The sequence below is a fragment of the Lates calcarifer genome, unplaced genomic scaffold (assembly GCF_001640805.2).
Source record: "Lates calcarifer isolate ASB-BC8 unplaced genomic scaffold, TLL_Latcal_v3 _unitig_950_quiver_259, whole genome shotgun sequence".
Taxonomy (NCBI): Eukaryota; Metazoa; Chordata; class Actinopteri; family Centropomidae; genus Lates; species Lates calcarifer.
Window position 1 is genome coordinate 7,667 of NW_026118117.1, and position 111,599 is coordinate 119,265.

At 40.4% G+C, this 111,599-nt stretch overlaps 2 protein-coding genes and 1 long non-coding RNA gene across 14 annotated transcripts; all 3 read right to left on the reverse strand.

Moving 5' to 3' along the window:
- Positions 1-6,975: 6,975 nt before the first annotated feature.
- Positions 6,976-38,872, reverse strand: LOC108880524 (plakophilin-3). 11 transcript variants are annotated; one of them, XM_051069430.1, is made up of 15 exons: positions 38,492-38,845; positions 31,509-31,597; positions 29,626-30,233; positions 29,125-29,248; positions 25,366-25,503; positions 24,174-24,378; positions 23,859-24,018; positions 22,900-23,008; positions 20,779-20,943; positions 19,117-19,296; positions 17,404-17,557; positions 15,888-16,083; positions 15,516-15,603; positions 8,792-8,871; positions 6,976-8,038 (listed from the first exon to the last, which is right to left on the reverse strand). In XM_051069430.1, exons 1-14 carry the CDS (start codon positions 38,691-38,693, stop codon positions 8,809-8,811), a joined length of 2,481 nt encoding a protein of 826 aa, XP_050925387.1. In that variant the 5' UTR covers positions 38,694-38,845; the 3' UTR covers positions 6,976-8,038; positions 8,792-8,808. The 11 variants fall into 11 exon arrangements, 7 of the variants coding, with proteins under 7 accessions (XP_050925387.1, XP_050925390.1, XP_050925389.1 ...); XR_001960496.2 differs by lacking the exon at positions 8,792-8,871 and having other exon boundaries at positions 15,917-16,083; positions 38,492-38,842; XM_051069433.1 differs by lacking the exon at positions 15,888-16,083 and having other exon boundaries at positions 38,492-38,872.
- Positions 38,873-44,172: 5,300 nt separating this feature from the next.
- On the reverse strand, positions 44,173-45,154 carry LOC108880497 (uncharacterized). Its single transcript, XR_001960491.2, has 2 exons — positions 44,462-45,154; positions 44,173-44,368 (listed from the first exon to the last, which is right to left on the reverse strand). It is a non-coding gene; the product is annotated as an uncharacterized LOC108880497 (long non-coding RNA).
- A 12,174-nt stretch (positions 45,155-57,328) lies between these two features.
- LOC108880522 (CD81 antigen) lies at positions 57,329-91,435 on the reverse strand. Of its 2 annotated transcripts, XM_018672079.2 has the most exons (8): positions 91,219-91,432; positions 76,194-76,308; positions 64,498-64,595; positions 64,240-64,314; positions 61,700-61,819; positions 61,108-61,206; positions 60,087-60,170; positions 57,329-58,796 (listed from the first exon to the last, which is right to left on the reverse strand). In XM_018672079.2, exons 1-8 carry the CDS (start codon positions 91,282-91,284, stop codon positions 58,734-58,736), a joined length of 720 nt encoding a protein of 239 aa, XP_018527595.1. In that variant the 5' UTR covers positions 91,285-91,432; the 3' UTR covers positions 57,329-58,733. The 2 variants fall into 2 exon arrangements, with proteins under 2 accessions (XP_018527595.1, XP_050925386.1); XM_051069429.1 differs by lacking the exon at positions 64,240-64,314 and having other exon boundaries at positions 91,219-91,435.
- Between the last annotated feature and the right edge of the window lie 20,164 nt (positions 91,436-111,599).

A 111,599-nucleotide genomic window follows, 5' to 3' on the forward strand; every position in this document is an offset into this window, starting at 1 on the left:
CTAAGCACTCAGCCACACGGACATGAAAGTTTCCTAATTTCTATTATAATAAACAAACATTATGGTTGAAACCATCATTTCCTGTCCGGAGAGCCTTTCCCTCTTTTCTGCACTGTATGCAATCTGAGAGTGTGAATAAACGGTTTTTCCCAGCGTTTTGAGGCTTATTCAGCTCAGAATGGCTTAATACTGCTATATCTGACCAGGACACGACAAACTAAGCACTCAGCCACACGGACATGAAAGTTTCCTAATTTCTATTATAATAAACAAACATAATGGTTGAAACCATAATTTCATGTCCGGAGAGCCTTTCCCTCTTTTGTGCACTGTATGCAAGCTCATTCGGTGAATAAGCGGTTTTCCGAGCGTTTTGAGGCTTATTCAGCTCAGAATGGCTTAATACTGCTATATCTGACCAGGACAAGACAAACTAAGCACTCAGCCACACGGACATGAAAGTTGTTTACTTTACAATATTAGTAAACAAACATTATGGTTGAAACCATAATTTCCTGTCGGGAGAGCCTTTCCCTCTTTTGTGCACTGTATGCAGTCTGAGAGTGTGAATAAACGGTTTTCCCAGCGTTTTGAGGCTTATTCAGCTCAGAATGGCTTAATACTGCTATATCTGACCAGGACAAGACAAACTAAGCACTCAGCCACACGGACATGAAAGTTGTTTACTTTACAAAATTATTAAACAAACATTATGGTTGAAACCATAATTTCCTGTCGGGAGAGCCTTTCCCTCTTTTGTGCACTGTATGCAATCTCAGTATGTGAATAAGCGGTTTTCCCAGCGTTTTGAGGCTTATTCAGCTCAGAATGGCTTAATACTGAATTATCTGACCAGGACAAGACAAACTAAGAACTCAGCCACACGGACATGAAAGTTTCCTAATTTCTATTATAATAAACAAACATTATGGTTGAAACCATCATTTCCTGTCCGGAGAGCCTTTCCCTCTTTTGTGCACTGTATGCAAGCTCATTCGGTGAATAAGCGGTTTTCCGAACTTTTTGAGGCTTATTCAGCTCAGAATGGCTTAATACTGCTATATCTGACCAGGACAAGACAAACTAAGCACTCAGCCACACGGACATGAAAGTTGTTTACTTTACAATATTAGTAAACAAACATTATGGTTGAAACCATAATTTCCTGTCGGGAGAGCCTTTCCCTCTTTTGTGCACTGTATGCAATCTGACAGTGTGAATAAGCGGTTTTCCCAGCGTTTTGAGGCTTATTCAGCTCAGAATGGCTTAATACTGCTATATCTGACCAGGACAAGACAAACTAAGCACTCAGCCACACGGACATGAAAGTTTCCTAATTTCTATTATAATAAACAAACATTATGGTTGAAACCATAATTTCATGTCCGGAGAGCCTTTCCCTCTTTTGTGCACTGTATGCAAGCTCATTCGGTGAATAAGCGGTTTTCCGAGCGTTTTGAGGCTTATTCAGCTCAGAATGGCTTAATACTGCTATATCTGACCAGGACAAGACAAACTAAGCACTCAGCCACACGGACATGAAAGTTTCCTAATTTCTATTATAATAAACAAACATTATGGTTGAAACCATCATTTCCTGTCCGGAGAGCCTTTCCCTCTTTTGTGCACTGTATGCAATCTGAGAGTGTGAATAAACGGTTTTCCGAGCGTTTTGAGGCTTATTCAGCTCAGAATGGCTTAATACTGCTATATCTGACCAGGACACGACAAACTAAGCACTCAGCCACACGGACATGAAAGTTTCCTAATTTCTATTATAATAAACAAACATTATGGTTGAAACCATAATTTCCTGTCCGGAGAGCCTTTCCCTCTTTTGTGCACTGTATGCAAGCTCATTCGGTGAATAAGCGGTTTTCCGAGCGTTTTGAGGCTTATTCAGCTCAGAATGGCTTAATACTGCTATATCTGACCAGGACAAGACAAACTAAGCACTCAGCCACACGGACATGAAAGTTGTTTACTTTACAATATTAGTAAACAAACATTATGGTTGAACCCATAATTTCCTGTCGGGAGAGCCTTTCCCTCTTTTGTGCACTGTATGCAATCTGAGAGTGTGAATAAGCGGTTTTCCCAGCGTTTTGAGGCTTATTCAGCTCAGAATGGCTTAATACTGCTATATCTGACCAGGACAAGACAAACTAAGCACTCAGCCACACGGACATGAAAGTTTCCTAATTTCTATTATAATAAACAAACATTATGGTTGAAACCATAATTTCCTGTCCGGAGAGCCTTTCCCTCTTTTGTGCACTGTATGCAAGCTCATTCGGTGAATAAGCGGTTTTCCGAGCGTTTTGAGGCTTATTCAGCTCAGAATGGCTTAATACTGCTATATCTGACCAGGACAAGACAAACTAAGCACTCAGCCACACGGACATGAAAGTTTCCTAATTTCTATTATAATAAACAAACATTATGGTTGAAACCATAATTTCATGTCCGGAGAGCCTTTCCCTCTTTTGTGCACTGTATGCAAGCTCATTCGGTGAATAAGCGGTTTTCCGAGCGTTTTGAGGCTTATTCAGCTCAGAATGGCTTAATACTGCTATATCTGACCAGGACAAGACAAACTAAGCACTCAGCCACACGGACATGAAAGTTTCCTAATTTCTATTATAATAAACAAACATTATGGTTGAAACCATAATTTCCTGTCCGGAGAGCCTTTCCCTCTTTTGTGCACTGTATGCAGTCTGAGAGTGTGAATAAACGGTTTTCCCAGCGTTTTGAGGCTTATTCAGCTCAGAATGGCTTAATACTGCTATATCTGACCAGGACACGACAAACTAAGCACTCAGCCACACGGACATGAAAGTTTCCTAATTTCTATTATAATAAACAAACATTATGGTTGAAACCATAATTTCCTGTCCGGAGAGCCTTTCCCTCTTTTGTGCACTGTATGCAAGCTCATTCGGTGAATAAGCGGTTTTCCGAGCGTTTTGAGGCTTATTCAGCTCAGAATGGCTTAATACTGCTATATCTGACCAGGACAAGACAAACTAAGCACTCAGCCACACGGACATGAAAGTTGTTTACTTTACAATATTAGTAAACAAACATTATGGTTGAAACCATAATTTCCTGTCGGGAGAGCCTTTCCCTCTTTTGTGCACTGTATGCAATCTGAGAGTGTGAATAAGCGGTTTTCCCAGCGTTTTGAGGCTTATTCAGCTCAGAATGGCTTAATACTGCATTATCTGACCAGGACAAGACAAACTAAGAACTCAGCCACACGGACATGAAAGTTTCCTAATTTCTATTATAATAAACAAACATTATGGTTGAAACCCATAATTTCCTGTCGGGAGAGCCTTTCCCTCTTTTGTGCACTGTATGCAATCTCAGTATGTGAATAAGCGGTTTTCCCAGCGTTTTGAGGCTTATTCAGCTCAGAATGGCTTAATACTGCATTATCTGACCAGGACAAGACAAACTAAGAACTCAGCCACACGGACATGAAAGTTGTACTTTACAATATTAGTAAACAAACATTATGGTTGAAACCATAATTTCCTGTCGGGAGAGCCTTTCCCTCTTTTGTGCACTGTATGCAAGCTCATTCGGTGAATAAGCGGTTTTCCCAGCGTTTTGAGGCTTATTCAGCTCAGAATGGCTTAATACTGCTATATCTGACCAGGACAAGACAAACTAAGCACTCAGCCACACGGACATGAAAGTTTCCTAATTTCTATTATAATAAACAAACATTATGGTTGAAACCATAATTTCCTGTCGGGAGAGCCTTTCCCTCTTTTGTGCACTGTATGCAATCTGACAGTGTGAATAAGCGGTTTTCCCAGCGTTTTGAGGCTTATTCAGCTCAGAATGGCTTAATACTGCTATATCTGACCAGGACAAGACAAACTAAGCACTCAGCCACACGGACATGAAAGTTGTTTACTTTACAATATTAGTAAACAAACATTATGGTTGAAACCATAATTTCCTGTCGGGAGAGCCTTTCCCTCTTTTGTGCACTGTATGCAATCTGAGAGTGTGAATAAGCGGTTTTCCCAGCGTTTTGAGGCTTATTCAGCTCAGAATGGCTTAATACTGCATTATCTGACCAGGACAAGACAAACTAAGAACTCAGCCACACGGACATGAAAGTTGTTTACTTTACAATATTAGTAAACAAACATTATGGTTGAAACCATAATTTCCTGTCGGGAGAGCCTTTCCCTCTTTTGTGCACTGTATGCAATCTGACAGTGTGAATAAGCGGTTTTCCCAGCGTTTTGAGGCTTATTCAGCTCAGAATGGCTTAATACTGCTATATCTGACCAGGACAAGACAAACTAAGCACTCAGCCACACGGACATGAAAGTTGTTTACTTTACAATATTAGTAAACAAACATTATGGTTGAAACCATAATTTCCTGTCGGGAGAGCCTTTCCCTCTTTTGTGCACTGTATGCAATCTGAGAGTGTGAATAAGCGGTTTTCCCAGCGTTTTGAGGCTTATTCAGCTCAGAATGGCTTAATACTGCATTATCTGACCAGGACAAGACAAACTAAGAACTCAGCCACAGGGACATGAAAGTTTCTTACTTTGTAATATTAGTAAACAAGCATTTCTATTATAATAAACCAGCATTATGCTTGAAAGCCATAATTTGCTGTCGGGAGACCTTTTGCCTATTTTGTGACAGTCCAACAATACCAGTGTTTGATAGAGACGTTTAACGCTGCGTTTTCATGCTTAATCAGTTTAGAATGGCCAAAGGCTGCATACTCTGACCAGGAGAACCTAATCTAAAATTTCAACAACTCTGTCGTCAAAGTTTCGTAATTTCCAATATTGATAAACTTTCTTTATGGTTGAAGCCCTGTATTTCCTGTAGTGAAACCCTTTGACTGTTTTGTGCCCTGCGAACAATTCCAGTGTGCAAGAGAGAGTTTTAACGTTACGTTCATCTTCATCTTTAATTAGCTCAGCATGGCCAAAACCTGCATACTCTGAACAGGAGAAGATAAACTGTAATCTCAATAACACTGTTGTCACATTTTCTTAGTTTGTAATATTGATAAACATTATTTATGGTTGGAACCCATCATTTCCTGTCGGGACACCTTTTGACTGTTTTTTGTGTGAGAAAGAGCTTTCTGCAGAGTTTCCATCCTTAATCAACTTAGAATGGCCAAAGGCTGCATATTCTGACCAGTAGAAGATAAACTTAAATCTCAACAGATCTGTTGTCAGGGACTTAATTTCCATTATTTATAACCATTCTTTATGGTTGAAACCCATCATTTGGGACACCATTTGCCTGATTTGTGCCCTGCGAGCAATTCGAACGTGTGAGAGAGAGGTTTAACGTTGCGTTTTCATGCTTAATCAGCTTAGAATTGCCAAAGGCTGCATATTCTGACCAGTAGAAGATAAACTGAAATGTCAAAAACACTGTTGTCAAAGTTTCTTAATTTCCAATATTTATAAACATTATTTTTGGTTGAAACCCATCATTTCCTGTCTGGACACCTTTTGCCTGTTTTCTGTGTGAGAAAGAGCTTTTCGCAGTGTTTTGATGCTTAATCAGCTCAGAATGTCCAAAGGCTGCATATTCTGACCATGAGCAGAGAAACTGAAATCTCATCTGAATCTGTGCCCTGTGAGCAATGCCAGTGTGCGAAAAACAGCTTTTCACTGCGTTTTGATGCTTAAACAGCTCAGAATGACCAAATGCTGCGTGCTGTTACCAGGAGAGGATAAACTGAAATCTCTGCCTCACGGACATGAAAGTTTCCCACTTTCTAATGTTTATAAACATTCATGATGGTTTAAACCCATTAGACACCTTTTGCCTCTTGTTTGCCCCCTGAGTGAGGCCAGTGTGCGAAAATCAGCTTTTTGCAGTTTTTTGACGCTTAATCAGCTCAGAATGCTGCATGCTTTTATTAGGAGAGGAGAAATCTCAGTCTGAAACACATGAAAGTGTCTCAGTTTCTAATGGTTACATACATACATGATGACTGAGGACCGTCAATGGCCGACAGGTCCCCTTTTGCCTTGTGTGTGCTCTGTAAATGAGGCCAGCTTTTCGCTGCTTTTTGACGCTTAATCAGCTGAGAATGACCAACAGAAATCATATGAACATTAGTATTCTATATTACAGTTTTTCTCAATTGCTAAAACACATTTCTTAAAATTATGCCTATATTTCATATAAACAAACACTAGCACAAATCCAAAACTGCATAATCAATTCCCAAAACTTCCAATTTTCGGATCAAAATTAAGCTCTCCACTCAAAACCTTGTATTCCCACTGAAAAACTTAAGTCTGCTATCAGTCATAACACAAAAGCCCTCAAAAAGTCAGACACTGGTGGGATCAATTTAAAACACTACTGTAAAAACCGGCAATGAGCAATGATGCTTATGGTGCCCTACAAAAACCTCTTCATATGATGAACACAATAACAAATGTTTACATTTGTACATTTTATTCCTCAATCGACTGTGAGGTATAAATGAAATAAATGAAGAAGGTGAATACAGTAAAAAGCATCCCATCTCTGGTCTGGGTCAAGGCAAAGAATTTCATCCACATCACAGGTTATATTAGCCTTAGTCAGGCAGCAGCTCCATTGTTCCAACACTATGGTAAGTGAACAGACCCAAGGCTCTTTTATCTATCTCCTGAAGGCTCTGATTGGTGTGTGAACAATTTTGACTCTCAGTGTTTCCACCTGGATAATTGTGTGCTAATTGGGTTTAAGCTTTGCTTCACCTGGTGTAGATAGTGTATGTAGGGTTTGTGCTAACAGTTCTAGGGTTCAAACAAATTTGAATCGTCTGTCAAAACAGGGGAATAGTATGTACTGTTTGGGGAATGTTTATAGTTAGGGAATTTTTAGTTCATAAGCCTGGTAATTTATCAGTCTGATATCTGACTGGGATCTGGTTCACTTTTGCACTGAAAAACACACACCACAACTGGGTTTAAGAATATATGATTTTATTAAATGCTTCCTAAGCTAACATAATAAATGCAGTGGTGAAATGAGATAATAAACAATGCAGTGAATAGACAGGCAACCGGTTCGGCTAATGTCCTCTGCTATCTCAGCATTGAGGTCTGTCAGCATACTCATTTTTCTTTCAGGACTGCTGTTTATTCAGCTTGTAGGCGGCAAGACTGATGTGCAAGTCTGCCGATGGCTCTTTCAAGTGTAAAGCTGTGAATTTTAATGATTTGCTACTTGCAAACAAAACTAAAACTTAAATCTTCGAATAAACCAGAGTGACAACAAAAGAAAGGTACATCTGCTCTTAATTATTAAAAGAAAAATAGGAAAACTGCAGTTGACATGTATTTACAATTGCTAAAAGTATGATGCAAGAATAAACGAAGTACAAAAACAAAACTGCAACACAAGGAAAACGTAATACAAAGGGACTAAAGACATTAATGTTAAATGGATATAAGGCCAAGAGAACAAACTTAAGGGTCCAACAGCTTTTATTCCCCAGGGGAATGTTGGGTGCACCATGGCCATGGTAACTGTTGTTTCACTGCTCAGACCTTTCTCTTTGTTTTCCTAAAGAGAGCTTGCTTTTCAAATGATTTACTTTGGATGTTGTGTTGATGTGTGCATGGGCATCATATGCAAAGCAGTCCAAGTAATTGGAATCAGAGTCAAAAATCCTTATCATCAAACCCTAATGCACAAACACAGTATATGATTTCGGGGTGAAGTTCACTTTTTTGTGTGGATACCATTTAAATCTCATCATCAAGACCTAGCTACTATAAGGTAAGCCACATTTGCAACCTCCATAAATAGGGCAAACTTAAGTCCATCACATTCCATTGGCTCCAGTCCATTTTTCTCTTCCTGTAAGTCCATCACATTTTGATAATCTGCTCATTAAAACCTTTTGTTGTTCCTCATCCTTTCCTCACAGTAACCTTGATCCAGAGGTCAAAAGCTCAGAAAGAATCATGTAACACACAACAGTCTAGATGGTGGCATCTGTGAAGTCTCGTCTGACAAATCCTTTCTGAAAAACACAAAGAAACAATACAAATATTGGCAAACAATGTAAATGCAGTATACATGTTCCAAAAAATGATGCAGTGATTGGGAATATTTACACTCAGCTAGTGCTGCTAGTGCATGTTCTGTTCACTTTCTGTGAAGGACAGCATCTCAAGTTAGTTACCTTCCTGGTTAAATTTATTGGAGTCTTAAATGTACAGCTTATTCAAAACTGTACTGTTTTGTGAACACTGGCTTTCATTATTTTTAGATCACCTATAGGAAGTGCATAGGAAAACCCAGGAAGTCACTGCTCTCACCATATTTTCTATCTTCACAGTTTCTGTTGCCATGCCATAACATAAAATTACTTCAAATGCAAAGGGGCCGAGCTTTCTGCCAATGTGGCCTCTTAAGCAGCCAGTCTAAACCAAACTAACAAACAAAATTTCCAGTAGCTGATGATGTGTGCTGCATGTGTGAAAGAGAAACACTGGAGGATGGCCAGACCTGATAAGTTCATATGTGAATCAATGTTTCCTACTGCATTTCACAAAGCCCAGGTTATGGTTAGGCATAACAGAGATAACTAGTTGGGGGGAGCTAAGAGTTAAAGGAAAGAAATATTGTTGGGGAAACAGATTTTGACTCAACATATCCCACTGCTGTAGGGTTAGGGTTTCAATAGCTGTTAACACTTTTTTTTAAAAAATCAACTAATTTTTATTTGACTAACTTTTATTTGGTTGGGGGTGGGAGGAGATCAATATTTTACCTCACAGAGATGCGGAACTAATGTTTATGGTTCTGTTTCTGCTCGAGTGCGCATCTTCTCTCTGTGTGGTGCAAGCAAAACTGGAAGAGATGTCGGCAATAAGAAGTGGGTTGTTAGGCGAGCTGCTGCTAAGCTGCTTAGCTCAGATTGTTGCTAGATGCTTAGCTTGTTTTTAATTCAATTCAATTCAATTCAATTTTATTTATATAGCGCCATATCACAACAACAGTCATCTCAAGGCACTTTTCATATAGAGCAGGTCTAGACCGTACTCTTTAAAATAGGTATTTACAGAGAGAGACCCAACAAATCCCACCATGAGCAGCACTAGGAGACAGTGGCAAGGAAAAACTTCCTTTAAGAGGCAGAAACCTCAAGCAGAACCGGACTCAGGGTGGACGGCCATCCGGCTCGACCGGTTGGGTTAAGAAGGGGGGGGGGTAGAGTATGGCGAAAGAAGAACATAGCATAACACAGGTTCCATATCAGATGTAAGATGAGGCCAGTAATACAGCAGTAGTAATGATAGTAATGATAATTAAAGTATTAACTGCTAACATAGCAATACAACTAATAGCAGTGTAAGTAATTTCTAATTCAAGCAGCAGGTGTTGAGTGGAGTTGTAGGAGCAGCAGGAGACTTGTCATCACAGATCAGACTCTACAGCTCCAGAGGCAGAAATACCTGCAGAAAGAGACAGAAGAGGAGAGAGAGACGGGAGAGCACAATACTACAGGAAAGGGGACATATTGAGTTAGTAACATGTTTATGGGATATGAATCCATACTGTGGAGAGAGAGAGAGAGAGAAGCTCAGTGCATCATGGGAGATCTCCAGGCAGTCTAGGCCTATAGCAGCATAACTAAGGGATGGTTCAAGCCTGAGCCAACCCCAACTTTGTCCAAACTGCATCAAACTGTACAGTATTGTTAATGGTCCCTATCTGCACACATCCATATGTCAATATTCATACAATTGTTGTAGCGCCACCTATTTATAGCAGGAAATGACATATTTCATAGTGTGATGTGCAGTTACAAGCAGGGTGACCCGGATTCACTTCAAATGTTGTCAGGACCTCCTTAAGGCCTGGAGGAAGACTTGCTGTGAAAATTGTGAGTTTTGGTCGAAGCGTGTGCCCGTTCTGGACTGTCAAAGTTGGACTTGACAAACCTGAGATGGCAGGTGTTCTTTTGCAGTAACTCACTACTTTATCCAGCAGATGGAGCCATTGTTTTTGGAAGCGGGTATCTGTGTGTGTGTGTGTGTGTGTGTGTGTGTGTGTGTGTGTGTGTGTCTGTGTGTGTGTGTGTTTGAGGGGGAAGGGGAGGAGGAGTTGATCAGCCTTAAAACTGTTGGTTGTTTTAACATGCTCTGATGCCACAGTGAGAATACAGTCAAAACAGGCAACACTTAAAGCTGCCACAGATGATGAGCTCTGAAAAATATTGTCATAGAAAATAATTAGCATAAAAGCTTTTATTTTAAATCTTTTGTTGCCACAAATTCAGGTTTCTTACAGTGTTTTCCTTATTGAAAACTAAATTCTACCTCAAATGTATCAATAAAAATCTTTTGGAGTTAATGTCACCAGTTTATGGTTTAGTTTTAATAGCATTCCGTGTCACTGATGTGCCTTTAATTATCGGTTCTATCAGTGATCATTTATGTGTTTATCTTACGGGGGTGAGCCCCCTCACAGGTTGGTTATATTACATGTTGAACTCAGGTCAGTGAGCTAAGACAATGTTTAATGCAGTATTTTTTCCGATATGAAAATAGATATTATTCAGCACTCAGCAGGCCCCTCTTCAGAAACTCATATCTGCAGATGTCAAAGCTGGCTCAAAAAATTAAACTGGCTTAAAATTAATTTGAAGGAATTGCAGGTTATTTTGAATTCATGTAATCTTAATCCTTTACCCTTTCTGTTTCTTTCTATCTCTCTCTACTCATCTTCTCCCATATGTCTCCCCTTGACCATAGCTGAGCTGTCTTTACAGTTTGGTTTTGATCAGTTAAGAAATTTCACACGGGGTCGGCTGATATTTTCGTGTTTCACAGTGTACGGCAACAGGAAAATTTCACTAGGTCCACCGGCGTCGAGGTGAACCAGCTGAATATAACCCACTGAAGTTGATGACAAGTGCATTGAAAAGTAAAAGCTGCTGGCCTTTACCTTTTCTTTGTCAAACCACCTGTTCGGCCAGCAGCTTGAAAAGTAATATTTTCAGCGTTGTCCACAGTCTCATGACATGTTTAACATGAAGCACAGTATGCTAGTTAAGCTCATGGCAAATTGTTACTAACAGCTAAAATGAAAGCTTGTCTGTATGTAGTCTAACTGGTTAGTTTGTCACTAATCTCCAAATTTCGCAAATTGCTGTAAACTTCACTTTTTTAGACAAACAAGCCCACCAACATTTTAGATTTCTGTCCTGTTGCTGTTCTAGAAACAATATTTAGTTGTACTTAATATATAACTCAATTCTTCTCGTCTCCTGAATTTATTCTTTTGCGAAATGATAAATTAAAAAACCAGTAACAGTCAGACTGATAGGGGTCTGTATGGATAAAGATAAAATCCTAATGATACCCATCCCTACAGCTGGTTAGTGGCTTCACCCTGACTTTAGGCAGATGAGCAATTCACTGTTCAAATCATTTCATTATAAGCCTTGTTTAAGCTTAAATTATTTATATATGCACGTAAAAACAGAACTATAAAAAAAAAAAACAAAAATGATTTTGCTCAAAATTTCGTAAACTCAACTTAAAACTGATTTTTATCTCCCAATTTACACGCAGTATAAAAACTTCAGTAAAGATTTGAGCTGTCACTTGAGAAAGCATCATGCCAAAAACAAAAGAACTGTAGACTTGAAAAAAAGAATTGTCGCTCATGCTGCTCAGGAAGCAGGAGAAGGATATACAAAGTTATCACAGCATTTCCAAGTGTCAAGAACTCAAATGAGAATTGTCACCGAGAAATTCAAGGAGAGCCACACTATGCAGAACAAGCCTGGCAGAGGTAGGAAGTGAAAGATTTCAATGACCCTGGAAAGAAAACCAGTGAGAGACCTGTCTATAGACCCCATAAACACTGCCAAGACACTAGTGAATGACTTAGCTAAGTCAGGAATTGTAGCCTCAAAGAAGACAATTATTAGAGCTCTGCACAGGAACGGACTGTGAGCTTGCAGACCAAGAAGAACTCCACTTCAGCAGAAGAGACACCTTCAAGCCAGACTGAAGTATGTCAAGGACAACCTGGAGAAAGATTATGCATACTGAAAGCATGTCCTTTGCTCAGATGAGACAAAACTTTTGGAGAAAGAGGGGAGAGGCTTACCACCCGAAGAACAGCGTCTCCATAGTGAAACGCAGTGCTGGGAATATTATGCCGTGGGGACGCTTCAGTACATCTCGGAAGTGGGAACTGTTACGCCAGCGTATGCCCTACGACCTACGTTGACCCCGCGGTTGCCGGGGTCCCATGGTCGCCACTCCCCCGACGGGCGCGGGGTGCGAGGGCCCGTTCAACACTTTAATTAAAATTATTATTCAACACTAAATTAATATTCAACACCAATGACGATAAATTTTGCCGCTTGAAAAAATACAAATTAAATAACTGAAAATTTAAAATGGAAAATACAGAGCATTAAAAAAAACATCTATTGGTGCATATACCACTACCATCCACTACTTTTTTTTGGGGGGGGGGGGGACTGACGGTCTTTAGACAACCCCTGTCCTGCAGAGTCAGCCTCTTTCAGTCGTTGTGCCAGTATTGATTGGTTCCTCCACCTGTGGGGCGGAACTTAGGTAGAAGTAACACCGGTAACGCCGAGTTAACCACGAACATAAACTGATGCAGCGTAAATTACCATGGCAGCAGACCCTGGGTAAAACCTATCCACCTGTCATAGTATAGGTAAACCGGGAAGTTACACCTGACGTCACTAAGTTACTCCTGAAGTTACCCTGATAAGCCAGTAACCTCGCTTCATAGTACAGGCCTCTGGTCTAAGATTATAGTTCTAACAATATATAAAAAGTGATGGCAACATGACTTGAAACATTAAGAAAGTAGTCTGCTCAAAATGTATTCATGTCATGGCTAACAGCCGGCGTTAGCGGAAAACACTGGATTTATTGTACCTATATGCTCATGTGACAGCAAACGACAGGAACAAATAACTGCTTTGGTGACTTAAATGGTTTCAGACAATATGTTTCCTCTTAGCGTTGTCGGAAGAGTGGAGTTGCCGAAGGCTCATCAAACCCAAATACACCATGCCTTCATGGAAGGCCAGATTGAGAAAAAGTACAATGAGGCAGCTACAGCTCTAAAAACAAAACTTGACAGAAGCCAACAAAGTAGCAATAACAACCAATGCATGGCCAGCTCTCACATCAGAGTTTTATGTCACATTCACCTGCCATTACATGGACAGAACATTTCTGGTTTTGTGCTACTCATCACTGTTTTAGCTACATTTCACCAGCATGTCCACATCCCCACCAGGTGAGGAAATACCCTGGAAAAACATTCCTGGAAGCATCAAAATCTGTAATCATTTTTGGCTTTCTCTGCTTCTCCTGCCAACTTATTCCCAGCTGAGGCTCAAACCATCAGTATCAAAACTATTGTGGACAGATCAAGCCATAGTAGCTCTACAGGACTGTTTTGATTGCACATGAGAACCACATCAATGTTAAAGGAATATGACATCATATGATATCATCAAATGTGTTGATGATGTGGTGACAATAAAATCATTCCCCAACCAGGAACTCTGGATGAACTTCTTGAATGGCCAACATGGTCCCTGAACCCAAAAATTCTGCAGTCTGGTCCCCAATTCGGGTGAAGTGCTGTGGATAGCTGGTACATCAAAGACAACATCGCAGCCAACCTGGACCCTGACCAGTTTGCATTCAGAACCAACAGATTATCTCCACTGCCCTCTACTCAGTCTTTACATGTCTTCATAATAACAACTTAATCAGAATGCTGTTTGATTGATTTTACTACAGCATTCAATATGCTCTCCTAATCCTCCCAGTGAAGCTGATTGGACAATGTATCATTGTTGGCTTGAGTACCACACTCTCCAACTGGATATTTGGATATAACTGGATTCCCTATCAAATCACCCAGACAGCCCAGATTGGCAGTCTCACCTCCTTCATTCTTGTGCTCAACACCAGACCCCTCAGGGTTGTGTGCTCAGCCCTCTTCTGTTCACACTCTACACCCATGACTGCATTCCCATACATGGGGAAAACTCTATTGTGAAGGTTGCAGACACAACCACTATCATCTACTGTATTACAAACAATACAGAAGTATGTGCCGTACCAACAGACTTTGGAGCAATTTCACTCCTTAGGCTGTGAGATTACTGAATTCTAAGGTTGCAAAATTCTGTGACTTTTCAAAGTTGGACACTATACATGGGAATTAAAGGAAATATATGGGACTTAATGGGAATAAACTAGAAATTTGCAGAATTGCAGGTTAGCCTGTAACAGGAAACTTAAATGTAGTTGGAAAAAACAATATCATGGAACATAATCTTGGTTGATAATCTTAATTAAAACAACCAGATTTAATGCAAATTCTGTTGAATCGATGTGAGCTAGCTAACACCATTTAATTTAGTCTGTTTCTGCTTGAGGTTGAGGCCAAAATAGTTGTTATTTTTATGACTTGATTATTTATTCATGCATTTACAGTTGAAGTCGCAAATTTCCAGACATTTAGCTTTTAATCATTAAAACTCATTTTTTAACCAACAACTGTTTACATACAAATTATTTCCCTTTTAATTCACCATGGGACCATACAGGTGTCATATTGCTCAGGAAGGAGACGTGTTCTGTCTCTTTTTTGAACATTTTTTGGTGCACAGAGTGCAAATGAATCCCAGAATTACAGCAAAGGACCTTGTGAAACTGCTGGGGGAAACAGGTATAAAATTATTTATATCCACATTTAAACTAGTCTTAAATCAACCTATCTTGAAAGGATGCTCAGCATGGAAGTAGCCACTGCTTCAAACCGCCATTAAAAAGCCAGACTACAGTTTGCAATGCACATGGGGGCAGAGATCTTACTTTCTGGCCACAATGACCATTGTTATGTTTGGAGGAAAAGGGTGAGGCTTGCATGCTGAAAAACACCATTCCATGGTGGCATCATGTTTGCTTTCTTTGCTGCAGTAGAGACTGGTACACTCCACAAAATAGATGGCATCATGAGGATATTTTGAAGCAACATCTCAAGTGACTAGCTTGCAGGTGAATATACTGGAGCATTTAGCAGCTAAAGAGCTCTATATGTCCCCTAGGAATGGGTGAAAACTAGAGCTAAAAAGAGGATAAATGTAATATTCTGGTTTAACTGATTTTATCGGCCATGTTGGTATCAGTTTAATTGGTCTTGTTGGCTTTTACGTTTTTTATGAAGTTGTATGAAACAGAACTGAACCCAAGGAGAGTTCCTCTAAGAGGACATAGTATATGTTATCCCATCCAAATATTGGACTTAATTTGACAGATGGACACAAACATGATTCTGAATGAATGTTAATGTAGCTTTTTGTAAATAAGCAATGTTTTAACATATTTGTTGTAATAGCTTCATTAGACAATGCTGTTGTCAGTGTTTGTGTTGTCAGCACAAATAGTGATAAATGGAGCCGTGGATCTCACCAGTTTGTAGTCTTTGTGCAGCTTGTTGTACTGGAACATGTTGTAGAGGACAGTTGAGGCTGCTCTGGCAGCTTTAAGACTCCCAGGGCTAAGCCAAGACACAGTAACAGACATTGAGAAACCAGTACCAGTACACAAGAAGAACATAGAATGTCCAGCACATTAGCAATTAGCAACATTTTTGTGTGACGTGAAGTTTAAGAACCTAAAAGATATTAACCAAATATAAGGAGTATTTAGCAGAACAATTTTCATAGATTATGAAACATTATTTTTTAATTAATTTTTATTAATTCTGCTTTCTAGAGGAGCTGCTCTGTTTTTTCACTGTGCTAGTCCAATTTCTAGTATTACAGTGGCAGTCAGTCCAACCTGTTGTCATGGAATGTCTTAATGCCCACCAGTTTTGGCAGGCCGTTGAAGTACGAGATGTCACTTGCTGCCACAGAACTGCAGGTGACTAGGTGATTTAGGGCTCCACAGATGTTGATCACCACCTCACTGCATGGCATTTTCTGAAGGCCATCACATGGCAGCTTGGACACCAGAACATTCACCATGTTCTTAGCTGCAAGACAAAAAGCAAGGGTGGCTGTCTTGCAGGACTGTTTTTAGATAAATGCTCTGACCTTTCAACCTGTCAGTTTGGTATTTTTGATAATCTAACCCTAATTACCCTAATATAACCCCAGTCACGTTTCATTTCCTGCCATTACCTACTGGCAACATGAAATACGCATTTTATAATTTGATATACTCCTTTCAGCAGGTTGACCAGATCTACCTCAAATTTGGTCCGAAAAGATAATGCTATATTATGAAAATTGTAGAAGTTGTGTACATAATATTCATCAAACAGCACTTCCCTGGTGGCACAGAATATTTTGGCATCTCGCCATCGAAGAGGAAGTTGTTTTAACTCAAATGTATATGTCCAATCTGTCCAATCTGCCCCAAACCCCAAAACCCCACAAGTTACCTTGCCGGATTACTTAACATCTTATTATTATTATATGGAGTATGCTCTTATTAAATCTCAGTTGTGTAATCTGTTATATGTGGTTATAAAACAGATTACACAACTGTTATAAAAAACCCACATATATCCATTATATGTGGGTTTTTTATGGGTTGTCTTATATGTGGATTTTGTATGACATTTAACAATATGTAGGTGATTGTGGGTTGCGTGTCTGTTGCTATATGTGGGTGCAGTGTGTGTTGTGTACTACTACTGAGCTACTGAATGCCTTAAATTCCCTTTGGGATTTATAAAGTCTATCTATCTATCTCTATTCATTTGTGCAGTGTCTGATGGTCACCCAAGTGCATGGCTGCATCAACTGACATCTCGCCAGCACCCCTAACGTGCATGAAGGTGCAAGGGCCCACTCAATGCTGCTTGCAGCTTTAATTGGGTATGTTATTCTGACACCTGCAGTTATTCAACTGCTCACACATTCTGCTGTGTTTGTAGCATATCATAAAGGGGTCTTACTAACATTAACTTTCTCTCTTTCATGGGTCCCCTTGTGGTGAGTGCTCAGATCACAGGTGGGACTAAGCAATGGCACTCTAGCTAACTCCTTGTTATTAACTCCTTGTGTAGCTGTTGAAACTTAAGTGGAATTATGAACTATTGTTAGTGCTCACCCTGTTTTAATGTGATGTAGATTTATGTCCATTGATCTACACTCAATAATCCATAACAACAAGGGGAAAATTATAGAATTTTTGATTAGAATTAAATCAATTAGATCAACAAATAAGTGTAAAGCCATTTCTAAAGTTGCAAAAGTGGCCACTGCACAGTATACAATAATTTAGTAGAGAGTTTCTAGTGCAAAGAAGACAAGAACACCTTAAGGGATCCTAGTTTGCATCCTACCTATATGGTCTTTGTTGGTGGAATGTCTGGCTAGATTTCTCAGCAACCCAGTCAAAGGTCTCAGCTCCATGTCACTATTGGTGTCTAACAGATCAAGCAGGATGGGCAGCATCCTCTCCCGCTCCATCATCACACCACTCAGAAATGATGACCACTGGCAGAGAGGGGTAAAGATCACATGAGCCTGCATGAAGATATTACTCTGTTGACTGTGATATTGTTACTGTCCTTGCTGAAGAATCCAATTCTAAAGTAACAAAACACCAACAAACAAAAGAACAAAAAAAACAAACTTGACAGTTCATTTTGGGATATGAATATACATTGATCAGCCACAACATTCACACTGACAGGTGAAGTGAATAATACTGGTGATCTTGTTTCTATCAGTCAAAGGGTGGGACATATTAGCCAGCAGATGTTAGATGTCTACACTGCTACATATGGATGTTGGAGGAGAGGACTAGAGCTAAAGTCTCCCTGCCAGCATGGCTCGCTGGCTCGTATTAAAAAAAAAAAAAAAAAAAAATGCTGATATTTTGATCTGACATTTCCAATGTTAGGGGTCAACATCTGTCCATCTATGATTTTGCAGAGACTTACAAAACTCGTAGGAGTCTCCTCTGCAGTTCTTCCGCTCCTGTGTGCGGACACACACACAGAGACACATAAGAAACAGTAAGCAGGGAGAGAAACACAAATCTAAGCGATTTTTACACTTTTTCTTTGCTTTTCTTGCATTACTAATGCAGAGATTACTCTCAATGGAAGCAATACTGCCCCCCAGCACCCCCTGTGGTGCATTGCAGTAACAAGTGAACATTGTTCCTCTTACAAAGTCTCTGTTTCTATACTTTTATACAACGTGTCGACACAAAAATTCTGCATAAAAAAAAATTTATAATCGACATTGTTGATTATGTCGACTAATCATTTCAGCCTTAATGTTGAGTGAAGGGTGGCCTGTATGGTCCAATCCAGCAGATGAGCAACTTAAGCACAAATTGCTGAAAACATTAATGCTAGCTATGATATACGTATCACAGTTTGCTGTATGGGGCTACGTAGCCTCCAACTGGTCAGGGGGCCCATGCTGACTCCTGTCCACTACCGAAAGTGCCTACAATGGGCATGCATCAACATCAGAACTGGACTATGGAGGAAGGTTGGCTGGTCTGATGAATTACTTTTTTTTCCCATCATGTGGATGGTCAGGTGCATGTGTATCCTTGGGGGAGAGGCACCATGATGCACTATGGGAAGAAGACAAGCTGACAGAGGCAGTATGATGGTCTGGGCAACATTCTGCTGGGAAACCTTGGGTCCTGGCATTCATGTGGATGTCACTTTGATGCATACCACATACACCCCTTCATGGCAATAGTATTCCCCGATAGCAGTGGTGTCTTTCAACAGGATAATATGCCCTGCTACACTGCACTGGTCTCCAAATTCCCCAGATATCAATCAGATCAAGCATCTGTGGGATGTGCTGGGAGAAGCATGTCTAATCCATGGAGGCCCCACATCACAGCTTATAGGACTTAAAGAATCTGACACTGAGGTCTTGAGGTCTTGTGGAGTCCATGTCTCAATGGCTCACAGCTGTTTTGACAGCATTAGGGGGACCTACACAATATTACACAGGTGGCTTTAATGTGTCTGATCTATGTATATACATAGTTAATATTTCTATGACATTTTACAACCTACCCTGCCCTCTCCTGCAGTGATATTTTGCAGGGCACCTATGGCAGCCTCACGACTGGAGGAGCTGATGTCCTTGTTTTGTAGAACAAGCTTGTACAGAACCACCACCTGCGGGTGCCATAGCCACTCAGCCCCTTGAGGCTGTCGGGACACTTCAGACATTATGGACAGATGCTGGTTAGGCTGTTGTGAAGAAGGTTAGAGAGAAAGAAAATTCTAATTTATCATTTTTTGTGTTAAAATTACATTCACATTGTATCTGCAGACCATTATTTCCATGGCAAATTTTGACAAAACAAAAGCCTGACAAAACCCCGCTGCTTAGTTTACATACATAGACAAACAAGACTGAGACTTGAGACATATGCATCATTGCCTCACAAATTTTCAAACTTTGATTGTTAGCAGATAATACACTGTTTAATCAGTGTCCTGTGTTTTAAGTTATGTCAAGTCACATTTAGTTCATTTAAAAACAAAGCAAGTTGACCAGGTGGTACAGAATAAAATCACCCAGATAATGAGGTTAGAATAAAAGACTAAGCACAAAGCAACAACATGACAAACTATTAAGGGTTAAAAGAGGAACTAAAATTCAGTTAAGATTAAAGGTATGCAGAGATCTTGTTGTCATTTGAATAGTTTAACAATTCATTATTGTTTAAGAAGAAAGGTTAAATATGATTTTTTTAAAATAGACACCCCAATAAATATATATATATTTTTAATTTCATTTCATTGTGTCTTAAAAGCCATTAAAATGCATGTTTCTCATGGCACTGCTGTTACTTTGTTAGCGCTATACTCTTACATGCCAATAGAGGGCGCCTCGTGCCTGTAAGGAGCATGATAACCCCGGGAGGCAGAAACTGCAGAATAAATCCTGCAGTTTAACGCTTGTGAACGCTAAAGTTGTCTGCCTCTTTGTCTATATGTTCAGACCGCGGCAGCAGGGTTGAAGACCACGTTCCTCCCTGACACCCCTAGGTCAGGAGGGTAATACACAAAAAAGCCCCACATCTAGTGGATCTAAATACTCAGGTATAAATGTGCACTTTGAGCCTGGACTTAAATGGAAGAATCAATGGAGGGGGCAGTTTGGACGAGAGGGAGACGCTTTCTAGGGCTGCAACAGCAAAGGTGCGGTTATCCCTGAGCTTCTTTTTAGAATGTGGGACAGGCAGGAGGCCCAAGTCAGAAAACCTGAGGGTCCTGGAGGTAGAAAGGGGGGTTGAAAGGTCAGAGATGGGTGGGTGGGCAGTGAGGGGGTGGGGGTGGCTGCTGCCAATTTAGAGCTATAAAAACAAATAGTAGGACCTTGAAATAAATTGTAGAACACACTAGAAGACAGTGGAGAGAGGAAAGAATAGGGCTATGGTCTACCTTTCAGGTACCCATCAGGAGTCTGACAGCAATGAGGCCAACTGTTGAATGTAAAATAAACTGATAATAAAGAGTGTTGAATAGTTGTTGGTTAGTCACTTCAAGATGTCCCTCACACTACACATAATCATTTGTTCCTGTCTTAATATAAAAATATTAATTATTGCAACTTTGGAGGATGTTTGACTATCCTGGAATTAATTAATTTGGACATACAGTACTGGGTAATTAATTTAATATCTGGTGACAGGTGTGCAATTTTATGAGTAGGATGAATTTTACCTCTGGGGTTTTTTTGCTATACGTAGTAAAGCAGCCGATGGTCGCACTGTCCCTGGAGGCATAATCTCTTGTTGGGCCATCCAGACGGAGTCGGACTGAGGGAGGAAGCTCCATGTACAGTTGGTAGGAAAGATTCCTCATCACACACAATGAGTTCTCCAAACCCTAAACATTAAAAAAGATAGAGTGGATGATGCAGAAACATGTCAACTGCCCAACTGGGTAAAAATTCATGCTTCCCTCTTTCACCATAGAAACATAGCTTATAATGATTCATGATGGTGATTGATGCCCTGACATCATTTTAGCTGATCCCGTGATACAACAGTGGACAAAACTGACTTCATAATGAACAAAAATGCAATTGTTTGTTTTGTTGTTTTAGAGTTGAAAGATCAACAACAATAAACCAAAGTAAAAGTATTGAAGTAAAAAGGTTTTGATCTTGGACCACTCCCTCCAGTGTGGTTTTGTAATTTAGTAGAACCCTTCTGACGACAGGAGTACAGGGAGGTCATTACCAACTTTGTTGACAGGTGTGGTAAGAACAGTGGTGCAGCAGGAAGTCACTTCTCACTGCACCGCATTAATATAATAGATAAATTGCATTAGACAAATAGTCCAAGCTGTTGTAAAGCATCCTAATTACGCTGATTCATTGGGAACAGCTGTTTTAATCAATTCAGAGGTGAAAAACAGCAGCTCTCTGCAGTTGGTTTGTGGACAGTCATGGCTAAGACAAAGGAGCTTACTGAGGACCTGCGGCTGAACATTGTGGCTGCTCACAAGTCAGGAAAGGGCTATAAGGCCATATCTAAATGTTTTCAAGTTCCAGTGGCTACAGTACAAAGTATTATTAAAAAATACAAGACGTTCCACACTGTGGAAAATCAGAGGATGTGGTCGGAAGCCAAAAGTGACACCTGTGCTGGCCAGAAGGATAGTGAGCAAGGTGAAAAAGAATCCAAGGATCACCCCCAAGGCCATCCTGGTGAATCTGGGTTCTGCTGGTGGCAACATCTCAAGGCAGACAGTCCAACGGACACTGCACACTGCTGGGTTCCACGGACGCAGACCAAGGAGGATGCCACCTCTGCAGATAAGGCACATAAAATCCTGCTTGGCCTTTGCAAATGCTCATCTGGACAAAGAAGAAGACTGGTCTTCTGTTTTATGGTCAGATGAAACAAGAATTGAATTGTTTGGCCACAATGATGTATCCTTCATTTGGCGTAAAAAAAAAAAGGAGAAGCCTTCAACCCTAAGAACACCATCCCCACTGTCAAACATGGTGGTGGGAACCTAATGCTTTGGGGGTGTTTTTCAGCCAATGGACCAGGGAACCTAATCACAGTAAACACCATGAAAAAAGACCAATACCTCAAGATTCTCAACAACAACATAAAGCAGTCTGCAGAAAAACTTGGCCTTGGGCACCAGTGGACATTTCAGCATGACAACAACCCAAAACACACAGAAAAAGTGGTGAAGAAATGGTTAGCGGACAAAAACATTAACGTTTTGCAGTGGCCCAGCCAGAGTCCTGACTTGAATCCAATTGTGAATCTGTGGAGGGAGCTTAAGATCAGGGTGATGGCAAGGAGACCCTCCAACCTGAAAGAGTTGGAGCTCATCGCTAAAGATGAATGGGCAAAAATACAAGTGGAGAGATGCAAAAAGCTGGTCGGCAATTATAGGAAGCGTTTGATTGCTGTAATAGTCAATAAAGGCTTTTGTATTGATTATTGAGAAGGGTATGAATAATTTTGGACATGCCACTTTTTGTTCAAATGTAAATAAAAGCTGAGAAATATTTTTTTTCCACAATGATGCCTCTTGTACATCGTCTTATTATCTTCAGGGAGACGCCTGTGTCATTTCCAATCAAGAAACACACACACACACACATTTTATATAAACTAAAACTAGACTACAAGTGTTATGCTGTGAAGTGTGTCATTTTGTTTCACCTAAGATTTCCTGTTCTCTCATCTCCAACCCTACTGACACTTTAAAGGGCTATGTAGTGTACTATAGCCAGAATGGATGTAGTGATTTTCAAATCAGACAGTGTTATTTACAGTGGATAATAATGTCACAGGCTAATATGGTCAGAGTTACCTTGTCATCAGCCCTCTCTTCTTGTTGAATGTAGGACACCAGAGAGTCCACCAGACCTTGCATATCTCTCATTTTCTGTCTTGTCCTCTCATTTACTGAGCTCAAGTTCCTATCCACCCATACACGGACAAACACACAAATGGAGACATTTAAATACAGGCTATGCCAACAGAATGCCATGCATTAAAGCAGTCTTATAAAAATGAATCTTTGCTTTTTGTTTGCTTTTTGAGTGATTTTACCACAAACTTTATTAAGCTCCTCTAAGTACTTTCAATGGGGCCATTTAAGTTTATAAGTTGTTGTTTTTTTTTTTTTTTTTTAAGATTTCTGCACTTAAATGCAATTCTACTTCTGTTGAAAAACTCATCAAGAACTGGTTAAATAAATCATGCTAGAGTTTCTTTACTAGAAGACACATCAATTTTTAACTCTGGTTTGGGCCTGCAGCTGGCATCTCCATAGCTATAGCAATAAATGTTCATGGCTACTGTACTGTATTTATTTAAAGAAATACCTTAAATACAAATTATCAAGAGCGTTTCTGCGTTAGGTTGTTTTTAGAAGTAAATCTTAAAATGCAAATCTACTGAGGGAACACCCATGTCTGTCCTGTTTCCTTGTGTATATCGGACACATCACCTGCCACCAAAGACCAGTGAAAAACATGACTAGTTCAGCACTCTGCATTTAGTAGTACATCTCAGACTTCACAAAGATTTTAAATAATGTAGGTGATTCTCTAATTTTTGATCTAGCACCATCATCAGGTCAAAATGTAATCTTTTTTAACACCATCGTTCCACTTTTATACTAGCCTCAGCTGTACTTTCTGTATAGTACTAATTAAACTATTCTAATAGCTTCAGCTGTGCCATGACATTCACACATTAACGTGTTATATTAAAACCAATGTTAGGCAAAATTTACAGTTTGAGTAGGGTCTTCTATGGTGTCACCTGAGGCATCCAGTGGTGTTGTAGAAGATGTCTCTCTCAGATGGGCATAATGGAATTCGGCTGCACAGAGGAATCAATACTTTTTCTGTCAGCTCCGCTAAAGCTTCTTTGGACAGTTTCTCCTTTAGGTTGTCTCTGGAGGACAGATTCCATAGGACACCTGCAGCCACAACAGGATTTTATTCTGTTATCTGCATAACTAGGTCAAACTAGCAGATAATGATTAGTCAGTAATAATACCTAGGTTATATAACTGAATTACAGATTAATAAATATCAAGGATTCAAACCAGTCTTAAATTAAGACCATTACTACCTGTGATGGTCTTTTGAAGCTCCTCATCATGTTCGCCCAGGATGCTGACAAGGTGCATCACTCCACCAGCTTCTATGAGTGCCACCTTGTTGTCAACATTCTCATAGATAAGGTTACGTGTGGCCCCAGTGGCATAATGCTGTACTTCTTGATTGTCACTAGTGAAAAGCTGAACCAAAGCTGGAATGCCATGTAGCACACGGACCTGAAAGAGAGAGGACAGAGAACAACACACATCATATACTTTACCAAGATACCCCCACTTACTTGAAGAGACCTGAGACAAGCGCAACATTTATAAACCAGGGAATCTGCCGCTCCTCAAAAAAGCAATAATTTTAGTCTGCATTCTTCTTCCACACGGACTGCGGAGAATGCAGGAATGATGCGGGAGAAATGCAGGGATGGTGATTTTGCAGGGAATGCAGGAGTGATGTGGAAGAAATGCAGGGAGAAGGCCATAAGGCAGGAAATGCAACCAGGATGCAGGAAGATGTGATAATGCAGGGAGAAGGCCATGATGGGGGAAATGCAACAGTGATACAAGGAGCATGCAATGGACCAGAGAGAATGTTTGTGACACCACCACCACCAGTATATGCAAGACTTACATGTAATTGGCCTACAAAGCTAGCGTCTGGACGTATGAGAGGAGTAGGCGCAGGAGGAGCAGAGGCCCATTGTTGAAGAGAGGCAGATGAGATCCCTTGCATTGAAACTGAGGTGACAATACTCATTCTAAATGAATAAACTGAATATGCTGAGGAGATAGATTACACTTGTGAAGAACCTTTAAAAGTGATGATTAAACTATGCTTGACAGGTTAAAACAGGGGAGAATGTGCATAAAAGAGGTCAGCCTTGAAAGGACAAAAGGGGCATCTATGTGAACAATAATATAGAAAAGCACCCGGGGCTGAAAGAACTAGTGAATTTATGAATTCTAAGAGGCCATAGAATGCTAAAAGGAATACGCTGCATAGAGCAAGTCAATGTAAGAGAAAAAAAAAAAAGACCCCCTCTAAGCAGCATAGATGCAGAACTTGGAGTGTGATAGGGCGTCTGTTACCTGGAGCAGAGGGAATCACTAGCCATTAAAGCAGGGGAATTGCCAGTAATGATGCAGAGAAAATGAAAACATGAGCAGAAATCATGAGTTTGTAACACCACCACCAGTATATGCATGACTTACATGAAGTTTGGAGAACGCTGAGCAGCTAGAACTGAGGCAAAATCTGGCCATATGTAGGAACCACACCTGAAAAGGACCAGCAGCCCAGTAGCTAGAGAGAGGCTGAAATTCTTTGGATTGTGGCTGGGTTTGCAGCACCTATTATAAAATACGCTGTGAGAGTGAACTGAATGGAGATAAAGATCCTCTCTGTATCTGGACAGGTTTCAGGGGAAATATTAGTGAAACATGAAACATTTCTTAGATGATCCAAGCAAAATCATATGATTTAAGTGACCCACCTGCCCATTACTGCATCCACGGCCCTGGAAATCCCCCCCCCCCCCCCGCCCCCAAAAATAACCTACAGATGGAGTTGCCCTTTTTTTCTTTTTTTTGAATATATAAATATATTTATGTGCTCTTTGTGGCTGAAACTAATTTTTCATGCAAATTTGGGACTTATGTTGCAATATGACGCATGTTGATAATAAGCTTGGGGAGAAGAATCAGAAGGCCAACTGTATTTATTTATTTTATTTTTTTATTTTATTATTATTATTTATTATTTATTAGGTATTGTAGCATAGGCATGCTGAAACAACTTTACCTTTTGCCTTTGCTGTCAACATTTTTACTCAGGCTGAGGTGCTGGTGATAGAAAAGGGCAACTGAGGCAGAGGGATCAAACTACCACGAATTAAACAAAGACAACTACTTGTGAAGCCCCGCAAACATGAGATTGACTGAGAAACGCTGTGGAACGAGTGGAACACTGCCACTGAAAACTTTAATATTGCTTGCAAAGTTTTGTACATATACGGGGTGAAACGTTTGCTAATGTGATGTGGGCTGGAAAACATAATGGCCATCCCTGCAATTCTCCCGCATCACTCCTGCATTCCCCGCATTAAGGCCTCTCCCGCATCACTCTTGCATTCCCCGCATTAGGGCCTCCTCCCTGCAATTCTCCAGCAACACTGCTGTATACCCTCATTTCCCGCATCCCTGTTGCATTCCCACATTATGGCCTTCTCCCCGAAATTGCATTTTCCTCTGCATCACTGTTGCATTCCCCTGCTTGATGGTACTCCCCCTTTTGCCTCCTTTTGTCTGATTTAGGCTGCTCATCAGGTACAATACACCTTTCTTTTGGGGGGGATGGTTCCTCTGCGCAACAAAGGTACAGGCCACGCCTTACTGCTCTCTGCTGAAATCTTCTTCCTGTGCTCAAGTCTATTATTCTGTGCACGATCAATTTATTCCTTTTCAGTTCTCTTCTTTCTCAGACTCTTTTGTTCTCCTATTACACTGTCCCGATTGAAATGATACTTCAGTCAGGAAGACCATCCCCATGCACACGTCATCTGAGTTTTATGAACATTTCCCATTATTGCTAAGCTATCATTCAGTCACCACCTTTCACAATCACCTTGAGCATCACTTGCACAGATCATGTAGCATTCCCCACTTTCATGACCTTTGACCACTTTATTTTCACTAGAGCCTTAATCCCTAATAGCTGGCCTCTCTTTCCAGCATTGCTACCACTCCTTCCTATATATTTCCTAGAAACTAGTTCCTAGTTTCCTATATATCAGAAGCACTACTTAAATTTGAATGCTTACCATGTTGATCTGCTTCCTTCCTTCCTCTACTTTCAAAACTCTATTTCTCCTGTGCACAATAAAATTCCATTGTACTCCAGATTTGTGCATGCTTTTGTTCTAAGTCTCTCCTGATATATATATTATATGTACTAAATCTGTTCATATCAGTTCACTTTAAACTCCACCTAAAAGGTAAATCAGTAAATTAATATACACAACTTGAAGAGAGGGGCAGAATATATTCTGTCCATTTGGAATCACTGCAAGCCTTTTTTGGCAGGTGAAGTGCAGTGCTGTGCAATTTTTTGGCACTTTAGATGTTGAGATTCTTAATGATCATGCAAGACTATTCAAGAGGTGTCTGATCAGTTCTGAATTCACTCTGCAGCATGACAACAAACCCCAAACATACAGCCAGTTATAAAGAACTATATCCAGTGATCAGGGGAACAAGGAGTTCTGCATTAGATGGCATGGCCCTCATCTGCCTCTGACTGATTTGAGATCAGAGCCCTGATTTTAACATCATCATGTCAGTCTGGTATTACACAAAAGAAAGACAGAGACACAGAAGAACTCTGGCAAGTTCTCCAAGACACTTTGAATAATCTGCCTACCAAGTACCTTGAAAAACTGTGCACGTGTGTAGGTGTACGTGTACCCTGTACGTGACTATTACTGACTATTTTAAAAGGGTGGAGACACCAAATAGTGATTTGATTAAGGGTTTTCTGTTTATTTCACTTATTATACAGTTAATTGATAAATGAAAACTATTTATGACATTATTTTTGAGGTACTGCAGTACTGGTACAGGTATTAGGTAATACAGGAAGTAGCATTCAAATGAGACATTAAACCAGTACATGGAAGGCTTAGGCCTGCTTACAAGACCTGTAATGGGCCAGGTCCCTCCTCTTGGCTTGGGTATTAAAGCAATGCCAACCTAAAAATGTGATGGAATATGAGCAGAACAGGAAGGGGAAAAAAAACAAACTAATAGTGAGAAACAAAAAAGGAAGGTGGACATTGCTGACCCACCCTGCCTGTTTCCTGCTGGAGCTTCCTGTACTGTACAACTGTTGTAAGCTTGCTTTTTAGTTGTTGTGTTTGCACCAAATGTGCAAAACACAGCTACTACTATCCTACCTATTTTCTACTCTCTTCACACTTCTTGCTTATCATTATTACTACTCAAAGCAAGAGGGGGAAATGCTATACATACTGAAGCATAATACTGATAGCACCACTGTTTGATGAGTTGTTTAAGTCATGTTTCTGTTTTTGCTAATAGTTCATGAACTTTGAAATGCAGCTTTTTGGTACAAAAGTTCCTGTGGTACATGTAGTTAATACTGTATTGTCATGCTTTAGCATATTGTCACACCTGCAGACACAGCCCACAAAAGCTGAGTTTGCTTTTTCTGCTGGTTGAATTGCTCTAGTTAACAGAGGGTGCAATGTTTAGTTCCAAACATGTTCCTAATGGATGTTTGGATAATAGAAGTTGTTTGACAGGATTTAAGATAATGACTTCATATGACTTTAGTTTATGGGCATTAATCTACTGACAAAATATACTGTACAAAATATTACTGTAATGTCTACTCAGTTTTGTCAAAGTTTAGATGATAATGAATCTAAAAATAGGAATTCAAAGAATACTGTTGCACAGTTAAATTTCTCTTTAATGTGGGAATCTTGTAGTGTTTTATTCAAACCATAATTACAAGATAATTTGTCAAAATAAAGATTTATCTATTGCTTGGATAAATGGACCTACTATCTAATGTTTTCTTTTGTTGCTGTTAATGTCCTTCCAAACGTGATAATTTAGATTTTTTAATAACTAAGCAGATATTTGTTTCCATGTAGTTCTTTAAATGCAGTGCCTCTGTATGTGTGGTAAGATGTTAATCTCCACAGTAATTTGAACAGATCTGACCTCAGTCTCATCACATGCATCACTGTAACTTGAAGCTTTACTGCTTTACTTTCTGTATGTTTGTCTGTGCTGTACCCTGCTGTAGCCTGTGCTACCCTGTGTCACTCTTTGTTTTATTTTATCAATAACAAAATGAACATATATGTATATGATCAAATACATAAATAAATATATACAACAAATATTGGAAATATAGCCAAACACAACCACAAGGAAGTGTGTTACCTGGTTTTTGGCATCTTTGCTATGGTAACATTGGTGTTGTATGTAGGCAGCTCCCAGAATTTGCAAGGCAGTGTCTGATTTAGACAGATATCTGACAGCTGTAGCCATGTCCAGACCCTGCATCCTGCACACACACACACACATATAACATGTAACAGTGGGTATTATTAATAATTAATAAGCTGCAGCTAATTATTATTTTCATTATTGATTAATCAGTTGATTATTCTTTCCATTCATTTACAAATTTCCATCTGACACACTTACACGTAATAATGATGCTACACTCCTTTACTATTTACCTCTTCAGCCTTATGAGGCAATATACACTAATGAGTAATTAATTTTCAGTGGGGTCCAGAAGTCTGAGACCACTTTCACATAAGGACTCAGATGAGCTTTATTTTTAGCTTAGACTCTCTAACAAAGCTACACATAAATCTGATCCAAGCCACTGGTAGAATAAATGTTTTAGATAAATTAATGAATAATATGTCTCACTCTCCCAGTGGGTCATTGCTGTGTATTGATGCTCCATCCAAGACATCCACGCCTTTCCCAACACTCTTCAGACTGCGTAGTGAGGAAGCCCGATTAAGGGAAGCTTGGTACTGCCCTGTCCCCATGGCATGGTTGGCTTTAGACACATGCTGCTGCCACTGTGTTCCCCAGCTGTCCCCTGCCATGGGGACCCCCCTACCAGTCCCCAGCCAGCCTTCCTTGTCCAAGGCAGAGCTCTGCTGTTGGTAGTGCTGCTGTCGGTTTGTGATACGGCTGATAGTGCGGTGGGAGGGGCCTTTGTAGGTGTACTGATATGGCAGCTCCTCCTCCTGCCAGTAGCCTCTTTCCTGGGCCAGAATTCCACTGAGGCTGCGCCTGAGGGTGCCTGAAGGAGGCACAGTGTTTGGGTAGGAGGTATTCTCTGAAGGAACCAGAACAGTGACAGGAAACCCCTCCTGGTCAGCCTGGCACAATGACTTAGAGCGCCTGCTTCTGCTATGTGACTGGAAGGTCTGGAAGTTGCTCTCTACCATGCTGGTTCCTTTATGGCTCACCTTGGAACTTCCTTCCATGGCAGAGCGAGAGTAGTGAAGGGGCACTGTAGGAACCTAAAGGGTGGAGAGACAAAAAAGGTACAGATACAGTGCAATAGGCAGAGATAACTACTCTTTTCCTGCATTTCTGATATGAAGAGGCAAATTTTCAGAAAAATGTGGTATATGGAAGCTCTTACAGAACATACAAAGAGAAAAAAATTGTTAGTGTCTTCTTTTCACAGTTTTACAAGAAACTGTGTTTGAGGCAAGTTTAACTGTCCTGGACAGCAAAGGATCATGTAAGAGTTTCCACATGCAGCAGCTCTTCCTTCTCTCCTGGTTACAGTAAACTGCAGGAAGGTCACTGCATTCTTTGTATTGTTAGACTGGCCAACTAAAAGCAACAGGTTAATGTCCTGTTTACATTTTTCTTCTGTCTTTACATTGTTCTGAATTTGGTCAGCAGTGTGGGGCTTTAATTTTCTTTCTCAATGACAGAGAGACAATTAGACCAGAGAGGAAACAGTATTCAAGCACAATTGCACATTACTCTCAAGTGTCTGTGTGTGTGTCTGGCACACCGGTTTCCAGCCAAGGAATGAACCACTGCCCTAGTCATTTAAAGACAAAAAATAATGCTTTAGACCACTGTACTTTCAGTGTACTGTACTTCAACTATAGTTAACAGTTTTAATTTATTACTTTGGTTGTAGTATTTTTATAGTTTTGGCTGAGTTTTGAGATCTTGGAACACACTGAAATCTGTGTAGCACTTGACATGAAAAATAAACAGTCTCACTTAAATAAGCCAACACTCTATCAAGATTATCTAAATCATTGTATTTCAGGGTAAAACTGAAAGTGAGTACACCTGCAATGTTGCTAAACATCCTTCATTGCACAGGAAAACTTTGCACCCACAATTCAGTGCAGTAGGTCAAAATTTAAAACAGGAAGTCTGCCTGTAAATTGTTGGATGGTATTTACAACAACCACTGCTATCCTGGGTGTTAACCATCTCCAAACCAGATCACCTATGTATATTTGGACTGCAAGATAAAACTCCACAAGGAAGACGACAGTGAATTGTTACAGAACCATTTTGTAAACCTCAGTGTGCATAGTATAAAATACCAAAACAAACCACCAATTTCTGTAGTGATGTCAAAGAACTGACGATACATATAAGTGACTGTAAATTGACAACCTTTGTTATTCTTAGACCTAAGCTACAGTAAACTTGTCCAAAATTACAGTATTTTTGCACCTCTGTGCCAGACCATTGACCACCAAAATGTTCTCTTGCATGTGTTATGGTGTAATGCAGTACTGGCAGGCGTTACTTACAGCCATGATACGGCTGGGTGTGTGTATCGTCGATCTGGAACTGAAACCATGGGTAAGGATGAAGCCCTTGGCTTCAGGAAGGCTGTAATCTGGACAAAAAAAGAAAAACAATATTAGTGTTTTTAGTCATTATGCCAGTGTATCTAATAATTTAATATTCAGGATGTCACCTGCCCTGAACCGATAGATAAGTGATGTTATCTAAACTGTAAGAAGAAAATAATTAATCAAGAGGTGTGTTGTCTTCTCGATTACCATGGGTCAGTGAACCTCAAGGTTTAAATTGTGTTAAGCTCGCAGAGGGGATCTGGAGCTAATCCCAGCTTACATTGGGCAAGAAGCAGGATATACCCTGGACAGATCACCGGTCTATCACAGGGCTGACATTACTATTATTATAAGTGGTTCTGTGGACTAATCCACCAACTGTGCAAAGGTGATCTTTTTAATTGGTGAAGATTAAAGACAGCAGGTGATTTGACATATAGTAACATCAGTATTAGGTAAGTTACTAGGTGTGTAACGATTCAATCAACTCACGATTCAGTTTGATACTCGATACAGGGCTCATGGTTCAATACACTCATGATACATCTAAGGATATATGGAGAAAGAATGAAAACAAACTAAGATCTTAGAATTCTTATTTATTTCCTCTTAGTATAAGCTGCAAAGATAAAATCTTTTATCTCAAATCTTTTGTTGTCACAAAACCAAGTTTCTTACAGTGTTTTCCTTATTGTAAACTAATGTTCAAATGTAAAGACTACAGTTTAATATAAGGCAATATTTTTCCCCAAGTACAATTACATTTCCATTCATTAAAACCAATATTCTTTTTGAATGGATCAAGTATTAGTGTAACTATGAGTGTTTTACAGATGATTAGTCTTAAAAATATTAACTCAGAGAAAGCAATTATACATGAGGAATAAGAGTATTAGAGGAGTCGACTTGCTATAGTCACTCAGTCAGCCGATTGGTGGTCACTAAGTTGTAGTCCAAACGTATTCACTTTAAGTCGTCTTTTACCAGTGTTATTTTGTATGGCGCACAGTGTGATCATACACAGAAGTGTAAAGGATTACTTCAGGACACAGCTTTCAGTGTCACAATGCATTTCACTAACAAAGACCACGCCAATAAAGATATGGGTTAACATGATTTTTTTTTACATGGTATGGAAGGAGGTGAGCCATGATAATGTAGGAGGGATGGACTGAGGTTTTGAAGGGAGGGTTGAAGGCTGAAGGGATGGAGGGATGAGGGTAAGGGTTGAGGGACGAAGAGGATGGAGGAACAAGGGATGCAGGAAGAGGAATGAGGGATGAGGGTGGAGGGATGAAGGGATGAGGGCTGAGGGATGAAGGGATGAGGGCTGAGGGATGAGGGTCAAGGGATGAAGGATAAGGAATGAAGGGATCAATTTCACATGTTTGAAGAGGCCTGGCCGGAACACACCAACATGCCAACATTCAGCCATACTCATAGCGCCACCTATTGGTAACAAGAAATTACGTTTCATACCATCATGTTCTCTAAGTGGGTTGATAAGATTCACCTCAAATGTGATCAGACAAGGACTAAGACTATACCGTAATTATATTTTATTGTGAAGATTGTGAGTTTTCATTAAACACCCTTGCCATGGTGGTGTGGCGAATTTTGAAGCTTTGCCAAGAAACAGGACGTTGTTGTAACTCACATATATATTAATAGGCATTAACCTGCCAGTCTGCCAGTCCCCCAGCGGGCGTGGGGTGCGAGGGCCCGTTCAATGCTGCTTGCAGCTTTAAACATTATTATTATTATTATTATTATTATCATTATTATTATTATTATTAATGATAATGAGGTGGGGGCAGCCCCCGCCCTCTCCCAACTGGTCTAGGAAGGTTTCTGTCTCTTAAAAGGAAGTTTTTCCTTGTCATTGTTGCCTAGGAGTTGTCAGGTTTCTCTTTATAAAAATATTAATATAAAGAGTATAAGAAAAGTGCCTTGAGTAAATTTTGTTGTAATACAGTGCTATACAAATAGAATTTACTTTAATTAATTCAACAAATTAACAGTAATCATTGGCTGTCTACAAGAGCAAAAATACATTAAAAACTTGCATGCCTTCAAAAATGGTTAGAAAAAGTTCATTTGAGTCCTCTAACACCAAAAAACATCTTTATACTGTATGTAAAAATGTCATTGTTATCTAAAGAATCTAAAGAAAACAATTTGTGTTGACTTACAGATATGGAGTTAGTCACTATACTAATGAAAAAGTCAAGTCAAGTCAAGTCAAATTTTATTTATATAGCGCCAGTTCACAACAGAAGTTATCTCGAGGCACTGTACATATAGAGCAGGTCTCAGGATCTCACAAATTTCAATGCAGTTTTCATACAACATCCTGATTCCCTTGTAGATCAAACTGAGGTCCTGTTGTCTTATCAGACAGAGGCAGGAGTAACAGTAGTAAGGGGGAGGACCTGCTCCCCCCTCTCCTGTACTTTCCTTTCGAAAAAACTATTCAGCCTGCAGTGAGACAGATGTGTATCATCTAAAGTTTACAGCCTGGCCTACCATAAACCTGCACATGTCAAGACAGAGACCATCATGTGTTCTTTTAACTGAGCCCTCTGTTGTAAATTTTAGAACTTTTGGGTCATATTTTTTAATTCATGGAAAAGCAGATCATGATTAGTGTGACACTTATAACCTAAAACCACCCTGACTGGAACTTGTGATGTCATGAATCAAAATTTCCATAGGGAGAGAAAAAAAAACTGGAAATGACCAGGAAATAACACGCTTGCAGGTTCTCATAGCACAGAAATATGAATCTGTGTATATTCACCATATACACAGATTATTATTTGTGTGCAATACACAAGGATAAACAAATATTCTGACCTCTTTTTTTTTCTTTTTTTTTTTTTTACATATATTCTTGGTTAAACATTTTATGTGATTTGTGCTTTGTTGTCAGGGGATGACAATAAGCTATATCTTTTCAAGATCACTGGCCCATTGTAACCACTGGCCACAATGGTAGGGCCACTGAAACATTATTTTTAATTCTGCAAATAACAGTAAAAGAAAAAAAAAAACTCTTAATGAAGAAAATTAAATGATCTCGTACAAAACTAATTTATTTAACTCTTTATTAATTTTATTTGGCTATTTATATTATTTCATTGATTTCAGTTATTACTTACTTTTTTGGCCCTATAATTTTTGCCCTACTCTCTAAACCTTTAAGAGTGGAGAATCCCTATAATAAACAAATGCTTACGAGAATAATTATTATGCACGTTCTGCTTGCCTACTATAGTCAGCAGACAAGTCTAAGTCTAAGTCTAAGTCTAAGACAGTATGGTTGGTAAACTGTCCAATCCTGCATTGTGATTGTGCTACCATAGCTACAATCTCCAGATTAATGTACACATCAGAAAAGACAGCAAGCCACTCCTACACTATGTGAGCATCTTGCTGTAACACCTCGCTTGCAAAACAACGCTGTCGTTTCTATACTTCATCTACTTGTCTCTGTATGTTGGCATTGACCGGCATGATGCAGTTATAGTGCAGGCGGCGGCTGCCTTTCAACTATTACACACAGGCACACAGGTACTTATGAAATGTTGATGTTGCAGCAGTAAATAACAAAGATGGTCATACAAAAAATCATTAGCAAAACAACAAGATCACAGGACAATAACGTGAAATTAACTTCTGGTTTGTTTTTATTGTCCATATTTTAACTGGCCTGAGGGTGTCAGTGGAGCGTGCCAATGAGCTGGCCCGGAGTCCTTAAATAGTGTGTGCAGGCCAGTTATAATGTTGAGCCCTGGTTGTATTTCATACATTTTTAATTTTGTCATCTCTATCAAAAACTGAAACTGTTAGAATCAATGGCTTTATAAAGCCATCTTAAGTAGTTATCATCCAGGAATAAACTGACTACTAGTCCACTAAAGATATCTTTCATCTGAACAGCTATGGGGTGAAATGGACGACAATAAAAGCACCCACCCATGTGCGTGTTTAAGGATGCTACAGCTCTCTTACTGCAGTCCTCCCACAATGAGAGCTAAAGTTAGCCCAACTCAGCACAGTGTTATTATTATGTATTTAATTGATCAGTGAGTTGTGTGACCATAAGAGCAAGATTTTCTAAAGAAAAAAAAGTGACGAAGTGGAATTTCATAATTCCATGTTTCCTGTATATGCTGTCTGTCTAACAGATTTCCCAGATCTGTTACATCTGTTGTTACTTTGTGTTGGGACTGTTGTGTTGAGTCTCTTACGTTGAGACTGACCATATGCAACATTTCAGTGGATTAACTTTCACAGTAAGAATCATTTAGTGATTTCATTTTCATTTTCCAAAATAAAACAGATAAGTTATCTTCAGCGTTTCCTATTATTCCTGCCAAAATGTAACTGAAACCTTACCAAACCACAGATTTTGTGTCACATCACACCCTCAATAAATAACATCAGGAATTTCTCCAGAATTTATCTTTGCGCAACTGACATGAATGAGGAATTGCTTAAGGGGTTTCAAATGTTTTTTCAGTCAGATCCCTTCTGCTAGTACAACTTTTGACTCTGAATCAAAATGCAAAGCCTTTCTGTGTTCAGATGGTGAAGTAAGACTGTAACAAATAAGGATGTGGTTACCACTCCAATTACCAGTTTCAGGTAAAAAAAAAAAAAAAAAAGGCCTATACACCTCAAAATTATACCCACTGATACATGAAACATGAAACATGACTAAATCTGAGTTAAATGTTTAACAATCTGCTTGGTGAATGAAATGAACTCACAAGCAGACCCCTTAGAAAAGATGTTGAGTCAAGTTTTATGATATGTTTATGACAACAAGGTGTAAATGGTGCTATCTGCACCATTAGGGATTACACCAAAAAGTAAGAATGAAAACATGAAAGGAATACTATGACAAAACACACCATACTGTTATCATGCCACAGACACCATTATAATGTCTGGTTCTGCCAGAACTACATTATATGCACTATGGAAACATTGTGGTGAAGTCATAGGAGAAAGACAAATTGGTTCACCTAACACACAAGCGTGTACTTGAGCTTAACAGTTAGTTGACAAACAATTAATCATCAAGAAGTCTTAGCCTGTATTCACCAAACCACCTTAAGACTAAAAGTAGTTCCTAACTTGCCGATTTAGGAGGAACTCATAAAAATAATGAGTATGTAATTTTTTTGACTAGGAATTATTCACAAAGCCAAAATGTAGAATTTAAGTCTGGGAAAAGTTACAAGTGGTGGAGAGGACTCCAAACTCAGTAGGACCATATCACAAAGAATTGTTAAGTGGCTGTCATTCCTCATAGCAATGTTTTGGAAACCTTAAACCATGGTGAATTACTGAGAATATACCGCCTCCATCATAAAGGAATAATGATTGTCGTGGAGCTTGTGAGGACTGCAGTAACATCTCCGACCAACAACAAGCAACAACCTAGTCAAATTATCCATCCATCCATTATCTATACCGCTTATCCTTTAAGGATCACGGCTGGCTATAGCCTATCCCAGCTGTCATGGGGCAGGGTACACCCTGTACGGATCGCAAATCCATCGCAGGGCCAACACATATAGACAAACAACCATTTACACTCACGTTCACACCTACAGGCAATTTAGAGTCACCAATTAACCCAACCTGCATGTCTTTGGACTGTGGGAGGAAGCCAGAGTACCCAGAAAGAACCCATGCAGGCACAGGGAGAACATGCAAACTCCACACAGAAAAGCCCCAGGCTCGAACTGAGACTCAAACCCAGAACCTTCTTGCTGTGAGGCAACAGAGCTGACTACTGCACCACCGTGCCACGCCCAGTCAAATGACTGGGGGCATATATATTTCATTATCACCTCTTCTCTCGGTCTTTAGCTATCCTCTGCACGAGTAGGAACTTCTCCCATGCTTGTTTTCGATTTAATACCAGAGCAAAATTTTCCTTTTCCTTTTATAATATGTTTCCTCTGAAACAGCAACTATGTAGCAGTAGCAGCTGTTTTTCTGTTCAGTCGGATTTTCTACGACTGCGTTTTGGGGAAATCCATAATGAATCCACCTTTAGATAATGTAAGACAATTCAGTTTGAGCTGAATATTGACTCATTGACTAACACTAGCACATGTCGTAATATTGTACATATTTCCTATATACTTCACTGCCAGTTTCTGCACATCCATCCTTAGACAAAATACTACACTGCAAGTTAAATTATTTTCCTGTATATATTGGTCATCAGCCAATTGCTGTGGTTACTGCAAGCAAACTTGTCTGTGAGAATTGACATCAGCTGTAACAAGGAAGCCTTTCTCTTGGGGTTTAGCAGTACTAAAAGTTGCACTAAAAGTTTCTGGGTTTTAGTTAAAATTTTTAGTGCACCTTCATCTGACTGGTAAGATAAAATGTTTTGTGAATATGGGCCCAGATCATTAACTGTTTAGGTAATTTATTGAGCAAAAATGCCAAACTGTAAAGATTTGCTAGGAGTTTTGTGCAGTTGAATGGAAATTTTATAGATCAAATGATGAGTCTGTACATTGGTCGTTGAATAACAGCTTTGTTTCTCGTTACCCCGAAGCAGCTGCAACCAAATTTTAACTCTGCGTTTTAAATAAACGATTCAAATAAGGAATTATCATGATTATTTGTCTATGTCATTGCCTGTAGGCTTATACAGTAGCCTCAGAAAGTATTCAGAGCTATTTTAAATGGATAAAATTGTCGTTTATGACGTGATTTTAAAGTGAAAGTGATTTAAAAATCAATAACAAAAGTATTTTTCGATTTCATATTTGAGGAGAGTTAGAGCCCTGAGGTTGTCATATTTTACGGAAACTGTATTTGGTTATTTAACAGTTTAACAAAGCCATGCACAAGCACATGGAGTTCATTTGAATCCAACTGCTTAACATGGTTAGGCTCACCTGTTGATCCGACCAGAGAATCGTTCAGTCTGGGCAGGGAGGAGGACTTCTCAGCTAGCCGCATCCGGACCTGCTCTCGGACTCTCCTGGCTTTCGCCACAGGATCCGAAGACGGGCCATCCGAGGGAACCACATACGCGGTGCAGGAGGAGTTGGGGTGCAGAGCGGAGAGAAAACAGCCCTCCGCCACCGCTACGCTCATACTCGCAGCAGGATATGTCAACCCAGGGCAAGGGGGGAAAGTAGGTGCAACGGTGGGTCCCACAGCGGGTGCTGCTTGTCCGACAAATGGCTCTGTTTCCTCTGAGTCCGCTACGAAATGGCAGCCTGTCTGCCTGTAGGCGGGACTTAAAGGGTTGGGGGACAATAAAGCCACCTGCTGAAATTAAGTCTATACACAGCTAATTTGCATGACTATAAGTAAAATGATCACTGATAAGATGGGCTATTACATTTGTTTTCTTGCAATACGTATCTTTGGTGACATTAGCATCATTAATTTTTTTTAGTTATGTTTAAGGTTTGGCCGTTATGGTTAGGAGGATCGTGGTCTTGATTTACGCATCTGTATTGACTAGAAAGTGGTTAACAGTTACCTGAAACAAAGATCTTAACTTGAACCATTTTCCTACCTACACATGGGAGTCTGGATGCGAACCACGGATTTTAGAGTCATGGTCCTGGGCTGCACGGCCGCCACCCCTAACCTTACTAATCTGCATAATAAAGGTAACAAACAAACAAACAAATTTCTACAACATTTTAAATCGACCGCTGATTATGATCATACTTACATCCCGATGTGTCCATATGTGTGTAAATTCAGTGTCACAGCATAAAGATATCAATATTCGAGGCAGTTGTAAATGTTTACTATTCTCGCTAGCTGCTAGTAGGCAGGACTGACTAAATTCTGATGATTGGGCTGTCCTTACCTGCGTGGAAACTCTCTGTGATCAACGACATGTTGATGATTCTAAAATGTTGGTCTTTGGCAGAAAGTTGAGCTACTAAAGCCTGTATGTGTAGGATGTATGACTTTGGTGACTCCCAGTGGTACCATTAAATACACTGTGGCTAACAGTACCTGTATTTATGCTCGCTTGGTCAGATACTGATTCGATCAAAATCTTAGAGCAGAAGTGCATTAAATATTGTTGGCCTAGCAGTTCTTATAACCCATGTTCAACTTTGGCCCGATGGTGGTGTTGGAAGATCTGTTTAGGTTATGACTAAAGGTGACTAGACAATTAACTGAGACTAAAGGTGAATAGACAATTGACAATTATGTAAATTGTTAGGAAATGTATGTCATTAATATGAGTAAACCTTGATATCATGTTATGCAAGATCCTGAGGATAATATCCAAACCTAGTGCTGACTGGTGTGAACACAAGAGACAGGGAGGATAGGGTGGAGTTAGTCAGATGGTTAACAAGTTAAGCTCAGCTGAAGTGAAGTTTGAGAAAAATAACTACAACATGACATCATCTCCAAGCCCTCTCAAAGTTCATTGGGGTGAAAAACATGGTGAGTACAAGCTCATGAGAAGCAGAGATACATGTTTTCCTGCACAAATACTATGAGTGAGTGTAGTTATTCCTCTCTAGCTCCAACTACGACTGATTATTCTTTTACCAATATTTCAAATGACAATACATGAGTAATAATAGGACTGCGAAAAGGCATAGTTTTCCTTGTCATTGGGTGGTTCTTTAAGAGCCCAGGAATGTGGAAATAACGTCATCCCAACCCAAAGCAAACATGAGAAATTCTTTGGGGAGGTCTTAGGGATCAGGAACAGAGAGACTCAGGAAGGGATTCCTGCAGCCTGTTTCAAAAACAAATCCTCCCAGTACTAAGACCATGAGGTTTTCACACAAAACCTTGACTCTCAGTTTGGGTGCAGATGTAATGAGGTTGCATGTAACTGGTATTTTTTACAAACAGTGCACGCACATACAGACACACAAAGACACACTTGTCATGTAAAACTAACCTTTTTTAAAATTAGTTTAAAATTCAGTTTTATTTATATAGTGCTGAACCACAACAAAAGTCATCTCAAGACATTTTACATATAGAGCAGGTCTAGACTGTACTCTTTATATTATGATATTTACGGAGAGAGACCCAACAAATCCCACCAAGAGAAAGCACTAGGCGACAGTGGCAAGGAAAAAAGTCCTTTTAAGAGGCAGAAACCTCGAGCAGAATAAGTGCAATGTCCTAATGGGATTCTAGGGAACTATGAGATATTTGGCTTTGTTAACATAACATTCGTCTTAATGCTACATAAATATATAAATGTAAAGCAAATCAGTACAGCTGAATATTCACTAGTTTATTTATTTTAACTTTGGCTAGTTCCAGACTATTCCAACAGTATTTTAAAAGCCAGTAGTCCAAAAATTACAACTTCAATATATGGCTGTACTTTTTGTATGCTCAAGGATGTTTTAAGTATTTCTGATCACACACTGAAGACCCATTACCTGTGGAGGCCTTATTTCCAATTGTGTGTGCATTGTGTGTGTATGTTTGACAAAACAAATTTTTTAAAATCCTGTTAAAACATATTATTATTGGTAAACTGGACTTTTGCATTTGAATTTGAATTGTGTCCAAATTGTAGCTAATTTCAATTTAAAAAAAATATATATACATATATATATATATATATTACTTGCTTTGTTATTTGGCACACAACACCCAGGTCCAACAAATTCAAAGGATAGCTTTTTTCTTTAATACAGGCTGGTATGTATATATATATATATATATATATATATATATATATATATATACATATTAAATGACCCCATAGATGAATATATACAGTGGGGGAAATAAGTATTCAACACCAGAATTTTCAAACATGATTCCAATCCAGAAGTTCACATTAAATTTAGATCAGACATTGGTATTAACTCTGTAAAACTACATGGATAAAGAAATCATAAAATTCTAATCCATAAAAAAGTTATGTGCAATAAAGTGGAATGACAAAGGAAAAAAATTTGAACACAATAAGAAAAAACACTAAAACAGCTAAGTATAACTAAGTTCTCCTACTTGTGCTAATTAGAATAAGCTAGGTTAGTTAAAGTACTAGAAAAAGATTCACCCACCATCTGAATGCAAGTAAAAAATCATTTGTCACCAAACTGTCACACAAGAAACATCTGATGATGGGTAGAGGCAAGGAGCTTTCCCAAGACCTTCGCAACAAGATAGTTGAGCAACATAGCAATGATATTGATTACCGACAGATTTCTCATCTCCTAAATAACTCCTAATAAGCATCATTGGGGCCATTATCCACAAGTGGAAGGAACATCACTCCACCATCAACCGACCACGCACAGGAGTTCCTTGTAAGATTTCCAAACTTGCGGTCAAGAATTTAATCAGGAGAGTAGCCCAAGACCCAAGGACCACTGGAAAAGAGCTCTAGAAGGACCTGGAGACAGCTGGTGTAGTTGAGAACACAATAGGCAATAGACTCTACCGCCACAGTCTCCATGCACGATCACCCTGGATGACTCAATTATTTACGAAAGGGTATGCTGAAGCTTGTTTTAAGTTTGCTACGCTACATTTGGAGGAACCTGTAGATTACTGGGAGAATGTTCAGATGAGACAAAAACTGAACTTTTTGGCAACAACATGAAACGTCATTTGGAGGAGACCCTATAAATACATATGACCCTATAAATACCATAACTACAGCGAAGTTTGGAGGTGGAAGCATCATGGTATGGGACTGTTTCTCTTCTCATGGTACCAGCAAAATCCAAATTATTGATGGGAAGATGAATGGAGCCATGTACAGAGAAATTCTTGAGAAGAATCTGTTTCCATCCATCTGAGATTTTGGTGGACCTTCCAGCAAAACAATGATTCAAAACATACTGCAAAGGAGACAGTTGGTGCCAGAGGAAGAAAATAAAAGTGCAAGCCAATCATCAGATTTAAATACAACAGAACATTTGTGGAAGGAACTGAGGATCAAGATTCATTCAAAGCTTGAATCTTCAAGCTTTAAAGAGAGTCTGTGCAGAAGAGTGGCCCAAAATTTCACCTGAACACTGTGCAAAATTAGTTTCTTCATACAGGAAGTGTCTTGAAGCTGTCATTGCAAACAAAGACTTCTCCACCTAATAAATTTCAATTAGTGTGTTCAATATTTTTCTTTGTCATTCCACTTTATTGCACATAACTTTTTATGGATTAGAATGTTCCGATTTCGTTATCTGAGTAGTTTTACTAAGTTAATACCAATGTCTGGTCTAAATTTCATGTGAATCGCTGGATTGGAAATTGTTTAATGAAAAAAAATGCTGGTGTATTGAATACTTTATTTCCCCATTGTAAGTGATAAAATTAGTTATGTCTCTCCTTAGGCTCTGTGGGTATCAGCTCTAGTTCCTCTTCCTTATACAATTTACTGGTGAATCTGGGAAGATGAAGCTAATCACAGTCCACAGCAGTGATGTGCAATACCTCAAAATCGATCCAATACCAAGAAAAACCAGGGCCAGTATCACAGATGCCAATATGATACTTTTTACTTATAAAAGCAGCTAATGTATTTTGATGTAGGGTGAGAGCAGTGTGTCATGATTCATGAAATGAATGCATCAACAATATACTAAATCTGAACACATTTTCATGACCACTAGAAGATTTGGTTAGTTTTGCTTTCCACTGTCAATTAGTTACTATAGGTAATCAGTCTGTAAAGTAACAACTATGATGATCACTTGCACTTCATGCTTAAGATCTGTCACGAGTGACAAAAATATTACTTTTGCCACCACATAAGCTACCTGGATATTTGCCTCTCTGGGTCTCTGTATCGGGGTCTGGGTCTGTCTGAGGGATTTTCCTCCTCCTCTCTTCATTTCTTTTGTAGTTCAGAGTTCTCTTTATTGTGGTTTCTCATGTGTTTGTATAAACTGATGGTGTTGCCACAGTAGCAGATAGCCTTCCTATACACATTGCAGCTTGCAATGTTTTCTTTTACAGCCATAAAATACCTCCACAACACTTCTCTTTCTCCCTGCCATGCCATCATCCCCTTAGTCATTGCAGCCTACAGGTGTCTGTTCAGTGCCTAAGAGTCATGTGATGGTACAACAAAAAAACATGTGAAAGCAGGGGAGGAAGATGCGCAAAGTGTATTTGCAAAATGTGAAGCCGTGTTTGCAAAAACATGTCTATTTTTTTATGAAATGGGAGCAATGTACTGGATGTAGAGGACAGAAACTGAAACTAAAGTATCAATCCCATCACATAAGTATCGATCTGATACCAATAATAATGTTGGTATCAATACTATCAATATTTGGATTGATCTGCCCACCCCTAGTCCACAGGGGCAGACTGAAACTATAATTCAGGCCAGGAATTCGACTTCATCCCAGGTCACCCTGTTCACACAATGCGCCAGACCACTAATTTTGAGGCCAGCCTTCTTAGTTGATGTAGTGGGTACCAGAAAAGAATTTTGGCTACCATTTTCATCTGCGAGGTTTTGAAGGTATACAATGGCTATGAGTGAACACTTAAAAAAAAAAAGACTACACCACTCATAACACATACAAGGGTGCAGGTGATGTGGATTATCTGTATGTTGGACCCCGACGTGGAGTCAGATTACAGGACACCAAGGGAGTAGAGAAGGAAGTAGTTTTATTGCGACAGCAATAAAGTACAACAGGTGAGCAAAAAGGGGGTTGAGGGAAACGTCCAGGACTGGGAGTCAGGTAGTGGAGTCAGGTGAGGGGAGAACGAGTCCGGGGGGAGAAGCCAGGAGGTCTGCTGGGACAAGTGAGGGATCCTCAGGGGCGGACAAGGGCACCGGCAGAAGACTGTGACACACACAGAAAGAGTTACCAAAAATACTTTTTCTCAAAGACAGATTCAGCAAAGCAAGACAGCTAGACTGAGGGACCAGTAGTTACCACATGGGTGGACGGAACAAACTGGCGTGGAGTGGAGGTCAGACCAGGGATGATAAGCGGTAGATGATGAGTGATAGATTGCAGCTGTGCCGGTGCCACACCACACCCCTGTAGGAAAGCACACACACAAACACAGTGGGAGAGGGGAAGACGGGACAGACACAAAAACTGGACCGGAGCTGGGGAAGAGGATGGGGACCATGACAGCAGGGCTAGAATTGAAGAAAATGAGTTACAGAGTTAACCTGTGTCACATAGGCTACTTTGTTATGGTGCTCAGTATATCTTGGGAGCTCCCCCAGCAGTCTAGGCCTATTGCAGTATATCTAAGGGACCTACCTAAGACAATAGTTACAATAGTGCTGAAGTGTTTTTCCCTTGACAGCTGTAACCAGACCCATGCTTATCATGCCTAACCCAGGTTGTGGACTGTTCATGACTTTTTGCCAGCTGGGTTAATATCATGTTGTTTTGGGGCAAATGGCCAGTCATGGTCTAGTCCAGGGGTTCTCAAATTTTTTGGGCCCAGGGACCCCTTACAGGTGAGAAAATTTTCCAAGGACCCCCTCATAATCCTCACGCCAATTAAAAATATGTTTACTGCCATTTGTACCCCTAGATGCCATTTATATAGGAATTTATATTTTAAACCTGTTTCATAGAAATTAACATAAACAAATTAAACTTAAAAACACAGTCATTTTTATTGAGATTATGTTTTCATTTAATGAGCCAGTTTCCTTTTAAAACCAGTTTAAAGCTTATTTAAGTGATTCAGCTTTAACATAATGAACTTATTGCCCCCAAATGAAATTACTGGCAGAACACTGAACAACATCATAACAGTGTCAGTAATTATACCTAGCCATAAACATTTGCAATATTAGGCTCTATCAAAGTCTTATCACACACAAATCAATTCACACATTACTCACATCAATAACTCACTAAATTAGTGAGAATGCAGCCTCTCTCATTGTAGCCACAGACAGGTTGTTTGTGTGGAGAAATTTGGTCAATTGGGGGAACATGTCTGTTTTTCTATTTTTTATCCTTCTCCATAAGTCTGTTTTCTTCATGAAGGCAGTAATTTTGTCGCTGACTTCAAGGTAGCTGTATGGTTTCCTTAGATGGAGAGGTTGAGGCTATTCAGTATGTTGAATATGTCAACAAGATATGCCAACTTGGCCACATACTCTGGGTAAGTGAAGAACTGTCGAGTTTTTCCTCTCTCAAAAACTCTGACATTTCTCAGCAATGCGTCATGTCCAGCATCTATATCCCGGCAAAATTATCCAAACAAACAAGATTGCAGTGCCCTTGACTTTACAAAATTAATTGCAGTCACAGCTGTGTTCAAAACAGAGTGAAGATCTGGCTCCATGTCTTTGGAAGCGAGAGTACGATGCAGCATGCAGTGAGAAGCCATAATCTTTGAATTGACTGACTTGATCCGCACAGTAACTCCACTCTTTCAGCCAGTCATCGCTGCTGCACCATCCGTACAAAAACCACACATTTTCCCCAGCTCAGTCTTGCTTCAATCAGAGGTAGATAGTCCTCCAAAATGTCTCCTTCCCAGGGATAGTGCACCAAAACAATCAATTGAGCCACACTGGAAATGTCTGTCAATTTGTCCTGCCTCCGTCCCAAGCGCAAGTTCTTGTCCAACTGATTGTGAGTTCTTACTTTTTGCGACCCATTGAGCCACTAAACAAGAAGCCCTCTGTGTTTTTTCTGAAGTTGTGGCCAGGTTCACCATTCGTGTTTTCTGGTGCATGTATTCCTCACCCTTTCACTGAAAAAAAATCTTTTGTCCTTAAATTCTGGGTGCTTTGTAATCAGATTTGCTTCAGCTTAGCTGGCTTCATGGCTTCATTTGCTAACACCTGAAGACACAGGACACACTTTGATCACAGATAACTGACTAGATGTGCTAATCAGCAGCAGGAGCTGGGCGCCAAGTGAGTCCTGCACAAAGTGAGTGATGTAAGCGAGTGGTGTATGACGTTTTTATTGGCCCAAAGCTGCAAAAGTGTGATGTATTGGCTCAGTGTATTTGTTTTATTGGCGCAGAGTTTGTGCTTGTTGTGTTCAGAGTGTTTACAAGCTCATCTGACAGTAAATCATGCGATCTCTGCAGCAATTGGTGTGAAATATTTGCATGAACATCACACATATTCGCAGCTCAATTGTGGCAGAAAAGGCAGAAAGGCAGGAGGACATTACAGCTGGAAGATACAGCGTCTATCAAGAACCTTTTAAAAAGTTTGTTGGCTTTGCTAAGGTTTTATTCACTGTTGTCTATCAAACTATAAAGTATCAAAGAATTCACTGAGCACAGGTATAATGATAGGGGAGAGTGGGATAAATTGAGCCATTTTTTACTTACTGTCTTTTACTGTCCAATAGGCAAAGAATGATAATGATAAAGAAGCAAAATGAAAACATCTACTTTTATTTCAGGATGTCTCCTGTCAATGGAATGTATTCAAATATATCTATGACAAAGGACAATAAAAATATGACTTCTCAAAAACAGTGGTCTTATGGCTCAACTTACTGAAGCTTAAGGGTAGTTGATCCAAGTCAGTGGGTAAATTGAGCCACCTGACCAATTTACTTTTTCCAGGTTAAACCTGAGCACAACAAAAGAATATCTTATATATAACAAATCAATACAAGGTTATTATTCAGAATATTTGATACAAAAGGTGAAACAATTCTCACACCTTATCTGTTCAGTATATCAATGATTCAACATTCCACGCATCACACAGAGTCAGTTGATGATGATGATGTAATGGTAGCCTACAATAACAAAACTATCACAGAGTAATTGGACCTAGGTGTGATTTTTATCACACTGAAGTGCAGTTTGGGGTGGTCGGGACTTATTTATTATGTATTCTCCCCAATTTACCCTACTGTTTTCACTTCCTTTTCCTCTTTCTTTTTTTTACGAATCTGCACAGGGTTGACCTGTCAATATTTCTCTTCTTTGCCACTGCTCTTATGGATTTTGCCCCAATCTCGCCGTCTCCTCAAGAGGTGTTGAACCCCAGTTGGTCTTTCTGGTGTATTTTCTTAGTATTATAGCTTTTCAACTGTTTAAAATATTGGAATACCACTATAGACTTTGTAGACTTACATTAACTCGTGCCTCATGGTGGGATAAGTTGAACCACTGGCTCACTTTACCCCAAGGCATTTGGCTCACTTTGCCCCACAACCACCCATTTGGAAAATACAACCTAGCTCAGTAATTCTGCTAAATAATTCACATGGTTTAATACACACAATATGTATGATATTTTTAGACCTAGATAAATTTGCTTTGACATTATGGCTGACATGTAAAAAATTTACTTTGACAAGCAAAAAAAAATTTTTTGTGAAAAAAAAGAGTTACCACACACTGTTGAATATTTGAAGGCTCTGCCTCCCATTCTAGTTCAATCACAGCCAAAGTGAAATTAAGAGTGCTTAAAATTGCCTAAATACAGGGGGTGGGTCAACTTACCCACAGGCTCAACTTACCCCACACTCCCTAAAAGAGAAAACAGGTAAGACTGGATCATCTGCTAACTGTTTTTCAGATCACCATCAAAATCCTAATATTATATGAGAGGTAGCACTGATTGCTGCAGGTCATTGCAGATCTAGTGATGTCCAAAAATGACATTTAACAAGGTGAAATGTCAACAATATGATCACATGACTAGAATAGAAACACAAGAAATAATTTACAATTATCAAAGTCAGGCTGAGGATTTATTGTAAATAAGTCCATAAAGTCTTTTTTTCTTACTGAGTGAGCGTTTTTGCTCTTTAGTGTGATGGTGATTTATTCTGAGTTAGTGTGAATATGTGATGTAGATAAACAGTGACAGTAATGTCAGACTGTTTCTGCTGCCAAAGCAGAGACAAGAGGAGAGAGTTCATGTCTGAGGTTGATCCGTTTGAAATGTTTATTTATAATCATCATAAATATTCAACAGGTTGAGGATAACAGTCAGTCTGTGATCATTTAGTTTGACGAACTCTCTCAGTTTGTTAGAAGCTCTGTTGTGGACATATGGAAAGACTGGAACAAAATGATTCCACTGATCATGAAATATCTGTTGATCTTTGTTATTCACTTTATTGTAAACTTTTCTGTCCCTGTTGGGATCCTCCACAAATGATGGCGACAGTTTTCCAGTGATCTGATTAGTCAGTAGTTGGGCTGTTGACCAGTTTTGATCTGATCCTCTGAAGTTAACCTGCCCCGGAACAGGTTAGCCATCCAGCATAAGTTACTACGGTGATTTACCTTAATAAGAAGTGAACCACCGTGGTAAGACCCAGAAAAAACCCAGAGGTAAACCTGAAGTTACCTCGCTAACCACAAATCCTTTCATAATTCAGGCCTCTGGAGTCCAAAAGACAAACCTGGTTCCAAGCAGATGTCACCATGGCCAGAGAAAAATTGTTTTAACCCCCCTCCTATGTTTATATTTCTGCCTTTAAATTTACACATGCATACACCAAGCTAAATGCTTCGTATGTCCAAGTATTTAGTCTAATGTTTAAACTTGGGTAACACTTTCAAATACAGTTATTTTTGTAGGTTTAAAATGCTGGGGTCAATTCGATCCCAAACGTGAAAGATATTAATTTAATAGCTGGGTTAATTGTGACAACGGGCGATACAATATAAGTGCTAAGGTTCACTGTCTTTCACTTCTCAGTGAGGTGCAACTTTTTCCCCAGATCTTCCTGACGCTACATGAAGTGGATTATTTGAACTGTCGAAATGTCCAGCAGGGGGTGATTGAGTGGTGCATAATTGAGCTGATGTGACTATAGTAGAGGTGGGATTAAACCATAAAGTAATGGACTTAAATGTCCCTGTCCCTGAAGTCTGGTAATGATTCTAATTTCTTTGTGTCTTTTTTTTAAAATTCATATTTCAATTTATTATTATTTTGGATCATTTTAATTTGCCCTAGGCTTTCTTTCTATGTTTTGCCCATATTTTGCTCATGTTTTGCTTATTTTGACCTCTCAGGTCTGGAGGGGCCATAGTATTGTTTTAACTTTGACCCACTGAAAATTGTATTCCATGATAAATTGATTAATCCTGCCTATCTCTTACACTTAACTGTGTTTGTACCTTGAGGCTGGTCTTGGGTGGATTTGGTTTAAGGGGTAATTTGCTACATCTTACCTCTCCTGGTCAGTCACTCATAGTTTTCTTGTTCTCACTGCAGATGGGGGAGATGTGTTTTTCATTAGGATAGAGAGTGGGTGTTGGAATTCAGAGCATCCAGGACTAATACTCTCAGCCATTAATCACACACATGGGACTGAGAAATTGCATGCAGAGATAAACCAGCAGTACACAAAGAGTGGAGAAGGGATAGTGTGAAACACAGGCCTATTGAGAGACAAACAGTGTGCATTACACCAACAAAAAGGGGCAGCAAAATCAAAACAATGAGCTGAAAGACAATGTAATTATAATATTATTATAAACTCTTCATTGGCTGCAAGTCATTGCTGATTCAGGAGAATTGTCTGTGGGTAACATCAAGTAACTGCTTTCACATTACACAGTGTTTGATCCAGGTATTTGTTCCATGTCAACACAAAAGTAGCAGAAAGTAGCACAAGTTTATTGAGGGACAATGCAACAGTGTGCTACCTGTTTTCTTGATTGGTTGCCAGGTGAGATGAGATAATAATATTAAATCACATTTTCTTCTTCACCTCCCGCTGTAGCTTCATATTTAATGGGTAATAGTAAAAGTCTCAGTCTTGACAAGAATGTGAACACGGGTATTTCTCAAAATAAAATTAAATAATTATAATTATATCAATATTAATATTAAATGATTAAACTATTCCTCCTGCAAACCATTACAACTGCCACGTAAGCTTCTGTGGAATTTTGCTCATGTGATTTGCTTTCAAGTAAACATGTACATATGTAGAGTAATTTAGGCTCACTGGGCTGACTTGCTGAATTTGTTGTTGTTTTGACAAGACCTCACTGTATAGGACACTGAGTACACACTTAGCCTTTGGTATGTGTCATGGCTCAATTCATGTTTGCTCCTCAGTATTTATCTTTGCATAGCACTATCCTATTTAATGTCTCTGATTTATCTGTTTATCTGTAAGGTGAACAGTGAAATCACCTTAGGTGTGTGCTACTCTGATTTACAGTACTGTGCAACAGTTTTAGACACTTTAAATGTTTTTACTCTTATCCTTATAGTACCATCAGGGAGGAGTCTGATCAGTCAGATAATTCTGCAACAGTACAATGAGTCCAAACAAACAGTCAGTATCATAAAGAACTATCCTCAGAGACAAGAAGAACAAGGAGTCTTGCAGTAGATTGTCTGACCCCCACAGAGCCCTGATCTCAACATCACAGTCAGTCCTCTGTCTCTTCATGTAATCCTTCCTCCTTCCTCTCCTCCTCTTCTTCTTCCTTTTCCTCCTCTTCCTCCTTCTCCTCCTGCTCCCCTTCTTCCTCCTCCTCTTCCTTTTCCTTCTCCCCCTCTTCTTCCTCCCTCTCTCTGGTTTCCTCATCCGCTTCTGTGAAGTCTTTTTTGTTCCATTGTTCCAAAACAACAGTAATTGAACTGACCCAAGGCTCTTTTATCTATCTCCTGAAGGTTCTGATTGGTCCGTGAACCATTTTGACTCTTAGTGTTTCCACCTGGACAATTGTGTTCTAACTGGGTTCAAGCTTTGCTGACTTTAGTGAACAATACTGACTGGTGGTGCTTTCTAAATGAGCACCTGGTGTAGGTAGTGACAGATGAGGGGATACGTGTGTAGAGTTTAAAAAAAAAAAGAATCATCTTGACAGACGAGACAGGGGAATAGTGTTTATAGTTTAGGCAAACTGATGATGAGCTGTCACATGTCTACTGAAAGAGAAGCAACCACTGACAGTGTTTCAGGAAGAGCTAAATCATATACTGCCAATATGTAACACTAATGATGCTAAATTCTGCATACCATGTTCTTTGATTTGTTTGTTTCTCAATGTGCTGGACCTGACAACAACGTGCTGTATAAACACAGGCACAGTGGTGCAGTGGTTAACACTGTCACATCACAGCAAGAAGGTTTCAGGTATGGCTCGGGCTTCTCTGTGTGGTATTTGCATGTTCTCCCTGTGCAGTATGGGTTGTCTCTGGGTAGTCCGGCTTCCTCCCACAGTCCAAAGACATGAAGGCTAGGTTAATCTAAATTGCCTGTGGGTGTAAATGTGAGTGTGAATGTTTGTTTGTCTCTATATGTCAGCCTTGTGATAGAATGGCAATCTGTCAAGGGCGTACCCTACCTCCTGCCCAGTGTCAGCTGTGATTGAATCCAGCCCCCCACAACCCTTAAGGATAAGTAGTACAGATAATGGATGGATGGATGTTTAAACATGTGCTTGAGGTTGACTGCGAGGGGAAAAAAGTTGCAAATTAAAAAACTGGTACTGGAAATTGAAATACTAACATGAAAAAAAGGTATTGCTATTTATAAGCCATTCTTTGATCATTATGTCTCTTTAATCTCTTTTATCTTTTATCTTCTTTTTAATTTTTTATGAAAGGGAGATTTCAAATAAATTAATACATAACTAAAAAAGAATGATTTCTTTTGTTTCTTTCTTTTTTTATTGTTGGAAAAATTGATGTGTGATGGTCTCTCTAACAGCTCTCCCTGTTGGGTTATCAAACATTACTGGGTCCACAATGTCTTGTGGAATTGGCAGCAGGCATGATGCTTTTTTTTTTTCAAATAGTAAGCAATGTTGTGGAGCACCACACATGCTGCCACTATGAAAACCTGCTCTGGCCACACCCACAAGCCGTACAGGCATGCAAATCTTGATGACCCCAAACTTCCTCTCTACCCTGACCTTTGTGCTACTGTAAGCCATGTTGAATTTTCTTTGTTCTTTTGTTTTAGGGTCAGGATAGGGGGTCATCAGGTACTGCAGTCTTCAAGCAGCAGGCCATTAAAAGGCCCTTTGAATGAAAGAAATAAATACTCACAGTATAACATGATGTGTGTAATACAGGCCAGTGATATAGGCTGGTGGTTTTCTTACCTTGTTCAAATCTGTGACCAAGCCACCTAGCCTCCAGGCTGATCACAATTAAATGGTGGTCACATGTCACCTGACAAATGATTTTAGGTCATTTTAATTTACTACCATTGAAATAAAATCACCACCTAACATATCTTTAATTGTCCTGAACAGAAACAGAATGGAATAAATAGAACAGAACTTTTAAGGTATTATAATATTTTTTAATACATGAACAGTGATGCTGTGAAATTTCCAATTCACATAATCACCCTCATGTTCTCCCAGGGGCACTTTAATGTAGCACCAGTCACCCACGGATAAATCAGCAATCACACTTTGTACTACAGGCCTCAAGTGTGGTGTTTGATTGGGAATAAAACCTGTACTCTGTTTGTGAGCTGAGGCTTTAATCTTGCATTTAGATTGTACACAACTGCATTATAGAGAGGAGAAAGCTTCATACCCTACCAAATCCAAATGGCAGCAGCAAAAGGCAACAAGGAGGGAAAAACATAGACTATCATGTTAATCTGATGTCATGAAGCTGAGACAACATGCTGTGGTTCCTAGGAATTCTGACATGGAAATATAATTTCTATTTATTAATTACGTTTCTCCTGGTAAAGACTAAGAGTGCCCCCTCACTTTTGTCACTAGCTTAGCAGCATTACGAAGGTTTTATGTGAGACAATTGGATCATGCCTGCAGATATCAAACTGAAAAAACTGGACATTTAAAATTCCTAAGGTCATGTTCCTTGTCACTGGTGTATGACCTCATGTGGCATCACTTAATACCAACTGAAACTATTATATTTGATTGATATTTTTTATATACAAATTTCTGAATCGATTTAAAACATAAATCTGTATAAGCAGTATTTTACATATACAGCAATAACATACTGTAAAATGTACAACTGTGTACAGATAAATCAGAGACAACTGTGTATATCTATTTCTTCAAACAGGTTGTCACCTGTTTCAACTGTTGAAATTGTTTTGAAGGCTCATGGTGGAATAACATCTTGCCAGGATATTGTTGTACATTGCATGTGTTGTTGGTGCTGCATTACTTTAATTTTGCACCCCCTGGTGGCAAAGTCCAGAATTGCTGAAAAGTGAATTTAAAAACTCAAATACACTGAGGCTGATTGTACCAAATGTGGCATGGTGGTCACTGTGAACAAAACCTTCACGGTAAATACAGTTGTCCTCATAAGTTTACATACCCTGGCAGAATTTGTGATTTCTTGGCCATTTTGAATAATACAAAAACTTTTCTTTCACTCATGGTTAATGGTTGGGTGAAGCTATTTATTATCAAACAATTGTGTTTGCTCTTTTTAAATCATAATGACAACAGAAACTACTACTAAGTGACCCTGATCAAAAGTTTACATACCCTATTTCCTAATACCATGTATTGCCCCCTTTGACATCAATAACAGCTAGCAAGTCTTTTGTGGTAGTTGTAGATGAGGCACTTTATTTTCTCAGATGGTAAAGCTGCCCATTCTTCTTGGCAAAAAGCCTCCCATTCCTGTAAATTTCTGGGCTGTCTTGCATGAACTGCATGTTTGAGATCTCCCCAGAGTGGCTCAGTGATGACGAGGTCAGGAGACTGAAATGGCCACTCCAGAACCTTCACTTTTTTCTGCTGTAGCCAATGACAGGTTCACTTGGCCTTGTGTTTTGGATAGACTTAGACTTAGACTTAGACGGACTTTATTGATTCCTTTGGGATGACTCCCTCGGGGAAATTACATTTCCAGCAGCAAATACAGACAGACAACATCACATCACACAGGGCAGTACAACAACAGTTTGTGAACAAAAGACAGGGCAGCATGCAGGACCGTTAGCAAACGACACAGAATATATATAGAATAGCAAAGAATATAAATAGAATAGAATTAAAAGTGAACGGACTCTGTGTGGCATTGTCATAAATAAATATAAATATGCTGAACTGTATATTACTTGAGTGTCCAGGTGGGTTATTGCACTTTAAGGGGGGCTACCACTCCCTTCTGTCCTCCATACCCTACCTATCTCCTCCTCCCCCCAAGTGAGGAGTTGTAGAGCGTGATGGCATGGTGGACAAAGGAGTTCTTCAGTCTGTTGGTCCTACACTTGGGCAGGAGCAGTCTCTCGCTGAACAGGCTCCTCTGGTTGCTGATGACGGTGTGCAGAGGGTGGCTGGCATTGTCCATAATATCCAGCAGTTTGTCCAGTGTCCTCATCTCTGCCACCGTCACCAGAGAGTCCAGCTTCATGCTGACCACAGAGCTGGCCCGCCTGATCAGTTTCTCCAGTCTGTACGTGTCCTTCCTGGATATGCTGCCCCCCCAGCACACCACAGTGTAAAAGAGGACACTGGCAACCACAGACAGGTAGAACATCCACAGCAGTTTGCTGCAGATGTTGAAAGACCGCAGTCTCCTTAGGAAGTACAGCCTGCTTTGTGTCTTCCCATACAGGTGGCTGGTGTGTGTTGTCCAGTCCAGTTTATTGTCCAACCACAGCCCGAGGTATTTGTAGGAGTCCACAGCCTCCACCTCAGCTCCCTCTAACAGGACTGGTCGCGGTCTTGGTCTGGACCTCCCAAAGTCAATGATCAGCTCCTTCATCTTAGAGGTGTTGAGCTGTAGATAGTTAGTGTGGCACCATGCAGCAAAGTCCCCCACCAGTCTCCGATACTCCTCCTCTCTGTCATCCCTGATGCACCCAACGATGGCTGTGTCATCGGCGTACTTCTGTATGTGACACAGCTCCGAGTTGTAACAGAAGATCATTGTCATGTTGGAACATCCAAGTACGTCCCATGCGCAGCTTCCGGGCTTATGAGTGGAAATTTTCCTCCACTATTTTTTGATAACATGCTGCATTCATCTTGCCATCAATTGTGCCTTTGTACCTTACACATCCCCAAAATATCAGCGAACTACCTCTGTGTTTCACAGTAGGAATGGTGTACCTTTCACCATAGGCCTTGTTGACTCCTCTCCAAATGTAACGTTCATGGTCGTGCCCAAAAAGTTAAATTTTGGTCTCATCACTCTAAATAACTTTGTTCCAGAAGTTCTTAGGCTTGTCTCTGTGCTGTTTGGCGTATTGTAAGCGGGCTGCTTTGTGGTATTGGTGTAGTAATGGCTTTCTTCTGGCGATTTGACCATGCAGCCCATTTTTCTTCAAGTGCCTCCTTGTGTCCTCCACTGTGCATCTTGAAACAACCACACCACTTTTTTTCCTGTATGTCAGCTAAAGTTGTTTGTGGGTTTTTCTTTGCATCCCGAACAATTTTCCTGGCAGTTGTGGCTGAATTTTTTGTTGGTCTACCTGACCGTGGCTTGGTTTCAACAGAATCCCTCATTTTCCACTTCTTAATTAGAGTTTGAACACTGCTGATTGGCATTCTCAATTCCTTGGATATCTTTTTATGTCCTTTTCCTGTTTTATACAGTTCCAACTAACTTATCTCACAGATCTTTTGATAATTCTTTTGCTTTCCCCATGACTTGGAAGCCAGCAATGTCAGTGCAACACTGGATGTAACATGCAGGGGTCTGTCAGGAGCCCAGAAACTCACTGACCTTTTATATACACACATTGATTACAAACAGATCACAGGTGAGGATACTTTGAACAGCCATTTAAACCCGTGTGTGTGTCAACTTGTCTGTATGTTATCAGGCCAAAACCTCCAGGGTATGTAAACTTTTGATCAGGGTCATTTGGGTAATTTCTGTTGTCATTATGATTTAAAAAGAGCAAACACAATTGTTTGATTATAAATGGCTTCACCCAACCACTAACCATGAGTGAAAGAAAAGTTTTTGTATTATCATTCATATTCTCTGAAAAATGGCCAAGAAATCACAAATTCTGCCAGGGTATGTCACCTGTCTTGATGAACAGATTATGATGCTACAAGGGTTTAAAGCTGCTACTTAATGTGCATGTGAGGTTCAAGTACTTGCAAGTGAGTAACAGGGCAAGATTGCCTTGGTCAGGAAGGTGACCAAGAACTTAACAGTCACTCTAGCAGAGCTTCAGAAGTTCTCTAGAGATGGGAAAACCTGGATGACCAACTTAGATGAAAGCCAGTTTGCCAAATGGCATTTAGAGCACCCTAAAAGCATGAGGCGACAAAAACTGAACCCCTTGGGCAGAGCTTCAGACACCATGCCTGGCAAACACCAGGCAATGCTCATCACCTGTATAATACCATGGTAATACCCATGGTAGAGGCAACATAATGTTATGGGAGGGCTCTCAGCAGCAAGCACAGGGAAACTGGTTAAAATTAGCCAATTTTGAATTTACTTTTATAAATCAGCACCAGTTACAATAATCTAACTTTTGTCACTTTTGTTGTTGGACATCCTTGTTGGACAACTGCAATATTTGTAAAGCACTCTATTAGACTTATGTATCTGGCAGGTATCAGTGCAGTAGTTTTTTTTTTTTTTTTTCTACTCTAGTTTAGACACATTTTTGTTGATGTTTTAAAAAATCTATAAATAAATTGGCAAAAAGCCTTACCAATAAATGTACCTTACCAATAACCTAACATAACCTCAAGAATCATTTTTGACTCAGATTGTTATATTCTTTAAGATGCAAGAAAAGGTCTAGTCAGTTGACTGGAGTGCTAAAATGAAGATGTCACTGGCCTCAGCCATCCTGTATGTTTACATTTCATTTGTTATCACCTTTGGTTTCAATTGGATTCCCACTTTTCATAAAGACAAAGGCAAGACCACCTGACTATTTATTTGTAAAATACATTTAATCCCTTTATATCTAGGCAAACCAAAGTCTACAAGAGTAGATGGCTTGAGATTTAAGTGGCAGTGGGTCCTGAGTGTCAAATACCAAATTCAGAAGGCAGCAACATGGACAGTACTATCAGGAAACTCAGCTTGTGCCCTCATCATTTGGGAATACTGGATGGATGGGTGTCATATTTTCTTAATATGATATCTAAGGAGAACGTAGATGTGATGAAGGTTTGACATCCTCTCAGTTGGCACTGCCACAAAATCTTCCACCCTCTCCATTAAGATTCCTTTGATGACGTACCAGACAAAGATATCACAATACAAGATAAAAGGCATACATAGTCTTTTGACAGCCTTCATTATTTTCATTAGTACAATACCTCAGAGCTGTAAATATTACAAGACACTTCCACTATTTCTCAGTTTAAGTATGAGATGTTAACATGGCAAGATTTAGTTAGTTTACAAACACTGTGACAATATGGAAGATTACACAAGATGATATGATTTTATGTGAATGCGTATATGATGCATTGCAGTGCTATGCAGTTATGTGTTAGAGGCAGATGGATCTAGTAAAAACAGACCTCAGGACCAAATATTTTAAAGTCTAGTTGGTGGAATAAACTCCTGTTGATCAGCATGTTCAGTTGCCAGGTGGTAGTTTTCAAATTGGTGGAACTTAAGCAGGTAGTTAAGACTGATGTGTGATCAACACTGTAGTTTTAAAGCGTTGCTCTTTACCACTATAAAATTACTACTGCATTTAGCCTGAGGCTATTAAAATACTAAGCAAAGCTTGTCACCTGCTGGATTAAGCTTTATATTTAGCCTTGACACATGAGAGTGGTAATGATCCTCTCATTTTTCTTTTGCTGTGGATGTGAACCAAGACAATGCTATGTAAGACTGGGAAGTGCAGGGGCGTGGGAGGGAGGAATATCCATGCTCATGCAGTCATGACGCACTGTTAATATATATATTTATATACAGTTTATACATAAAACAGTGGAAAAAACATCAATAAAACCAAGAATATAAGAGCATGTTCATAGGCAAGCAGGCAGTAAACAATTAATGAATCCCTAAAGGATTAGAGCACCAGGACTGGTGAAAGCTATTCATGTGTGACAGTCAGATATAATATCTACATATCAGGTTAGGATAGTACAGGTCAAATATGCATAACAGCATTTGTGACTAACAAAGATTCATTGACAGTGTAATTAAAATGCTCAGTGGAGGATGGTTTACGTTGCACTCTCAATGAGCTGACTAAATCCATCAAGCAATATATGTGATGTTTCTTGCCTAGAAAAGAAAATAAAATGAATGGGACAAAGACTGCAAGGTCGTCCTTCCCTCATTGGCAAGTATGCTGGCAGCCCATTGCTTTAGTACACCGGGCTATTGCGGATGCCACAGCACAACACCATGCTGAAAATCATCTCAAAGATCTGAGAGGATGAATACAAAGAGAGGTGAGGATTAGATATTCTTATCCACAATAAAAATGTCATTTCATTTCTGGCAAAGCTGCCAGGTCCAGCAAAAATTTTCAGCCAAGTCTGCACAACAACCAGCAAAAGAAAATGCAGTAAGGAAAACGCTAAAATAAATAGTTTGACATTTTGGGAAAAACGCAAATACACTTTCATTGCAGTTATGAGATAACAGGGTTGATACCACAGAGGCAATAAGTACAGAGGTGGCATTGGAGGGTAATTAGCTTAGTTCAGCATAAAGACAGGAAACAAGTTTTAAAAATACACATACCACCACCTCCAAAGCTTACTAACTGACTTTATAGTTTGTTTGTTTAATCTATATGTAAACTATTGTAAAATCTTACTTTGTAAAACTCATGTTTGCCAATAAACAGTTCAGTATCCAGTGTGCATTAACCTGCTGCTTAAAATAGTCACTCTTTGAGTGATGTTTGCCCAGCTGTTTTAGGAAATAAGTGAGCCTTTAAAAATATGAATCTATCTGAGTGCCACTGACTGGGTAAGGAAGTCAGAAAGTATAGGGCCATGGACTAACATGTTGGTTTTGATCTGAATGAACATTACCAACACCTAACACTTTTTCTCTAAATCATAACACAGAAAAATACACATGCTACATATGTCAAACATAAGCCTAAAAACCATACACGCCTACATGTATGGCTTGTATACTTCAGTACTAAAGCACTAAAATTGGCAAAATGATGACTGAAATCAAGAATGTAAAGAAATGAAGGCTGCAGCTAAGAAAGCCTGACTGATTCAATAAATAAAGTTATATTGTCTATTGTTTATTGTTCAAAAAGCCAAACTTGTGCCAGGCAGTACTGAAATAACTGTTGGTGCTCTCTTTTACTGCCATGTTTTTGTTTGTTTATTTTTAATTTTTAATTTTCTTTTGTAACAGGCTCTGTTGGTAACATTACTCTCATTTTGAGGCCCAAGAAAAGAAAGAACTGAAAAACAGTTAATAAGCTATACCATAAAGTAATGCATTTTGCACTGATTCCTGCTGAAGTCAGACCCACAAACTATACTAGCGTCTTTTAGGTAACTGATGCAGCTGAAACAGCAATAACTTTAATTTATAGATATTATTTGTTTTATACATTTTATGTACAATTGTAATAATAAAACAAATTTCAGATTTAATGTTGCCATGGCAACATCTGTGAGTCTCTGTGTAGATACATTTACTAAAAGGTTCGATGTCTGTAATGTGCAGCTTCATGTTCTCACCATAATAACTGCAACCACCAGAACAGCAATGCCAATCAGATAAATCTTATCTGAAAACAATTCCTTGATCCTGTGGTGGCAACTCTGAAAAGGAAAACCATCAAAACATTAGTTTTCTGCTTCAGAACAGCAATAGCGTCTTGATTCCCCTGTGTTTTGAAAACAAAGTTCCATATTTATTTTGGCTTATTAGTATTTAAGAACTACTCCGTAGTTGTTCCAGTGACCTGAAGGGCTTCTAATTCATTCAGTGGTGTTCTTATATTTTGAGGCAAGCACACGTAAGGAGGAATTACAACCCCAATTCCAAAAAAGTTGGGATGCTGTGTAAAATGTAAATAAAAATAGAATGCAATGATTTGCAAATCTCATAAACCCATATTTTATTCCCAATAGAACATAAACTGAAACTGAGACATTTTGTCATTTCATGGAAAATTAGCTCATTTTGAATTTGGTGGAGGCAGTACATCTCAAAAAAGTTAGAACAGGGGAAACAAAAAGCTGGAAAAGTAATTGGCATAAATCAAAAACAACTGGAGGAGCATTTGACAACTAATTAATTAATTGGTTAATTGGCAACAGGTTTGTACTCATACTCGAGTCCAAGAGGTTTGTGCTAGATATAATGAAATCCCTGTAAGGCATTCCTGAGATGACTGTACTTTAATTTATTTATCTTTTAATTAATCTACCTATTTTATCATCTGAGTTCTTTGGGAGTAAAGTCTAGTGCTTCTTTTAAAGGTACTGGTTGAATACAGTGCTTTCCACACTTCAGAATGTGAATATGCTGCAAAGAAATCAGGGTAAGCCCCCCCCTGTGCAGTACGAGTCTGAATACAGATGCATATCTCACTGCTTAAGTTTTAATCATATCGAATAAACTCTAAGAGCTCCCACTGCGGTGATGTGATATGGCAGTGTTGCTTTTTGTCTAGCTGTAAAAACAACTGCACAGTCTGGCTGAGCTGTTGCATGAAAGTGGTGATAAACCTGTGGGATGGATGATTGCACTTACAATGCTACTTCTAGCGCTGGGGCAGATGTCAGTCAGGCTGAATGCGTCTGTAAATTGGGTCAGAAAAGTGGTCCCCTGGTCTTTTCCACAGCAGCTCAGCTGTAACACAAAAACAACAGTGATTATTCTGTAAATGTGCTCTTAGCTATTTTTAATATAAAGACCATTACAACCCTTTGCTTTCTTAATTATCATACATGTTGCATGTCTATAAACTGTCCATGCCTTCATTCTTTGATAAAATTATCTGCTGGAACTTGATATATAGTTTTTATTTTTCTTCATAGTCTCTCAGTAGTCTCCCAGATAATGGTGATAAAGGTTTATGTTACAGCCATCTACCTGTAAGTGGAGGAATCTCTGTATTTTGCTCATCCGTTAAACTTAAAATTTGCAAGTACTGAGAACTCAAGGAGCTATTTTTTATATGAGCAGTTCTCGAGAAAATAGGTAGGAGAGATATTCCTCCATTTCTTTTGAACTGCACTTGCTGACACAATAGTAATCAAGTTTACGTTTGAATTGAGACAACCCAAGTTTTTTTTTTTCAATAATATAAATTGTGAATATATTTTATAGTTTCTGTTCTTACCGTCTCATGAAAGACCTTGAGAACATGGGCTGCAGCCTGTTTCTTGCTTGGGTCAATTAGGCTTTGTGTCATGGCCTTGTCATATACAGAGTCATAGTAGTTCATCATCTCCTTTGACACCTTCATAAAACATAAGAAAAACAACTGATCTGTTTGAAAATATAAAAAATATAAAATAATACAATTTTACATAAATGTAGACAACCATAAGAGATAAAACTTTGTGTTTAAATTATAAACTGAGCACCACCAAAATCTATTCAGTTCATCTCTGAGTCCAAGTTAACATTTATGCCAAATTTGGCATGCAGTGCATTCCGAAAGTATTCAGACTCTTAACTTTTTCTATATGTTGTACTGTTGCAACCTTATACAATTTTTTAAAGATTCTCTCCCTCATCAATCTACCATCAATACTACAAAATGACAAAGAGAAAAAAATATTTTAGAAATTTTGCAAAATTATCAAAAAGGAAAAAAATCAAAATATCATAGTGACTTAAGTATTCAGACCCTTTGCTACAACACTTGAAATTTAGCTCAGGTTCCTTTCCTTTCACTCTTGATCATCTTTAGCAGACCAGTGCCTCAACACCATCCTGTCGCTGAGTTCTCCTGGCAGTTCCTTTGGCCAAATGGCTTGATTAGTCAGTTACTTAATGTAGCAAGTGCTGGTTTAGTTATACTAACATTGATGTTTATCTAAATGTTTGTTACCTTATTATGCTATTATGTGTAGTGAACGTTCTATAACGTTTTGGTCACCAGTGAGTTAAGCCAGTGTTAGCCAGGCAGCCTGAACTGACTGCAGTTTACTACAGTGTTTTCTTTAACGTTAGCCATAACATTAATTTGGCCACAGCCCATAAGGAACAGTGCAAATCAATTAGAATATGACAGAAAATCCATCTTCTTAGTTGATGTGGCCCATTGTAATACAAAGCACAAAGTTGGTATTTTTATTTAATTTTACTTTACTTTTGCAGGGGGACCTCATTATTTATATTTACCCAAAGACTGATTGATTGGTTTTCACTAAACAGGATGGTCACTAAAAAAGATGTGTCCTATCTGTGATACAATAAAAATATTTGTTTCTTACCAAAATGTAATGTTAAGTGGTATCAGTGTGTTCTGGAGCCATTTAAAGAGTTTAAAGCATATTTTCAAGATTTCAAGATTACCACAATAATAGTTAATTGCAGTTATTTTGGCCAGGATAATTATGAAACTTCAATATCGTCCCATGCCTAAACACCACTTTGCTATCATGTCATCTAGGGAGCCAGCATCTCCCTTTTTCTCCTAAAGCAAGTAAAAAATCAGAGTTTCCTACAATATTCATAATCTGAGATATGCAAATATAATAACGTGAGCAGTCGGTTCAAATATCTGTCATAGAACCATACTTCCATCTAGTGTCAACCACGCAATGAGACATAATGCTTTTCACAATCAATTGAATCAAATAATTATTTCTCATGTTCTGTATTGCTACTCCTTTTTTAGATAGATAGATTTATTGTCACTGTTTTTTCAAGACAATGAAACACCAATTAGCAACTCAATGACAGCACAGATTAATAGTGTTAGAAACAATTTATTCTTTTGTCTGATCAATTAGCCACCATTATTTTGCTTAAGATGTGCAAGCAACGTACTGACATGATCCGTGTTTCACTGATGTTTCTTTCTTGCCAATGATAGCACTATTAAGGTCCATATCTTGTTTTGTACAATGTCCTCATTGATTATGGTGGAAGGTGAATATGCAATTTAACAAATTTAATAATTCATAACATTAAGAAAATCGTTTTTCATTCTAACTGAAACATGTCTTAAACATCATTCCCCAGGGATAAAATGTGACGCCCCGAATTTCTGGGCCTTTAGTATTGTTTGCTATGAGCATAGAGCCATTTGCCATGCACTTTATTTCAGTCCTTCTGTTCTATCTTTAAATATGTACATTTCAAGTAAATTCTTCTTTTGTCTATACAGGCAAGCAATTTCCTGTATCTTACAAACCAAGCAACAACAAAGTAAGCCAGGAGAACAAAACTGTCTGAATGTACTTTTAGAATTTTTTGACAAGGCACACCTGTTAATTGAAAACCAATCCAGTTGACTACCTCATGAATCTGATTGATGATGCAAATGATCAAGAACCAAAAGGTCACACAGACCTTCAAAAGTCCTCTGCAGAGATGAGAGAATCTGCCAGAATGACGACCATCTCAGCAGCACTCCATCAAGAAAGCCTTTATGGTGGAGTGGCTGTATGGAAACCACTCTTGATTAAAAGGCCATGACAGCCCTCTTGGAATTTGCCAAATGGCATTTAAAACTCTGATGGATGAAAATTTAACTGTCTGGACAGAGCTCCAAGTGTCTGGCAAACACCAGACACTGCTCATTACCTGGCTAATACCAAAAGGTATAAGGGTCTGAATACTTTCTAGAGCAACTGCAGTTACTGTGCTTTTGGGCTCACTGTTGCATGCCTATTTCAAACTACAGTGTATTGTTTGCAGTCTTACAGTGTCTTTGTGCATGAAGCCCAAGATTCCACCTGTAACCTCAAAGGCGAACAGGATGACCAGGCAGACAAAGAACTGCAGGATAGGACAGAAACATCATATAACTGGTACATTAAGGATTTAATTAACTGAAGTTTTTTTAATCTATCCTGATACACATGCATGACATAAATAAAATCACAACCCACTCATGAATATACAGTTCCATATCCCTATTAGAGGTCTAAAACTCCAAAGGTAAATGTGATTATGACTCACAGTTCCCAAAAGACACTGGGACTCCTGGATGGCACCATAGCACCCAAGGAAACCAACCACCATCGTCACTGCACCAACAGCAATCAGGATGTGGACAACTGGATAGACAGATGGCCAGTAGAGATTAGTATCCATGGCAGTACACATACCAGGTAGAAATAAGAGGGCTGGCAGGAATGCTACAGAGAATTCATAAGAAATTAGAAAAAGACAATTATGGTGCCGAGAATCCAGCTGCATTTACACTCAGCTTTTTTTTAAAATCACATTCATAACACATGGAAGAAAATAACAAACAAACTCAAAGATGTAGGGTACAATTCAAGCAAGGTTTCCTGTCAAAACAGAATCACACCTTCTAAAGAAAGGATGTTTTCAGTTTAAACAGGGAACATTAAACAATTAAACTCACAGGAATTGACAACAAACAGATTGAAATGTTGAGATTATATACTAACATGAAAGAAATACACAAGTAGAGAAGGTTAAGCCATAATGATTAAATAAAAAATTAGGAACTGAGCATGAGTTCAGAGTAAATGACATACAATATGTAGTGCTTTCTTTAAAGACCAATCTGCTGCTTTTGTGTGGTGTGTGAGAGTGAGAACAATGTAAAAGTAATTCTGAATCAAGTAGCAGCTACTGCTTTATTTAACACATACTTTGGCTGTACATGCTACCTACCTACCAAATAAACATAATTGTTATTTAGTAAGAATGATATAACATTTCATAATAAATACCTTCAGTTTCATTATTTCATTCATGTATCTTTTTTCATATGATCACTTATTTCATTATGAATCTTTTTTATAAAATTAATACTGAGCACAAAGTTTTGTGAGTCTTTGAGCATGTTTAGGCCCTCACACAGCGGGTTCACTTTGCCCGATTGGACATTGTATATCTGAGTTACAACTCCACAGGGAAGCATCGAGTCCATCATTATCAAAGATCTGAAATTTGGGGCAGATTGGACAAAATAAAAATTTGAGGTACCACCATGGCCACGCCCTTCGACATCAAAACAATCTTTTGATAACTTTTAATCGCAAACTCAATAAGAGTATCAGGACCGAGTTTGAGGTCGATACAATGAAATCTGTTGGAGGAGTTCGATCAAATAAAATGTGTCCAAATAGCAAAAAATGACAAAAATGTTCAAATTAAAATCAAAATGGCACAAACAGGTAATGGTAGGTCTGAGGCCATGACGTCAAGAGACTTTTTTTGTACATCTTGGCATGGTACATATGTGGTGCGAATTTCGTCCTCCTAAAACAAACTAAGCACAATGTGTGCGTAAAGTTTAGTGAGTTTTTGAGCACATTTACGCCCTCAAAAAGGCACCTGTTGTGCTATGGGAATATAATAATCGGAGCAATGACAATCAGGCTTTCACATGATTAGTGCTCGGGTCCTAATAACCAGAGTAATTCCAGCAGGGCCTTCGTGCGCCTTGTGCTCGGGCCCTAATAATAATAATCTCTGCAAAAACAAAAGGTTCCTTGCACCATGCTCGGGCCCTAATGAAGATTAAGACTAGCATCCTCTGCCACAAAAGCTGTAATGATTATGTAGCCTGGAAGGAACTGACCCTATAACTCCTTTGCTACTGAGACAACTGATGTAACTGGAAGAACTGAGACATAGTTTGAAGAACATTTTTCAAACTTGTTTACATTTCAGTAACAAAATTTCACAAAAAACATGAGTACACTTTCAACTGATTATTTTGCTTTATTTTTGTTCATTGCTGTTGTTTTTAAGTCAAGATTGCTTAGAGAACACACATTGATATTCAGGGTAGTAAAAAGTGTGTATGTTTATTTATGGAGAAATACCGAAGGCTGGTCACCATTGGGTGATTGTAATTCGGCAGGAGTGAAAGAAATGAGAAAAACAGATGTAGGACCTAATACTGAAAGGTTCCTGGCAGAAAAAAAGACAAAGACAAGAGGGAAGGGGAGGAAAAAAGGGCAGACGGAGATGGGGGGGTAGGAGAAGTTGGGGGGGGGGGGGGGTAGGAGAAGTGAGACAGCCCAACTTGAACACTAACCACAACCAGATGGGGAAGTAATGAGGAGCGACAGTGGAAAGAAATCAAATGGAGTGAAGGAGAGGAAAACTTTTAAATGGGAGGGAAGAAGAGGGGTGGGGCCTGGGAGAAGGAGGAGGGGGGAGTTCTGTGAGGAATTTTTTCCTGTACCAACTAAGCTTTTTCTTCCCTTCTTGGAAATGAGAGGGGCTTTATGTGACTGGTAGGATGCAATCACAGGGGCTGTTTGGGAGAAAGTCCCTAAGCAGTCAATCTTTTTAGCCATTTAACATTGTAAGGCTATGTTGCCTCAGAAGAAGAAAAAACAATGATCCTCAACGCCCTTTCAAATTCTTTAAGCTATAGGAGACTCACATTTATTTTGTAATCATGCCAATTCTAGATTTTCCTATCACGTTCTCTTTTATCTCTTTTCTCCCTTTTCTCCCTCTTTTTCCTCAGAATGTAGATGATTCAGGTGGTTCACGCAGACAGGAGGAACTGACTGGGGTAATGTGGATGTTTATGATGGTTTGCAGAGTTGGAGAGATGATAGCAGCTACCTTAATGTGGGCCTGCAAGCTTTTCATTGAGTCATATGATGAGCTGTCTGTCCTCTGTTAGACCTGGTCACAAGCAGCCGCTGATCTGGGTGAGGCAGGGCAGCTCCTCTAAATGAATGAATGAATGAATGTATTTCACACCAGTTTAATATTCTCACATCTAGGTTATTGAGCTCTGTAGGCCCTGTCCAGTTCTGTGAGTGACTGTAGCAATGCTATGTCTGACCATACTATAGATATCGGGTAGATAATGGAATAATATCAAGGGTGCTATGTACGTTTTTGCTACACAGCCAAGCATAGCATAGCATAGCTGTGTGAATTAAGCATCTAACGTCATTCCTTTTTCTCGTCAAGAGGTGTCTCCACTGGTGGAAAGCAAAGGCAATGTTGTTTTGTTTCTATCACTTCTTTTCTTCTGCTGAAATTAGCATGCTAACCAGCTAGCCCTGCCCTGTCCAGTCTTGTAATACCACTTTGAGACACTTTAGTGTTCAGTCTGCTCTCAGTCAAATATTAGAGGATGGAGGAGTAGTGCTGCTTAGGGGGTAATCTTCTTCTGGTATATTGTACCACACTTCTTTCAGCACTTCCCAGAGTTCCTCCTTAGATTTAGGCGGTCTTTTATTTCTTTCTCTGTCCAGGTGATCCCATACTGGCTCTATAATGTTCAGGTCTGAACTCTGTGGAGGCCAGTCCATGACTGTCAGTGTTTTATCAGCTGTGTTTCTCTCTAAATACGATTTCACTGCATTAGCAGTGTTGCTTGGGATCTTTATTATGCTAAATAAAAACCACTCCCAATCAGGCACTTTCCAGAAGGAATGGCATGATGAATTAAAACCCGACAGGTTTTCAGCATTCATGATTCCAGCATTCATGATTCCATCTATTTGGACAATATTGGCAGCACCACTGGCAGAAATGCAGCCCCAAACCAGGACAGACCCTCCACCATGTTTCACTGAAGGCTGTTGCCAAGTGGACACAAAAATTTCAAACTTTGTCACTTCATAATGCTCTTTTCCAGTGATCTTCATTCCAATCTTTGTGAGCTTTAACATATCTTGGGCTTTTCACCCTGTTCCCCTTCCACAAAAGTGGTTTCTTGGCTGCTACCTCTCTACAAAGATCCTTGCTGGACTTTTTCCTTAAAGAAGAAACTCCGAGATGTTTTCTTGGTCTTCCAGTCTTTTTTCTTTGTCTTTGGCCTCTCCTGTTTCCTCAAATCCACACATCTTGAGTATCCAGTTTTTTTCTTTTCTTTTTTCTTTTTTAATTATTTTTTGGGGCTTTTCACCTTTATTAGATGGGGCAGTGGAGAGGAGGCAGGAAACAGGGAGAGAGAGTAGGGGAATGAAACGCAGTAAAGGTCCGGCCCGACCTGGAGTCGATCATGGGCCCAGCTGCTAACGGCCCATATGGTACGCACCCCAACCATTGGGCTATGAGGGCGCCCCCACATCTTGGGTATCCAGTTTGCTTGCTGATTTCCTTTGACAGTGGCTTTTCTGATGCAAAATTATGACTTTATGTGTGATTTTATGATTTTATTCTGTAATCATTGGCATTTTGAATGGAATGATGTGATTAGAAGTTGGTCTTATACATATTAGCAAGGTTCCAATTAATTATACTCATACAACATGTCTATGTAATGCTCAAGCATGTCCTGCACAAACCTGGTCTAACAGACCTATTTCCAGCAGTCAGTTTGACATGAAATAGTAGGACAAATACAGGTGTTAGCAATGACATTGATTGGGCTCCATTCCATTTAGGTTTAGGAGAGCCAGGTTCCCACTGTTGCTCAGGTGTAAGCGGAGGTCAAACTAAATACTTGCCACTTTAGCCTATAAAAGCAGTTTTTCAGATTTTTTTTCTGTTCTTTAATACTGCATACACATTTTCTGTATTTTCTGGTTGTATTCTAATAAAGAGACTGACAGTTAATTATATATGGTAATTATAGCATTGCTAAAACAATAAATCTAATGGTGACCTAAGACTTTTGCACACTACTATATACTGTCATGCCATCAACTCTTAAAAATGTCAGTTGTCAAGGGATCATCTTAGTCTCATCACAGATTTTATTTACATCTCACTTTAATCTGGCACCTGTTCTGAATATAAGACTAATTTACATGCTTTAATATACAGCATACACTCAAGCTAGCATGGACTCACAAGGTTCTGTAAAACCTGATGATATGTGTTATTCAAGCATGATTTTACAATGTTGCACAGTGCTTCTTATGATGTCATAGAATTCTCAGTTTATTATTATTATTAGGACCCGAGTAACAAAGTTGCAAGGACCCGAACGGGGCTGTGGCACATAACTCCAACCTGCTGAAAACTGCATTATTCTTGAGTGACTGGGCTCAGGCATGGTCACCGGGCTCCACGGCACCCCCAAATGCAGGCCATGTTGAAAAAAAAGTTGCTTCGATTTTCACGAAATACGGTGTTGTCATTGCTCTTATCATTGTAGACTTACTAAATGTTTTTTTTTCCTGCATCAATTTTCATTCTTCAATCGCAGTTTTGAGGCCTTTAGGATTCGAAAAAACTCACAAAACTTTGCATGCATGTTTAAGCACCTAAGCACTTTGATTTGATATCACAATTGGCCACAAACGTGCTATAGCAGCTCTCTAACGCCCCCTAATTACTTTCAGCACTTTTCAGGTGGCAGTCAATCTTGGATGCTCATGAAACTTGGCATTTATGTTATCAGTCATGTAACTTTCTGATGTGGGTCTTGGGTGTGGTAAAATGGCTCAAGGGCGCCCCCTAGAAAATTTCAATGAGGCAGCCCCTGCGTGCCGTTTTACGCAGGTGTACGAAATTTGGCAGGCACATGTAACACCCCAAGATGTACAGAAAAGCCTCTTGGAGCCATTCCCTAAATCCAACAGGAAGTTGAATTTTGCATGTAACTTTGGCGTCAAATTTCACTATTTGCCTCTGTACTTTAACGAATTTTGATGCTTAATACTGTTAAAACCACTCAAGGCGGTACTTGCCAAGAATGATGGCAAAAGGACAGAGGCTTAAGCCCACCTTAGTGCCTATCTGTGCAGGTGGCTGTCTTCATGCATGATTCAAATATGCAACTAATGGGCACAGTGAGTGATTTAACTAATTTGTTCTGTCTCTAACAATCATGCAATTCCAGAACCATTTGGTTAGGGGAGGAACAATTCAAACAACTAAGGATTCAACTAAGGATCAAACTAAGGATTCAGTTTGATATTCAATACAGGGGTCACAGTTTAATACACTCACCATTCCTCCAACGATACGTTTCATGAAGAAAGAGTGAAAACAAACCAAGATCTAAAGAGTTTCATCTTAGTGTAAACTGCAGACATAAAAGCTCTTATCTCAAATCTTTTGTTTCCACAAAATCTGGTTTCTTACAGCTTACATACTTACAGTGTTTTCCTTATTGAAAACTAAATTCCACTTTAAATGTATCAATAAAATCTTTCTTGCAGTTATTCTCTTATTCTGCACACTACAGTGCAAAATCAGATGCGGTATTGGCAGTAATATAAGGCAATATTTTTCCCCTAGGTGTAAAGTCACAGTTGGCTTATCTATACAATCATCCTTCCATTCTTTACAACAGATGTTCTTTTTTAGTGGAGCAAGTACCAGTGTAACTATGGCATTTTGTGTTGCGTTGTGGGCTGTTTGTAGCTGTATTATGTTGCTAGGCTAGCAAATGTTTGAGAGTGAATTTTTCTGAGTTAATCAGCCTTAAAACTGTTGTTAGTTGAGTTGAACTGCTGTAACATGTTCTGATGCCACAAATTAAGTACATTCATAACAGCCAAGATGAGCTCGGAAAGATATTAACTGTCAGAGAAAATAAATATGCAAGAGGAATAAGAGTGAGCAAAGGATCGAGCCACTACAGCAGGGATCACCAACCTTTCTGAAACTGAGAGCTACTTCATGGGTACTGAGTCATATGAAGGGCTACCAGTTTGATACGCTCTTCTGAAATAACAAATTTGCTCAGTTTGCCTTTAATTATACATTATTAATAATGATTAATGATACTCATCTATGTGAAGATACTGATCACGTTAATGATTTCTCACAATAATTATCAGCAATGACAACAAGGTGAGAAACAGATATCAATATTCAGCACTTTATCTCTATTAATCTCAGTAATTGTTAAATTTTCAGATGATCACTTACATCACTACATTTCATAGGAAAAATGTCCCATTTTCACTAGCCACTGACAAACCCTTTTAACAAATCATGAACTATGTTGCACCATGTTTCAAAAAGTTATCAATTATGTAATGTTAAAGAAAAATCAGCTTACATATTTTTAAATAAATCTTGTCACATTTTGAACTAATGAGCAAAACTGCTGCATTTTTAACAAAATTATAACTGTTACATGTCATGAACACACTTTTAAATTGAACACAGTTCTTCAATATTTTAATTCAACTTTGCCATGGCACTGCCATGTTGCCACTGACAACATCTGGTATCTGTTTCTTTGTTAGTGGGAAGACTGGCATTGCATGCTGTTCACCAGTGTATTGTAATCTGGTGTGTAACTTGATACTGCAACTGTGAGTGAGTCTTTCAAATGTGCATCAGTGAGGTGTGTTCTGTGTTTGTTCTTGATGAAGTTCATGTCAGAAAACGCTGATTCACAGAGATAGGTTGAACAGGCTGGCAACCCTCATAGCTGCTGTGCATACACCACTGTACTTCTCTGTGTCAACTAGGCACCAAAAGTTTGGTGCAGCCTGGTAGGCTTTGAGGTGGAGGTCATTTTGCAATGTTATGATTTTAATCTCCACCTGTCCAGCATCCAAGTTGAACATTGCACTTAGTTGCTCAACAAAGCATGTTGTGTCCACATTCATGAAAGGATTGGAAATGAATGACACACATGGCTCAAGCTGATCAAGGTCACAAAACCTATTCTCACACTCTTGCCCAAGTCTGTTTATGATTTAACAGTACTTTTCTGCAACTTTGTCAAATGTCTCAGATGCAGAAGCATTGTCTTTCAGCACCAACTGAACAGAGGGAAAGTGCAGCACCTTTTTTCTCTGTAAATCCACAGAGAAAATGTTCATCTTGGCTTTAAATGCATTTAAAGCACATCATAGCAACAACAGTCTTACCTTTGCCTTGCAGCTCGCAGTTCTAGTGGTTTAGTTTCCCAGTAATGTCCGTCAAAAATGCGAGGTCAAGTGTCCACTCACTCTAGCAGTGAGACGTCTTCGCCTTTGGACTGCATGAACTCTTTGATTTCACCCAAAAGTGACAAAAAACGTAAAACTCGTCCTCTGCTGAGCCATCGGATTTCTGTGTGTAGCAGCAGGTCACCATATTCAGCTGACATCTCCTCCAATAGCACCTTGAAAATCCTGTGCTGTTTTGCTTTGGAGCAGATGTTGTTTATGATTTTCACAACCGGAGTCATCACGTGCCCAAAGCTGATGACTTTTGCGCATAACGCCTGCTGGTGAATGATGCAGTGGTAATGCAGAAATTTTGGGAAGTCTGGGTCACCTTTACAGTGAGCGATGAAACCTGTATGTCAGCCGATCATAGCAGGAGCCCCATCTGTAGTCACCGCTACCAGCTTTTGCAATGGTACCTTTTTCTGCACAAAAAACTCACCGCGTTATAAATGTCAACGCCCCTCGTAGTTGTCTTTAAAGAGAGTAGTGTCAGGAGTTCTTCTCTTGTGGAGAAATCTTCAAACACCATCCGGATAAAAACCAACAGCTGCGCTGTACTGCTGCTGTCCACGGACTCGTCGCACTGGATGCTAAACCACCTGCACTTCACCAGATCCCGGTCCAGCTGATCGGCCAAGTTACCAGACATAGCTGACACTCGTCTAGCCATCGTAGATGCCCCCAGTTGGATGTCGGAGAGAGTGGAGATCAGATCGGTTCCATTTTTCTCGTCTTTAAGTACATTGTTAGCAATTATCATCATTGCTTCTTTGACAACTTCTCCATCTGAAAATGCCTTTTTCTTGATCAGAAAATGTGTAGCTCTAAACAAGGCTTCGGTTGCTTTTTGTGACTTTTTCGCCGGCCTTGTGAAAAAAGACTGTTGCTTACCCAAAGCTGCCTTTAGCTCACAGGCTTTTTCTGCCTCTAGTGTGCTTCCTGGTGGGTACTTAGCATGGCAGCTTTTGTGACACACAGTGAAGTGTCTCTCCACATTGTGCCACTTTGCCGTCACCACAGTCGCCCCGCAAATGAGACACACGCAGGTTTCTTTCACAGTCGTAAAAAAGAACTCCTCCTCCCATTCGTTGTGAAAGTGACAAGTTTTCTTTCTTTTTTCTGCCATGTTTTTGGGATAAGAAACTGCATTCAGCGCCCATCTTCGCTGCGCCTGCTGGCTTACTCTCCACGAACACTGGTTTTGTCACGTGCACAATACTGACCTTTGAACTAGAGTAGGTCAGAGTTCACCTAAACTTATCTAAACTTCATGTATAATGAACATATTTTTAAGATATTGTCATTTTTAAATCTATATAAATGCAAGTGTGATTAAAAAAGAATAGCAACTGCGGGCAACTCATGTGGCCCTTGGGGGTGACCTGGTGCCCGTGGGCACTGTGTTGGTGACCAATGCACTACAGTCACTTGGTCAGCTGTTTAGTGGTCAGTGGGAAAGTGAGCGGCCTACAGGAATCTGACTGAAGGCAACCAGGGGATTACTTCAGGACACAGCACTAACTTATGAGTCACATTACAAAATATTTTTAGCTTTACGATGTGTACTGCCGTATTTTCTGAATCGTGATACATCACATACAATACATGGTGCATTGCTACACCACTCTATATCATACAACCTGCATTAACCCTGCGGCTGCCAGTCCACCGACGGGCGCAGTGTGAGAGGGCCCGTTCAGCGCTGCTTGCAGCTTTCATCATTATTATACTTAATATTATGTCGCGAAAAAGCAACATTTTTTTTCATTAAAAGTATCAACCAATCACACAGACTGCAAGAGGCTGCTCTGGGTCAGATACAGCATTGGCATTGCCAGCCAGACTGCAAACTGTCCCACCAATATCCTAAAATATGCCTAGGACCAGCTGTGGTGGAGCTTCAGTTTCTGTATCGCAGGTCAGTATTTTGCATGTTTGCATTGTTTGTTCACATTACACTGTATGTGTAAAGACCTTAAATGTCTACTGTGGCTGTGGTCAAGTAAAGAAAAAACAAATAAATGACAGTCCGGACTCCCTAGTCTTCTTTGGTCATCAAGTAGTTATTGTAAAGCTTTGAGGTGTGTTTGGGATCATTATCCTGCAACAGTATGAAGCCTTCTCCACAAAGATGAAAACCAGATGGTGAAACATGTGTCTGAAGAATGGTGTGGTACTTCTCAATTCAGTCAATTCAATGTGGGTATCCAACCCATGAGGAGGCAGAACACCCCCCCCAACTCCTGAGTAGGTAAAACCAACCCCAGACTAGAATATTCTCACCACTGCCGATTTGATACACTGTAGTATAATTCTGTCAAACTTGGATTCATCATTAAATAGGACTTTTTTTCAAATAACCCACTGTGAAATGCTGGTATTTCTTAGCCCATCCCATGCATTTGGCCTTGTTTCCCCTCCTTAGAAGTGGTTTAGAAACTCCTACAGGTCCTCCGAGACCACTACATGTCAGCCTCCTTTTGACAGCAGTCACAGAACTAAGCTTGATGATCTTCTGATGGTGTGGTCACTTCTGGTCTGCCTTATTGTGCTTTAGATACAACTGATATAGTTTCTGCAAAGTGTTTTAGAGTTCCATGCTTTGCAACCTTAGAAACCTTCTGACACTGAGAAAGCACCTCTTTTTTTAGAATAACAATTTGACTTTTGACACTGACACTTTGAGAGTCACCAGAATGCATGCTCAATGAAAAGGATATAATTCACAAAAATCTGACCTCATTCATATTAAAAATTGGTTGGGAACAGCAGTTCAGCTGCTGCTAACATCTGCTCAGCTTGTTTCTGTGATAACTTATGATGCAGATGCTCAGGAGGTGGAATTACCCTTTTCACCAAAACAAATGGACCTGAGATCAAATCCAGTAAAACCACTGAATAAAGCAAGTTCCTTGGGGCCAAGTCACCGCTAACATTTGTTACATATATTTAAAAAACAACCAAAATCATCATAAAATCATAAAAATGTGCCTTAAAACTGAATAAATAGTCAATTTTAACTGTTTCTGACAACTGCAATGAACAACACTAACAGACTTCTCTAGGTTAAAAAAATGCAGCTATATAAGGAGGAGAGGACTAGGGCTAGCCTTCCTGCCAGCAGAGCCTGTTGGCAGATTGTACAGGTGGCAAAAAAAAAACAAAAAACATTGATAGATAGACTTTCAAACATTTGGGGTTGTGTTTTTTCTTTTTGCCATGTGAGTGCTGGCAGCTGTGTGTGTGTGTGTCCGCTTCCTTACATATTTTCTTTGTTAGTGGCCATATACACAGTCGATTTGACTTGGGCCACCTCTGATTAGGGAGCATGACTGTCTGTCACACATTATTAATTGCTGCAAAAATGCAACACTATTAATTACTGGGTTGGATTCAGGGGTTGTGAAAATAATCGCAGTCTTTGCGGTTTTGGTAATTGCATGAGTTCAAATCACAATTTTGGTTTATATTTGATAAATCATTCAGCCCCATTTCCAGCTATCATGCAGTTATTTTTATATCAGATTAGAAAATTCTGACTCAGTGGCTTTTTAAACCCACATGCAGTGTTTCCACTAAGTCTGTAAAACGAGTATTAACTGAAAGAACAATTAAAAGAACAAAGAACCTATAAAAGCATTTCAATAAATGCACAGTGTTAACAGTTAATTGGGACCTGATGAGTGGACAAAAAGTAGTGTTGTCATGTGTAAGCAATGTAAATGAACACAAATGCCAGAAACACAGACATTTTTTAGGGTCATACTGAACTATGTCCATGGAGTTTAGCAAGAGATTTTCCATAACACAAAGGACAGACACAGAGTTAGAAAGTACAGACATGATACATACATATGTAGAAGGTGCTGGGGGCATGGGCTCCTTCAAACTCAAGCTCCAGCAGGGTGCTGGTCTTAGGGTCATGTCTCAACCACAGGGCCACACCGAGGATTACTCCTCCTGCAAGCTGCAACATACAACACATGTAATTCTTTCAGTACATTTAATTTCAACAAGTACATTGCACTACACTGCTGGCTATTTTTTTTTAAAAATCAGTGTTTAATGTTTTTTGCATTTTCACATCCACTTGGCACACTGATCGACATCCAGTGAGGTCTTGGCCTAGATTCACCTTTTCATGCCTGAGTGCAAAATCCCATGATGTGACCAAGCCAACAAAACTCAGATGTTCTTCTCTTCTCTTCTCCTGCCTGCTCAAGAGAACAATTGAGAGTTGCTGCTCTCCATCTCATCTCCCTATCACAATGGTAGGAACAAAATGTCTGACCTCCATGAAGCCTGTCTGAAGCAGAGGCCTGCACTGACAGTGATGCCACTGTCTGCCTAAGGATTTGGAGGCAGGTGATTTAGCACCAGCAGTTAGAACAAAAGGTCAACCAGCTGAGTTGCCACCAAAGATCACTGATTTACACATTAAATCTCATCCGTCTTATCCATACAAAAACCCAAGCGTAAAGCCAGTCTTTATGCAAAGCTAAGTTAACTGGTTGGCTGGCTGTATCTTAGCTTAACAACAGACACTTTATTATCAATCTTCTCATCTAACTTTCTTGAAGAAAGCGATGTCTAACTTTAAACTCTAAGACTAAAAAAATAATAGGCTTTGCAACATAAAACCTAGAGTTGGAGGAGATGGTTAGCTTAGTTTATCATAAAGGCTGGAGGGGAAAAAGAGCTAGCCTGGCTCTCTCCACTGTTGAAACAATCCTTCCACCAACACCTCTAAACTAAATCTTGGTGAACAACAGGTGGGACACAGAAAAACTGAAACCCCATCTATTGTATGGTTGAGATACTCCCAGTCTACTCTGTCAAAAGCCTTTTGTGCATCTAAGCTGAACTAGAGGAGACACCTGATGTTAATGACTTCTGTCTACCTGGTATGAACCCTGTTTGATCAGGATGAATAAACTGCATTATCTAAGTATCCTTTGGTCATTACATAGAGACCTCTCAGCTTATTTCACTCCTTATTTATGATTTCAGGAAAGTCATATAGTTCTTCATAGAAGGATGCAAATACTTCTGCTATTTCTTTTGGTTGTGACACTCATCTCGTTTAATTTGTATCTTATTAGTCTTAATTCATTCTTAAGTTCTTTATCTATATTGATATTTTTATTTTCTAACTTTAGTAGCTTTATTCTACTCTCCAAATGTGATTGCTTCTTCAACCTGTTGTTTCTTATTCTACTCAATATTTCAATCATTTTATTTTATTACTGCTTTAGCGCCTTCCCATGAAATGACCACAAAACTAACTGTGGCCTACATCGCACAAGTATCACAAGATAACTGAGCTGTAACCAAGTCACCAACTCTGTCTGCGGTGTTTCCGCTATATGTATTTTGTAGCGGTGGCCCGCCCCACAAGAGTTATTGCCGCTTATATTGTGAGGCTGCAAAATACCCAGTTGAGCCAAGAAGGAGAGAGAGAAAGAAGAGAAAATGAGAGAAAACAGTAGAATGAACTAGCTAACATTAAGTTAGGTTTGTTTGGTGGCTGTGGCTCATGAGGTACAGCGGTCGCCCACTAATTGGATCCCCAGCTCCTCAAGTCTGCATGCTGAAGTATCCTTGGGCAAGATACTGAAACCTGATTTGCCCTTGATGTGTGTCATTGATGTGTGAATGTGTATGAATGTGTTAGAAAGCACTTTGTATGTTTAGAACAAGTGCTGTATGAATGTGTGTGTGAATGGGTGAATGTGACCTGTAGTGTGAAGTGCTTTGAGTGGTCAATAAGACTAGAAAAGCACTACAAGTGCAGTCCATTTATCATTTACCATCGTGTGTCTCTACAGGCTCTATGTGTGTCTGTCAGTCTCCTGTCATTCCCCTTCGGTGTATCAGTATTTGAAAAATCACAACAGGCAGCAGTACAACCATTGTAAAGTTACTGCAAAGGCCGCAAGCAAACATAGTGCTGCTGTTTGTTTTGTGAGAATTGTTCTATAGCTCATTATGTGTATGTTCTGTACCATTTATTGTTAGAATACAAACAAATTTTCATCCTTGGATTAGTACATACAGCAGTTAATGTTTCAGTGATATACTCCTGAACAAAATCTTAAGACTGCGGGAAAAATTACAAGTATTCCCATTTCGCACTGGTGTATCGCAACCAGGTTGTAAGTAGAGCTTCAAAATGCAAAATGAAGAAAGAGAAGCAAGAGACAAAAAATAGGTAGTGGGCAATTTATTGAAAACTCCATTTAAACTCAAACAGGCTGATCAAAAGTTTAAAACCATAGCCTTAAAAAGTCAAAATCTGGCTTTCATGTAATTTTCTTTCAGGCATTTACACTGACAACAAAGAAAAAAAGGCTTTCGGTCTTTGAACGTGGCAGGATTGTTGAGCTGCTCAAGCAAGGCCCCTTGCAACGCGCCATCACTGTCTAAGTTGGACGCAGTAAGACAGTCATTTTAAATTTCTTAAAAGATCCTGAGGGTTATGGGAGAAAAAAGACAAGGTGGTAGACCCAAAGAAATTTCACCTGCACCCAGCATTCAAATGGATTCACCCTTTGCAGCAGAATTAAAGGGGATTCTCCAAAGGTCACACAATGCAGGTCCCCCTGTTACCTCAAACATGCACAACCCAGTTGTGTGGCACAGAGACGAGCACATGCCTCAACGTTCCATCCCAGCACACATGGCCCCCTCCTGAAGTTTCTAAAGTCAAGCTAGCAACGTATGATGGCAAGGAGGACCGGGGCTCATTTCAGTTTCCTTTTGAGCACCAGGCAAGTATGGATGGACTGGTGCAGAGCTTGTTGATAGATTTCATGAATGCCTTCGTGGAGCTGCTATATGCTTCGTCTGCTCCCTGCCAGAGGACATCCATGAAGACTACACTGTCCTTAAAGAACAACTCACTCAAAGATTTGGAGTAAAAAATCCCCCTACCACTGTCTGCTGGAAGTTGGGAGAGCTGCATCAGGGTAAAGAATCTCTTGCGAGTTTGCTGAGGAGGTGCAGCGCCTTGTGAGCCTGGCTTATCCTGGAACCAACATATCACTGCAAGACCAGCTGGCTACCGATGCCTTTTTAAAGGGACTGAGGATTCAAAAGGTAGACTATGAGGTAATGAACCATGATCATCATCCATCAATGACTCACTGAGGCACAGAAGTTGGCTGAAGCTCATAAACATAACTTCAAAGCAAATCAAGGTCGTGATGCTGAGCTGAGCGCAGGGAGGGCCAGACGTATCTCCTGGGTAGATGAGGAAAGTGACTTACCTGATGAGCTTTGCCTTGCCTCCAGATGTTTGCAGAGACCCAAGTATGTTACTGAGGAACAATTTAAAATGCTGATGGACAGACTAGAGCAGCTGCATCTGTGGGGTCGGGGCGCTCTGCACAGAAATTCATCTGTAAGGTCTTTTTTTGCCACATCCACCACTCTCTTCTCCTGGGCCTTGATGCCATGCAAGCTGCTGATATGACAGTCTTTGCTGGTCGCCATGTGTTTGTGGGCAAAGAGCCAGTGCCTTCACAGGTCTGAGGAAATGGGAAGACTACGCTGTGGCACGTGCTCCTGGAAGACAACGGTACCCTACCACCTGAAAAGTGAGTGCATTGCCTGAGGCAAAGTTGATAATTATCTCATATACCAACAGTCATCTCACCCCAGCACAACAGATATACTGTGTCACCAGACGGGAGTTGGTAGCCACCGTCAGATAAACAAGACAGTTGCACCACCTTCTCCTTAGCAGGAAGTTCCTCCGAACAGACCACAGCATTCTAACCTGGCTGTTTCGTTTCAAACATCCAGAAGGGCAGTTATCTGGCTGGCTTGAGGAGCTAAGTCAGTACAACTTTGAGACTGAACACAGAGCTGGCCAATGACATGCAAATGCAGATGCACTATCAAGGTGTGACACAGAGGGCCCAACAGACTGTGACTGCTATCAAGCAGGCAAGGAAGTGACGGACCTCCAATGTCAAGGTTGTTCACAGTGTCAGAGGCTGCACAGTTGGCCAGATTCGAAGAAGATGTGGATGATGTGGTGCCTCTGGTCATAAGACAGATTGCTGTGCAGGAGGCTGAGAACACCACCGAGCAGCAGGTGGAAGCTGATTTCACTGATTTTCACTTCCACAGTAAATTGGCTGGAACCTCTGAGCTGCCAGTAGTTAGTGGCAGCTCAAAAAGATGATCCAGTACTTTCCATCAAGCTGCAAATTTACCAGGCCGGAGCACCTATGGACCAGATGGGTGGAGGCCTACCCTATTAAAGACCAAGGGGCAGAAACCACAGCTAAGACACTGGTCAATGACTTATCATACAGACCAGGGCCGTAACTTTGAAAGTGCATTGTTCAAGAACATTTGCCAGTTTTTTCAGATCTCCAAGACCAAGACCACACCATACCATCTGGCTTCAAATGGACAGGTGGAACGCTTCAATCGTACACTTCTCCAGGTGACCCGCTGCTATGTTGATCAAAACCAGAAGAACTGGGACGAACACCTACCTCTACTAACCGCTGCATACCACAGTGCACTGCATCCAAGCACAGGTTTCATACCCAACATGCTAAAGCTGGGGGGAGAAGTCCATCAGCCACAGGACTAGTAATGGAGGAACGGAAACATGGTGAAATAGAACCTCCTGACTTTGTGCATGAGCTGGAACAGAGCTTGGGTGAGGTCCATGAGATAGCTTGACAGCATCTACACGCAGCTCAGGGCCAGAGACAGAGGAGGACTCATAACTTACGAGCTCAGCAGCACAGATATAATGTTGGCAACCCAACCTATGTAAGAGACAGCACAAGAAAGAAAGTTTTAAGCCCCAAGTTACGAGCACCATGGAAAGGCCCATGTATAGTTAAAGCCCGTGTGGCCTTGTGCTCTACTAGATCCTGGCTGAAGCCCTACACAAGTGATGTGATTCCTGCATCATCAGGCGAAAAGGCAAAAAGTCCTCCCACAGTACCAGGAGTCTGTCACATCACCTGAACAACCCAGCTGCACCACAGTCTGTGTCTGCTGACCACATTGGTGACAGTGGACTGAATGGATCCCAGTCAGACCATCTAGGGCATCAAGGAAAAAAAGGCAGGCAACAGGTTGCAGCCCGCAGGTGCAGGAAGTCTGCACTGCACCAACAGCAGGTGGAGCTGCATACTTCCAATTCAGATCAAGACAACCAAAGACTACAAGACTACCTTCAAGGACGACTCTCAAGGTACAGGAAATATGGCCCCAAGTTTGATATCAGGACAGCTGAAATAAAGGACAGTTAAGAAATGTTTTAGTTCAGTTTAATATGTTACATCAGCTTTGATTTTTATTGTGTAATTCACTGTTAAATCATTTAGAACAGAAGGTGCTTGAAAGAGGGGTGTAGTGTAGTACTGGTACTATTATTGTTCATTTGCCCCTTGTTGTTGTACTGTATGTCAGTCATGTTGAGATAAACACAGTATACATTATTGGTTTTAGGTGAAGTGTTACCCTGCTTCCGGAACTACGTAGTGGTCAGTACATCGTTTTTTCTAGTTTCAGGGTACAAGTCTTCCTGGCTCTGGTGTGGACTTGAGAAGTTTGTCTGCACTGGAGCCAGAGCGTAGAGGGAAACTCTGCACATTTTGACGTGTAATTTGAAATGTATTGTTCTTAAGGTTGGGATATATTGACATGCGCCTTCCTGAGCCCTTTTGTTTGGCCCAGGACAAAGAAATCCTGAATATGATTAGAGTTAACATATACCACAGCAGGCACACATGATCGAGCAATACAGCACACAGCAGCAGTAAAATAAACCACTGACAGACACAACAGACACCCCTCCAGTCCACATGTGTTTGGATATTTTATAAATCTCATGTTATATTCAAAATAGAGGATGCAAACAAAAATGTATCTAAATTAACCCGGCCAATACGATTTTCTGTGAAAATATTCTAGCTAGAACAGACTCAGCCATCCCACTTCATTGCAGTGCAGTCCATTCCAGAGCTACCATCAGCTTCTGCCTAGCAACCAGATCAACACTGTAAGCAGCTAGAGAGCAGAAATTCAACACACACACTTAGAGACACATACACATACACGCAACTATATCAGCACTATAGAGTGACTCACTGACTTTAAGTGAACTCCACATTAATTACCACTGAGATGAGTCACTGAAATGAATGAAGATTAAACTAGTTTTTAACAGATTTGTGGGAAGTTTTAATATACAACATTTGCTTACATTCAACAACTGTAACTAAGCTCAAAAGCAGTCCTGGTTCCAAGTTAGTTACAGCTTCAAGGACATTTAAAGGGTGTGACTCTCAAACACCAGGGGTGCTTTCTGTGAGAAGGCAATAAACTACACTGCTCAAAAAAATAAAGGGAACACTAAAATAACGCATCCTAGATATCAATGAATGAAATATGCCAGTTGAAAATCTTTCTTCATTACATAGTGGAGTGAAAATAACATAAAAATGATCAATGTAAATCAAAATTATTATTCCATGGAGGTCTGGATTTGGAATCATACTCAAAATAAAAGTGGAAAATCACATTACAGGCTAATCCAACTTTAGTGGAAATTCCTCAAGACAAGTAAAAATGAGGCTCAGTAGTGTGTCTGGCCTCCACGTGCCTGTATGACCTCCCTACAATGCCTGGGCATGCTCCTGATGAGGCAGCGGATGTTCTCCTGAGAGATCTCCTCCCAATGCCTTCATCATGCAGGAACTGCTGACACACTGCAGCCACATGAGGCCTAGCATTGTCATGCATCAGAAGGAACTCAGGGCCCACTGCACCAGCATATGGTCCCACAATAGGTCTGAGGATCTCATCCCGGTACCTAATTGCAGTCAGGGTACCTCTGGCTAGCACATGGAGGGCTGTGCAGCCCTCCAAAGAAATGCCTCCCTACACTATTACTGACCCACCGCCAAACCGGTCAAGGATGTTGCAGGCAGCAGAACGTTCTCCACGACATCTCCACATTCTGTCACGTCTGTCACATGTGCTCTGTGTGAACCTGCTCTCATCCGTGAAGAGCACAGGGCGCCAATGGTGAATCTGACAATCTTGATGTTCTCTGGCAAATGCCAAACACCCTGCACGGTGTTGGGCTGTAAGCACAAGCCCCACTTGTGAACGTCTGGCCCTCATACCACCCTCATGGAGTCTGTTTCTGACAGTTTGAGCAGAAACATGCATATTAGTGGCCTGCTGGAGGTCATTTTGCAGGGCTCTGGCAGTGCTCCTCCTGTTCCTCCTTGCACAAAGGAGGAGGTCACGGTCCCTCCTACGGTCCCCTCCACGTCTCCTGGTATACTGGCCTGTCTACTGGTATTTCCTCCATGCTCTGGACACTGTGCTGACAGACACAGCAAACCTTCTTGCCACAGCTCGCATTGATGTGCCATCCTAGATGAGTTGCACTACCTGAGCAACTTCTGTGGGTTGTAGACACCACCTCATGCTACCTCTAGGGTTGAGAGCACTGACAAAATGCAAAAGTGACCAAATCAGCCATCAGACATCGGCCAGAAAGGATGAGAACAGAGAAATGGTCTGTGGTCATCACCTGCAGAACCACTCCTTTATAGGGGTTGTCTTGCTAATTGCCTCTCATTTCCACCTGTTGTCTGTTCCATTTGCACAACAGCAGGTGAAATTGATTCACAATCAGTGTTGCTTCCTAACTGGACAGGTTGATTTCACAGAAGTGCGATTGACTTGGAGTTACATTGTGTTATTTAAGTGTTCCCTTTATTTTTTTGAGCAGTGTAGTTAATCACACATCCATAAGATGGCCTTTGAGACATAATCACAGTATCTGCGTTGTTTGGGTCAGAGGGACTTCTGAAGAGGATCGACCACAGGTCTTGAACAGTTTCAAACCAATTTTAGAGAATAATCACTCAAACTTAAATGAATAACGGTACCAGATATAGGTCAGGCCATATCTTAAAGTATGGTCTAGACCTGCTCCATATGAAAAGTGCCTTGAGATAATTTATGTTGTGTCGTTATATATAAAATCGGATTGAACTGAATTGAATGTTTGGCTAAGTGGTCGTTGATCGAGTCTGTAATTTCCTTGTGTCTATGGGAGCTTGTCAGCTATGGTAATAAACTGTGTATGGTTCTAATGCTGCCCCCAAAATGTCAACTACTCGATACATTAGTCAGGAGTACCCTGATATGACTCACAGAATGTCAGTGGACAAGTCGTTACACTTTTTTTTAGCTGCCTCAGCATTCACACACACAGAAATGCAGGAGCAACAGTGTCACAAGCTGTAAACTTTACAACCAAATCTTGTCTTAAAATGACCAAACCACAAAACTAACTTTACAGTTAGATACTTAATGAAAACAGAGGACAAAACAACAGCAAGATGCAAGTAATGTGACTCGCTCTGATTCTCTCCACTCCAGTGTCAGATGAGTTGTACCTGAAAACTACCAGTGATAAGACAAGTTAAACCGGCTGACAGTGTCTATCTGCAGTGTTTTCACTATATTTTATGGGTCTCTCTCTGTAAATACCTATTTTAAAGAGTTTGGTCTAGACCTGCTCTATATGAAAAGTGCCCTGAGATGACTTTTGTTGTGATATGGCGCTATATAAATAAAATTTAATTGAATTGAATTAAATATACATTTTGACTCACCGCGAGAATATTACTGCCGCTGCTGAAATATTAGAAAGTTGCAGACTACCTGAGCCGAGAGGGGGAGAGAAAAAGAATTGAAAAAGAGAAAATGGTAGAATTAACTAGCTAATCTTTTTTCGGCTTGAGCACATTGCCATCAGCGGGATTTTCTTTGAGTTTCTGCTGCTCAGAATCATGTGGTGCAATGGCACACTGTCATTGGCTGAGGGAAACAGAAGCCTTCCTTTTGATGCAGCAGGTGTCCCTGACGAAAATGCAGCAGAATCGTTGTCATTTAGAAATGAGATTGCATAGAGCTCTGAATCGAGATCACGATTTTAATACGATTAGTCGTGCAGCTCTAATAGATATAGATACATATAAAGATAGACAGATAAATATATATAGATATAGATATATATACAGTATATACAATACTGTGCAGAAGTTTTAGGCACTCAAGATGTTTTTACTCTTATCCTTCATTAGTACCATCAGGGAGGTGTCTGATCAGTCTCAGATTAATTCTGCAGCTGGGCAATGAGTCCAATCACACAGTCAGCATCAAAAAGAACTATCCTCAGAGACAAGAAGAACAAGGATGTCCTGCAACAGATGGTCTGACCCCCCACAGAGCCCTGATCTCAACATTATGGAGTCAGTCTGAGATCACACGAAGAGACAGAAGGCACTGAGACAGCCTGAATCCACTGAGGCAACTTCTCCAAGATGCTGGGAAAAAACTACGTAAGTACAGGTGTACTGAGGAGAACTGGAGCTGTTTTAAAGACGGGAGGTGGGGGAGAGGGGTCATAAGAAATACTGATCTGATTTAGATTTTTTCTGTTTACTGCACTCCACATGAGATTAATTTATGAATAAAAATTAATCATAGGATTATTTTTGACAGCATCCTCACTTAGTACCTAAAACATTTGCACAGTACTGTATATCTATATATGCTCATTTTCCATGATCTTTGCACTGCAGTCTTCAGTGGCTCACCAGGTAGAGCTGGTGATGTTCATTGTTCAGGAGGTTTTTATTGGGAACTGAATTATCCACCCAGGCCTCACTGAATAAAGCAGTTTCATATTTTTAAAAAATCAGTGTTTCTCCATGATGTGGTACTGAGAATCCAGGAATCCAGACATCTGATGACAAAAATCCTTCATCTGGTTTAAGATTAGCATTACAACCAGGCTGCTTCTGAGCAAAGACTTGTGGTAATACTGAGTGTTCTAAGACAGGAAAAATGCTGTCTTAACAGCTCTGACTGAGTTCTCGTATTTAAATACTCTAAAGAAGGAAGTGCAGCACAAAATAACAGTGAAACTCTGAAGTTGCTTCATATGTCACCTAGTATGTGATCAACATGGCCCAAGTTTCCCTTACAGTTTTCCCTCCAATGTCTATTTCTGCCTACAGCTCCAAGTGCATGAGGCTGTAGAATGCTGGGCATGCTGGTAGAAGAGGGAGTGGGGGGTAGCCTCTTAACCCTCTCAGTGTCCAGTGTGATTTATGGAAACAGGAGGTCTGCTTTTTAAAGAGCCTCCCCAGCTTGCTGCTCAGTAACTGCAGATTGCAGTCTTGTCTGCTCTGACAGATCCTTTAAGCTCTGTAGAGCAGCCAGTAAAACTTAACAATGCTACCAACAAGGGATGGACATTTTGATTACTTTTTGAGGTCGATTAATAGAGCCAATTTAAGTTGATTAGTCATGATGTCATCATTAAGATGTGCCCTTCACCCAAACCAAAATAATAATATATTCTCATGTCGAGTCACATTTTTTGCACTGCAGTGTACATATGCACTAACTTTACCTCCCAAGCCCCACCCATCGTCAACGCACCTCAGACTAGTTCTCAGCATCTGTGCTTTGAATCTAAAGCACAGAACCTGAAATCTTCCAGTCACTGTCAAAGTAACGGTGACCGTGACGAAAAAAATCTGACATGAGAGCTGTCCATGAATCGGCGGTTGTTGCTACTTTCTTGGCTTCCATCAGATTCTTAGAGTTGTAGCTGCATATCATCTGAAGTCACCAAAGCTATTCGCTATTTGTTCCTGTCATTTGCTGTCCACATGAGCATTTAGGTACTATAAATCCACAGTGTTTTCCGTAAGTGCCATTATGCAGTTTGCCTGTGTGATATTAATATGACTATCATCAAACAACAGTGGTTGTAGTAGTTTAAAAATACAGATAGTTACCACCCGTGCTTCAAATTACACTGTGATAAATTTTAGGCCACACTGCTCAGCCCTTCTATGATTTCATTCCTTGACAGCAGAGTTTTCCAAAATAGGGCCAAACCATTGTGTACACAAATGGAGTGTAGCTTGAAATGCCTTTTAAACACAGTACAGTATTTCCTAGGGATGCCCTGATCAAGATTTTTTTGCCCTGGTCCTGAACCAAGTCCCTTAATATTTGGTGCTGCTGATGCCAATTAAACCCAACACTTAATCGCTTGAATGTTGCGAACATATGACAAATTGAAGAAACAGCTGTGGCCTACTTAAGCTGACATACCTTATTTTTCATGAGCTACTTGATGCAAGTAGCAAAGGCCCTTAATATTACTGATATGATAACTCAAACTTTAATTGAAGAATCCCATTCTGAAATTGAGTGAACTACTTAGCTAGAGAGAAAATGCAACTACTGAAGCATTCTGTCCACTCTGCATTTAACAAACAGCATGACAAGGACATATAAAGGATAATATATTCATATCAACAATTACAAACAATAGTTACAATGGTGAAGTAGCATTGACTGCATGTTTTGACTTCATTTATTTAATAAACCAAGTTATAAATACAAACTATCTCTTGATCGGTAGCTGGGAGTGTCTAATTAAATACATAAACACATAGCACAGGTTTTTAAAATAAATTTAAGTACAAGATGACTTAATAAAGACGAACGACTGTTCTCTCAACTATTACAAATTTAGCTTTGTTTAGTTGGAACTAACACACAAGGAGAGTTGACACTGAAGAGCTGATACAGTCCTGACATGACCACACATGAACACCACGAGCACAGCAGGAGATGGCAGTGAGACATCACTCTCTTTGTTTTTCTGTCAAAAGAGTTAACTGCATAATCTGTGTCAGTGATTTTTCATTTATCCATATATGAACCAGACAACTGGGCTTATAGGCTGAATCCAGGTGGCAGAAGAGCAGCAAAGCTTTTTCACCTAGTTGAAAAGTTCTAAGCACAGACATTTTGGCATCAGGGGACTTTTGAACACATTTTGGATTGAGCCTGTGCCAGGTTCAACACCACCACAACCTCCTCCCACCCACATCAGGCTCCGACTGATTGTCAAACCACAGATTCAGGAGGAACAATGCAGATCCAGGATGGACCTGGCCGTGGAACAGTGGACCAGTTCTTTACCCTCGCAGGTGTGCTGAGGGGGTCATGGGAGTATGACCATTGAGTCTACATGTGTTTTGTGAACTTGAAGAAGGCCTATGATCATGTCCCCCGAGCAACCTTGTGGCGTGTACTGCCACTAGGGCCTTGTACAACCAAAGTGTGAGCTGTGTCCACATCTTCGGCACAGACACGTTTCCAATGTGTCTGAAACCTTGGACTTGCCAAGTTTGTCCCTCGTCTCTGATGTGGTTTGTGATGTTCATGGACAGGATTTCAAGGCACGACAAGGAGACGAGTGTATCTGGTATGGGAACCTCAGGTTTGCATCACTGCTTTTTGCAAAGTTCAAAATTACCTCCTGCAGTAGTATGCTATTATGTTTGTTTTTGAGGATGGAACAATTTTGCACACAAATATTGGTAGACTAGACTTGTACAATTTATTTATTTTGGTTTATAATGTTAACATTGATTTCTAAAGCACTTTTCTAAATAATAAAAAAGGAAGTTCATATTTATCTGACTGTTTTTATTCACTGATGAAAAAGTAGCCATATGCAATATAGAAAATTGGGAGATGTAACGCATTGTCATGTCATCGTGATATCGAATTGAACTTGGATATAATGTGTGTTGTTATTCACAAGCATAAGGAAGGTATCTTCTATCTGAATCACAACTGGAAAAATTTGAAATTTGTCTTAGCATATATTTAGGACAGGGCGGCACAGTGAAGCAAGGAGGTTCAAGGTTCGAGCCCCGGTTCAAGCCTGGGGCTTTTCTGTGTGCTTGTGGATTCTATCAGGGTACACCGGCTTCTTCCCACCATCACATTGCAAGTTAGGTTAACTGGTGTGCATGTTAGGTTATCTGGTGACTCTAAATTGTCCGAAGGAGTGAATATGAGTGTTTGTCTATATGTGTTGGCCCTGCAATGGACTGGCGATCTGTACAGGGTGTAACCTGCCTCTCACCCAATGACAGCTGGGATAGAATCCAGCCTTCCCACGACCCTTAACAGATAAGCAGTATAGATAAATTAATGAGTGAATATATTTAGGGCTGCTATGGCCCCAACCATTGATCTATGGAGGACCACGTACCATATGTATAAGGTATGGAGTCTAACTGGTGCTGTAATAACTCTCTAGAGCTGAAGAATCCTGTGTCAGACTATTATAGACCTTTGTACAGTGTTTTAGCATCTGTAAGCCTTTAAATCCATTGATCTGTTAGTCCAACAAAGGTTTCTCAAACATATTTAAAGTCTCAAGAAAAACAGCACACAGCACAAGTTTTCTTCTCTGTTTTGCACTAGTCTCCTGACAGGAGTTCAATCAGTCAATCAAAGTGCTTTACACAGCCAAAATACCAATACATTACAAAATATAAGAAAATAGAGTGGCACTTTCCAATTTAAGCTATGACTGTATGAAGCTACAACAGGAACACTGAAAATAAAATTTGGCATTAAAAACAAAACCTGAACTGAAAAAGAAAACATTGGAATTGAAATATTTGCATTGGAAAAAGTTGTATTGGTACTGAAACAACTACTGGAACTGAAAAAGGTTTCACTGAGAAATAAAACAGTCATCAAAAATCTAAGTTTTACAATCTTATATTCTTCTTTAATTTTTTCACATGATGCTTTGCAATGTCAAACTGCAGATGTATACTGTATACTCTTAAAGCATCTTTTTTTTTTTACAATGTAAACTTTAATGTCACTGATTGACAGTTGCAACATTCTGCCACTGTTTTGGTGTGGAGGGGAGGGGCTTGGGGGGAGGCTGGAATATAGAATTGTAACACTAATATTTTGATGCCTGTGTTATTTTTCAGTGAAACTTCTTTTTTCAGTGCCAATACTCATTTCAGTGCCAGTGCAACTTTTTCCAATATGAATATTTCAATGTCAGCATTTTATTTTTTCCATTTCTTTTGCAGTTCAGCTTTTGTTTTCAATGCCATATCTTATTTTCAATGTCAAAATTTTAATGTCACTGTTGTAGCTCCATATGACTGCTGAAAAAAATAAAGTACCAAAGTAAATGGAGATCAGTCAAGGAGCTGTCTGAGGACAAACTAAGCTGCTGCTCTTACATAAGAAAGAGTGAAAACTAAACACCCACAAATGTTTCCATGATCCATGAACACCCAGTACAAGGCCCTGACTCACCAAATGAAAACCACCACGCGCGCGCACACACACACACACACACACACTAGGTGGAGGGTTTATTCCAAAGAAAACCACTCTCCAAATCTTCAAACAGTCAACAAACTAACACATTTGCCCACTTTTCAGCCCATATTGAATCTCATTCTCTGACACTGACTGAAAATTTGACTAAAATCTGTTGAACACAGCGTGTTTTATGTCACAACAAATTAAAACTACGGAGAATGGACTTGGCATTGTGAAGCTACAGACGCTGTTTTCTCCGTTTCATATTATGCTAACCTAAAACCGGAGGTGACGCTACTCTGGCATGTTATATTTTGGTTGTTGTATTGTAGTTGTGCGTGTGTAGTTAATGCATGCCTTTGTAGCACTTTATTTAGTTTCCTTGATTCGCTCTAGTCTGAACTTCTGATGTAAAAGCCGAAACACGGTTAATTGGTGGATAAAACGCTAACAGCACTAAGTCTTTCAAACGTAACGTTGATGTTGACTTTGCCAGCATCGTTCATTCATCAAGGGTTAGGCAGCCTAGACAAACCTAAACCGCTAACGACAAAGAGGAGGCGGCGCTGCGCATCGACATGAACAAACGCAATGTGTAAAAAAAAAAATATATATATATAAGGGTGCCTACCCAGAAGATGAAGTTGAAGAAGAAAAGCATGTATTTGATGCATTTGGTGCAGCCTTCGACTCCCATGGTCCGTCGGATACTCGGCACAGAGTTCACAAGACGTTAGCAACAGCAGTCCTGGTTTCACGACGCGCAACGAGGCTGGATCTCAACTGGGAAACCTGACTTCAGCTCGGAGACCGAGGCAACACCCAACTCCTCCCTCCCTAACGGTCTGAGCACCCCGCCATTATCCACTCAGTGTCGCCAGATTTGAGTGACAAATAGCTGCCCAATCAGACCGTAGAACCCGCCCAAAATATACATAGGATACTGGAAAATGTCTCTGTCGTGTTCCTGTTGTGTATGCAGTAACAAAACGGTAAATGTATCACAGGCCCTATGATGCACAAATACACCACAGATGGCAGTCTCTAGGGTACTGGGGTACTCTAGTGTACCACAGAGTTATAATCCACCATGAATACACTAATAGACCTTATGCCACACAATGCTGTCTTTGAGATAACGTGCTAGACTATAAACCATAGGATTAGAGTAAATGATTACCATATGATTTGCCACCCAGCAAACAATCCCTGTCTAGTGTGTGACACTACTGAGGACTTAGATGCTGTGTCATGAAATGGTAATAATAATAAAAAAAAATGCCAATAAGGACTTTCAAAATAAGATAAGAAATCTAATTTTCAAAGTCCAAATAATTAAAAGTGACAGCTGAGGCTACACAATTGATTATCAATATGAAAGAATAAATGATTGAAAACTACTGACAAAAAACATTCTTAGTTTTTTAAATACTAAATATTAAACACAATTCAATACAACACAGGCCTAAAACTATTAACAATGATAATGAAAACATTCTAATATTCTTAATAATGGAACTAACAACAAATGGACCCTTCAAGACATCTTAAGACAGGAACAAAAAACAGGATGTAGTCTGTCTTGTATACGGGACAAGCTGGGTCATCTTAAACTTGCCACATTTAAACACAATTAAAACGCTGTCAGTAATAATCAGTAAGCAATAGTCTTATATATACCTGCTGCCCATAGTATGTGTTGGAGAAAACTGTTAAAATTATAAAAAGGAATGATTTATTGTTTATTTTACCAAGATATTCTAAAACTAGCATACCTAGTGTCACAGGTGTCTTCAATCTTTTTATCAGCTAATTAGCCTATTTAAAGAGAGAAAACATTCCACTGTGTAGTTTGGTATCATTGTGTGCACCACACTGACCATGGACCAGAGAAAGAAAAGCAGAGAGGAGGAGGAAGAAGAAAGGAGAAAATTGTAGATAACCATCTTAAAGGTAAAGGCTATAAGACTATCTCAGCAGCTTAATGTTTCTGTGACTACAGTTGCAAATATTATTAAAAAGTATAAGGTCCATGAGTCTGTAGTCAGTCTCCCAGGATGTGGCTGCAAGTAGAAATGCAACCCCAGGTTGATCAAAGATAGTGCAGGTGGTAGACAAAGAGCCAAGGAAAACATCCAAAAATATTCAAGCTGAACTCCATGGTCAAGGTAAGTCACTATCTGATCACACCATCCGTCACCCCCCTCCCCCCATCCCACTGACATTGCTCATTGTCTGTGTGTGTGTCTAACATATATAATCTCTCAAACTGGATAGAGTAAGGCTGTAACACACTTGTTGCCATAACAACACGCTTGTTATCACAAAGTTAGTTTATTATTAGTGTGACATCATTATACTTTGTTACCCTAAAACTGTAATATCTACACATTCCAAATCAATAACAAATTGTCCTCAGGCTCTGAACTTGACTCTGGCTCTGGTGGCTCAAACATGAATGTCTGTACAACTGCAAGGCTGCTAGTATCCATTTTTCAGGTTGTGGTGCTAACAGGTTGCTAGCAGGATATTAGCAGAGAGCTAACAGGATGCAAACTGTGACTGTGCTGCACCATTCGAGTGGGCATAGTTTCAGCACGTTTCGTGAGCAGAGAGAGCTCCTTGTACATTTGCCAAATTTTTTAACCTTTCAAATTTAGCTGGGTGGTTAATAGCACATTTTTCTGTGGTGTGACTAACTCAGAATGCCATTAGTATTACTGCTTTACATAGACATGAAGGAAGAACAACAAGAAGAGAATTGCTTAGAATGGACATTAGACCAGTGGAAATCTGTACTTTGGTCTGATGAGTCCAAATTTGAGATTTTTGGTTCCACCTCATGTCATGTCTTTGTGAGATGCAGAAAAGATGAGCAGATGGTTTCTACATGTGTGGTTCCCACCATGAAGCATGGAGGAGGAGGTATGATGGGGGGTGCTTTGCTGGTGATACTGTTGGTGATTTATTCAAAATTGGCTTGCACTCACTTAATCATTTGGTTTTCACCAGGACAGCGACCCCAAACACAGCTCCAGGCTATTTTAGGGCTATTTGACCAAGAAGGAGAGTGATGGAGTGCTGCGCCAGAAGACCTGGCCTCCACAATGATAATAATAATAATTATTATTATACAATTATTTGTTATTATTATATAATTATAATAATAATTATTATTAGTATTATTTATTCCCTCTGAGTATCAACACCTCAACACGGTGGAGGGGTTTGTGTGTCCTAGTGATCCTGGGAGCTCCTGATAGGGTCTCCCAAGACATATTGGTCCCAAGGGAGGGACCAGGCTAAAAGCATGAAAGGGCAAAATTGGCGACTGAGAACCTCAGTGAACCAGGGTACCTTCCTGGTCCAGACCTGGGAGGGGAGATCACCGGCAAGCATGTGGTGGCAGGGCCTGTAGCCAAGGGGCCTGGTCGGGCTCAGCCCGAAGAACTTACATGGAGCAGCCACCCTGTGGGCCCACCACCTGCAGGAATGGGCAAAGGGGTCATGTGGTTTGCAGGCCAGGTGGCAGCCAAGGGTGGGAACCCAGGCAAACTAACGCATGGCATTGCAGCCTGGCTCGGGGAAAGGGGAATGTCACCTTTCTGATGGTGGAGGAATATGACCTGGTGCAGGAGGTAGAGCAGTACCAACCATATATAGTTGGGCTGACCCCTTTGCATAGCACAGCACAGACTCCAGGGCAGGGGATGGACTCTCCTTTTTTGACCAGGGTGAGAGGCACCAGGTGCCTGCACATTGGCTCCAACCAACTGCTGAACCTCAGATTCAGGAGGAACAATGCAGATTCCGTCCTGACTGTGGAATGTTGGACCAGCTTTTTACCTTTGCAGAAGTGCAGAGGTGGTCATGGTCTACATGTGTTTTGTGAACTTGGAGAGGGCTTATGACCGTGGAGGGTACTGCGGAGAAAGGGCTACTGTGGCCACTGATGCAAGCCATCTGGTCCTTCGTGGGAAAAAAAGTCTGTTGCATTTACATGAAAATAATATGCACATCATTTGCACATATTAAAGTTATGTTTTCTCAAAACTATTTATTTACCTTACATGTACCAAATTTTTATTTGTTAAAGAAACAGGACTTTTTTATGTTAATCTTTAGATTTTCTTTAACTAGACAGACTATCAACCCTGACCTGTGATGGTGACATTACTCTGCTGAACAACCTGAAGGACTTCTTCTGCATGTTTTGAAGCCCACAACTGCACAGAAAACACTGCCACCTTCAGATGACCAGGTACTGTCCCTGTCTACCGCCAGCATGAAGAAATCCCTCTCCAGGATTAATGCTCGCAAAGCTGGAGACCCTGACAACATACCTGGTCGCGTGCTGAAGGAATGTGTAGAAGAGCTCACTGAGGTCCTCACAGACATCTTTAACACCTCCCTGAGCCAAGCAGTTGTCTCCATATGCTTCAAAAGCACCACCATCATCCCGATTCCAAAGAAGGCTTCACCAACTTGCTTCAATGACTACTGTCCAGTAGCACTAACCCCCATCATCATGTGCTTCAAACGGTTAGTCATGCAGCACATCAGATCCATCCTCCCTCCATCTCTGGACCCCCTCCAGTTTGCATATCAGGCTAACCGGTCCACCGATGATGCAATCTCCACCACCCTCCACTCAGCACTTACCCACCTGGACACCAAATGAGGATGCTATTCATAGATTTTAGCCCAGCATCTAACACAATCATCCCCCAGCAGCTGGTCCAAAAACTAGACAGACTAGGGGTTAACACCTTGCTGTGCAACTGGCTGCTGGACTTCCTGACCAGGAGACCACAGACAGTTCAGGTCAGCAGCAACACATCCAGAACCATCACACAGAACATGGGGGCCCCCCAAGGAAGGTGTTCTTAGCCCCCTGCTCTTCACCTTGCTGACCCATGACACACCAATATACAACACCAACCTCTTCATTAAGTTTGCGGATGACACAATTGTGGTGAGTTTCATCAACAACAGTGATGAGTCAAATTACAGGAACAAGGTAAACCAACTGGCCACGTGGTGCAGTGACCACAACCTCACTCTTAATGTGGAGAAGACAAAGGAGATTGAGGTCAGCTTCAGGAGAGCCTACACCCAGCATCCTCCACTGACCATCAACGGGGCTGCTGTGGAGAGAATGAGCAGCGCCAAGTTACTGGGTGTTCACATCACAGAGAACCTCACCTGGAGCACCAACGCTGCATCACTGGCCAAGAAAGCCCAGCAGTGCCTCCATTTCTTCAGCAAACCGAGGAGAACCAAAGCCCCAGTCCCCATCATGGAGACCTTCTATTGCGACACCACTGAGAGCATCCTCACCAGCTGTGTGGTACGGTACGGAAAGTGCACCACATCCGAAACCCTGCAGAGCATAGTTAGAACAGCTGAGAGGATCATTGGTGCCCCCCTCCCCTTTAGGACACATATAACACTTGAATGGCCCGCAGAGCAGTCTGCGTTGCAGGCGACTCCACCCACCCCTCATACCTTCTCTTCAGTCTCCTGCCATCTGGGAGTAGTCTCCGAGCAAGGTAGACTGTAGACTGAGAGACAGCTTCATCCATCAAGCTGTCAGAATGCTAAACTCTCTCTCATCTCTTCCTCCCCTTCCCTTTCTGCCTCCTGCCCCCACAAACTCTCTCTCTGGTCTCTCCCTGGTCCCGTGAACCATAAACTCTGGACTACAGGTCCCCCTGGTCCCCTGCCCCCACAAACTCTGGACTACACCTCCCCCTGGTCCACTACCCCCACAAACTCTGGATTACATCTCCCCCTGGTCTCATGTCCCACAAACTCTGAACTAATATCACCATTAAGGTGATCTGCACAATTTGTTTACTGGAACCAACCACTTTAAAAGTCACTTTTATTTATTTGGACTCAAGTTTGCACAATACATTGATCACACATATTGCACTATTTTGTGATATTGTCGTTTTTATACTTTTTATATTTCATATTCTATATTGTGTATAATAATGTAAATGTTTGCTATTTTTGTATATTTATTACTAGACTGTCGATGAGAGAAACACAATTTCAATTCCCTATATGTCTTGCACATATGGCAGAACTGACAAATAAAGTTGACTTGATTTGAACTATATTCAATTACCTCATGTTAAACAAACATGATTGTGTGTGTTAGAGGGCACTTTGTATATATAGAGCAAGTAGTGCTGTAAGAATGTCTGTGTGAATGTGATCTGTAGAGTGAAGCGCTTTGAGTGGTCAATATGACTACAAAAGCGCTATGTAAGTGCAGTCCATTTACCATTTCCATCACAAGGAAGGAAGGACACTTGTTAACCATATTATCAAGATAATAATGTATAGTAAACAACTATAATTGTACAGAACGTGCAACAACAGCAAAAATCTACCCACCCAAATCCTACAGTAGGGCCCATAAATAGACCTTTCTGTAGCAGTTGTGTTGTTGAAATGGCTTCAATGTCCAGTCTAAATGACATGGAGCCACAGTGGCCCAGGTTAACAGCTCACTCATACTGTCTGTTTTTCAGAGCTTGAGCTTTCTTTGTGAGCATGTTGCCATCCAGTTCCATCACTATCTTCTGAAGCACTTCAAAACAGTCCTGCTTTATCAAGGTAATAATGTTCAGTTGTGTTCAAACTGTTTTGGAGAGGTATTGATTTAACAGGTTTGTGGTGTTGTTGAATTGTGTTCTCACTAAAATGTGAATCATGATTTTCTTCCTTGTCTCCCTGTCTACACAGGGCTTTCTACAACATAATATGTATGATAGATCATATCCTATACATGTCTTGGGAACTTGAAGGATATGGCGATGCATAATGTGTGGGTTATTGAGGTTTAGGTGTGGCGGCTGGAATTTCGTGACATGGTTGTCTGCCAGTGCTTGCTTGTAACACTGCTCAGCACAGCACACCCAAGTGTTACATAAAACACAGAATATTTTATAAAGAATTCAATGAAATAAGAAATTGAGCTGTACTGCACCCCATTTAACTGAATATAGGCCTGCTGTTTGCCTCTTACATTCTAACTCAGAAAAACTCAGAAAATTCAGTTTCCTGACTTGCTCTAATCAATTACCACAGAGTAAACGCAAATGTGTTTGATCAGTCACTGTCAGCTGCTGCACTGACTCAGGCAGAGCCTGAAGCTCTGCATGTATGGAGTTCCATTTGTGCCAAAAATATGACTTTGTGCACAGTGTCTGTCTATGCATACTGCATACTATTTGTTTTTGTCTTTGTCGATGTATGTGTCTGTTTTTGTCTTTATCGATGTATATGTTTTTGTCCTTGTTGATGTCTGTGTCTATGTTTTTGTCTTTGTCCATGTACATGTCTGTTTTTGCCCTTGTCGATGTTCCCATAGAAAGGTTAGACACGTCCTGTCTTCCTCTGTTTCAGCCTTTCAATCAATAACACCACAGTCACCACTTTTGTTATTTTTCAGGCACCCCATCAATTTGACACTAATCCGAGCAAAAAACAGGCAAACAGTAACAAATTAATAAACAATTGTGATAATAAAGATTAGTAGAAGTGGTCTGAATCTATTGAAAGAATGTTATAATACAGTGATTATTAATTAACAAAATAATAATAGCAAATGGTTAATCACTGATTTCACACCACATTACACTGGACACACAGCCCCACCCTAATTCGAATTTAGTTCATATTATCTCTCAAAACCAGATCCCAATTAGTATCCACCGAACTTCAAAGTGCCTAAATTCGGCTGGGCTAAAGGATACAATTTCATTTGAAAAGAAATACAAATCTAGATTTTTTTAAAAATGTGATTAGACTGTATTTTATTCCCCAAAAAATCTGAACTGTCATCTTTGTTTTGTATCATTTTTCTGTTGTATAAGTTTTCATTGGTTACCATAACCATCTATAAAGGAGATTATAGTAAATTTGTGTTCAACTTAACTTACAAATCTCACACATCTGAAAACCACTAACAGATTTTTGAACTACAGATGTAAACCTTCCCAGTTGAGCCATTCTGGCTTCAGTGCTTAAGACTGAGTTAGAAGAACTGAGTTAGTCAAACTTGGCCCAAAGATGGCACTCACACCAAACTAGTGACTTCACAGCCACCCTGAGGTCAACTAAAAAAACAATTAACAGCAGTGTGTAAGAACAAATGACACGTTTCTCAATGGATTTCCATGATGACTCAGCACCATCTGTGACAAGACAGAAAAAGAGATGACAGTCTGAGTGTTAGTTCATCAAATATTAAAATATAAACAAAGCATTATGGTAACAGTTTTGTTTTTCTCTTCCTGTTTGCTGAAGCTACAGTCAGTGGTTTGAAGCCACAGACAAAACGACCTCTGAGTTGACCCATAGATGTTAAATCCCAGTGGACCAGTGAAGATTTCACTGAATAACTCTGCTACATGATATTTGTCAGTAAGTTGAAGAGAGAACTCTGCACTAATATTCAGAGTGCACTATTTTTGCATATTTTGATATATTTGATACATACAGAAAATCACAGGTAGCACACATCACGGGACCCATTAACCTTGTCATCACACTCAACTTGCCCTGGACAGACCCTCCATGGCAAATTATTTGGAGGAAAAAATAATAATAAAAAATATTAGTAATATATAAGTAAAATATATAATATATAAGTAAAAATAAGTACAAATATATAAGAAAAATTATTAGTAATAACACTGGAATTGGAAAATTGTGTTTCACCTTCCAGGCTTACTGGAAGGTGAAGAGAGAGAGAAAGGAAGTTGTCTACTTACAGCATAATTGCTGCACCAACAATGTCTCTATTTACATAAAATATAATATATTGCACTCCTCTTTTAGTCACAGGCTTAATGATAAAAAAACCTTGACACCATTATTTTATCTTCTACCGGACGACAAATAACTAACCTAGGCGTCATACTCAGTAAATGCAGACCCATGCCCTTGCTAAACTCTATACAAAAATGGTAAGTAACACCAAGCCCACTAACATATATTGTAGCGTAGCATATATTGTAGGTGTAGCGGGTTTCGCCAGCACCATTATTTGCCGAGTTGACACCCTATACAACTCCCTCTCAACTAACTCCCAGCAAAAACTAGCAGCAACAATAACAATAGTCCCTACTGGACTCTGCCAATCACAGGTACGCTATCTCACACCAATCATTGTCATAGGTGGCTGCACTGACTGACAGGCTTCACAGCCTCCAGGCATAATCACACATTCACTGACCCCTGGAAAACTCAGTAACTGTAATAACAGTCCTTTTTACCTTAACTGAACACAACAATAACATTATAGCATAATCTCAACATGTCACCCAGTTACAATATATAAACAGTTAGTTTAGCTTAGCGTTATCCACATAAAACAAGCTAAAAATTCAGGAACTAACGCTAGCCACCGTTGTGTTAACATTTGGTAACTGTATGATTTGATGAAAACTGTTGTTTTGACAGCCAACATATGCAGAACCCATGTATTCAGATTTTTTTTTTTCCCGTTGTGGATAATGCAAAATAGTCGCCCACCGTTGCCTTTTGTAGTATCTTTAGTACAGTATAGTGAAAATTTTGGCACGTCCTTTGAGGGCATGGATGTCAGGGATATTTTAAAAAATCAGGACATGTTGGACAGCGTTCTCTGCCACCATCATCAAGACACCAAATTAGGGAATATCTTTTGGAAGAGCGTTTAAAGACTTGTAGCCAAGGAGCACTGAAGATGTTACAGTCACACATAGTAGCCTAACACCTTTCTAAAGTCACTTTATGTTGATTTTTCCTTTAATTTGTTATCTGTCAGTACATTCTGACATGAAATCTTTTACTACTATGGTTCCTTTCTTAAATTCACAAATAAAAGTGAAACTGAGTCATTCAACTTTTTTCAGCAATATCCCTGGGACTCAGACCCCTGGGGGATCTGAGTCTATGAAGGGTTTGAGGACTGATGATAGCAGTAAGGCTGGCCTGTCAACTACCATCACTCTCTTCAAATTACTGCTAGATTAGCAGCACAAAGCAGCACACCACCCCCCACCCCACCCCTCCAGCACCACGAAAGGGTACTGTCGGCCGGTTTAGATTGTAAAATTGTGACACCTTGTAATTATGGCAGTGCTTTTGTGCATAAATTTAACTTCAAATTATGTATTTTAATACATATTAATATCATATACAGTATTATGTACAATGGCAGATAGTCAGTCACAGATGAAGACAGTGCTAAACTAACTTTCTGCCCTTCAGACTTGTGCTATTACCCTCTTGTGACCAGGCACTGTCTACCACAAAGTCTACTAAGGTTCAAAAATATTTTAAAAATTTTCTTACTTATCCTACTTATTTTATTTTCAATCAGCCATTATAATAAGTGTCTCCCTCAATACATTTATTCAACAGAAACTATATACAATAAAAAGAAATGCCACAGAAGTGAATACAAACATATTAGGCATTTATAGCTAATCCCATGTAATCTGATGTTTAATCACATCACACTGCATCAGTTGTCCTGCCTCTTCACCCTCATCTGTTGTTGTGCCAGTACAAGGAGGTGGTGTGGCTCATGTCCACCAGCTGCAGGGTGGTTTGCTGCATAACTGTCCCACTGATAATAGTGCACTACCTGATTTTTCTGTAGTTCCTATAGGTAGCAGCAATGTGGTCTGTTTGTTGTAGTCCAGCACGTTCTGTCACAGAGCATGACCCAGTGTTGCTCTATGAAAATGTTATATGCCAAGGCACAGAGGGAAAGTAGCAAAACAATAAAGTTCTTGACCTGAGGGCTAGAGAGGGCTGGTTCCTCAGCTCCACCAGATACTCTGCCAAGCATGTTCTCTGTCTCCAACGAGTCAGGGTTCACCTTCTGGGACTGTTCAAAGTCAGTAGGTAGTCAACACCAAGCAGCTCTCCTTTGAACAAGAACACACACAGAGCGTTCTATATAGTATCATGTTATGAGCAACTCAGTGTATGGTTTTCTTTGGGAATAGGAAGGAAATAGTCTCACATAAGTTAGAACAATGAAAACTTTCTTTCACCATTGTCTTGTTCATTTTTAATCAAATGACCAGCGTAATAATGATCATAATATGTACCAGGTACATATTCTGCTATTCTTCACATCCTTATAGTGGTCATGCCACTTCCATTACCTTGGGGCTGGTTTATTGCCTCCCCCAGAAGTAAACGGTAAATGGACTGTACTTATATAACGCTTTTCTAGTCTTTTCAACAACTCAAAGAGCTTCACACTACAGATCACATTCACCCCATTCACACAGCACTTGTTCTATAGAAGAGTGCTTTCTAATACATACACACACATTTGCACACTGATGTCACACATCGGAGGCAATTTGGGGTTCAGTATCTTGCCCAAGGATACTTCGGCAGGAGCCAGGAATCGAACCACAGACCTTCTGATTGGTGGGCGACTGCTCTACCTCCTGAGCCACAGCTGCCAAACCCCAGAGCTGGAAAATGCCCTGAGCTTCTCCTATGGCCTTGTGGCTCTTACATTTAATGCTCATCTAAAGATAACATGCAAATAATAATAATATCATATCAATACCATCAATAACAATAGTTACAACTATGCATGGCAACATAGACATGATGTGTTGAACAAGTGCATACTTGGGAGTACAGAGGCGTATTAATGTTAAGCAAACTTCACTGATAACATATTTTGTTGTTAGGTAATGTAAAACCAAACTAAGCAAACCAGTAAACACTGAATACAACCATACACTGAATGATAACATAATAACCATAACTGTTATGTCAACTTCAGGATGAAGGATAAATGGATAGGAATCATATCATTTAGGCATTACACAGATCCTCCCCCCAAAATCAGTGCGGAAACAGGAGGAGGAGAAAAGTAAAATAAGTGATCATTTACAGTTGGATTTTACAGGTCTGGAAGGCTTTCAAGAAGAGACTGTGTGCCATCCCAGTAACTGTAGAACTGGGATGCACAAGAAACAGCTTTCAACAACAAATAGCTTTCAAGTTTGACTATCTGACAATAGTAAGACAATAAAAGTTTCTGATACAAGGCAGCAAAACTTGCAATAATTAATCATGTCATTTTCTAACCCAAAAGGTATTACGTGTGTCAAAGATAGAAGAGATATTGCAGTAAAGACTGGGTCAAACTGATGTCAATGTTTAAAAAATATTATGACCTAAAGCTGCTGTGGTACAAACCTTAATACTAAGCACCCTATCTTACACCTGGTGCCAAATGTGATGCAAGTGTCTTTTCTAGTTTCTCACTAGCGCAGTTGTCATTTTCCTGTCCAGTGCCCGAGTTATTTAAATAGCAAGTGCACTTGCATTCATCCCAAAGGCCATGGGTGTGTTAGTCTTAAAATGACATGTGGTCAGGCACATTGTTGGAGAATTGCTATCTTGATGCAGCAGAAAGCATATTATTTCTTGCATGACATTGCCATACATCATAGATATCTCTTGGATATTGGAACAAACATAAAATCCATCCATCCATCCATTATCTATACTGCTTATCCCACACAGGCACAGGGAGAACATGCAAATTCCACACAGAAAAGCCTGTTTCAAGCCTGGGGCTCAAACCCAAAACCCTCTTGCTGTGAGGTGACAGCACTAACCACTGCACCACCGTGCTGCCCACACACATAAAATATAAATCAAAAATCAAACAACCACTCGCTGTAGGGGAGCACCACTGTCCCTTTACATAAAAATATTCATACTGAATATGTCATAATATTGATTTTAATATTAACAATGAATCTAATCAGTCTAATACCCAAAGCTGTACCTTTGGATGTAAGGAATCCAGTTCTCCATTGCAAAGAAACACACACAACGACTGGGTCTCAATGTACGCATATGGAGTATTAATCTACTGTCTACTAGCAGTGAATAAATAATAAAATAAAAATAAAGATGAAAAGATGATTAAATTAATAGCTGGTGAAATGAACAGAGTGATATGGGGGAGGCCTGACACGATACAGCTGGGAACCCAAAACTGTGAACTGTGTCAGCAGTAGTTGGGACAGTGGACTTTGGATGGACTGCTCCCAAAGCCTCCCCATACAGTTTCCTGGTGATAAAATAAGATAATCCTTTATTAGTCCCACAGCCAGGAAATGTACAATGTTACAGCAGCAGCAGGGATTGCAAAAATAGAAAAAGGCATGAATACTAGTAAAACACCAAATAAACAAGACAATATTATACAAATATAGGCATAAGAACAATATATACAGGACTATATACATGGAAACAAATGGTTCTACCATTGCATCTCAGCTGTTTCAAGACTGTGCTTTGGCCATCCAATGTTCTTGGGTAGGTGTTCTACCAAGTCAGTAGGAGCGCTTTAAAGTCTGATCTGAGCCAATGAAGGGAGGCTCAAATTGGAGTAATGTGGTCAAACCATCTCGATTTGGTTAGCATTCTAGCTGCAGCATTTTGAACCATTTGTGGACTTTTAGTGCTAGCACGTGGTAGTCCCAAAAGTAAAACATTACAAAAATCAAGTCTAAAGACCGAATCCGAAAAAAAAAGGCGGTCTTTGTAATGTCTTTAATGTGCTGATCGAAGGAACAAGCAGGATCAAATGTGAAACCCAGATTCTTGGCTGTTGTACTTTGAGAAATCACACAGTTGTCAAGGGATTTAGTTAACTAGTGTCGAACTAGTGTCTATATCACGCCAGGCCAATAACCAGCATTTCAGTTTTGTCTGACTTAAGAAGCAGGAAGTTTTGAGACATCCAGGCCAAGGACAGAACCCTGCGGTACTCCATATTTCAAATCAGAGAAGGCTGATATGGTGTTATTACAAGAAACACACTGAGTTCTGTTAGATAAGTAAGAATTTAACCAGCTGAGGGCCAGGCCAAATCTATTTTCCAGTCGGTCCATGAGTATACAGTGGTCTATAGTATCAAAGGCTGCACTAAGATCAAGTAAGAGGAGCAGAGAAGTGCAATCTGAATCCAGAGAGAGTAGAAGATCATTTACTACTTTAGCAAGTGCTGTTTTAGTAGAGTGAAAGGCCCTAAAGGCAGACTGAAAAGGGGTTGAAAAGATTATTATTACCTAAGTGAGCTGAAAGCTGCTGAGACACAACTTTTTCTAGTATTTTAGAGAAGAATGGAAGATTTGAAACCGGCCAATAGTAACTCAAAGACCCAGGATCAAGGTGTGGTTTCTTAAGTAAAGGTTTAACCACAGCTGTTTTAAAGCTAGAAGGAACAGTGCCAGTTGTCAATGATAGATTCACAATATTCAGCACTGCAGGACTCAAGACTGGCCAGAAATCTTTGGAGAGTTTACCTGGTAAAGGGTCAAGAAAGCAAGTGGTGGGTTTAGAAGCTAGTGCAAGCTTAGATAATGAATCAAGACATACAGTGTCAAAATTCATCAGAGCAAAAACTCTATGGGACTCAGTGTGATGCTCAGCTGGTTCTGCAGCAGATGCTGGAGAGAATGAACTGATTTTTAATCTAATCTCATTAATTTTACTGCAATTTCTGAAACTCAAGCAGTAAAGGGCGAGCAGCTAGGAGGCGGCTACAGTGTCAAAAAGAAATCTAGGATTATGTTTATTGCTATTGATTAAGTTTGAGAAATATGCTGCTCTGGCAGTAGACAGTGCACGCTTATATTCCAGAACACCCTGGTGCCACTGGAGATACAGAGCTTCTGATTTTGATTTACGCCATTTGCGCTCTAATTTCTGGCAGGCCTGCTTCAGAGCACGTGTTGCATCTGTGAACCAGGGTGTAGATCTCTTTGACTGTCTAACATTAGTGGTGAGAGGTGCAACTGAATTGAGGAGACTGGACAGGGTTGTATTTAAATCCCTGGTACAGTTTTCAACAGAACCTATTGCTGCAGTAAAAGGAGCCAGGACCTCTGGTAGTTGCTCACCAAGAACAGTTAAAGTTGTGGGACCTATGTGTCTGGTGGAAGATACATTTGAAACAATTTTATGGGGACAGGCTAAAGTTGCATCAAATTTGATAAGAAAATGGTCAGAGATAACAGATGTGACAGGAGAGATTAGACACCTCTATCCCACAGAAAGAATCAAGTCTAGAGTGTTGCTACCATAGTGAGTAAGTTCATGTACAGACTGTGTGAACCCAAAAGTATCAATAAGTGCCAGAAAGTCACCCATAAAAAGAATGTCATCACTATATGTGACAAGACATGATAAAGAATTTCCAAATTCATCTCAAAACTGTGAGTAGGGGCCAGGTGGTCTGTAAAGTACCACAAAGTGGAGTGGTCGTAATCTATTTTCCTGGTGGTGGAGACAGAGCTGGAAGGACATCTGACCACTTTAAACAGTTATGACTGTATTGTCTAACTGAATGCGGGCTAACGGCTACATATAACAGCCAGTAAAAGGTAAACTACTTACTAGCATGGACTATGTTCAGAACACTGAAAAGTTACATTTAAATTGCATGTTGATGAGAGGGTGGCAAGTTGAGTTAGAAAAATAGAAGAGGTTCGTCATTTATTGTAAATAAGCCGGGTTACAAACCCATTCGTAACGTCATTGTCAAATGTCAAACCTCTACTTAGGCCGTTAAAAAGTTGAGCGTTGGAACAACACTCACCTCAAAGACCGAGAGCAGAATGACGAAGCTTCTGTATTCCACAGTGAACTTTTCATGACGCATTTCGGGACACTCGAAAATTCAACTCTCAAAAGGGATGGGACAGTTGATGGGAAAAGGTACAACAATTTAACCCATCAATATACAAACTCTTTATACTCAGCACTTTTTTTCAAAGTGCCACAGTTTCCATTTCAACTCCAAACACTGCCAATTTTCTACCTCCACACACACACACATATATTATTTCTCAGTGTCTTTATTAGAATACAACCAGAAAACACAGGGAAGGTGTATGCAGTATCAAAAATCAAAGGAAAAAAAAAAAAAAAAAAAAAAAAAAAAAAATCTATATCTATACACATAATGGGTTAAATCTTTAACCCAACCATTGGGTTGTCCTGTACCAGACGGTCCAGACTGTCCAGGATGGTCACGGTCGAAGTCTTCAATGAGACTGTGGTCCAAGATGAATCGTGAGGGAACCCACCGTCTCTCCTCCGGTCCATAACCCTCCCAGTCCACCAAGTATTGTTTGCCCCGACCCCGGCTGCATACTGCCAGCAGTCTCTTGACTTCATAGACGGGGCCTCCGTCAACCACCTCTGGAGGAGGAGGGGGCGGGGGGGTCGGGACCATGGGGCTCACCTTGACTGGCTTTACCTGACTTACATGAAATGTGGGGTGGACGCGGAGGGATCGGGGCAGGCGAAGGTGAACAGCTGCAGGACCAATGATCTTGGTGATGGGAAACGGACCCACGAAGCGCGGTGCCAGCTTCCTGGAAGGGACTCTGAGGTGGAGGTTCTTGGCCGAGAGCCACACTCTCTGGCCTGGCCGGTAGGTGGGGGTGGGCCGTCTCCTGCAGTCTGCCGCCTTTTTGACCCGATCTCCCTGGCGGATGAGAACCGGTTGGGCGGCTGACCAGATGCGTCGGCACCGGCGGATCATGGAGTGGGCGGAGGGCACTGACACTTCGGGTTCCTGGTCTGCGAAAACAGGGGGCTCGTAGCCATAAATACACTTGAAGGGTGAGAAACCTGTGGATGAGGTGGGCAAAGAGTTGTGGGCATACTCAACCCAGACCAGGTGTTTGCTCCATGTTGAGGGGTTCTGGGACACTAGACACCGAAGGCCGGTTTCCAGCTGTTGATTGAGGCGTTCGGTCTGGCCGTTGGCCTCCGGGTGGTAACCTGAAGTCAGGCTGGCCTTAGCTCCAATGAGCCGACAGAATTCCCTCCAGAAGCACGACACGAACCGGGGCCCCCGGTCGGAGATGATGTCCTTGGGAAAACCGTGAACTTTGAAAACATGGTTAATCATAATTAATGGTTAATCATGGTTAATCATACACAAAGGCTCAGGGTCGTAGAGTCGTGACAGGGCGTCTGGCTTGACATTCCGGGACCCTGGCCTGTAAAAACGGTTAAAGAATAGCGCCCACCTGGCCTGACGAGAATTTAATCTTGGCTTTACACACACACATTATATATATATATATATATATATATATATATATATATATATATATATATATTTTCATTCTAGGTTCTTGTGATCAGTCCAGACGATAAATGGGTGTTCAGCCCCCTCCAACCAGTGCCTCCATTCCTCCAGGGCCACCTTGACCGCTAGCAGCTCTCGATTACCGACATCCTAGTTCCGCTCTGCCCGGGACAGCCGCCATGACAGGAAGGCACATGGATGCATCTTTCCATCCTGCTCCGACCGCTGAGAGAGGACCGCCCCGATCCCTTCATTGGAGGCATCCACTTCAACCACGAACTGCCGTTGGTGGTCTGGTATAGTGAGGATCGGCGCCGTGGTGAAGAGGGTCTTGAGGTCTTGGAAGGCAGCCTCTGCTTCTGGGGACCAGGAAAACTGCACCTTCAAGGAGGTTAGAGCATGAAGTGGGGCTGCTATTGCGCTGAAGCCTCTGATAAACCGCCTGTAAAAGTTAGCAAATCCGAGGAACTGCTGGACCTTCTTGCGGCTATCAGGCGTGGGCCAATTGGCCACAGCGCTGACTTTTGCCGGATCCATCTGCACCCTCCCAGGGGCTACTATGAAGCCCAGGAAGGAGATGGTGTTGGCGTGAAACTTGCTCTTTTCTGCTTTAACATAGAGTTTGTGTTCTAGAAGTCGTTCTAGGACAGTGGCTACCTGTTTTTTGTGGGTTTCTAGGTCAGGCGAGTATATGAGAATGTCGTCTAAGTAAACGTACACAAAATGGTCTAGGAAGTCTCTCAGGATGTCATTGACCATGGCCTGAAAGACAGCGGGAGCGTTGGTGAGTCCGAATGGCATGACCAAATATTCATAGTGTCCACTAGGTGTGTTGAATCCTGTCTTCCACTCATCCCCCTCCCTGATCCTGACTAGGTGGTAAGCATTTCGGAGATCTAGTTTGGTGAAAATCTTGGCCTGTTGGAGCTGATCAAAGACAGATGACATGAGAGGTAATGGATATCGGTTTTTAATGGTAATATCGTTGAGAGCTGTAATCGATACAGGGCCTTAGAGACCCGTCCTTCTTAGCCACAAAGAAAAACCCGGCCCCGGCCGCTGATGAGGAGGGGCGAATAAGCCCCGCCTTCAGTGAGGTCTCTATGTACTCTGTCATGGCCGCTTTCTCTGGACCGGAGATAGAGTACAAACGACCCTTGGGGATGGTGGAACCAGGGATCAAGTCTATGGCGCAGTCGTACGGTCTGTGAGAAGGGAGTGACATGGCCTTGGTCTTACTAAAAACCTCCCCGAGATGGTGATAGCAGGAGGGTACGGATCTCAGGTCAGCGGTCTCAGGGTCTGTGGTAACATTGAGAGAGACATGGTTAATAGCTGTCATATTTTCTCCCTGAAACGAGTTAAACCCACAGTGGTTCGCACAGTCCTTCCCCCATCCCAAGATTTCCCCTGTTCTCCAGTTTATGTGGGGGTTATGTTCTTTTAACCACGGGAAGCCTAGAATGAGTGGGTGCTGGTGGGAACGAAACAAATGAAAATGCATGAGTTCATGGTGATCATCTACAATAACTTTGATCAGTTCAGTCTTGTGAGTCACATTGAATATCAAGGTCCCGTCCAGGGCACTGGCCTTTAGTGGCTTGGATAATTGTTCAGTGTTCAACTTGAGCTTTTGGGCAAGATCCCAGTCCATGAGACTTTCATCAGCCCCTGAATCAATAAGTACCCCAAGTGAAATTGTGATGTCATGATGCTTTACCTTGATAGGCGTGAGAGTACGCGGAACGTGGTTAGAATCCGTGGATTGACTCACCACTTTGGGCCTTTTAGTAGGACAGGTAGCGACGAGGTGGTCTGACTCCCCGCAGTAAAAGCACCGGCCCTCCTGCTGCCTTCGTCGTCGCTCCTCTGGCGTCAGCTGTGCCCTGCCGAGCTGCATGGGCTCCTCCTCCCCAGCCGTGGGGAAAGGAGGACATTGCTTGTGTGCGGGGTGTTCTCCCTGATGATGGCCTGCTTCCCCGTTGCTGCTTGAGTTCACGGATTCTGTTGTCAGTCCGGATGGCGAGGGCGATGAGGGAGTCCAGGTCCGGAGGTAGGTCCAAGGGAACCAGCAGTTCCTGTATGGAAGCCGTCAGACCCTTCAGGAACACGTCATATAAAGCTGTGGGGTTCCACCCACTCTCCGCCGCCAGGGTGCAGAAGTGGATGGCATAATCATAAACCGAGCGACTGCCCTGTGTCAGCCCGCTCAGCTCCCTAGCCTTTTCCCTATCTGTGGACACAGGGTCAAAAGTTCTCATAAGTGCTGCCTTAAAGTCCTCGAGGGAGCTGCAAAGTGGGGACTCTCGAGCCCACTCTGCCATGGCCCAAGCTCTAGCTCTGCCTGCCAGATGGGAGACCATAAAGGCTATCTTAGACCTGTCTGTGGTGAAAGCATGGGGGGAATGTTCAAAATGTATAGAGCAGTCAATCAGGAAGGCTTTGCATTGCCCTGGTTCCCCAGAGAAACGTTCTGGGGGCGCCAACTTAATTCCTGCCCCGGTGAAGGGGACGGCCTGAACTGCAGCCGCTGCGGTATCTGGAGGTACAGGTGCTGTGGATGGGCTGGTGGTCTGTTGCAGGTGGTTGATCAAGTCCCGCACTTGGGACGACAGCTGGCCTAGTTGCGAGGCCATCGCCGTCTGAAACTCCTCCTGCTGGGAGAGGCGTGCTTCCTGTGCACGCAGCGCCGCTGTCCAGTCTCTGCTGAGTCCATACTGGCCAGAGTGTACTGTCAGGCCGAGACTAAAAGGCAGGACTCAGACGCAGAGATGACATAAATAAAACAGACTTTATTTACAACTAAGGTTCTCTCACTGAGTGACAAAGAAACAGAGGCTATAAAATTATCCTAGGGCAGATAAGAAAACAAAAACAAAAAGTCACTCTCAAGAGGAGGAAAAAACAAATGAACGGAGGCTAATAAAGTTAGAACAAATCAAAATCACTCACAGAGGAAGCAAACAAAAGGCTATGAAAAGATTTAACAAAAAAACGCTCCAACAGGAGGAAAACCAGAAAAGCTCTAAATAAAACTCTCTCCTAAAAAACGGAGGACCTAAGATAGCTACGAACATAAACGAGTAAAACAAAATCGCTCCAAAAGGAGGAAAACAAACAACTAGGAAAGTACTCTAAGGCTAAGGCGAGAAACTAAGATATCAAAATTTACAAACAAAAAAAAAAAAATCACTCTTACAGAGGAACAATGGCTTACTGGAGGCAACACTGAGGCTGTGGATACAAGGCTGGAGGTGAGTCGGGTGAACGGACGAAGACACTCTGGCAAAAGACAAAGGAGACACAGACTATTTAAACACGCAGAGGTAATGGGAAACAGGTGGAGACAATGAGTAATCAGGACACACAGGTGACACATGAGGAAGGGCAAGTGCTCTGAAACGAGAGGAGAGTGAATCCTTCAAAATAAAACTGGAAATGACAAGACCAAAATCCCAAGACAAGACAAACCTCACCGCCGTGTGACAGGTTGCCTGAGTTGGGCCATTTATTAGGGCCCGAGCAACGAGTTGCATGGGCCCAACGGGGCCATGCAACGAGTTGCAAGGACCCTCTTGTTTTCGGTCTGTTTATTATTATTATTATTATTTTTTATTTATTAGGGCCCGAGCAACGAGTTGCGTGGGCCCAACGGTCTGAGGGGGGAGGGGAAGAGGAGTTGATTGAGTCTGTGAGAAGCTGCCACAGGGAGGTTACAGTCAAGAGAGCCATGAGCTGTCACAGATGATGAGCTCTGAAAAATATTATCACAGAAAATAATTAGCATAAAAGCTTTTATTTTAAATTTGTTGCAACAAATTCAGGTTTCTTACAGCGTTTTC

What these genes read in the sequence shown, in the direction of transcription:
- LOC108880524 (XM_051069430.1), bottom strand. Translation starts at nt 38,693, where the DNA reads ATGAGCGTAGCGGTGGCGGAGGGCTGTTTTCTCTCCGCTCTGCACCCC. An exon ending in GCAAAGATGCCAAAAACCAG is followed by an intron (nt 25,504 to 29,124) that starts GTAACACACTTC and finishes ATTTTATAATAG; the next exon opens with GTGCTGCAAACCCAGCCACA. An exon ending in CAGCGTTCTCCAAACTTCAT is followed by an intron (nt 24,379 to 25,365) that starts GTAAGTCATGCA and finishes TCTCTCTTTCAG; the next exon opens with GTCCGTGTGCTACATGGCAT.
- LOC108880522 (XM_018672079.2), bottom strand. Translation starts at nt 91,284, where the DNA reads ATGGGAGTCGAAGGCTGCACCAAATGCATCAAATACATGCTTTTCTTC. An exon ending in TCTTCAACTTCATCTTCTGG is followed by an intron (nt 76,309 to 91,218) that starts GTAGGCACCCTT and finishes TGTATGTTGCAG; the next exon opens with CTTGCAGGAGGAGTAATCCT. An exon ending in TCAAGGTCTTTCATGAGACG is followed by an intron (nt 61,207 to 61,699) that starts GTAAGAACAGAA and finishes TTTGTGTTACAG; the next exon opens with CTGAGCTGCTGTGGAAAAGA.